Source organism: Choloepus didactylus, chromosome 3 (assembly GCF_015220235.1).
Source record: "Choloepus didactylus isolate mChoDid1 chromosome 3, mChoDid1.pri, whole genome shotgun sequence".
NCBI lineage: Eukaryota > Metazoa > Chordata > Mammalia > Pilosa > Megalonychidae > Choloepus > Choloepus didactylus.
In genome coordinates this window covers 215,390,205-215,534,383 of record NC_051309.1, presented here as the reverse complement: position 1 = coordinate 215,534,383, position 144,179 = coordinate 215,390,205, and the positions used below count along the sequence as shown (strand labels likewise).

The window sequence follows — 144,179 nt, the reverse complement described above, 5'->3', positions numbered from 1 at the left end:
ACAAAAAACAAACAAACAAACAAAAACAACCCAGTAATTATATAGCAAAACTGAATACCAACTAGGTAACAATATAGTACCCACAAACTCCAAAGTACAAGCAATTAGGACAAATTACTAACTACTATAAGACCTGCCTGGTGGCTGCATTAGGCTGGAAAAGCAGAGAAAAGCAACAGGGCATCTGGCAGACCTGAAAATCGGAGAACCCCACAATAGCTAGTTAGGTATTCATGGGGAAGCACAGTGGGTCAAATTTAGAACAGTGTCTGAAACCATGAAAGTTTTGCCTACTCCAACAGCTGGTGAGAATAGAGGTCTGCCCCCTTGTAAAGCGAAGAGACAAATAAATACTAAGATCAGTAATGCAATAAAACTTCTCAAAATTAGATAGTTTAAAACCACACTGATGAGATGAATGGATAAGCAAAATGTGGTCTATATGTACAGTGGAATATTATTCAAGCCATAATAAGTAATAAATTCAGATCCATGCTCCAACAACGATGACCTTGAAAACATTATGCTGAGTAAATAAGCCAGACACAAAGGACAAATATTTAATGATTCTACTTATATGAACATACCTAGAATAAGCAAATTCATAGAGAGAGAAAGTAGATCAGAGGTTACCAAGGGTCAGGGAGAGGAGGGAATGGGGAATTGTTGTTTAACGAGACAAAGTTTCTCTTTGGGGTGATGAAAAAGTTTTGGTAATAGATGATGGTGATAGAAACACAATATTTAAAAGTAATTAATGCCACTGAATTATACACTTATGAATGGTTAAAATGTCAAAATTTATGTTATGTATACAAATAAACACAACAGTAATATTTTTTAGTTGTTGAAAGACATTATGTACCAAAGTATATCAACCTGGAAATTACCAAAACCATGCTGTTATTTAACAGAATTGCTGGACTTCAAGGAAAAAATGTGGCGTATCTATGCAAAACAGCAAGAGATATAAAGGAAAGAAAATTAGCTTATAAACCTTTGTGAGTCACACTTTATGCCAAAAGAAAATAAAGGCACAATACACTTAAGATTAATAAAAGCAAGGATTTAATATCCAGGAAAACTGACTTTAAAGTATAAAAGATATAGACAAAACTATTAACAACCTGCAAAATCTCAGTTTCTTACATGTTTTTACCATGAGTCCTTCCTGCATCGTCTACTAGAGAACAAGCTTCCAACAACCAACATGACTAGAAAGACACTGACAGAAAAACTGGCTGTGAGCACCCAAGTGTCCCCACACTATACCTCGGGGTAGGTGTTCTTCATTCATTATCCTGGAACTTAGAAGATGCTTCCAATCTTGCACTATTCATTTGAAAATCGCCCTCCCTACATTTTCTTTGTTCTCTCTTTCTGGAACTTTCATAAGTCATATATACTCTCCTATATCCCATCTCTTTACCTTTTTGTTCTACTTTTTGGAAGATTTTCCTGACTTTATCTTCCATCTGCTATACTGACAGTTCTTTCTTTTTTCTTTTTTTTATTCATTTTTATTGAGATATATTCACATACCATGCAGTCATACAAAGCATACATTCATTTGTTCACAGTACCATTATATACTTGTGCATTCATCACCAAAATTAATTTTTGAACATTTTCATTATCACACACACAAAAATAATAAGAATAAAAATTAAAGTGAAAAAGAAAAATTAAAGTAAAAAAGAACACTGCGTGCCTTTTTTTTTTGCCCCCATTTTTCTGCTCATTCATCCATACACTGGACAAAGGGGAGTGCGGTCCATATGGCTTTCCCAATCACATTCTGACAGTTGTTTCTATCTCTCATATTTTGAATTCCAATGCTCTTTCTTGTTTCTGGTTTCTTTTTTTTGTTTTGATTTTTTTTTTTATTTTTACAGCAACCTGTTTTTGTTTCATGGATGAAGTGTCTTCTCTGATTTCTCTGAGGATACTACTTACCAAGTTTTCTTCTGTTCCTTACAATATGTGTTTCCTCCAAGTTGTTTTTCTCTGTTTTAGTCTCAGTATTTCATGATACTGACTTCCTTCTGATGTTTGGAGATCTTTGATGGTCCATTCATATTTAATGGCATACTTAAAAGCTAACTAAAGTTCTATGTGCATAGACTGGTTTGATCACTGTAAGGTATGTGGGCCAAGAACTGTGCTATTTTAAGATACTTCAAGTATTTGTGTGACTTTTTCTTCTGGGGCTGTTCTAGAGAAGCATCCTCTACTATTTGCCTGGAAGGTGTAACCTTGGTTGCCACCATTCTGGGAGGTGAACATGGGAATGTGGCCGGCAGGGTGGGGGCTCTGCCTTTCTGTGTGCAGATTCCATCTTAGTCCGCCTTTTGTCAGTCCTGCATCTCATTCCCATCCTCCATTCTACCTGGAGACCTCATATGCAGAACCGCTTTGATACAATTTCCCCAAATTATAAGCTTCTGGTGTCCTGCAGAGGCTGGAGGAAGGGTTGTTGCCTAGCTATGCAGTGTGGGGAAAGGAACCTGGGAATCTGTTTTATATACAGACTTCCAATTAATCAACAGTTTCAGCCTCATCGCTTACCTTACTGTGTTAATCAGTGTTCTCTAGGAAAACAGAATCAACAGGAGATATCTGTAAGTGTCATGAGATTTTATAAAAGTGTCTCAAGCAACTGTGGGGATGCAGAAGTCCAAATTCCATAGGGCAGGATGCAAGCTGGTAACTCTGATGAAAGTGTTTGATGAATTCCCCGGGAGAGGCTGGCTGGCTGAAGTAGAGACGAAAGTTCTCTCTTCTGACTGCTGAAGTCCTCACCTCCCCCTTGAAAGCCTTCAACTGATGAGATTTAGTGTCTCTCATGGCAGAAGACACTCCCCTTAGCTGACTGCAGATGTGATCAGCCATAGATGCAATCAATGTACTGATGATTTAAGTCCACGAAATGTCCTCACAGCAACAGATAGGACAGTGCTTGCTTGACGAGACAACTGGGCACCAAGACCTGGCCAAGTTAACACATGAACCTAACCATCACACTTACCTTCCCCTGCTCCTGGTGCCTCCAAAAACAGACCCTTTCTGTGATTTCATGAGGGAATCAACTTGCTCTTTTTTGTCATCTTCCTACTCAGGCATATAGGTTTCAGCTTTCTATGTTCTATTCCTCTGTTTCCTATCTTCCTAAAAATTTGTTGACGTCACTAGTTAATTGTTGTCTCTTCTATGTTTTTCTTTATCTTTGTGAATTTATACATTTTAAATTCATTTTCATCATTTCAGTGGGTCTTGGGAGGAAGCAGCAATAAACAAACACACCTGTTCAATGTATACCCAAATGAAAGTCATTCTTTTGTTTCTCAGATGTAAGTATTGTGTTATTTTCCATCACAAGGTCTTCAGACAGCCTGTTTCCTCTCTGTAGAAGGCTCTTCCTCCTTTCTTTGCTCCAAGATATCCGTTCACATGGAAAACTTCAACTCACCCAGCAGGTGTCTGCCTAAGTGTCACTTCTTCAGGGAGGTCTTCCTTGTTGCCAGATTAGGTCTCAATAACATACAACCTCATTGTGTACTGTACTGCAAAATTCATATCCCCAAAATTCATTTCCGCACAGAACCTCAGAATGTGACCATATTAAAAAATAGATAGGTCTTTGCAAATGTAATTAGTTAAATGAGATCATACTAGATTAGTGTGGGCCCTAAATCCAATAGGACTAGCATCCTTATAAGAAGAGGGAAATTTGGACACAGACATGCACAGAGAGGGAAGATGGCCTTGCAAAGATAAAGCAGAGATTAGAATTTTGTTGTCACCAAAACCACAGATTGCCCAGGGCTACCAGAAACTGGCAGAAGCAAGGAAGGATCCTCCCCTAGAGGCTACAGAGGCAGCTTGCTTCTTGCCAACACCTTGATTTCAGATTTCTAGTCACCAGAGCTGTGGGAGAATAAGCTTCTGTTGTTTTAAGCCACGCAGTTTGTGGCACCGTCAATCCTCATTGGTCACAGATTCTGTATTTGTGAATTCAACAACTTGCTAAAATGTATCTGTAACCCCTGAATAAATATTCACAGCACTTTCCTAGTCATGCCTGGACACGTGCAGATCCTGGAGAAGTAGGAGTTTTCCAACGTGCATGTTCCCAGCTGGGATGGAGAAAGGCAATGCTCTGCCTTCTTGTTTCAGCTCTCACACCATAAACCTGTGTCCTATTCATGCTATATTTAGTGCCACAGTTTTTGCATTTTTGTGCTTTTTGTTGGTGATTTTGCTGTTTAAAATGACCCCTGAAGTTTAGTGCTAAAGTGCTATCAGTGCTCATAAGCACAAGAAGGCTGCCATGTGCCTTATGGAATATGCATGTTTTCAAGAAGCTTCATTCAGGCCTGAGTTATAGTGCTGTTGGCTGTGGGTTCATTGTTAATTAATCAACAATATACATTAAAACAAGGCATTACTAAAAAGAAACACGCATAAAGCAAGTTATATATTGAATTGGGTGACAAAAAATGTTGTGTCCAGAAGCTTGCAGGAAGCTAACCTATATTTCCCTTAGGGGCAACAGTTCAGTATTTGCTAATTCAGTGTTTGCAGTGACTTTTTAGGACATAACTGCTGCAAATAATGAGGATCAACAGTAATTTTTTACAGCAGACCTAATGTTGTGGTTTGCTAATGCTGCCAAAATGCAAAACACCAGAAGTGGACTGGCTTTTATAAAGGGGATTTATTTGGTTACACAGTTATAGTCTTAAGGCCATAAAGTGTCGTGTCCATCAACAAAGGGTACCCTCACTGGAGAAAGGTCAATGGCGTCTGGAAAACCTCTGTTAGCCGGGAAGGCACGTGGCTGGCATCTGCTTGCTCCCAGGTTGCGTTTCAAAATGGCGTTCTCCAAAATGTCAATGTCAGCTTCTAATGGCCGTCTTCAAAATGTCTGTCTCAGCTCCAGCTACCTGTGAGCTCCTTCCGTCTGAGCTTATATAGTGCTCCAGTAAACTAATCAAGGCCCACGCTGAATGGGTGGGGCCACACCTCCATGGAAATACTGAGCCAATAGTTTCCAACCTAATCCACACTAATATATTGCCCCCATAAGAGTGCATTAAAGAATATGGCTTTTTCAGGGGGACATAATATATACAAACCAGCACACCTAGGAAACTAATACCCACACTATACATTTCCTTTGTGATTATGTAATAATGCATGTACTTCTACATGTTGTAATTATCTCTCAAGAGGAGCAGGCCCTTATCAGTCTTGTTCACTCCTGTATCTTCAGACCCTGATACAGTACCTGACACAAGGAAGATAATCAGTTATTGTTATTAATTTTATTTATTTGTTAGTTATTCTAGAATGTCTTCCTTCCTTTTTATCAATCCTATTCCAACTATATTACGAGTAACCTGTATCTGTAATTTTGTAATTACTGCTTCACATGGACATAATTTATCACCCCCACTCCATTGTAAGGTCTTGGCATTTCATTCACTCACTTATTCATTTATCCACAAATGTTTAGTTAAAGCCTCCTATGTGTAAGCTATAGTACTAAATGTTATTAGAGAGCCAAGGATAAATGACACAGTCTCTACATTCAAAAAATTGGATACTGGAGTTAGAGAGTGAGCACAAGATCTATGAAAAAGTTGCCTTCTAATATGTAATTTGGTAAGTGCCATAGAAGAGGTAAAATGTGCAGGAAAAAAAATTTGTCTGGGAAGACCACAAAAGTCTTTCTAAAAGAGGTGGTCTTTAAGCTACCTCTCCCCCATAGCATCTATCACAGTACTTTGCATAATCGGAGCAAATAAATATTGGTTGGTGATAATGACAATAGCTCTTCAAGAGTTAACAATGATTTATCAGGACCTATGATTCAATTTGTCTTCTCCTTTGTGTCATATTCAAGGCTCAGGAAATAGATGCAACATAATACTCCCACCTCATCTTTGGCTAAGGAAAAATCATCGACCCTGTGGTCTTTAATTTTTAATAGAAGTTTCACCAAATGTTCCTGAGGCTGTAGTAAGACAGCTTTAATACAAAAGTTTTTTGAACCTTACTCTTTTTTTTTTTTTTTTTACTTTTAAAAATGGGAATTTATTAGCTTACAAGCTTACAGTTTCGAGGCTGAGCAAAATGTCCAAATTAAGGTATCATCAGGCAATGCTTTCTCCCCAAAAAGCAGCTGCCAGCAATCCAGGATTCCTCTGTCACATGACAAGGAACATGGTGGCATCCGCTGGTCTCTCCCTTCTCTCCCAGGTTTCATTGCTTTCAGCTTCTTGCTTCCATGGCTTTCTCTATATATTCCTCTACTTTTTGCACCCAACACAATATATTGAAGAGTTATATGCTTATGTTGTTGCAACTACATGTTTGCGAGCTTTCTCCAACAATTTATCAACTCAAGGAGAAGGACTGTGTCTTATTCATCACTGTGTGCCTCTCACCTAACAAAAAGCCCGTCATATAATAGCTGTGCATGGTTTGTTTGTAGGATATCTAAACTCTCCTTGTTCCTGAAAGCTAATTCTCACTCTGGATAATGTTTAGAATTGACCTTCATTTGTTTGTTTGTTGGCTATGGTTATATGTGCAGCCATCTGAGCTGCCTGTAAATAAGGCCTTAAACTAGATGGCTACTCATTAATTCTCAGATCTATATCCACTGTTCTCTTTGCCTTGTATTTTTGTAAATATGCACAGTGTGGAAAAACATCCACAGTGGGGCAAAGGACAGGAATAGCTACACCTTAGTTTATATCACTAATATTGGAATGTAGACACATTAATCCTGAGGGCAATTAAATAGTGGGTAATACAAGCATGTGCCCAGAAGAAACCCAGAGCACCAAGGAATCACAAACACCACAAACACACACACAAAAGAGAGAATTCCCATCACCCCAATTCAATAGGCACATTGCAAAAGTTCTACTGGCTTGGCCCTGCTGTTGATATGCCTGTGTTTTATTCTCCTCCTTTACTCAGAGGCCCAACTACTCAGTTAATCCGGATAGTCTCTTGGGAGAGTGGACAGATGAACCACTGTGACAAGTCCCTTTCCTTTTATAATTGTAGTTGACATATCTGGGGCTCCACCCAGATCCCTTCAGTTTCCTCTTACTATTGCTAAGCGCCCTTCTCCCAACTGTGATGTTCTTTTGCTTTTAACAGCCCTTACCAGTGACTCTCTTCTGAGGACTGTCCAAGGGCTACTAGAGCCAATTTGCCCGCATGTGCAGAGATCCAGATGTGCCCGGGAGTTTACCTTAGCCAAAGACTGGAGGGGTCCTTAGCCAAAGACTGACATGGGTGGGTGCATTGCCCATTTCCTTTGTCTTGAGTGGGTCAAACTTCAAGGGTAAGTTGCACTCCAAAGCTCCCAACTGGATCATGCCAAAGCTGGGCATTTTACTCCAAAATTGCACACTTGTTTGGATTCTTCCCCTCCCCTGTCTCACTTCCTCATTTCCTTACAGATTTCTCCTGGGAGTACCTCATTAATAAATCACTTGCTCACACAACAGCATCTGCTTTGGGGAAACTCAGCCTAAGAAAGTTGGTGCTAAAAGTGGTTCCAGGCGCAGACTCTAAGCATGGGGTTCTGAGGTTGGACCACTTGCAGCCAGATAGCAACCAGAACTCCCTCACTAGTAGTAAGTAGATAGCTCCCATCATGCAGTAGAAATTGCACTCACTGACACCTTCATCTGCGGTGAATTAGGATGGGACACAGTGGGAGGAGATGACCTGGCTTTGTGTAATTTCTGTTATTGAGAAGTATGAGGGAAATGGTTATTGTAATCACGGAAATTGGTTGTCTCTGGGCTAATCCCTAATGCATTGAGGAGAAAATGACAAGCACAGGTGTGAAAATAGGAAGGCCTCCTTAGCAGCATTTAAAGATGCTTTAATTTCCATCAACTTTAGGGCATAGCATGCTAAAGACCAGACCAGGACCTACCTGCAAGAAGAGCAGAAATCCAGAGAAGGCTGAATTTGCAGGCTCATCAAGTGTTCTATGCCAGACCAAGGCCTTGATGGGGAAGGAGTGTGAACCTGAGACTTGGAATGGTGACATCTGGGTAGATGCAGATGAGAATCTCCAACCCTCTGGGCCTGTGAAGTTGCCCTCTTCCTTTTGCTAGAGTATAGTGACCCACCTTTCATCTCAAGAACATGCAGAGGGAGGAAACTAAGAAGGTGGCTAGGAGAGACAGGGCAAAAAAACACCTCCATGAAAATACTAGATAAAAGCCGGAAAGTAACCCAGAACACCAGTTCCAGCGATGCACCAGCTGGACAAGGTCTGCTAAATCCACAGGGACAGTGCACTTGGTGAAACCGGGAGTCTGTGTTCTGAAATGAGTGAGTAAGCCGCTGAATGTCTGGCAGCCACACTGCGGTGTGGGGAAACTGAGGGGTGGCGTTTGGAGGCGGACTAGTCCTTTTTTAAAAAAAACCCAAAAGCGGCTGCAGATATGGCAGTGAGGCGGCAGGAATGGGCTGTGCGAATGCCTCAATATCTTGCATGGAAGATAGCCTTTCACGCACCCGCTGCTAATTGTCTACGGCAAAGGTAGAAAAATGTAAAATTGGTAGATACAGGTATCTGGGGGTGAGGGGTGTTGAAGTTCTCCATATGGGGTTTGTATTGTATTTGCAACTGTCCTATATATTTGAAATTATTTCAAAATAAAAATTTAAAAAAAAAGAACATGCAGAGGCCTCAAGTGACCAGATATTTTCTGGTCCTCAGGAGAATACCTGCCCTCATCAAGTTGTACCCCCGCCTCTCCTCCTGGCCATAGACTCGTAACTAGGGACAAGTCTCACTGGGGTCTAATTGGGGAAGTGCTGGGCTGCCAAGGAAAGAAAAGGAATATTCGCCTGAAGGAACTTCAAGACATGGCTAGCATGTCTAGGAGTATATCTTGAAGCTGCTGGACCAGAGTGGGAAGCAACATACAAAGCTGGCTAAGGGAGAGATTGTTAATATGAGGGCACTTTCCTGTGACTCAGGATTTAATCCCTGATGATGGAACCAGTCCTAACGTGCTGTTGAGATGGCTTTTGGAAAGTGGGGGGGGCACATTAAAAAAGGTAGAGATGCCAGAATGCCTTGGCACAATGATAAAGATGATACCAAAAGGATCAGAGAAGACAGCATGTCAGAATGAACCTATTACTTAAGACTCAGGAACCCACTAGCTGTGTGTGTTCCTTTGAAGGGCCCAGAGGACACTCCTTTCACTTACGCAATAAGAATGTACTGGTGAGGGGGTGTCCAGCACTGTTGAGAAATTCAGTCATGGCGTCCTCCATTGGCCAGGGCTGGTGGTGGGAGATGCTGTTATGGAACTGGTTTTCCTAACAACAACAGGGATGGTAGGATTCTGGAATAGAGGATGCCAGATGGCAGTGCTTAACCAGCAGAGACAAGGTGAACTTAATTACAGTAATGGACAGCAAGGCTGGAATGGTTTGTGGATGAGTCACCCTGTTGGAGGAGCTGCTGCACTCTAGCACCACCACATAGCAGCACTCCCAAAAAACAGTGATGAAGGGAAATTCTCTCTGTGGGCTGAGCTTCAAACCGCATCCCCAGTCATTCACTTTGTGTGGAGAAAGAAATGGTCTGACACAAGGATATCATGGATTCCTGAGCAGAAATATACCAAGAGGGGAGAGGGAGGGGGGGCAGTCTACTCTGGTGTGGAAGAGTATTTTAACCCCAACATTGTCTAGAATTACCTGTGCATAGTGTTTTAAAATCAAAAAGCAGACTGACTTTTAGATATTTTTATCCTTTTTGCCGCACCAGGGTAGACCACTTCCACCACACTCCCCTCTTGGTTCACCACTGCTCATAGGCTGTTGTGAATATTTTGGTTAAATGGTAGAGATCTGGAAGGTGACTGGAGACATGGCATCTTGGGAGACTTATGGGAGTTAGCTCAAGGTGTGAAGACCTTTGTACTCCTGTTAGTGCCCACCAGAGAGGATCCACTGCAGAAGAAGAATTAAACACGTAAGAGCTTTTCCAAAATGTCAGACAGCCCCTATTCCCAGCCACCTTGGTGCCCACCAGCAGAAACTCTTTCTCACCAAGGCTGATTTAGCTTCTGTTGCTGTTAAATGTCTCATGGATCAGCCGCAGGGACTGACACTGAGCCCTTGATGTGGCACTTCCCCTCAAGAAGACCAAGCAGACCCATGGTGGCAATTTGATGACAATGGATCCTTCCATCCTTTAAGAGATAATGATTCATTCTGACTAGGATTGACCTGTATTCTGGCTCTGCCTTTCCTGCCCACAACACCTTGGCTGGTATCACCATTCAAGCTCACGTGCAGTATCCGATTTACCAAAATGAGATCCTCCACGACACAGCTGCAGACTGAGCAGCCCACCAGCAATGGAGTAGCTGCATGGGCCTGTGACCACACGATCCTCTTGTCATACCACAGATTGTATCATCTGGGCACTGCCAGCCTGGTAGAGCATTGGAATGCTCTTAAAGATGCAACTATGGCACCAGCTTGGAGATGATACCCTGCAAGGTCAGGCTACTATCCTTCAGGAAGTGCAAAGTAGATACCTTAACCCAGTGGCCTTTAAAGGGTGCTGTGCCCCCATGAGTAGAACACTGGAGTCCAGAAACCAAGAGGTGGGAACAGAAGTGGCTCTCTTCACCATGGCTTCCAGTGACTAGATTGGCGAATATATCCTTCCTTTCTCCACAACTTTAGGTTCTGTGGATCTAGATATCCTAGTTGCCTGTGTGGGGAATGTTTCCACTATAACACCACCATAAGAGTTCTAATAAACTTAAAGCTACAGGTAAGCTACCTGGCCACTTAGAATTCTTCATGCCAGTAGAATAACAAACAAAGGAAGGAGTTACCATACTGGCAGGGAAAACTGACTCCATTCATCATGAGGTGGTAGGACTGCTGCTATACAATGGGGCAGAAGGAATCTACTTGAGACTAAGAGGATCCACTGGGACAACTCCTGGTGCTCCCATGCCACGTTTTACTCTGAATGGTCAATTGCAGCAAAGATGACCTGATGAGGGCCTGGTAACCTGGGCTCAGACCCTTCAGGATGAGGGTCTGTGTGACTTCATCAGGAAAGCCATCAAGACCAGTAAAAATACTTGCTGAGGGTAAGGGAAACTAGAATGGGTGGAGAAGAGGGAGACAATGAATATCCGTTATAACCGCGAGACCAACTTCAGCAGTGGGGGCTTGAGGATGATCTCACTAACGTTCCTCTGGTAAGTTTTCCCCAGAAAATATGATCAATCCACCATCTTGAAGGAGCCGTAATAGGCTGGAATGAACTAAAAGTAAGACTCAAGTAGATCTCAATGTTGGAATGAGCAGACTGGAGTGATCACCATGTTGGTGATTTCCCCAGATCTCCTGTGATTTCTTAATTCTTTGTGTGCCCCTACTTCCTCTTCTATGTTCTTTTGCTTAATGGCTCACTCCTGCAACTTTCTTCATATGCCCAACTGGGAGCTACTAGAGCCTCTGCTGGCACTTGCAGAAAGACTGATGTGTCTGGGAGTTTACATCCCCTTGGAGGAGACTCTTAATCAGTGGCTGACTGATGAGGCAATAGGAAAGTCAAGCTCCCTTGCCTCAAGTTTCCACAAACTCTGAGGTGTAATTTATATTCCAACACTCCCCATAGTATCATGCTGAGGTTGGTAATGTGCCTGTGGTAGGCAGAATGCTAAAATGGCACCCAGAGGGCCACACTCTCTATAATCCCCTCCCTGTGGGTGTATAGGGACTCATGATTATGATGGAATATCACTCCTGTGCCTATGTTACATTATTTTGCAAAGGTGAGGGGACTTTGCAGATGTAATTAAGGTCCATAGTCAGTTGACTTTAAGTTAATAAAAAAGGGAGATTATCCTGAGTGAGCCTGACCTAAGCAGGTGAGCCTAGAAAAGGGGCTCACCCTTCCTGAACTCAGAGATGTTTTCCTGCTAGCCTTGAAGAATCAAACCACCATTAATTCCACAGCCACAAACAAAAGAATTCTGCCAATAGCCAAATGTTTGGAAGAAGACACTGAGCCTCAGATGATCCCCAGCCCCAGATGACACTTGAGTGCAACCTTGTAAGATACTGAGATACACAGCTGCAACATGACTTAAAACAGGAGAGATGTTTCAAGCCACCGGGTTTGTGGTAACTTGTTGCCTAGCAATAGGAAACAAATTCTGAGTTCTCACTATGCTCAGTTTGTTCCTTTCCCCATCCTGCTCCTGCCACTCCCTTACCAGTTTCTCCAGTTTCTTCTTTAAGAAATCACTTGCACATGAATCCTTGACACAACATCTGCTTCTTGGGACTTCAAAACTAAGACATTCACCTCCTTTCTCAAGTACATCTTCAGCCACAGCTCAAAAATAACCTGCTCTCATTTTCCCTCTCCAATCCTGTTATTTTACTTTTCTCATCAAATGCTTTCTTCTTGGAAGTTGTAGCTTAGGAAGCACAGTTAGTTCTGGTCACTTCTTACCTCATTTGGAATTTGTACAGAGGAAGGACATGATAATGGAGAATACTGCCCAGTTTCCCTCCCTTGGCAATAGACTGAATAGAAAACAGGCACATCTAGTCTGTCCCATGGGGCATAAACAAAGCACCATCTGATGACATGAGGTATAGGAGATGAACATCAGAATTGTGTCCAGGAAATTCAGAGCTTGGGTTGGATTAATATATCTAAAATGAAACATCAAATCAGTGATACTTGTAGCAAAAATCATATTTCAAGGAACTGAGCTAAGAAGAAGGCAGAAACCAGTGAAGGTGAGCTTGAGGAACACCTGATCAAAACTGGTGAAGAAAACTGTAAGTAATCTGAGTAAATTAGATTTTTAGTAGAGCCAATGCCTGAAGCTGGTTGTCACCGACTCCTGGTGCATCCTAGATGGGTTAGTTTGATTCATTAAAAGAAGCCAGCATGGGGTCCTTCATTTCTATATTGCTACGTGTCCTTAGAAATATTCTTGTTTTTACTCAGTAAAATGGGAACTATGTTAATGTTTACTTTATATTTTGGTGAAATGCTAAGGTAAAGTTATCAGTTCTATTATCAAATTTTTCGGTGTATGAATTGAACATTTAATAATTTTAATAGAATGAATGTTTTGTAACAATAATATTCTATAATAAATTATAACACCATTTTTGGAGGGAGGCTTATAATGGAGTGATTGAGTTTTCCATATATTATGTCAGATTCTGCCTGGTATCCCTCCTTCTTGCCACCAACACCCTTCCCTCAACCAGGAGACACTTCATCTCTGAGGTCATTTCTAATCCTAGGGAGAAGGCACTGAAGGGGTTCTAACCAAAGAATGTTGGACTTGATATCACCACATATACTGTTTCCCACCTTTAATATTGTATCTGAGTTATGGTTACTAGCCTTCTATCTTATTCCATGTTTCTGATTCTAATTTTGGTCACCTTTCCAAGTCTGTGATCTTTTTAGGATTGGGGACCAGAATTCTTCTCAATTGTTGATTCTCATGGTTGGTCCCTCTAGCTGCCTACCTATTTTGAATCCCTTATTTCCATTGCCTCCAGAATCCACCTTTATTTGTTCCACAAGTGTCTTAAAGAACTCACTACCCTGCCTTGGACTACCCTGAGATCAAGTGCCAAGTGACCACGTGTTGGATTTTCCGGGTCTCTTACAAAATTTGTTCAGCCTACTGGCATGGACTTCTTTCCACCCTCCCTCAGATGCTGTGCATCTGTTATCATAGGGCCGATCCGACCTTGCAGATCTAGTTCTAGATCTCTGTACCTTTCCATCTGGATGTGGTCTGGACCCATAGTGAGACACTACAAATGCTCAAAAGACATTTCTTCACATACTGCAGAAAATGTCACACAGACGTGTCCAGAAATGGAAAGAAAGTGTAAAGGAAGTGTAGTTCTGAAAAGAGAGAAGCCAGAAACAATCAAATTATAGTAGTTTGGGTGAGGATGGAAAAGACCCGATCTGTGAATAGAGATAAGAGTTGTGATTGATCTCAAGAGGATGGTTAAAAGTGAGTTTTTTAGAATAATTACAATTGAATAGAGATCAAGGGATCATATTATCAACAAATAATCAGTTCTGCAAAACAGAACTCTCTGACCAAAATAAAGTAAAATAGAAGCTAAAAATAAAGCCATTACCTGGAATATTAAAAGATACTTCTAAATAACTCTTGGGTAGGAGTTGGATATAGCTGAGATTATATTTAGAAAATGGCAATAATGCTACACTACTTATCAAAAACTTATTTAGCTAAAACCATATTAAGAGAGAAATTCAGAGAAAAATGTTCTTATTAATAAATAAGAAAAAATTGTTTAAAAATTGGCCAATTAAACATTTATCTCAAGAAATAAAAATAAATCAAAAGAAAGTAGAATAAAGGAATCCTCTAATTATTACACTAAAATCAGAATCCATAAAGGAAAATATTGGTAGATTTCACTACAAACCTTATTTTAACCTTCTAGAGCAAAATATGCCATAAATGAAAATAAAATACAAAGCACAAACTGGGAAAAAGCCTGCAAGATATAGCAGAAACATAATTAATATACTTACTTTGCCCAAATATCTTTCAAATCAATAAAAAGTAACAAGCACTTAAATTAAAAAAAAAAAAATGGACAGGGGATTGAACAGAAAATTCACAGAAACAGAAACTGAAAAGCTATTATACAGATGAAAAGATACTTGAGTTCACTAACCCTCAAAGAAATATAAATCAAAAGAAAGCAAAAATATTTTCTATCTATGAGCCCAAGAAAGACATAAAGGAGAGATAATGCCCAGAACTGGCATGAAAATGGGAAAATTGGCACTCTCATCTACTATTGATAGAAGGGTAAACTGATGCAAATTTCATTTTGGAAAGCTAATTTTGCCAATATGTTTTAAAATTTAAAACTTTGTACATTAACTTGCTTAAGATGGTGGCCTAAACAAATGTGTTCATCTTTCAGCCCTGCCAAAATCTCATTGAAGAGATAGAAAATATATGAAAGGAAGCTCTTTGCCTGTTAGAGAAGCTGTAAGACACCTGCAGCCTAAAACAGAGGGCTGACACACAGCAAAGCACTACTCTTCCCAGTGGTTTCTAGGAGGAACTACAAGTTCATAGTGAGATGGAGTTGGAGTGGATCATGAAATGAGAAAATTAATTGTACTATTTGTTTACAGAATACCTGGTTGATGCATTTGCACCCAAATTAGATACGAAGACAACAAATTTCTAAATAAATTGAAAGACTGCCAGGGAGAGCACTGGAATCCAAGAGAGAAGTAGAACTGAAACCAGTGCAACTTTGCAACTCTACAACAGACACAAAGGAAAAAAGGAAGTGAAGCAACCTGTACAGATGAAATACACTATTGCACTCTGTCTGTCTTACTGCAGCAAACCAGGGGCCCGAGCTTAGCTGGAATTTTCCCACCAGTGCTCTCTGCACTCACTCTGAAAGGAATCCTATCAGTCAGTACATCCCTGCTTACTCTCCTATAAAGCCTGGTCTCCCCTCCTTTTCTTCAGAAAAGCTCTCATGGAACAGACCTTTAAAACCACAGAGCTAACCCAGGCCAATGTCACGGGTTCGTCTCTTTATACCTCAAATCTATGTTCTCCGTTAGAAAAGGCCTGAGCCTTAGCAGGTTCTGATTCAATCAGTTTGGTCTTCATCAAGTAACCTCCCACTCAATTAAGAGTATAGGAACAGACAATAGTTTAAAAGTAAAGAGCATTCAAGACAAGAGTTCAACTTTAACACATTTTTTACTAAGGCAGCACTTAAGGTAAAAGGAACAAGTTTACAATGTAAAAATTAATTGATGTTTTACCAAGCCTGGGGGCCCCCACTCCTCCAGATGCAGCTGGACATGAGATCAGAGAGCTCCCTTTGTTTGAGTTACGGAAAATTTATAGCTTCTGGATTTAGAGTACCTATAATTAAGTCATATTCTATTTTTACATTAAATGATGCCTAGTGAACTTGAGTGACTCATGAAGCAAGCATCTTGACCCATGAATGGTTAAAGATCAAAGGAAGGTATCCACAATGTCATTAGAGACTTAGCCTTGACTTCTGTAAGAGCAATGTACCATACTTTGACTTATGTAACATCTAAAAATTAGAAAATAAGATTACTATTACTTGTCTCTACTTGTTAATATGGTTTTCTCATTTTATTCTATGATTAGTTTAGCCATTACATCATATTGATAAACATACATTTGATTAGGATGGTATTCAACCTTGCTACATTATTTACAAATTACCTATGATTGAAGTTACAGCTGCAAACCCATCCTGTTTTCACAGAAGCCCAGATGATTAGGTGTTATCTGTTTCAAAGAAGGTTGAGAGGGCCTTTCTGCATTCTTGAAAATATTCACAGCTTTTTAACTGTTTAGCTTCTCCTTCCATATAATCTTTTTCTTTTTAAATTTTATTTTGAAATAAATTCAAACTTACAGGAACAGTTGCGAAAACAATACAAACCCCATACACAGAACTCCAGCATACCCCGACCCCCCTCCCATGATACCCGGATCCACCAACTTTAACATCCTGTCACACCATTTCTTTCTTTCCCTCCCTCCCTCCCTATCATCCATCGTCTATTGCTCTGTCTTCTGAACATATGAGAGCAGGCTGCACACATCCTTGAACAAACAATATAATTCACATATACATTTCCCATGAACAAGAACATTCTTTTATGCAATCCCATTAAGCACAGCTAAGAAGTTCAAGAAATTCAACATTGATACAAAGCTTACATTCTATATTTCCTTTTTTTCCTTTCTTATGTCCCAGCTGTGTCCCTTTGAGCCTCCTCTCCTCCATCCTCAGATCCCATCCAGGATCATCCTTGGCATTTAATTGTCATTATCTATTTAGACTGTCTTTTTTTTTTTTTTTCAATTGTGGAAACATGTATACAGCTTAAATCTTTCCATTCCAACCCCTCCTTAGCATTCCACTTGTGGGATTAATCACATTTAGAATGTTGCAATGCTATCACCTTCCCACCATCCATTGCTAGAAATTTCCCTTCACCCCAAACAGAAACCCTACACTCATTTCTTAACTCCCTATTGCCCCTTCCCCCACTTCTCGTAACCCATACTCTACTTTTCATCTCTATGGTCATATTTTCTGATACTTTCTTTGTGTTTACCATGGGCCTTAAATTTAACCTCTTAAATCTATAACAATCTTGTTTTTCTTTGATACCAACTTAACTTCAATAGGACACGTAAACTATGTTGCTATACTCCTCCATTCCCCCACCTTTAAGTAGTTCTTGTCAAAAATTACATATCTTACACTGAGTCCAAAACCACTGATGTATCATTACTATTTACGTATTTTAGACCCTGTAGGAAGTAAATAGTGGAGTTACAAATCCAAAATACAGTAGTATTGGTATTCATATTTACCATGTGATCTTTACTGGAAATCTTTATTTCTTCACATGGTTTCAGTCAACTGTTTAGTGTCCCTTCCTTTCCACCTGCTCAATTCCCTTTAGCATTTCTTATAGGACTGATCTACAGGTGATGAAGTCCCTCAGCTTTTATTATCCGGGAATGTTTTCATCTCCCCCTCATTTTTACCCTTCATTTGTTTGTGAATTTTCTAAGTTTCTGATGGTTATTGACTTCTATTTGTATTCCACTGTGGTCAGAGAATGTACTTTGAATAAATTCAATTTTTTTTTAATTTATTGAGGCTTGTTTTATGTCCCAGCATTTGGTCTATTCTGGAGAAAGATCAATGATCACTGTAGAAGAATGTGTGTCCTGGTGATTTGGGATGTAATGTTCTACATATGTCTGTTAAATTTCTCTGTATCTCTCTTTCCTTTCTTTGTTTCTCTGTTGGTGGGGCTCCCTTTGGTATGTGAAGTAGGGCAGGTCTTTTATCAGCAAAATCTCTCAGCATTTGTTTGTGAAAAATTTAAGCTCTCTCTCAAATTTGAAGGAGAGTTTTGCTGGATAAAGTATTCTTGGTTGGAAATTTTTCTCTCTCAGAATTTTAAATATGTCATGCCACTGCCTTCTCGCCTCCATGGTGGCAGCTGAGTAGTCACTACTTAGTCGTATGTTGTTTCCTTTGTATGTGGTGAATTGTTTTTCTCTTGCTGCTTTCAGAACTTGCTCCTTTTCTTCAGTATTTGACAGTATAATCAGAATATGTCTTGGAGTGGGTTTATTTGGATTTATTCTATTTGTAGTTCACTGGGCATTTATGCTTTGTGTATTTATATTGTGTAGCAGGTTGGGGTAGTTTTCCCCAACAATTTCTTTGAATACTCTTTCTAGACCTTTACCCTTCTCTTTCCCTTCTGGGACACCAATGAGTCTTAAATTTGGGCATTTTATTTTATCTATCATATCCCTGAGATCCATTTCAATTTTTTTTATTTTTTTCCCCATTCTTTCTTTTGTTCTTTCATTTTCCATTCTGTGGTCCTCAAGGAGGCTGAGTCATTGTTCAACTTCCTCTAATCTTGTATTATGAGTATACAGAGTCTTATAAATTTGGCCAACATTTTCTTTTATTTCCATAAGATCTTCTATTTTTTTATTTAATCTTGCAATTTCTTCTTTATGCTCTTCTAGGGTCTTCTTTATGTCCTTTATATCCTGTGCCATGCTCTTCTTCATGTCCTTTATTTCCTGTGCCATGCTCTCATTGTTTGTCCTTAATTCTTTGATTAATTGCACTAAGTACTGTGTGTCTTCTGATCTTTTGATTTGGGTGTTTGGGTTTGGGTTCTCCATATCGTTTGGTTTTATCATATGCTTTAAGATTTTCTGTTGTTTTTGGCCTCTTGGCATTTGCTTTACTTGATAGGGTTCTTTCTGGATATAAAAAATACCAGTCTCTAATTTGGCAGATCTCCAGCTTGGTGGCATACACTTTCTCCAACTAACCAGCAGATGGCATCCGCGAGTCTCCTATTCCCCTCAAGTCAGTTCTCCCCAACTTTGTCTTTGTGGTGTGTGGGGATCTGATTCTTGTGGGGTTCAATTGGTGCTCTAAGTTTGGGTGTGTTGTTGGTGCTGTCCACCCCGAATGTGGGACATGTGTCTAGGTGATTAGGGAGGCAGGGCAGCTTTAATAATCAAACCTCCCAGGTGTTCCTGGAGGTTTAAGGCTGTTGCAAGAGTCTAAGCCTTCATTTCAATCTTGCCACAGATTGTCTCTGCCGCTGACCCACAAGTCCCTGGCATTTGCGTAAGGTCCCTGGGATTTCCGAGTGGGTCCCCCCTCTCAGCTGTGCTCTTCCAGGACCTCTGCTGAGGGAAGGCTGTGCTACATCATAAGTGCACGCTGGCCCACCAGGGAAGCCCTGGGCCACCGGGCCATGCAGGGGCGTTCCCAGTCTGCTGCAAAGATGGCTGAATGGGGCTTGTTAATCTCTCCCTCCTCACACAGCTCTGCCTTCCCAGCTCCGGGACAACCAGCTGTGGGTGCACCAAAGGCCACTGTCCATGGCCAATATTGTGGCATGTGTGCAGTGCTGCGGGAAAAACTCCCCGTCACTCAGGGTTTCTTGGCGCAGCTTTGGGCTGTGGTCAGGCCTGGGCAGGAGCATCCCCCACCCGCCAGGGAGATGGCTGCAAGGGGTGTGGTTTCTTTCTCCTTTTGGCTCCCCTCTGTCACCCTGGCCCTGAGACAATCAGCAGCAGGCTATCCTCCACACCAGACATAGTCCGCTCCTGCCGTGCTTCACTGTGCGGTTCTCACCATCTTAACTGCAGCTGCTCCTGGGTTTTTTTTTTTTTAAAGGAAATAGTCCATCTCCAAACGCCAACCCACGGTTTCCCCACACCACAGTGTGTCCACCAGACTTTCAGCCAACTCACTCACTCATTTCAGAATGCAGACTCCTGGTTTCACCAAGTGCACAGTCCCTGTGGATTTAGCAGACCTCGTCTGACTGGTGCATCGCTGAGAACTGGTGTTCTGGGTCACTTTCTGGCTTTCAGCTAGTATTTTTCACGGAGGTGTTTTTTGCCCTGTCTCACCTAGCCGTCATCTTAGGTTCTCCCTGTGTAATTATCTAATGTATAACTTGAAGGATATGAATCATCTGCCCCAGTTATTATACTAAGGACTTCCCACTTTTTAATTATCTGGAAATTGTACTTGAGTGTTTTTAGGTAAAAGCTCTGTTATATATCCTTCTATATCAGAAGGAATAACTGGTTCTTCACTATCAGAACAGAAAACATCAGGTGGTAATATGAGAGCAGCATAGAGAGAAGGTTTCCTCATTATTAGATTTATCAGTAGAGATATTATCCTGTGATACCAGGTTTTGAGCTGCACAATCTAGTGTGCCATTGAAAAATATTCATGAACAATGTACAGAGGGCCCAGCTTTTAGAAACAAAACAAGAGCATGAAGGAAAGCTTTAAGATAAACAAGCAGAACAACCTACTCTAGAAGAAACAGATATTTTGGGGAAGAGAACTTCTAAAAACTTCTAATTACTGTCCTCAGAGAGATTTGAAAATGCAAAAAAAAAAAAAAGCTGCTATGAAAATGAAAGGAGGAGAAGAAGATGGAGAAAGAGAAGGAGAAGAAGAGGAGAAGGAGAAAGAAGAGCACATGAAAATGGAAAGAGTTCTTAGAAATTAAAAAGTGTTGATCACATAAGACATCTGAGAATTTTAGGAATGATTTGACATTAGAAAATCTCTTCATAGTGTACAGTTAATAATGTAAAGAAAAAGAAAATATATTATTTCATTAGATGGAAAAACAGATAAAATTCAAAATTCATTTCTGATAATATTTTATTAAGAAAACAAAGAGATAGGGTAAAGAGATAAGTTTTGGCATGAAAAAATGTGTATGATACCTTATTTTAAGTAAGGTTACAGAACTGAATATAAAGTATGATCTTATAGATCAGGATTTCTCAACCTTAGAACTGTTAACATTTTGACCCAGATAGTTGTTTTTTTTAAATTGTGGGGGTGGAGGGGGGAGGCTATCCTGTACATTTCAGGATGTTTAGTAGCATCCCTGTCCCCTACCCATTTGATGTCAAGCACCACTGCCCCGATTGTGACAAATAAAAATGTCTCCAGACATTGCCAAATGCCCTCTAGAGGGCAAAATTGCTCCTGGTTTAGAACTACTAGTATACATGTAGAGATTAGTGTAGGCCTTTCTGTATCAAAGCCTTAACAATGATCTTTATGGTCATGCTATATATCCATATATCTACCTAACATAGTTACACATATATATGGAGTTCTAAGGAGATAAAAGGTTGGGCATAAAATTTTTACCCATTCTTAATAAGGACTGGGTATAAATACATCTGAATATGTTATTCTGAGTTTAAGGGTAAGAATCTAAACTCAGAGTGAGAGAAACTAGTGCTGGGATAGATTGAATTGCTTTTCAGTAGAGGAACAAAAATAACTCAAGAAATCATGCCATGTGGCATTTAGTGAAGAATTTGTGTCACAGTAGTCCTAGATAATACTTGTGAAGGGCCAATTAGAGAAGATCACATGACTGAGTATATCAGTTACCTTCCTTTGGCTTATATTTTTTTCCTCAAATCTCTTACTTCTTAGGTTTTCTCAATAACTTATGAATTAGACTGAGCATTGGGGAATCGATCAATAAATCAAAATATTTATTGAGTGCCAAATATATGCTTAGAATTCTGGATATCAAAAAATTATTCAGACAGCAGTACCAGTACAAGTACCTCTTTCCAAACAGGAGATAAAAAACCCTACAGAAAAAGAAATCTTATGCTAAAACCTCAGTGGAGTATAAATATTAGAAATCTCTGTCATGAACTAGAACAAATGTATGACACTATAACTAAAACTTAATAATAGAGGGGCATATAGAAAAAAATATATATCTATTGCAAACTATATACAACAGTTAGTAGTATTTTAACATTCTTTCATCAATGGTAACAAATGTACTATACCAAAACTATGAATCAATAATGGAGGGGGGTGGTTAGGGTTATGGGAGGATTCGAGTTTTCTTTTTTAGTGTGTCTTTATTTCTTTTCTGGAGTAATGAAAATGTTCTAAAAATTGAAAAAAAAATTAACTGTGTTGGTGGATGCACAGCTGTATAATGGTGCCATGGACAATTGATTGTACACTTCGGATCTCTGGATAATTGTATGGTATGTGAACAATCTCAATAAAAAAAATCAAAAAAAAAAAAAAAGCCCTCAGTGGACCTTTGTATTACTTTAGCATGGTTTTCTAGGTAAAACCAAGAGTAAGAAATTTAACTTTTTGCCTATTTTTTCAATTGAGATATAATTCACATACCACAAAATTTACCCTTTAAAACTGTTCACTTCAGTGGTTTTATGTATATTCACAGGATTGTACAACCATCATTGCTATCTAATTCCAGGACATTTTTGTCACTCCCCCCCTAAACATACCTCTTAGTAGTCACTCACCATTCTACTCTTCTCCCAGCCCCTGGCAACCACTAATCTACTTCGTGTCTCTATGGATTAACACTTGTTCTGGGATTTAATTTAAATAGAATCATACACTCTGTGGCCTTTTGTGTTGAGCTTCTTTCACTTAGCATACGTTTTCAAGATTCATCCATGTTGCAGCCTGTATCAGTACTTGATTCCTTTTTGTAAAATAATAATACATATACATATATATTTATAAATATTGGTATATGTGTAACAAAATTTCCCATTGTAACCACTATCTTGGGTACAACCCAGTGATATTACACTCACAATATGGTACTATCAATACCACCATCCATTATCAAAACTTTTCCTCACCCCAAATAGAAACTCTATTGCTCTGTATATATTAGCTTCTTCTAGGTATTTCATATAATAGAAATTATATAATTGTCTTCTTGTGTCTGATTTATTTCCCTCAACATGATTTCTTCAAAGCTCATCCATGTTGTAGCATGTATCAGAACTTCATTCCTTTTTTACAGTGGAATAATATTCTGTTGTATGGATATGCCACCTTTTGTTTATCTGTTCATCTGTGGGTGGACACTTGGTTTGCATCCACCTTTTGGCTATTTAAATAATGCTGCTATCAACATTGGTGTACAGATATCTATTTGAGTCCTGGTTTTCAATTCTTTTGGATATATATAACTAGAAGTAGAATTGCCAGGTCATATGGTAATTCCATGTTTAACTCTTTTGAGGAACCACCAAATATTTTCCCATAGCAGCTGCACCATTTTACATTCCTGCCAGTAGTGTATAAGGGTTCCAATTTCTCCAAACCAACACTTACTTTCCATTAAAAAAAAATTTACAGCCATCCTCAAGGGTATACTGTGGCATCTCATTTTGATTTGCATTATTTGGATAATAACGTTGAGCATCTTTCCATGTGCTTATTGTATATCTTCTTTGGAGAAATATCTATTCAAGTCCTTTGCCCATTTTTAAATTGGGTTGTTTGTCTTTTTGTTATTAAGCTGCATTCCTTTTTATAGCCAAATAACATTCCATGGTATGATATGCCACATTTTGTTTATCCATTAATCAGTTGAAGGACTTTTAGGTTGTTTCCACATTAGGTTGTTTCCACATTTTTGCTATTATATATAATGCTGCTTTGAACGTTTGTGTACAAGTTTTGCCAGGAATATTTGTTTTCTATTCTCTTAGGTATATACCTAGGAGTGGAATTACTGGATCATAGGGTAATTCTATCTTTAACTTTTTGAGGTACTTCAAAACAGTTTTCTACAGTAGCTATATCATTTCACATTCTCACTGGCAACGTATGAGAGTTCCAATTTCTTCATTTCCTCACCAACACTTACTTTCCATTATTCATTAAAAAATTCAGCTTTATACCTGTTGGATGTAATCTTAAGAGGTCTGAAATCTGGAACTATGTTCATGCAAATGTTCTGCACATATATATCACATTGCTCATCAGGGCAGTATTTAGAAATAATGAACCTAAACCCTTTAGAAAAGATAGTCAAAATGATCTTCAAACTGACTTCAGAATTATAGGTCTGAGTTTCAAGCCTACCAGTTCTGTGATGTAAGGTAAGTTGTTAAACTCTCTGAACCTCTATTCACTTCTCTGCTATGGTAATATTAATAAGTCCTATTTCCAGGATTGGAGACAGAATTTTGAGTCCTGCAGTATATACAATTTTGAGGGACCTCATTTAAGGAAAGGAGCTTTTAAATTTTGAATATAAAATTAGACATAAATGAGAAAAGATATCTTAGCAAATTACAGATTTAAACAACAGATACTACAACATCACAAAATTCAGAGGCATAACATATTTTATTAATCATCTGACGCACCTCTAATCTATTTTTTTTCCTCCATATTTAGGCTGCAAACTAACTGAATGCCATTTTGTGTGATAAAAATATTGTAGTACCACATGTCACCAGAAGGAAAGCTGGAGGTTAAAACATGGGAATGTATAAGAGTGAATCTTGTGGTGGACAAAGTTCATGATTAACTGTACAAATATAAAAATGTTCTTTCATGAACTAGAGCAGATGTATGACACTATTATAAGAAGTTAGTAACAGAGAGGTATACAGGAATAAATGTACCTATTGTAAACTATGGACTGTAGTTAACAGTAATATTTTAATACTTTTTCAGCCACAGCCACAGCAACAAATGTATCATACCAATACTATGGGTCAATAATATGGGGTGGGGGAGACAGAAAGGAGTATAAGAGGATTAGGGTTTTATTATTTTTTTCTGGAGTAATGAATGTTCTAAATTGATCATTGGGCTGTATGTACAACCATGTGATGATACTGTGAGCCAGTGATTTTATACTTCAGATGGTTTTTATGCTGTGTGAATACATCTCAATACAATTGCAGTAAAAAATAGTAAGAATGAAAATAATATACCATCTGGAAAGCCTGTGTCACTTAACAGTTGAAAGATGGAAGAAACAAAAATGTATGCACCCTGTATTACAATTAATAAAAAACATGCACATTGAAAAAGAAAAACAAAATGAGGGGTTTCCCCCCAATAACAACAACAACAAAATATTGTAGTACCATCTTTCTATAGAGAGAATAGAAAGATAATTCAGTCTTCCAGCATGGTTGATTGATTTTTTTTATTAAAAATTGTTGGGATAGATGGGCTTCCAGAAGATGGTGGTTAGGAGAGGGCAAAAAAAATCTCCGTGAAAAATACTAGATAAAAGCCAGAAAGTGACCCAGAACACCAGTTCCAGTGATGCACCAGCTGGACAAGGTCTGCTAAATCCACAGGGACTGTGCACTTGGTGAAATCGGGAGTCTGTGTTCTAAAATGAATTTCAAAGTTTTTCACCATTTTTCCTGTAACTGGCATAAAGAAGAAAGAGGGCATAGAAGAAATGCTGTCTGTTAGTCCATTTTTGTTCAAGAATTATGCTAGGCATTTTTATCTGCATTATTTATATCAGAATAATGATCCAAAGAAAATAATCGTAGTGTAAAGTGAACACTGATACTCAAATAATTTATCCATATTTACAAAGGTAGTAAAAGCTGAAACATGTACTCAGACTGACTGCTCCATAATCCCTGCCATTTCTCACTATCTACTGCAACAGAAAAAGTGAAAATTCTATTTAAGTGAGATACGAAATTTGGGCCTTAATCTAAATATAATTTCAAGGTGGAAGATTTGGGACTGATATCCCTTTTTAGTCACACATCTAATGTGGAAAACTGGGGTTAAATTACCTCAATGATGACTTTGTGGTATAAATTTCATAGGTCTCAAATTTTATCATAGACATATGGGTGAGTCTTAGAAAAATAATTTGCACCAATAAATAATAATAATAATAATAGTAATAAAAAATCAGAATTTACCTCTGTCCAAAAAAAAAATTGTTGGGATAGAAAAAACATGAAATCATACACAGACATATTTGCTGCTTGAAGCTCTATTACAGTTTGTGCCCTACCAACACAGGGATTCTGATAAATATTGGTACTAGGCACAATAGAACACATTTAAACTGCAATACATCGGAATACTGCCCTTTTTATTGTTATGGTAATTATTATATTTCACTGGTTATGTCTTTTCCTAATTAAAAAATGAGAATAATCATGCTTTTTTCTTGGATACTATATAAAGCTGCAATAGAAATATGACACTGTTTATATGAATGTGACTACTTCTATTTTCTCTCTTTTTTCTCTGACAGCTTAGTGTATGACATGAGCCAAAAAGTCATGCAGAAATAATTTATTAGAAGATCATATTAATGGAATATATTAAAGGATTACAGAAATGCCTAGAATATTTAAAATTCTGTATTTATTAGACTTTACCTACTGTATCTACTATTTTAAGAAAGAGACCAACTATCTGGATCTTTTTTTTTCCCAAATGTTTTCATTTCTAAAGAGAAAAGAAGAGGTGTTGAGATTTTGATTGAGCTTTTCAAATCAAATGATACATATGAGCCATTCACACAGGCTGACAGATCTTAATTCTGCATGTATTGGTACAGACATGGAGCAGGTGGGGGCAGGGGGAGGCCACAGCTCAAAGAGGTGTAGATTCATTCAAGTTCAAAAGGCAAATGCATGATTTGTTCAGTATAGAACTGTGTGCACAGCTGCCCTCTACTGAATGGAATGACAGTTTACCCATGTTCATTGAAACTAGATTTATTTTACTCAATGATTCATTTAGCATTCAACAAATGTTTATTGACCAATTCAAGCATTGTGCTAAGCTTCAGGGATCCAGAAATGGGGAAAACCCATTTTGTCTTCCCTCAAATAGCTCAGAGAAAACTGAGGGAGACTAATAAGAAAATCAGCGATTGCAACTCAGGGAGGTAAGTGCTGTAATAGTGGTAGGTACAGATACTATTGGATTACAAAGAGCATACTATCTACAGTCTACTTTGGCTTATTAAGTAGACCCTGTTTGAGCCCTCACCTGACAACATTTTCAAGAAATTCAGTGATTTTTACCTTGGAAGTGGGATTGACAGATAAAAGACAAGTTATTCAGTTAAATTTGAATTTCAGATAGATTTGCATAGGGCATACTTATACTAAAAGAAATTTGTTCTTTATCTGAAATTCAAATTTAATTGGGCATTGTATTTTTATTTATTTTTTTGCCAAATCTGTTAACCCTACTTTCGACCAACTCCCCAACCCTGAATTGTTCTAGAACTCCAGGGACTTAGCAAAAAGGGCCAGTTATTTTTTTTAAAGCAAACATTTTATTGAAATAGTACATATATACAGGGAAGTGTAAAGATCATAAATGTACAGATTGATGAATTTTTACAAAGTGAATATGCATATGTGACCATTACCTGCTCTAGCAGATACTGCCAATGAGTTTTCTAAAGTGATTGTAAAGAGAGAGCAGCTAGAAATTCAAGGGGAAATTGACAGAAACACACTTCTCTGAGTCTATTAAATAGGCAAATAAATAAAGTTTGGATACTCTGAATAAAATGATTAATAACACAGTTATAATGTGTATACACTAAACTTCATACAGTTTTGAAAGCAGCTATGAAACTATACAAATACATTTCAGGTCACATAGAAAACGCCAATAAATTCCTGACAGCATAATTTTGCAGATCATATTTTCTGATCATATCCTAATTACACTAGAAAATAAGGGCAAAACAGAACGCAAAATCATCTAAATCACCTGGAAACAAAAGCCCTTCCCAAATAACTTGAGATAAACAGAAAATTATTTATGAAATGACAATAATGAAAATACTATTTGTAAGACTTCATGGAATAAAGCCAAAACACAACCACAGAGAAAAACTTACATTTTTTTAATATGAAAAAGAGAATGAAAATAAACCAATTAATCAACTCAAGAAGGCAATAAAAGAATAAGGTAAATCTAAAAAAAAAAAAGAGGAATAAAACAAAAATTAATGCTTTGGAAAATAAAACAAATTATTAAGGGTTTTTTTTCTCCAGAATTTAAAAAAGGAAAAAATGGGTATATAGGAAATAGGAGTAAACTGAAGTTGTAGGTTTGGTTTGTTATAGTTATCTAGGATTGTTTACAGGATAGCTCTTTTTTTTTTTTTTTTTTTTTTATAATTTTCCTTATAGCACTTGGCCTTTCTGTTTTTAATTTACTAAAAAAATACCCATTTTTCCCTTGCTGATTGCAAAGTAACACATGTTCATTGCAGAAAATTTGGAAATTACAGAAAAGCACAAAGTTGAAATAAAAATTACCTATAATCCTGCAACACACTGATGATGTCATTTTATCTCCTTCCACTTTTTCTCTAAGTACTTTATTATGTATGTGATGCATACATTATCTTACTCAATTCTTTTCTATCATTATTGAACAATGCTTAAAACACAAATGCACAACTTGATTTTTTAACAGCCAACACTCAAACTACAAAAGAACAAATCAAACAGCTTCCTTTCTCTTAAAGGTAACCACAATGATGACTTTCATGGAAATCACTTCCTTGCTTTTCTGTATACTTTAACAAAGTAAGTATATATCCCTAAACATGAGTTTAGTTTTGCCTAGTTTTGAACTGTATATAAACGGAAACTTGCAATATGTGTTTAATGTCTGACTTCTGTCTCTCAATATTATATTTTTGAAATGTATGCATGCTTTTGCATATAACTGTAGTTTATTCTATTATTATCGTTGTTAAATAGCCCAACAGATGACTATGCTACAATTTTTGTTGATGGATATTTGGGGTGTTTTCAGTATTTGGCTGTTAAGAATAATGTTGCTATGAAATCCTTGTACAGGTCATTTGGATGTAAATTCCCAGGAGAGCAATTGTTGGGCACCCTAATCCTTAGATTTAAAAGGAGGAGTAATTTATCAATGAAGGAGAAAATGAAGAATAGATAAATTTTGAACCTTTTTTTAATTCTTAAAAAGAGATTATTAAGAGAAAGAACAAAATTAAATTTCACACACTGAGTGAAATTGGAGCCCAAAGTAGTTTTTAAAAATACCAACAGTTTACAGAGCAAAAATTTAAATTGGGTTGGGGGGGAGCACAAATCTGAGTATCTGATGAATCTTTGACACAGGGCCAAAGAAACAAATATTTTCATTTTCATACAGCTTTAGGGTGTTCACAAATCCCAGATGGAAGTTCCTTTTTCAATCCCAGGTTAAAATAAAACAAAACAGCAACAGCAAAATCCTGCTGTGGACTGTTATTTTTAAAATTCTCTCTCGACATGCTACTTTCAAACTGTGAAGTACATTTAAAATTTGCCTTACAATAAGTGATTACTGGGAAATGGAGCAGTGCATCTTTTGCATTTCCTGTTGTGATATCTTAACCCATCAATAATGAAAGTTGCAGCAACTCTCATGTGTGTAATTGTTAAATTAAGTCTGAGTGACTCGTCTGGAGGACCTGGAATCCATGACCTGCACAATTCTTGAATCAAATCTGTAATTGGCTGTGTTATAAAGTAGAATTAACTCATATTTAGTGACGCATACTTACATGGTTAAGTATACAGAAAAGCAAGGAAGTGATTTCCACAAAAGTCAAGATACTGGTTACCTTTAAGAGGGAGGACATTGCTTGATTTGATCTTCTGTACACGTTGGAGATCACTTGGATGTTTGTTATATAATAAACTGTACATTTACATTTTATACATTTTTCAGTAGTGTATTATATTTCACAATAAAAAGTCTGTACAGTAAAGGACACTTAAAAATCTTGATGCTTTAGATCCCAAATCTATAGTTAAGGGAGTTGGCCATTAGATGAAGAACATAAAATCGTTCCATAACTTCTTGTATTAAATTATAAAGCCTTCACAAAACATACAAGAAGTGCCCCTTTGGAAGAACTAAAAAAACGTCTGGTGCCTACTCACGCAAGGTCCACCCTGTTTAGCTTAGGAGCAACCACCCATGCCTCCATCTGGGTTGAAAGGGTGCCAGTAGCAGATATATTCCATTCATTTAGTCATTCAACAAATGTTTGTTGAGGGCCAACTATGTGCAAATGGAGTATACACCGAACACAGCACGTCACAACGGGACTTTGAATGGGTCTGGGGAGTACATTCTTTCCTCCCTACAATTCCTCCACCCTCACCCCACCCCCACCCATACCCCCTGCCCCAACCCCACCCCCACCCATACCCCCTACCCTCAGACTGCCTGATTTCCACCCCGCAGGGGGCGCTCGCTCTGCACAGGGCGCAGGCGCAGCCCCGACGTCCGCCGCGGCTTCAGTGTGCGCACGCGGCCAGGACGGCGCTGCCTTCTTCCCGAAGGTTCTTGGGCAGCGGGACCGTGGTTTGTGGCGCCGTGAGGATTTAGATTTTGAGGAACTGACTGGGCAAAGAAGGCAACTCAAGGTTTGTGGGAAATGTGGAGGATGAGGTTAGGCGGTTCAGAAGCTAGTAAAGGCCCCGATAAATCAAAGTGTGAGAGAGAATATTAAGTATCGTGAAGTTGTGGGATTCCTAATTTGTACTCTTGGCTGGGTCTCCGAGGGGCCTGGGCGCCCCAAACTGAAGGTGTATTATTAGCTTGTTCCAAATAAATTAGTTCCCAGGTTCAGGACTCCCCCACCCTCCGCGTTAGGAGCCGCTGAACTAGCCCGAGGTCTTTGCCTGCAGTGGGGACGTTGAGGCATCAGAGGAGAAAGGCACCACAAGTTGGACGTGGCCTCGATCCCAGCCCTCTCGATTGCTCAGCTGTTCTCTGCCCGAAAGCGGGAAGAAGCAGCCCGAATTTTCCGCGTCCACGGCGTCGAGCGGGCGCGTGGAGCGTTTGACTCGCGTTCGCTCGGGGCGGGGTGTTCCAGCGCAATTTCTCGGGGGCAGGGCCGCACCTGCCGGGGGCGGGACATCGTGGGGGCACCGCCCATGCCGGGCCGCGGGCTGGGACTCGCGGCCTAGCGTCCCTGGAGCGCGGAGTCGGGGAACGTCGCCCGGGTGACGACAGCTCCCGCGGCGCCGCGAGACGCTGAGCCGCCTGGGCCTCCCGGGCCCCCCGCGCGCGGCGTTGCCGCGGAGCCAAGTCCGCGCTCGCACGATGCCAGCTGCAGGAGCCGGTGGGCTTGAGGGCGTGAGGGTGGGCGAGGGCGGCGCGGGACGGGGAGGGCGATCGGGCTCAGACGAGGAGTGCCCGAGTGAGCATTCCCCGACGGCCACCAGGGCGGGCGGGCGGACTGACGCGCCCGGGGATGCGGCCGCCGCGTGTCCGGCGGTGGCGCTGTGGCGGTTGTAAGAGCTTGAGCGGAGGTTTTGCTAGACTGCTGCGTCTGGGTAGTTCTCAACTTCTCGTTTCAACCCTTTGAGGATAGTGACAGTTTTCGGGTCCCGGAGTGCTGTGGGTGCAGAAAAATTCTGCGGACCGTCAGGTAGTTTCCAATGAACCGCTTCCTAAGCCCATCCCTTAACCAAATCTTTTAAGGTACTTTCTGTTCCTGGTTGAGTTTCTCAACTTATTGGGAATGCTCGTTTTGAGGTACGCGGCCGCTGTGGTGACTATAAGGAAAAAACTGGTAGTGATGTTACAGAAAGTGGAAAGGTTGCGAGTTATTGGTGGGTAACCCCGAGGCTTCGAAAGATACTACAGTGCCCCTCATTTAAAAATGAATTATGGGCTTCCAAGTGCAGTGCGAAGCAACCCAACATCGTAAGTGCATTGCTTGCTTTGGGGGGTGATAGATGAATATGGGATTATTTCAAAGTATAAAGTACAAGTGACACAAATTATAATTTGCTTATTTAAATTTTTGAAGTTTTTTTTTTGACAGCTATGTGAATGGATATGTGTAGAGGGATTAGAAGTGGTAAAAGCTTTAGGAAAAGTGTCATTGAGTTCATATTTAGATGATAATTAAATTTATTTATTAGCTATTATCTCCTAAAAACGTTTTAGGCTTCATTCAAAATGTGTCATTGCTGCTTGGAAAGGAGAGTGTATTTTAACATTTGAGGCCGATAGTACTGGAAGAGGGAAATCAGTATTTAGAGTTATTTTTAATGCTCTGCCATTGCACATTTTCTTAAAAGCCTGTAACTTTTAAAATACTGTCTTTGCCTTATTGCCTAAAAATTTAAAAATCTGACCCTTATCTAATCAAAAAGATTAAAAATTTGGGGAAGAGTGCCTCTAAGTGTCTTGAATACAGATGCATATTTTCTTTTAAAATTTTATTAAAGAAATAATAAGACTAGGGAAAAATAAGATCTTATTTGTAGAGGTCAGACCAGTGACCAGTGAGAAGAATAGCGTGATAACTTTTACTTATATTTTTTTGAAATTTTAACTCTGGTGGCCTGGGTAATTTTTGTTTTAGTACACATCGCAGTAGTACTTTATTTTTATAGTTTAATATGTTTAAAATGTTTTATACAACCAATAAAATAAAATTCTAGTACTTGGGCACTTTTAAATTATAGTTACATTTTATTATCCTGAAGGATGATATACTGTACCTGGATTGCCAAATTTCATTAGGGCAAACAATACCATTTTCATAATATCTGAAGATTAATTTTACAAAATTGGCAATCAAGATTTTTGGTAACTCTCCTACTTTGGTCTGCTTTTGCGTTGTTCTGTTTCCTTTCTCATTTATTTCAAAATACTTTTAATGAAGGACAAATTAGGTGATTTGAAATGCCTGCATGTTATCCTGTTAGATGTGAGGGAATCTGATTAACTCTGCAAGCCCTGAATGTGTTTGCAAAATTGGGATTAATTTTCCTCTAAGTGTATTAGGTTTTGTATCAATTGTGAAAACTGACCTTACCTTTTTCTAGTTATATTTTGTTACTTATCTTTATCAAAAAAGTAATGTTCTTTTTACTGCAATTCACGTATTTCCTGAACACCAGCATTTTATTGATTGATTTGATAAATTTGTAAGTAATAGTATAGTGGGGTTTTTCTTTTACTTTATAATACTTTCATTAGATTAATACTTTTTTGAAAGATCTATTTTACAAGGTGAGGTAAATTTGCATAGTTAACTGATCAAAGTTGAGAAAATGTTGAATTCTCATATATAGAGTAAATTTGATGATTGTTTTAATGAGCAGCTTTGCCTGTTAAGATAGCCTCCATGGTCTGATAGCAACTCTGTATCTCTGGAATGTATAATTGAGATAATGCAAAGCTTTTGTAATTACCACCCTTTGAAACTGTTGATAACTACTCCTGAGAAGTCTTCTTTATTTACAACAGCTGAGACTTTGGCAAAGCTGCAACTATTGCTTTCACTAGTGTGACTGTGAATATATGTGGACAATCAAGTCTTTATCAGAACCTAATTTTCATCTGGGTAGCTTTGTTATTGGTTATTATACCCTACATATACAAAAAATATTTTGCTTTCTAGGTTTAACCACTAACTTGACCTGAGGATTTTGAGGATAATGATCCAGTAGAGAAAATCACTGATATATCACTGATATGAATATCTAGCTTGTCAGGATGTAATCTAAAACCACACACACACACACACACACACACACACACACACACACACACACACACACACGGTAAAAGCAAACAAAAAAACCTTTCCTTTTACCAATTAAGATAAAACTTCATTTCTCTTAACACTTTTATAGCCTGACCTTGTTAGCATTGGTACATTTACAGGTTGAACAGCAAGACTGTAAAGTGTGTGTGAGAGAGAGAAAGACAGAGGGAGGGAGGAAGAGAATAATTAGATGCATTTTTTATAGTATACCAGCAGAAACTACTCTAATCTTATAGTCTAGAAGTTTTACATGGACATGCATGATTTCAGTGATTTCCTGAAACCCCAAATTGTTGGCAAGAATGTGTGTATTTTCGTTTTTGTTGAGATTTGTGGCTTCATTACATTTTCCTAAGGGTTTGAGACTCCCATTCTACTCCTCCCCACAAAATTAGCATGAATAAAATTGAGAAGTTGTTTTTAGAGGAACACATTTTCAGTTTTATAAGTGGAAATAATTTATTTTATAAACTGAAATAGCTAGATCGTAACAGAAGTAAGACTCAAACCTAGGCTTTTGACTGCCAAGCCTTTGCTTCTTCCATTAATCCACATTTGTGGCATGTTGTAGTAACCTCTTTTGATAGGGCACTGTTCTCCATTCTGGCTTCCAAGAAAGCATTATTTAGGTAGACATTTCAGGCTCACTTAGGCATTTTACTGTAGGGTCTTAGCAGGAACTATGAGCAAAAAAAAAAAAATCTGTGAACAGGACACACTGGCAAATGTTTTCTCAATATATATAAACGTTACCATAATTTTGTGCCACTAATATAATAAAACATCAAAAAGGGAGAAAGCTTTTATGGAATCAACAACAAACTCTTTACTAGTAGAATTAATAGTCTATGAAGAAAGCCCTGTGAGCTGTTTGGAATGATTGTCTTAAGGTTCACACGTCTTTTACATATTTGTGTGATGTGTTTTCTATTTGATCATGTTTAGTCAAGTAGTAGGAAGCAACTTCAGCAAACAGCAAAAGAGCATATTTTAGAGAAAAGTTCTATAAATTTGGAAAAAATGGAGTGATCAATGTTAAATATGTAATGAATTAGAAAGTTACTGTTTAATTCATTAAACATGCACTAATAGCCAACACTTACATAGCACTTATGAATCAATCATTATTCTATGTGTTACATATTTTAATTCAGTTAATCAATGCAGTAGGACTGTGTTGATAGGTAGATATGGTTAATTTTCCAATTTTACATTAAACTGAGGCACATTTAGTAAGGGCAGGGCAGGATTTGGAACCAAGTGATCTGGGTTTACCAAACTGCCACTAAAAATATTTACCTCTTATCTATGGCGTAGAGTCAAATAATTTTCTTTTGTTAAATACCCTGTGCTAAATATTTTAAATGGAAAATTATTTGCTGCAAATTTGCTGAGCCTAAGAAATAGCTAATGGTGAATTATTCTGTTTTGGTCACCTTATATTTAATATGAGTATCTAAAAGTAGCACAAAATTTTTTAGCCTAACAAAAGAATAATATCATAAAAGTCAAGAAAAAATGGTTCAGGCTTATTTCTCTATTTAGGGTGCTATGACTGGTACTCCAGTTACTTTCCTCCTGGGGACTCACTAATTTTCAACTTTTGCCTACAGGTTTCTTTGAAGTCCTTTAGGTGTCCAGTCCATCTCCTTGGTGTACTCCCACCAGATTTATTTCAGTATTTTAAGACACTGTATGATTCAGCTGCTTCTGAAGAATTTTTTGAGATGCCTGTTTGTTATCAAACTAAAGTAGAACCTTAAAATGAATGTGATGTTACAAAAAGACAAATTTATATTAAGGTCCATTCTTGATGGGAGCATTTGTAAGAATGCGCATTATTAGCTTGTCGCTACTATGAAAGAAGATTGGATAAAAGCTAGTTGTTACCTTCTCAGGTTTAAGTTTAAATACATAAAGTAGATTAATGTTTAAATGAACATTCTGCTTCTTTCAAGAGAAGGGTCTGTAATTAGGTAAATTCATTTAGGAATTATAATTGTGTATTACAGTTATCTGGGCATGACTCCATTACAAATATAGTTGGTCCAGCATGAAAGTTTTTTTCTTTTTGTTAACCTTTTCTGTTTCTAGCCTCGACAACATATTTCTTACTCTTAGATCCAGCAGACTGTAAAAGGTAAATAATGATCAGTAACTGTATTTTCCAGATCAGGATATATAGAAAAATGTGTGTAGAAAATGAAACTACCATTGAATTCTTTGAGCCAGCAGAGAAAGAGGGCTTAAAATGAAAGGAACTTCTTGAGTGATGAGAGTGATGTAGTGCACACTTCAACAACACTAGAGTGGAATTTGAGAAATACTCTTGGATTTTTAACTAGAAAGCAGCCTTGCACAGGAGGAAAAGTTGATTCACTACCTGTAATGGCTCAGTTAAAAATTTATCAAGCAATGCCTTATGTGTTCTTGTACAGTTGTTTTTCCTACATCAATCAAAATTGCATGGATTTTTAGATATGACCAATTTCAGAGATTACTTTCTTAATTTGTAATTTAACTTATAATGTTTTCTACAAGCATTAAATAAGGATCCCTTATTCATTTTTTTTTTTCACAGAGTTGTATGTTGTTAATTCCCTTGAAAATTGTGTGCCATTATCTTTAATCATCTGATTATTCCTTTGGATTTCCCTAATGTCTTTTAAAAAGTCTCATAACCATAATAGATTAGCTACTAATCTTATCCCTGTGCTTTTACAACAATTCCCTAACTCCTTTTGCATATAATTTCCATCTGCTGAGCAGAGAATGAACTCAGTTTGGGGCTAAATTGATTGATGTATTCCTCATCTTTTATAGCCTGATAGCACAATTGACTTTCGTATTTTACACCCTTCTAGCAACGTGTGTAATTTCCAAGAAGTTGGCCAGGTAGTCATCTCTGTTTATATTGCATAGGGAGGACAGGTGGCTTTAGGCAGGTGAGATGGTGATTTTCTCTATGTTCTCATTTGTTTATCACTATGTTCTTAATATAGTAAAGAAGGCATTCTTTATATTTAGTATTTGGGTTCACTAGCGGTAACATTTATCCTCCTTTTGGAAACATTATAAAACAAGGCTGAAAAATGTATGATAAGGGTAGGTAATCCAGGTTATCTTCCTTGTTCTGGACTAGTTTGCAGGTTCTGTTTTGCTGGTTTGTGTACTGCATGGTAGAGCAATTCTAATACAGTCAAGCTAGTCAGAACTTCTGCATTTGAGAAGGATGAAGGAAGGACCAGGACTGACAGACTGAGTCAGTGACAAGTTGGGATGTTTTCTCACTTTTCTCTGTAGCCAGAGTGACTTTGGCCTCTTTATGGAACCTGATCTATTTTTATCACCGCTCCTAACTCTGGGGGGAAGGAAACCAAGGGAGTCCTAACCCCTAAGGGGCCCCTTAACTTTAATTATTCCCCAGATGAAAAGCAGATGGACTGGAAGAACTCTTTCCCAGACCCTAGACTCTTGGGATAGTCTTTTAGCATGTAAATTATTTTTAACTTGACTCTTATTTTACTACCTGTATTAGGTGGATACAGGATCCTCCTTGAGGAAGGAGCATATGCTGTCAAAATTTTTTGAAAAAGGCATTCGTAACAGTACAGGTCATTAAAACAAAATTAGGATTGGGGTTGATGAAAAGTTTTGGTAATGGATGGTGGTGATTGTAGCACAGCATGTGAACATAATTAGCAGCATGGGATTATATATTTGAATGTGGTTAAAAGGAAAAATTTTAGGTTGTATATATGTTACTAGAATACAAATTTTTAAAAACAAAAACACTTAGGATTGTACTACATGAACAGTGAACCCTATTGTAAACTATGGACTATAGTTAATGGTATAATTAGAAAAATGTTCTTTCATGAGTTGTAACAAATGTACCACACTAATGCAAGGTGTTAATAGTAGGGTGTTATATGGGAACTCTGTATTTTATGCATGATTTTTCTTAAACTAACAACTTCTCTAATTAAAATATATATAGGGCATTTGAGTCACTACAAATCCGAAAATCGGAGTTTTTTACTTTTAGTTTAGGAAATTCCTTGTATTGGGAATTGGTTGATTCAGTGTAGACAAATGAAAATGGATAGTTGCAATGAAATAGCTGAATCACACAGTTTAAATGCAGCATCCCTTTTCTGCCTATTTGCCCTGGGGACAAAAAAAAATTGATACAATAAATATAAATTAATAGGCCTTGAGAAATGTACTAATAATCCTTAGACCTTTCCTTCCTGGGATGACCATATTTCAGTGTGCCTGATCATTTGGATTAGAGGTTCTTCAAATGTGGTCTGTCCTTGGACCATCAGTATCATCTGGGAATTTATTAGAAATAAAAAATTCTTGGGCCTTACTCCAGACATACTCAAACAGAAACTCTGGATGTGGGAACCAATAATATGTGTTTTCAAAAGCCCTCCAGGTGATTCCAGTAAGTGCTAAAGTTTGAGAGCCACTAACCCTGGATCATCAGGAGGAACCATAGTTTTTGCTTTGCTAGTCCATTGCTTCAATATAAATAATACTTTATTACCCATGTAGGCATTGCTACATATGTGTACACCAGGAAAAGGCAACCTGTTTTGTTAGAACCACATTGAATGGCACTCAAGATAAAATTGTTGGTGGCCTTCACAGTTCTTTTCTACTTCCCCACCTTTCCTTCTTGCAGTGTCTGCTTGATAAATACTTGTTAAATGAATTGAATGTCTCCCTCCCCACCCCCAAATCAAAACCACATTCTTGCTTTCCAGGATAAAATGGCTCTGTCCACGCCATTCCTGGCTGTCCGAGGATCAGAAGGACTCTACATGATGAATGACCCCCCACATTTTACAGAAAGCACAGTGTTTCCAAACCTCTAAAGATGACATAGCTGGAATACCCAGCCTACAACTTTGTGATGTGAAAGCTGGAACATGTTTGAAATCAGAAAAAAATGCAAAATTGGTGTCCATCCTGGTCAGAAGATGAAACTATTTGTGCCAGAAATGTTAACAATGAAGTTCACTTCTTTGAAGACAGTTTTAGTACAATGGCAAATAAATTGCATTTGCAAAAAATTAATGATTTTTTGTTATCACCTGGACCCCAACCATACAAGGTGGGGTTTATGTTCCAGGAAGTAAAGGTGCACTTTCATTTGTTAGATTATATCTACCCCTACTTTGGTGGACCTCATGCAGCTTTAGCCAACAAAAGTTTCTTTAAGGTTGATAAGTTAGAATGCTATGGAATAAAAAAGCTACTGCAGTGTTGGTAATAGCTAGTACAGATGTTGACAAGACAGGCGCTTCCTACTGTGGGGAACAAATGCTGCATTACATTGCAACAAATGGAGAAAGTGCTGTAGTACAATTACCAAAAAAAGGTCCCATTTATGATGTAGTTTGGAACTCTGATTCCACTGAGTTTTGTGCTGTTTGTGGTTTTATGCCTGCCAAAGTGACAGTTTTCAACTTGAAATGTGATCCTGTGATTTTGAAACTGGACCTTGTAATGCAGCCTTCTATAGCCCTTATGGACATATATTAGTACTAGTTGGATTTGGAAATCTGAGGGGACAAATGAAAGTGTGGGGTGTTAAAAACTACAAACTTATTTCTAAACCAGTGGCCTCTTGATTCTACATATTTTGCTTGGTGCCCAGATGGTGAGCATATTTTGACTGCCACATCTGCTCTCCTAGGTTATGAGTTAATAATGGGTACAAAGTTTGGTACTGGCTCTAGTGCAAATAATTATGTGCTATCAAATGCAGAAATTTGGCAAGTTTCTTGGCAGCCATTTTTGGATAGAATATTTCCAGCAAAGACAATAATTTATGAAGCAGTTCCAAGTGAAGTACCCAGTGAGGAACCTAAAGTTACAACAGCTTATAGCCCCCAGCTTTAAGAAATAAACCAACACCAATTCCAAACTATGTAAGGATTAATCACCTCAAAATATGAAGCCACAACCAGGAAATGATAAGCCATTATAAAAAATAGCCCTTAAAAATCAGAGGAAGCATGAAGCCAAGAAAGCTGCAAAGCAGGAGGCAAGAAGTGACAAGAATCCAGATTTGGCACCTACTCCTGCCCCACAGAGCATACTGCGAAATAATGCCCCTCAGTCAACTTCTGGAGACCCTGAGATAGACAAAAAGAAAATCAAGAACCTAAAGAACAAACTGAAAGCAGTTGAACAACTGAAAGAACAAGGAGAAACTGGAAAATAGAAAAAAATCAGCTGGAGAAAGTTCAAAAAGAGAAAGCCTTTCTGCAGGAGTTAGAGGAATTGGAATTGGATATTTAAAGATTTACAGAAAGCAAGTTGGTTACCAAAAATCAGTGCAAACACATCTTATGTTAAACCCATTGGTGTAAATGGAATATCCATGTACTCAAATGTTCACATATAATTTTAACCATTTATCCAAGACTCTGCATATGTATGAAAATATTTAATGTCTATTTAATTGAATTCTTCTGTTACTACATGATTTAGAAAAGAGACTCATGAATTTTTAAGCTAAGTTTGACATATTGAAAGATAAATGTCATTCTTTTTTAGTGGGGAACAGTATTTACCATATAAATGAATAAGGACATTTTAAATATTTAAAAAAAAAAACACACACACACATTCTTTTCTTTTTTCTTTTGGTTTCTTTCTCTTCAGGAGCATTAAGCCTGAAAGTGAAGTTCCCAGTTAAGAACATTTCTTTCTTCTAATAGTCTAATAGTGACTCTCTCTCAAAAGATTGCTGCTACTAAAAAAAAAAAAGAAAGAAAGAAAGAAACAGTTCTTAATGTAGCTGGTTGGCTGCTTTCCTCAGAATTATCTTAGACCAGTGGATCTCAAACTTTAGATTACATTAGTGTCATCCGGAGAACTTGTTAGACCACGCATTGCTGGGCCTTTCCCCTAGAGTTTCTGATTCTTTAGGCTTAAAACGGGGCCAGAGGATTTGCATTGCCGAGTTTCAAGGCAAAATGATACTTCTGGTCTAGGACCACAATTTGAGAACCACTGTCCTTAGTTCACCAGATGAGAAGTACAGGTGATTTCAGGAATTAGCTTATTAGGTCCCAGTACTTACAGACACAGTGACCTATATTTGCAAACTGTAGAATATTTCTAGATGATAAACTTAATAGTATTTTTTCTAGGTCTGTGCCTTTTCATATTCCAGGGGGTCTGTCTGTTAAGATCTTCTCTTTCAACACAGACTTTTTTAGGCTTCTTTAAAAACTGGTTCAAAACCCACCTACTTTAAATAATTGAATTTAATTGAATGGAAAAGATTCTTTACCCAAATCTTACCACACTGATCGTTTCGTTTCTAAAATTCTCTTATTTTCTTCTCATGCTTACTTAATTTTCCTATATAATTTTGCACCCAAGTATGTTGCTTGTTTACCTTCTTGTTATTTGTTTTTGTATTTTCTGTCCTTTGGTAAGACAAGTTCCTAACGAACAGTAAAATTGACGTTTCTTTTGCTTTTTTTTTTTTCCTCATACCTAAACATAGTTTTTGTTGACTTGACTCCCTGTTCCTTGACATTTCCCAAACATTTCCTAAAACTAAAGTGAGGGAAAATGGAGGCTTTTTTTTTTTTTTTTTTTTTCTAAATAGGTAGTTTTAAGAAGGAAAATTTGAAATGTATCAATCAATGCAGAATTCTTATGTTTAATAGAAACTTGCATATTTTCAGCCATACCAATAAACATCAATTTCTCAATGAATTAATGTATTACTTATATAATTATTACTAAATAGTTCATACCATTATTGATATTCTTATGTGAATGCAAGCTCACACAATAGGAATTTGTGAGAAATGGACTCTCAGTATTAAATTACTCAGAATTTCTAGTTCCCCAAATTATTTGGCATTTCACCTTTATATGCTAATCTCTCATCCTTATTACCCTTATACCACATGACTGTACTTGCCCCTAATTGTTTCTTTATAGTCTCTCTTTTTTACATCTTTAGGTCTCCTGGGCACTGCCAATTCATTAAAGCACTTGAGTAAAACAAGCAAAATAATAAAATGATAAGAGGATGAGATATTCTTTTGTTTTTATACTGAGTTTTGAAATGTATAATAATATTTTATTTTCAAAAATTGACCAAAAATAAATATTTTTAAATCCTTTTTTACTTTCTTGAATCCTTAGCGTGGAGAAAAGAACAAATATAGAATTTGGGGTAAGTCCCAAATTTAGCTGGACATTTCATTAATAAAAATGTCTTTTCCTGAAGAATGCTAAACATTTTTTATATATGAATTAGTACCATATACATATTACCATGTAATCAGTCATATTATCCTGAAGTCAAGACATAAGTTAAAAATTGTATCGCTTCACAAAAAAGTGAAGATAGTTATAACAGGTCATTAAGTTTGGACTAATACAGTCCTTCATTGTTTCCATGGTACATAGGAAAGTTAAGATCTGGGTTGTGATAGTGTAGTGGTTTGGAATTTAGACTTTGGCATCAAGCCTGCATTTAAAAACCACCTCACCAATTGGGTAACCTTAGGCAAGTTTATTAAACTTTCTCATCTGAAAAATGGGAATAATACTATGAAATCTGTGAAGATTATTTAAGATACTGTATGTGAGGTACTTCTCACAGTCCATAGCATGTATCGTAACTGTTTACCATGATTATTAATTAAAATTTGAGTATAAAAGCAGTCTTACTTAGCATTTAGTGTTTTTTCCTATATGTAAAACCCAAAAGTAAGTTCACCTTGCTGGGTCACAATGTTGTTTTCTCTACTAGAAGGCCATTTCAGAGCGGTGAGCTGACAGTGGGACTCTGAATAGTAGATGAGAATGTTATTGAAGGGAAGAAAAAGATTAACTTAATCAGAAGAGAAGAATGAGAGAGGAGGAAAGAATGGAAGGGTGTGAGAGTGAGGGGTACTGAGAGAAAAATATAGAAAACAGGCCCTTTTTCCCCCAAAATGAAAGACAGGAGTAAAACGGAGGCAGAAATCAGGAGAAAACAATGAATGGAGAGGACAATAAAGAAATAATTCTGAGGGGAGCCTCTAATCATGCTCTTTACATATTTCTGCCTTCTCTTTCTTTCTTTCTTTTTAGATATTCTATCATTTTTCATGTGTGGATTGAATCCTGGTTATAACTGTATGATGGTAGAGTCCATTGAAGAGTGGTAAGTATTTAAAATAATGACTGTTACCGCTATTGCTTATAATTTTGGATTGATTTTTTTCTTCAGCCCATTTTGGGTAGACTCTTCTTTTACTTGATTTATAAATAATTTGTAAAATAAAAAGATACATGTAAAAGGTGTGTATTTTATCACCATAAAGTAATTGGAATCCTTTAAAGTATGTGAGTATTCATCCTTTGCAGTAAATATTTATTGGATACTTATTTTATCATGAACTATGCTTGGTGCTTGGTGCTGGTGATTTAAAAGAGTAAATTATATTCTAGTGGAGAAGTTTGGCCCATACATAATTGACCTTAATTTAGCATAAGTATTGAGCCTTAGAATAATAAGTCATTGGGAAGTCAGGCCAATTTGCAAATATTGCTTAGAATATACATGGAATTCAAAATTTGGAATTGCTTTCTGAACCAATAAATAAGCAAGATAAGAAAATTAGTTATCTTGTAGGCAGATTTTTTTATTTTGCCGTTTTTAATCAAAAGTGTCACCCACATATAGTATTCACATGGGTTTTAAATATTTGATTCTCCAAATGAAATTCAATCTCAGAATGGAAATTGGTCTAAAGAGAGAGATCTGGATTGTTTAACTTACAAAGCTATTGCGCTTTTAAGTATCTTTTTTTTGTATATAATACACAATTTATTGCATATTCCTGTATGTGGAACCACTGAGAAAAATGTAAATAAATAAAGCCTTAAAATTGTAGGGAGAAGGATAGGTAGAAAAGGAGGCAAAATATTTTGCAGTTTACAGTACAACTTTTAAGCCTCACTGAAACACAAATGAGGAAAGTAAAGCTCAGGATTATCTATTCCTAGTGAGTGGCAGAACCAGGATAAGAAATCTATGTCTGCTGACTTCTTGAACAGAGTCCTTTCTATCGTACCATAAATCCTTTCAAAAATTTTTTTTCTATTCAGTTTTGTAAAGATAATTTGGAAAAAAAGTGATATTTTGGTTTATTAAATCATAAGAGTGTGTGCTTTCCAGACAGGATACTCTCAGCTACTTGTAACCAGACCTGAGAATTTAGATTATATTTTTCCCCCATATTCTAACTGATCACTATGACCTGAAGTTCTAGACCTTTTTCATTTGGGCAAAAGATTACTTTCTCAGTATTAGCAGAACCTTCAGAACAAATCTGAGAGAAGCTTTATTTGGTATTATGTCATAATATGTTTATTCATACACTGTAAGGTAGGAATATTTTATTCTCTCTAAATAGCTCAAATTAGTACGGTTTTGTTGTAAATTTCTGAAGGGTTTAGAGATATCATGCATTCTAATATGTGAGATTTTCTTTTGGTACAGTGTATCTGTCTGGGGAAGTGCCTGATAACGGTACTGATTTTAAACATATGGGGTTCTAATCTAATCTTGTAAACCTAAGTAAAACAATTATGAGCAGAGTGAAACTTTTCTTGGGTGTTACATTGACTTTTTAAATTAATCTTCCTTATTAATTTCTGGTAGTGAGCCAGGTAGCTACAGGAATCACTGTGTAGTTATTATAAGCCCTTTTGTATTTGATTCACAATACTGCCCTCCAAGGAAGTAGGACTCAACAGATGGCCCGTCTTTTCCAAAAGGATTTGGTAACTTCCATATGGTGCTCTGTCTAAAAGGTTCTGAGATTTGTCAATGTCAAAGTAAACAAGACAAGTGGAAAATAAATGAAAGTCCTAATGGCCATTTTAAATAAAACTAAAAGCATAATAAAGCTACTGTTTAACCTCTTTTGTTATTTTGTTTCCAGTTTTTTATTAGTTTGATATGAAGGGGATGGAGAGGACCTGGAAACATTTTATATAATAATTTCTACCTTCTGTGTGTAAGACCTGTTCCATATTAATATATATATATAAATATACACACACACACACACACTTATGTACACACACATACATACATACATACACATACACACACATACATAAACTTATATATCAGTATATATAATACAGCAGTATGTTCTTGTGGTTTCCTATATTGTTGGTGGGTAACTGATTTGTTAACTAGAATACCAACACTCATGGCTGATTTCTTATTCTTCTATCAAAGTGAATACTATGCTGCTCCCTGAAAGATGTTGATACTGTTCTTCCTAGATTTTCTTATTCATATTAAAGTTGTTACCTCATATATGACATAGCTTTTAACTTGTTTTTATCCAAGTATGAAGTATAAAAATAATGCCATATTTTTAAACATTAATTTTTAATCAAATACATATAATTTAAAAAGTCATAGTACTAAAGATGTATAATGTAAAGCAGTTGTCCGTGTCCCACTCTTTTCTATCCCCAGTTCCACTTCCTAGAGGTAACCACCTTCAACACTTCTGGTTACTTTCCTAGGTTTTCATCTTCAACTTTTAGATAATATGCTTTTCTGGTATTTCTTGATTTACCAAGGATGGAAATTATTCATTGATTTTGTCATAGTAGTAGAGGACTCAGTTCTCCAACCCAACCATCACCATCCTCCTGTGTTCCCTCATTCTTCCAGTGTACTTAGAATTTCTTGTTAAAAGTTGTGTTTACATTATTATGATCCAAATATTGTTCATCACAACTCTGACCATGTATAGCCATTTTCCTCAGAATTAACCATTGGTCTTTTCAGCCTGCTTTTCTACAAATCTGACTCTTTTTTTCTGCAAATGTGCTAGTGCTTTTCAGTAATGTCTTTTATGTACTCAAACATGTAAGTTCCATTTGTTTTTAACCTGGAGACTTCCCTTTTGGAGCCCTCTGTCTTTTTGCTTCAATCTAGACTAATAGCTTTCTAGAAATTGTGCCCTGCCCTCATCCATCCTAGGGCTTCCCATGGTTAATTCCTGATGTTGGATGCACTGAATTTTTGACCCCATGTTGTCTTCATTTTAGTTTCATTCTCTTTTTTTGCTGAAGCACATCTTCTAGTATTTCTAAGAAAGGGTGCTTGGAGGACATGCTTGTATTCTAGCCCTTGAATACTTGCAAAGGACTTTAACCTATGCTCATGGCTTTATGGATAGTTTGGCTCAATGTAGAAGTCTAGGTAGAAATCATTTTTTCTCAAGTTTATAAAGTTACTGTGTTAACTGTCATCTAGCTTGAGAAATCCTGAGTTATTATAAATATCTTTTGTATATAATCTGAATCTCTTTTTCTTTTTGGCGAGTGAGGAGGTATTGTCCCCAAAGGCTTTTAGGATCTTCTGTTTGTCCCTGACGTTAAATTTAATGGAGATGTTCCTAGAAGTGTGCCTATTTAAAAAAATTTTTTTCGATACAGTTTTTTAAAAAATTTTTGCTATCATATTGTTTCGGTTTGGTAAAGCTGCTGGAATGCAATGTATCAGAAATGGGTTGACTTTTTCAATGGGGTTTTATTAGGTTACAGATTTACAGTTCTAAGGCCATGGTATGTCCAAATTAAGGCATCATGAGGAAGATACCTTTTCTGAGGAAAGACTGCTGGCATCTGGGTTTCCTCTATCACATGTTAAGGCACATGGATGGCGTCTGCTGGTCCTTCTCTTCCGGTTCTGGTTTCAGTGGCTGTCTCCAAATGTCTCCGGGCATTTCTCTCTGTGCTCTCTCCGAAGTGCTCTTTTATTTTCATAAAGGGCTGCAGTAAAGGATTAAGACCCACCTTGAATAGGGTAGGTCATATCTCTATGGAAACAACCTAATCAAAAGATCCCGCCCACAATAGATCTGCACCCACAAGAATGGATTAAAAGACAGTGTCATTTTGGGGATACATAACAGTTCCAAACCAACACATATATCAAACTAATAGAAAAGTTGAAAGTACTATAAAAATTATTTTTCCTGAACCATTTGAGAATATATTATTCACTGGGTGACTGTCATCCTCAAATACTGCAGTCTGTATTTTCTACAAAGAACATTTTCCTACATAGCCACAAGACAACCCTCAAAACAAGGAAATTAAAATGGATACATTACTGTCCTCAATTTCCCTGTTGGTCCTACTATGAACTTTATTAAAGAAAAGGGTTCCAGCTCAGAATCATTTAGTTTTCACTCTCTTTAATCTTCTTCAGTCTGAAACAAGTCCCTCAAATTTTCTTTGACTTTCATGACTGTGACACTTTTCAAGATTATGGCCAATTATTTTGTAAAGTGTTCTGCAAATTGGCATTTGTCTGTTTATTTGTAGTAAGATTCAGATTGTGCATCTTTGGTAGAAATATAATAGAAGTGATCTAGCCTATCAAGTGGCACATGATTTTGATTTCTCACATTACTAATGATTTTCATGTTGAATACTTGATTAAGGTGGTAGTCTACTAGGCTTTCCCATTGTAAAGTTTCTCTTCGTGCTTTTGTAATTAGTATATTATGGAAAGGTACTTTAAGACTGTGAAATCCTGTTCGTTATGAAACCATAGATTGATTAATATCAGCATATACATATATCAGTATACATGAGATATGATCTCATGATTTTCAGTTTTTTTTAAGTGGGTTATTGATTTATTGATTTATTTTATTCCTTCTTGAAGACCAGGGTTGCTTCTATGAATGTTTTCTCTCAAGCTGAAGAAACCCTTGTATTAATTCTTGTGCTGGCAACAAATTCTATTAGGTCTTGTTTGTCTGAAAATGACTTAATTTTGCCTTCATTTTTGAAGAATTTTTTGGTGAATGCAGATAGTATTTTTTGTTCAGCAATTTAATGATTTTATTTCATTGTCTTTGTCCTTCCATTGTTTCTGATAAGTCAGCAGTATTATTCTTGTTCTCTTGAATGTCTTGTGACCCTTTTTTCTCTTGCTGCTTTTAAGATACTCTTTATATTTTTAGTTTTCAGCAGTTTTGCTCTGCTTCCTTTATTTATGGATTAACGTCTTTCATCAATTATGGAAAAATTTCAGCCATTTTCTCCTCAAATATTTCTTTTGTCCCTTTTGTTCCTTTTTTTCTTCTATTCCAGAGCTTTTGGATACTTCGTCTTGTTTTTGTTTTGTTTTATGGGATTTTTTCTTTTATTCTCTCTCTGTGCCTCAGTTAACATCATTTTGTTTGTCCTTCCTTTAATCCCATTGATTTTTTTTCTTCTACAGTATTCAGTCTGCTGGCAAGTCTTTATAGTGAATTCTTAATCTCATAAATTGTTTTTTTCAGTTCTAATATGTCCATTTGGTTCTGTGTTAAATTTTTCTGCTGAAATTTCTCCTCTTCTTACCTTAAAATTCTTCAGCATAATCATAATAGTAATTTAAACTCTGTGTGTTTGGTTTTATTGTTTTTTTTTTTTTTTTTTTTTTTTTTTTGGTCATGTTGAAGTTGGATCATGTTTTCATGCTGTCTACTAATTTTTTTATTGAATCGTGGACATTGTGATAGTATGTAGTTGAGGCTCTGCATTATGTTCTCCTCCCTAAAGAGTATTGTGTTTTTTCTGACACACTTAAGTCACTAACAGAATTGCTCGATCCTGTTGAAACTGGTTTTAAGATTTGTTAGGGCAGGTCAGGTTTGGTTTTGCCTATTGTCTTGAGGTATGTTCCTTACTCTTAGACCATAATCCTTATTCCTGAGACATGTTCTTTAGGGATCTTAACTAAATGCCTGTGATGCGTTCACTAGCATTTTTTACCTCTGGCTTGATTGGCATTTCAATATTTCCCAAGCGTATATGATGACCCTCCAAATGTTGCTTTAATTATCAGTCCCACTGCGGCCATTTTCTGCTAAGCCTCATGAAATCCTGTCCTTAAGATTTGTTTAAGATTTGGCCGAGGGCCCAAGTGGAAGCTCCTCATCAATCTCTCTTGCTCTTTCCCCATGGTTTTCTCCTTTCTAGTATCATTCCAGCTGCGAATTCTAGCTGCCTTAGAAGCCCTGATCTCCAGTCTTTATTTCCTTTTCCATTGAGATTGCTTCTCTTTTGAGCTCCCTTCTTCCACAATTTGGAAAATATCCCCAGGCAGAAGTATGGGTGGATGTGGAGCTGGTTTCTAGTACTTCTTTTCCCTCAAGGATTACAGTATTTTGTGCTGTCTTTTAGTGTAGTGCCCCAAAACAATTGCTTCATATATTTCATTTCATTTGAGATTTGTTTTTGGCCGGATAAATACATTATTAATTAAACCACCATGGTAAGAACAGAAGTCTACCCACCCATTACCTGTTAAAGTGATTTTGTTTAATAGTTTTATGTATTAATATATCATTAAATGATAGGTTGTCATCACTTTTGAGTTTTTATATAAAATAGTATTTTACTGCATGTAGTCCTCTTGGACTTGTTTTTCTAAAACTCAACATTATTTCCAAGATTCACCCATGTTGCTGCATGTAGCTATAGTTGATTCATTTTCAGCTTCATATTCTACCATGGTGTGACTATACCACAACTTCTTTGTTCTCTTGTCTGTAGATGTTTGGGGAGATTTTTAGTGTTCCCTATGAATATTGTTTTTATTATAATTTTATAATAAATCAATTTTTGTACATGTCAGATATTTTTATAAGGCATATGCCTAAGAATAGAATACCCAAGTCTAGAGTATGTGAACATTCAGCTTTTTACCAGATAGTAACAAATTGTTTTCCAAAATGGTTATACCAGATTACCTCCTACAAGATGTGTTAAAATTTACCATTCATCTGTATCTTTACCAACCCTTGATATCATTAAAACTTCTAAGTTTTCATTCAGTGACTGTAAAATGGAATCTCATGATTTTATTTTCTTTCCCTGACTATTAATAAAGTTTTGCATATTTTCATGCTATTGTGAAATTCTTAATTCTTCAGTGAAGCACCTTTTTTTGTCTTTTAAGGAGGTTGTTTGCCTTTGCTTATTGATATGAAGTGATTTTTTTATAAAACCTGGATGATAATCTTTTATAAGTTAAATACATTGTTGTAGGTATCTTTTCTCAGTTTTGGCTTTTCTTTGTCTTAGTTATGTCTTTTGATTAATAGAAGTCCTTAATTTTAATTTGGTTGAATTTATGAGTGTTCCGATTTGCTAATGCTGCCGTTTTGCAAAACACCAGAAAATGGATTGGCTTTTATAAAGGGGTTTTATTTGGTTACAAAGTTACAGTCTTAAGGCCATAAAGTGTCCAAGGTAAGGCATCAACAGTAGGGTACCTTCAGCGAAGGAAGGCCAATGGCGTCCAGAAAACCTCTGTTAGCTCAGAAGGCAAGTGGCTGGCATCTGCTTGCTCCCAGGTTGCGTTTCAAAATGACTTTCTACAAAATGTCAGCGTGAGCTTTCAACGGCCGTCTTCAAAATGTCTCTCTAAGCTGCTCCCAACGTCAGGGTCCGCAACTCCAAGCATCGATGAGCTAAGCCAGATAGTTTCTGGGTCTGTGCCAGTGTTTTTAAAGGACTCCAATGATTAAATCAAGACCCACACTGGATAGGCGGAGCCATACCTCCATGGAAATAATTCAGAGTTATCACCTACAGTTGGGTGGGTCACATCTCCATGGAAATAACTTAATACAAAGATTCCAACCTAATCAACACTAATACATCTGCCCACACAAGGCTGCATCAAAGAACATGGCGTTTTGGGAGACATAATGCATCCAAACTGGCACAGTGAGTATCTTTTTTTATGGGTTTTCCATACTGTGAAATTTGATTTACATCCTTTTATATTCAGCCTTTCTCAGTCCTTTTTTTGGGGGGTGGGGGGTGTTTTTTATCTTTTTTTTTTTTGGCTTTTACAATGGGGATTTATTAGTTTACACATTTACAGTTCTAAGGCCATGAAATGAACCGATTGCTTTAGATGTGGCTCCATCAACTGGACAATACCTTCTCTGAAGAAAGGCTGCTGGCATCTGGGGTTCCTCTTGTCAGAGAGCAAGGCACATGGCCAGCATCTGCTGGTCCTTTGCTCCTGGGTTTCATTGCTTTCAGTTTCTGGTTCCAGTGGCCTCCTCTCTGAGCTTCTGTGGGTCCTGTCTTAGCTCCTCTGGGGCTTTTCTTTCTGCTCTCTCCAGACTTCTCTGGGTGTTTCTCTCTCTCAGTCCTTTTTAAAGTTCTACTTTTATATGCAGAATAGAATTGGATTTCACTTGTCCTCCTATTTGATAGGCATTTTCTTCTCATTGTGAACCAACCCTTTTTATATTTATTGCTTCAACAGTGTTTTATTTTTATCTTTAAAAGAATATTTTAGTAGATAGGCCGGGATTTTTTCCTTGATATTTGCGTGTATTTATCTTAGTGGTTTGTATTAGTTTGTTAATGGTTTATATTAGTGGTTTGTATTTTATTCTAATAGTTATCTTGTAAACCATTGGTCACAGACTTTTTTATCAAGGTCTCATTTTCTTTTTTATGTCCTTCATCTTTTTCTAAAAATTAGTAGACTTTATTTTTTAGAGTAGTTTTAAGTTTACAGAAAAATCATGAGCATCTTTTTTAGCTTGAGGTTCTAACATAAATTCTCACTGAAAAGTTTGTGTTTTTGTTTCTCCTACCTCTTGTTACTTTTGAATAAATTTTAGGCATTTGTCTTGTTATTTACATTATATCTTGTATTTATGTTGTATGTTTCTGGGATCTTTTTCAAAAGATACCTTTATTGGTGTGTTTGTTTTTATGTTGTTGGTTTTGCTGGTGATTAGAACAATTATTTGCTAATTAATTTTGTGCAGCCACTTTATTCGATTCCTTGGAAACAATAACAATAAAATCATCATTATATATGTAGCATTTACTACATTCCAGGCACTGTTCTAAGTGCTTTTAACTAATTGAGCTCCCACAGCAATCCTGTGGGTTGGGTGTATATTCCTATTGTTTGCATTTTATAGATGGGGAAACTGAGGTTCTACAGGCTTATGTAACTTGATTTTTTTTTTTTTTTTCCCCATAGGTAATCACTATTACTTTTATTTGCATATTTTTTGAAACTTATATGAACTTTATAATATAGCTTTAAAATACATAAAGCAAAAATCAACAGAACCAAAAGACAAGCTGACTAATTCACTTTCATGTTTGACAACTTTTATGTATTTTTCGATTGATTGAGATTAAAAAACTCATCAAGGATACAGAATGATTGAACAAGAACATTAGAAAGTTTAACCTAATGTCAATAGATAAAACAAATATTTACAAAACATGATCATACCGTGTATTTTTTTTTTTTAAATCATCATTTTATTGAGATATATTCACATACCACGCAGTCATACAAAACAAATTGTACTTTCGATTGTTTACAGTACCATTACATAGTTGTACATTCATCACCTAAATCAATCCCTGACACCTTCATTAGCACACACACAAAAATAACAAGAATAATAATTAGAGTGAAAAAGAGCAATTGAAGTAAAAAAGAACACTGGGTACCTTTGTCTGTCTGTTTCCCTCCCCTACTTTTCTACACATCCATCCATAAACTAGACAAAGTGGTGTTTGGTCCTTATGGCTTTCCCAATCCCATTGTCACCCCTCATAAGCTACATTTTTATACAACTGTCTTCGAGATTCATGGGTTCTGGGTTGTAGTTTGATAGTTTCAGGTATCCACCACCAGCTACCCCAATTCTTTAGAACCTAAAAAGGGTTGTCTAAAGTGTGCGTAAGAGTGCCCACCAGAGTGACCTCTCGGCTCCTTTTGGAATCTCTCTGCCACTGAAGCTTATTTCATTTCCTTTCACATCCCCCTTTTGGTCAAGAACATGTTCTCCGTCCCACGATGCCGGGTCTACATTCCTCCCCGGGAGTCATATTCCACGTTGCCAGGGAGATTCACTCCCCTGGGTGTCTGATCCCACGTAGGGGGGAGGGCAGTGATTTTACCTTTCAAGTTGGCTTAGCCAGAGAGAGAGGGCCACATCTGAGCAACAAAGAGGCATTCAGGAGGAGACTCTTAGGCACAAATATAGGGAGGCCTAGCCTCTCCTTTGCAGCAACCGTCTTCCCAAGGGTAAAACTTATGGTAGAGGGCTCAACCCATCAAACCACCAGTCCCCTATGTCTGTGGTCATGTTAGCAACCATGGAGGTGGGGTAGGCTAATACCCCTGCATTCTCCACAGGCTCCTCAAGGGGGCACTACATCTTTTTTTTTTTTTTTTTTTCACATTGTTTGTCTTTTTTATTTTTTCTTTTTTTTTTTTTTTTTTAAACTTTCCCTTCTTTTTTCAAATCACCTGTATGAAAAAAAAAGTTAAAAAGAAAACAAACATACAATAAAAGAGCATTTCAAAGAGACCATAGCAAGGGAGTAAGAAAAAGACAACTAACCTAAGATAACTGCTTAACTTCCAACATGTTCCTACTTTACCCCAAGAAAGTTACATAATATAGCAACATTTCAGTGAACTTGTTCCTACTACAACCATCAGAAATTAACAGACCATAGTCATTTCTGGGCATCCCCAGAACGTTAAATAGCTTATCTGTTCTTCCTGGATTATTGTTTCCCCTTCCTTAATTGCTCTCTACTGCTAGTTCCCCTACATTCTACATTATAAACCATTTGTTTTACATTTTTCAAAGTTCACATTAGTGGTAGCATATAATATTTCTCTTTTTGTGCCTGGCTTATTTCGCTCAGCATTATGTCTTCAAGGTTCATCCATGTTGTCATATGTTTCACCAGATCGTTCCTTCTTACTGCCGCGTAGTATTCCATCGTGTGTATATACCACATTTTATTTATCCACTCATCTGTTGAAGGACATTTGGGTTGTTTCCATCTCTTGGCAATTGTGAATAATGCTGCTATGAACATTGGCGTGCAGATATCTGTTCGTGTCACTGCTTTCCGATCTTCCGGGTATATACCGAGGAGTGCAATCGCTGGATCGAATGGTAGCTCTATATCTAGTTTTCTAAGGAACTGCCAGACTGACTTCCAGAGTGGCTGAACCATTATACAGTCCCACCAACAATGAATAAGAGTTCCAATTTCTCCACATCCCCTCCAGCATTTGTAGTTTCCTGTTTGTTTAATGGCAGCCATTCTAACCGGTGTTAGATGGTATCTCATTGTGGTCTTAATTTGCATCTCTCTAATAGCTAGTGAAGCTGAACATTTTTTCATGTGTTTCTTGGCCATTTGTATTTCCTCTTCAGAGAACTGTCTTTTCATATCTTTTGCCCATTTTATAATTGGGCTGTCTGTACTATTGTCATTGAGTTGTAGGATTTCTTTGTATATGCAAGATATCAGTCTTTTGTCAGATACATGGTTTCCAAAAATTTTTTCCCATTGAGTTGGCTGCCTCTTTACCTTTTTGAGAAATTCCTTTGAGGTGCAGAAACTTCTAAGCTTGAGGAGTTCCCATTTATCTATTTTCTCTTTTGTTGCTTGTGCTTTGGGTGTAAAGTCTAGGAAGTGGCCTCCTAATACAAGGTCTTGAAGATGTTTTCCTACATTATCTTCTAGGAGTTTTATGGTACTTTCTTTTATATTGAGATCTTTGGTCCATTTTGAGTTAATTTTTGTGTAGGGGGTGAGGTAGGGGTCCTCTTTCATTCTTTTGGATATGGATATCCAACTCTCCCAGCCCCATTTGTTGAAAAGACCATTATGGCTCAGTTCGGTGACTTTGGGGGCCTTATCAAAGATCAGTCGGCCATAGATCTGAGGGTCTATCTCTGAATTCTCAATTCGATTTCATTGATCTATATGTCTATCTTTGTGCCAGTACCATGCTGTCTTGGCAACTGTGGCTTTATAATAAGCTTCAAAGTCAGGGAGTGTAAGTCCTCCCACTTCGTTTTTCTTTTTTAGAGTGTCTTTAGCAATTCGAGGCATCTTCCCTTTCCAAATAAATTTGATAACTAGCTTTTCCAAGTCTGCAAAGTAGGTTGTTGGAATTTTGATTGGGATTGCATTGAATCTGTAGATGAGTTTGGGTAGAATTGACATCTTAATGACATTTAGCCTTCCTATCCATGAACATGGAATATTTTTCCATCTTTTAAGGTCCCCTTCTATTTCTTTTAGTAGAGTTATGTAGTTTTCTTTGTATAGGTCTTTTACATCTTCGGTTAAGTTGATTCCTAGGTACTTGATTTTTTTAGTTGCTATTGAAAATGGTATCTTTTTCTTGAGTGTCTCTTCAGTTTGTTCATTTCTAGCATATAGAAACATTACTGACTTATGTGCATTAATCTTGTATCCCGCTACTTTGCTAAATTTGTTTATTAGCTCTAGTAGGTGTATCGTTGATTTCTCAGGGTTTTCTAGATATAAGATCATATCATCTGCAAACAATGACAGTTTTACTTCTTCTTTTCCAATTTGGATGCCTTTTATTTCTTTGTCTTGCCGGATTGCCCTGGCTAGCACTTCCAGCACAATGTTGAATAACAGTGGTGACAGCGGGCATCCTTGTCTTGTTCCTGATCTTAGAGGGAAGGCTTTCAGTCTCTCACCATTGAGTACTATGCTGGCTGTGGGTTTTTCATATATGCTCTTTATCATGTTGAGGAAGTTTCCTTCAATTCCTACCTTTTGAAGTGTTTTTATCAAAAAGGGATGTTGGATTTTGTCAAATGCTTTTTCAGCATCTATTGAGATGATCAATTGATTTTTCCCTTTCGAGTTTTTAATGTGTTGTAATACATTGATTGTTTTTCTGATGTTGAACCATCCTTGCATGCCTGGAATGAACCCCACTTGGTCATGGTGTATGATTTTTTTAATGTGTCTTTGGATTCGATTTGCAAGTATTTTGTTGAGGATTTTTGCATCTATATTCATTAGGGAGATTGGCCGGTAGTTTTCCTTTTTTGTAGCATCTTTGCCTGGTTTTGGTATTAGATTGATGTTAGCTTCATAAAATGAGTTAGGTAGTGTTCCATTTTTTTCAATGTTTTGAAAGAGTTTGAGTAAGATTGGTGTCAGTTCTTTCTGGAAAGTTTGGTAGAATTCCCCTGTGAAGCCATCTGGCCCTGGGCATTTATTTGTGGGAAGATTTTTGATGACTGATTGGATCTCTTTGCTTGTGATGGGTTGGTTGAGGTCTTCTATTTCTTCTCTGGTCAGTCTAGGTTGTTCATATGTTTCCAGGAAATTGTCCATTTCTTCTACATTATCCAGTTTGTTGCCATACAGTTGTTCATAATATCCTCTTATAATTTTTTTAATTTCTTCAGGATCTGCAGTTATGTCACCTTTTTCATTCATTATTTTGTTTATATGGGTCTTCTCTCTTTTTGATTTTGTCAGTCTAGCTAGGGGCTTGTCAATCTTGTTGATCTTCTCAAAGAACCAACTTTTGGTGATATTTATCCTTTCTATTGTTTTTTTGTTCTCTATGTCATTTATTTCTGCTTTAATCCTTGTTATTTCTTTTCTTCTACTTGGTTTAGGATTGGTTTGCTGTTCATTTTCTAGCTTCTTCAGTTGATCCATTAGTTCTTTGATTTTGGCTCTTTCTTCCTTTTTAATATATGCGTTTAGTGCTATAAATTTCCCCCTTAGCACTGCTTTTGCTGCATCCCATAGGTTTTGGTATGTTGTGTTCTCATTTTCATTCGTCTCTATATATTTAGCAATTTCTCTTGCTATTTCTTCTTTAACCCACTGATTGTTTAGGAATGTGTTGTTTAACCTCCAGGTATTTGTGAATTTTCTAAGTCTCTGATGGTTATTGACTTCTAATTGTATTCCATTGTGGTCAGAGAATGTGCTTTGAATGATTTCAATCTTTTTAAATTTATTGAGGCTTGTTTTATGTCCCAGCATATGATCTATTCTGGAGAAAGTTCCGTGAGCACTAGAAAAGTATGTGTATCCTGGTGATTTGGGATGTAATGTCCTGTAGATGTCTGTTAAATCTAATTCATTTATCAGATTGTTTAGGTTTTCAATTTCCTTATTGGTCTTCTGTCTGGTTGATCTATCTATAGGAGAGAGTGATGTGTTGAAGTCTCCCACAATTATTGTGGAAACATCAATTGCTTCCTTTAGTTTTGCCAGTGTTTCTCTCATGTATTTTGTGGCACCTTGATTGGGTGCATAGACATTTACGATTGTTATTTCTTCTTGCTGAATTGCCCCTTTTATTAGTATGTAGTGGCCTTCTTTGTCTCTCAAAACATCCCTGCATTTGAAGTCTATTTTATCTGAGATTAATATTGCTACACCTGCTTTCTTTTGGCTGTAGCTTGCATGAAATATTTTTTTCCATCCTTTCACTTTCAATTTCTCTGTGTCCCTGTGTCTAAGATGAGTCTCTTGTATGCAACATATTGATGGTTCATTTTTTTTGATCCATTCTGCGAATCTATATCTTTTAATTGGGGAGTTTAATCCATTTACATTCAACGTTAAAACCGTGAAGGCATTTCTTGAATCGGCCATCTTATCCTTTGGATTATGTTTGCCATATTTTTCCCTCTCTGTATTAATATCCTTTATTGTACCCATACCGAATCTCTTTAGTACTGAACCTTTCTCCAAGTCTCTCTGTCCTGTCTTTGTTTCTCTGTCTGTAGGGCTCCCTTTAGTATCTCCAGTAGGGCAGGTCTCTTGTTAGCAAATTCTCTCAGCATTTCTTTGTCTGTGAAAAATTTAAGCTCTCCCTCAAATTTGAAGGAGAGCTTTGCTGGATAAAGTATTCTTGGCTGGAAATTCCTCTCTCTCAGAATTTTAAATATATCGTGCCATTGCCTTCTCGCCTCCATGGTGGCTGCTGAGTAGTCACTACTTAGTCTTATGCTGTTTCCTTTGTATGTGGTGAATTGCTTTTCTCTTGCTGCTTTCAGAACTTGCTCCTTCTCTTCTATGTTTGACAGTGTGATCAGTATATGTCTCGGAGTGGGTTTTTTTGGATTTATTCTATTTGGAGTTCGCTGAGCATTTATGATTTGTGTATTTATGTTGTTTAGAAGATTTGGGAAGTTTTCCCCAACAATTTCTTTGAATACTCTTCCTAGACCTTTACCCTTTTCTTCCCCTTCTGGGACACCAATGAGTCTTATATTCGGACGCTTCATATTATCTATCATATCCCTGAGGTCCATTTCGAGTTTTTCAATTTTTTTCCCCATTCTTTCTTTTATGCTTTCATTTTCCATTCTGTCATCTTCCAGGTCACTGATTCGTTGTTCAACTTCCTCTAGTCTTGTACTATGAGTGTCCAGAATCTTTTTAATTTGGTCAACAGTTTCTTTAATTTCCATAAGATCATCCATTTTTTTATTTAGTCTTGCAATGTCTTCTTTATGCTCTTCTAGGGTCTTCTTGATTTCCTTCATATCCCGTACTAGGGTCTCATTGTTCATCTTTAGTTCTTTGAGTAGCTGCTCTAGGTGTGTCTCTTCTGGTCTTTTGATTTGGGTGCTTGGGCTTGGGTTATCCATATCGTCTGGTTTTTTCATATGCTTTATAATTTTCTGTTGTTTTTGGCCTCGTGGCATTTGCTGTCCTTGATAGGGTTCTTTTAGGGTTTGTAGACCAGTTGAAGTCCTTATCTCTAATTTATCAGATCTACAGCTTCGTGGAGTACACTTTCTCTAACTAACCAGCAGGTGGCGTCCACGAGCCACCTGTTCTCCACAAGCCAGATCTCCCCTGCTTAGCCTTTTTGGTGAGTGGGGGAGTGAGTCTTGTGGGGCCCAATTGGTGTCCCAAGCTTGCGTGTGTAGTTGGTGTTGCCTGCCCTGTATGTGGGGCGTGTTTCTGGGCAGTCGGGGAGGGGGGGTGGCCCTAACAATCAAATCTCCCTGATGATCCTAGAGTTTTAAAGCTACTGCAATAGTCTAATCCTTCAGTTCAGTCCTGCCACAGTTTGTCTCTGCCACTGACCCACAAGTCTTTGGTATTGGCGTATGGCTCCTGAGACTTGCAAGTGGGCCCCTCTTCCAGGCTGTGCACCCCGGGTCCTCTGTTGAGGGATGACTGTGCTATGTCACAGGTGAGTGCCGTCCCCCCAGGGCAGTTCTGGGCTGCTGGGCTGTGTTGGGAGGCTCCCAGTCTGCTCAAATGATGGCTGAATGGGGCTCTGTTAATTCACACTGCTCCCCCTTCCCAGCTCTGGGACATTCAGCTGAGGTTGCAGGGAAGGCTAATGTCCACGCCCAGTTTTGTGGTGTGTGCCTGTTATTTGAAGCACTTCCGTCACACTGGGTTGTCTGGGGCAGCTCTGGGCTATGGGGCTGGCGATGGGCAGGAGTGTTTCCTGTCCACCAGGATGGTGGCTGTGAGCGGACACCCCCCTTTTCTTGGGAAGTTGTGTTGTTTAGTGAATTTTCTCAGCCACTGGATTATTGCCTTTTGTCTCAGAGCTCTCTTATTTCTGCTCTTGACTTGACGTGCCCAAATTTCAATTCTTTGAAGCTTTCTGTATTGAGCTTCTTAGAGTAATTGTTTTAGAAAAAGCAAAAAGGATTTAAAAAAAAAAAAAAAAAAAAAAAAAAAAACGGCCCTCCTCAGAGATCTAATGGGTTATTGAAATGCTAATAGACAAAGCAACCAGGGCCATTAAGGAAAGGTGCCCTGGGCAGAGAGATCAGCCTTGCTTCGGGATTTGCATATGCGCCTCAAGGCCTGATCTCCGCCCTTGCCCTTTCTGTGTTCACCAGAACTCCAAAAATCCTCTGCTTTTACTTTGGAGCTTCTCGTGTTGTTTTCCTTCTATGCCCGTCTCCTCTCTGCTGGGCTGGCTGCTCTCAGAGTCTCTGGTGTCTGGCCTCAGTCTATCTATGGTTGGAGTTTGAATCAGTAGAATGAGTTTCCGATGAGAGCAGCCACTGCAATTCTCCCTTCTCCTTCCTGGAGCTGACAGCCCCTCCTCCCCCGGGACTGAGCCTGGCAGGGAGGGGCGCGGGTCCCCTGGCCGCAAAAACTTACAGATTTCGGTGATCTCAGCAGTTCCACGTTTTCATGAGTGTTGTATGAAGTATGCCCAAAGACAGATTGCTCTGTGGTGTCCAGTCCACGCAGTTCCTGGCTTTTTACCTACTTTCCTGGAGGAGTAACTAAAACATACAGCTCACCAGTCTGCCATCTTGCCCCGCCTCCCCCATCTTGCCCCGCCTCCCAGATTTATTTAATAATCTCTTTTCTGTAACCAGTGCACTTAAGCATTCAAGTTTTGCTTTTTACTGATAGTCTTAGGAAACTCAGTACAGATATCCTCTTAAGATAAACCTTAGGAGCGTCAAATCTTTAAACTAGCTATTTAGCATAAAGGGAATTCATTCTTTTGCCACTAACTTGTCTCCAAAGAATATACTGCTGTCCATGATGAACGCAGAGTAACCATTACACAGAATAATAGTTAGTGATTTGCCCAGGGCTACATCGTTAATGGCAGAGCTAGAATTAGAATCACATGTTCTCACTTCTAACTTAGTTATCTTTACAATATTGTGCTTCTTGACAATCTCCATAATTTGGTTCCATTGTGTAGGCTTCAGGATTACACTAACATTTAATTGTGTGCAACTATTGTATACCAGGCTCTACAACTATATGAGTTAGTTACTATAATTTGCCTCAGAGAAGTTAGGCACTTTGCCAAACATAACATTATTAATTAAAGGTAGAACCATAGTTTGAACGATTATGATAGTCTGTCTGCCTTTCTAAGTACATTCCTTCTTAATCTGTCTTGTATTTGGGTTGAGGCTTCCACTTATGAAACATCAACTCTTTCACTCTCAGATATTCCCAAACCCACAGAATCCAGATTCCCATTTCCCCTTTAGCGTCTTAGTTACAGCTTCTTAGTTCCTTTATACCTTTTATTTATTTTCTCGTCTTCTTACTCCAGTGCATACCTCCAATATACTAACAGGGATAGCAGGAATCCTTGTTTTATTCAGGAAGTGCTTCTGACACCAGTTTGCTATAGATTTTTGGTAGATAATTGTCATCAAGTTATAAACATTACTGTGTATTCCCATTTGCTAAGATTTTTAAATTTAAATCACAAATGGATTTTGCATTTGATTAGATGCTTTTTCTGCATCTGTGGAGATAATCATTCATTGTTTCTCCTTCAATCAATTCACACGGTAAATGAATTGTACATGTTTTCAATTAAACCACCTTGGCATTTCTGGAATAAATTCAACTTGTATATGATATATTAATATCATCACCTTTACTTTTAGAATCAATTTCTACCTACTGATTTAATTTATTAATAGTAATATGATTGTTCATTCTTTTTATTTCTTCTTGAATCAGCTTTGGTAAGCTGTATTTTTCCAGGAATTTATAATTAAGTCTAATCTTTTAAATGTATTGGCTTAAAGTTGTTCGTAATAGTCATACTCTTTTAAGACCTAGGTGAATGGATGGTTTTATTATTGAGGAATCCTTTTTTTGGTACCTTTGTTTTTAGTTCATTTATTTCAGTATCTGTAAGGACCTACTATGTGCATTGCCTCATGTCTCAACAGTCCTTGATGATTTTAGGATTTATTTTTTTCTATACTTTCCAATACTCAGCCAGAATAACCCAGGACCACAGAGAACAGCCTCAGCATGATTCTTCAGGATTTAAACTTCTTGCTTTTATTTATTTATTTTGTATGTAAAAATAAATAATATATAAATACATATATAATGGTGTAGGACTACAATGTATATTTTGTGATGTATGTTATATACTTTACATATGTATGTAAAAGTAAATAATATAAATATGATTATGGGCCTGTGATATATGAGTGTAAAGAAATGTATAATATAACTTTAGCATGACTAATTTGTTTGGGCTGAAGTTATAGGGATATGATTCCTTTTTGGAAGGTAAAATTTGAAAAATTGCTAGGTGCAACTTGTTTGATGGAAGACATTGAGTAACATTGTGCCCTAAATATTCATCTTTCATCAGGCAGTTTTTGTGTGGCTACATTGTGGCTAAATATTGCCTTAAGCCCTGCAAAGTAAAATCAGTGATGTTCAGAAGTCATTTCTTTATTAGTGAAATCTATTAAACAAACATTTTGTAAGAAGTCATATGACTGAAATATCCAGATTTCCTGAATCTTGAATTCAGCGATAGTTAAATTCAATATTGAGAATCACCTCAGCACTTGATTCTTCAAGTAAAATATATTCAACTGCTTATGTGCCGTTGATACAGGTCATAACTAGTTGAAGAGTCTTTTTGTAATTTAAGTCATTCTAAAATGATTCTCCTTTCTTCTGCTTTCTGAAATGCCAGGTGAACATGGCAATCCAGACAGCTATCTTTGGAATTGGTATACATAAAGGGTACTGGTTTTAGGAGGCAACACCGCTAATGGTTGTCAGTGTGGCTGGATGAGAAAAGGGCTGATTTTGTTCTCTTTCTTGAGCAGTCTTTGTTGATTCCCTATTCTGATCCATGTCTGATTGAGAGACTTCAAGATCACCTTTTATGAAGGACTGGAGGGAGGGTCAGGAATTGGGGGAAAATCCTTTGTGACATTTTATAGAATCATCTCCTTTGTGAGCCTCTGTAGAATTTTGGCTACTCTTAATTTGGATTGTGATCCAACATTTGAACTAAGCAATTGATAGGTATCAGGAGGCCCATGAGCTTTATGAAATGATAATGAAAAGTGTTATCTTTATATCTGTGTATTTGTGTGTTGGAAGTCCATAGCTTTCTTTTGATATCTAGTTCAAATCTTACTCAAAAGGTTAAGAATCAGTGTTCATGTATGTGAAAGAGAGGGGCAGGAGAAGAGGGCGAGAGAGAGAAAACAGAAAGGGGGAAAAGGAAGAGAGAAATGTGTCTTATGAACATTTTTACTATGGTGAAGCATAAAAGGTAAATCTTTGTTACTAGTAGTATAGTAATATTATGATTTCTTGATCCATGTATATAGTGATACCATGGAACATGTTAATACAGTAGCCAATGAGCAGTTGGTTTTGGCTATCAACTTATAGAGACATCCATGCAAGAAGTGGTTTACAACTTTCCTAAGTTGCTTCCAAAGCCAGAGATTCTGATTTGAAGAGACTATCATTCTAATCACAGCACTGTATAAGAAGAATACTTTTAAAAATAGAGTATTTGGCAAGATTTTTACCAAATGTTTGTAAAAATGGTTACATTTGAAAGTTATTAAGCTTTTCAGGAACACAGAGGCTTTTGGTTGCCAAATTACAATTAAATGAATTACAAGAAAAAGGTTTGTTAGAAACTACAAAATAAATATTTTTATTATGTAAAAATCACAGTTAATTCATTTTCTGTTTTGTATAACATGGCAAATTGAGATTGAACCCTGTTGACAGTATGACCAAGAATATCTATTCAAGTCCATGTAGGAAGTTTTAGTCAGTTTTACTACTATCACTGCATATATTTATTGATCTTTTGCTTAACTTTGGATATATTTTAGGCCAACATCAAAATGGAAATGAAAGAGAATGCTAAACCCAAGATACTATGGAAAATGAGTTCATCCAGTGAACCTTTATCAATTACTGGGATAGAAGCCAATCCCTTGAAGAAATTCACCATTCCCAAGATCAGAAGGACAGCTGGGAAAGGTAATATATCTATGAAAGATGGAATTTTTTATTTTTATTACTGTATTTCTGTTTTTTAGATTATCTTGAGCTTCTCTTTTGGCTATATAAAATAATATTAAGTCAAGTCTTTAATAACCTTAAATCTTCATGTACTCCTGGGTGTGTACAAAATGAAATAGACACATTTCTTCTGTTCATCCCACTATGTATACCTAAAAACCCAGTACATTATATATAAAACAAACATAAGAAGACTTTGAAAGGTGGAGAGAAGACAGATTAGCTAGGAACCCTGGGATTTGAAGAACAACACAGCAGTAAGTTCCCTTTGTTTTCTTTTTTACTTCTGTATGTCATAGACTGGATACTCAAACTCCAACAGGCACAGACAAAGTAGCTACAAGGAAAGCCTTCTCTGTCTTGCCAAAGGACTAGGAAAGGGCAGGTTATAGAGTAAGAAACCTGTCAGTAAACACCCTACTCTTGCAAAGCACCAGGGGAAAAATCCATGGTTTTTGTACCTTTGTCAGCAAAGGCAGAGTGGAGGGCCTAAACTTTCACCTACATCCCTTCCTCTTCCCATTGGAGGGTGGTATTAGAGGAGGCTAGGTGGGGAGCTGAACTTCATCCTCTACCCAGCAGTAACAAGGCATCCCTCCCCTTTCTTGTGGTGTCATTGGAGGCCACGTAAGGAACCAGGGCTTTTACCACTGCTCAACAGTAATGAGTTCTCCTCCATACCCCACAGTGTCAGTGGCTTTCCATCCCTTTCCTGTTGTGATGAGTCATCCCTTCCTGCAGGGGGTGGTATCAGCAAAGACCAAGTGGGGAGCCTGGACTTCCACCATACCCAGAAGTAACAAGGCATCTGCTCCCTTGCTACAGTGCCAATGGAGACTAAGTGGTGAGCATGGCCTTCCACTCCTTTCCAATGGTGACAAGACACCCCCACACCCAGGTTGTCATCAGAGGCCATGTGGAGAGCCAGGACTTCTATCCCATCCAATGGTAAAGAGTCAATTTCCCTCTTACCCTGCTGGCACAGTTTTAGTAGAGACATGCTAAAAAAAGAAGATTTAAATTCAGTAGTACCCAAAATGGCCAGGAGAGACTTGAAAAGCTCAATTTGAATGAGAAAAGGTAATCAATAGAAATCAACACCAAGATATTAGATAACACAGATATTAGAATTATCTGACAAGGCTTTTAAAGCAGTCATCATAAAGATGTTTCAACAGGCAATTGCAAATATTCTTGAAACAAGTGAAAAAAAATAGAAAATCTCAGCAAAGAAATGGAAAATATAATAAAGGACCAAATGGAGATTTTGGAACTGAAAAATACAGTAACTGAAATAAAAACAGTTCAATAGAATGGGCTCGATAGAATAATGGAGAGGACAGTGGAAAAAGGGAACTTGAACTTCGAACAATAGAAATTACCCAGTCTGAGTAGCAAAGGAAAAATAGAGAAAAGTGAACAGAGACTCAGGGACTTTTGGAATAATAATAGAAGAGCTACATCATTGGAGTCTCAGAAAAGGAGAAAGTGTGGAGCTGAAAGAGTATTTGAAGAAAATATTGGCTAAAAATTACCCAAATTGAATACTTAAACCTGGCAGGGGAGATACCATGATCACAAAGGTGGTTTTCCCAGGGTGAGGCTTATCCATTGCACTCTGGATGTGCTGATCCCTGCAGTTTCCCCAAATGTGGGAAATTCAACTGCATAATTGTGGTAGTGGGGGACTGCATTTGTGCTTTCCCCTTAAAAAAGAGGGGGGGGGGACAGAAAAGAAAAAAATTACCCAAATTGGACAAAAGGCAAAGAAGGACATTACATAATGATAAATGGATCTGTCCACCTAGAAGGTAGTGCAATCCTAAATGTATACACCAAACAACAGAATATCAAATACACAAAGCAAAAACTGATAGAGCTGAAAAGAGAAATTGACAAATCTAGAATTATAGTTGAAGATTTATTAATTTCTCAACAACTGATAGAACTTTTAAACAGAATATCAGCAATGATATAGAAGAACTTAACATGCTTAAACAACAGGATGTAATTGACATTTATGTATTAGTCCTCCCCAGTAACAACAGACATTCTTTCCAAGAGCCCATGGAGCATTCAGCAAGCTATGCAGTATTTTTGGGCCATGAAACAAATTTCGACAAATTTTAAAAATTAAAATCATAAAGAATGTGTTCTCCTACCACAATGGGCTCAAACTATAATAATTGACATATAATAGGTAAATCTCCCAAAACTTGGAAAGTAAACAATACAATTCTGTAATCCATGAGACTTCAAGAGAAATTTAAAAACTGCATTGAGGGCGGGGCAAGATGGCAGACTGGTGAGCTGTAAGTTTTAGTTACTCCTCCAGGAAAGTAGGTAAAAAGCCAGGAACTGCGTGGACTGGACACCACAGAGCAATCTGTCTTTGGGCATACTTCATACAACACTCATGAAAATGTCGGACTCCTGAGATCAGCGAAATCTGTAAGTTTTTGCGGCCAGGGGACCCGCGCCCCTCCCTGCCAGGCTCAGTCCCGTGGGAGGAGGGGCTGTCAGCTCCGGGAAGGAGAAGGGAGAACTGCAGTGGCAGCCCTTATCGGAAACTCATTCTACTGATCCAAACTCCAACCATAGATAGACTGAGACCAGACACCAGAGAATCTGAGAGCAGCCAGCCCAGCAGAGAGGAGACAGGCATAGAAAAAAAAAAAACAACACGAAAAACTCCAAAATAAAAGCAGAGGATTTTTGGAGTTCTGGTGAACACAGAAAGGGGAAGGGCGGAGCTCAGGCCTTGAGGCGCATATGCAAATCCCGAAGAAAAGCTTATCTCTCTGCCCTGTGGACCTTTCCTTAATGGCCCTGGTTGCTTTGTCTATTAGCATTTCAATAACCCATTAGATCTCTGAGGAGGGCCCTTTTTTTTTTTTTTTTTTAATCCTTTTTTCTTTTTCTAAAACAATTACTCTAAGAAGCCCAATACAGAAAGCTTCAAAGAATTTCAATTTGGGCATGGCAAGTCAAGAGCAGAACTAAGAGAGCTCTGAGACAAAAGGCAATAATCCAGTGGCTGAGAAAATTCACTAAACACCACAACTTCCCAAGAAAAGGGGGGTGTCCGCTCACAGCCACCATCCTGGTGGACAGGAAACACTCCTGCCCATCGCCAGCCCCATAGCCCAGAGCTGCCCCAGACAACCCAGTGTGACGGAAGTGCTTCAAATAACGGGCACACACCACAAAACTGGGCGTGGACATTAGCCTTCCCTGCAACCTCAGCTGATTGTCCCAGAGCTGGGAAGGTGGAGCAGTGTGAATTAACAAAGCCCCATTCAGCCATCATTTCAGCAAACTGGGAGCCTCCCTACACAGCCCAGCAGCCCAGAACTGCCCTGGGGGGACGGCACTCACCTGTGACATAGCACAGTCATCCCTCAACAGAGGACCCGGGGTGCACGGCCTGGAAGAGGGGCCCACTTGCAAGTCTCAGGAGCCATACGCCAATACCAAAGACTTGTGGGTCAGTGGCAGAGACAAACTGTGGCAGGACTGAACAGAAGGATTAGACTATTGCAGCAGCTTTAAAACTCTAGGATCATCAGGGAGATTTGATTGTTAGGGCCACCCCCCCTCCCCACCTGCCCAGAAACACGCCCCATATACAGGGCAGGCAACACCAACTACACACGCAAGCTTGGTACACCAATTGGGCCCCACAAGACTCACTCCCCCACTCACCAAAAAAAAGGCTAAGCAGGGGAGAACTGGCTTGTGGAGAACAGGTGGCTCGTGGACGCCACCTGCTGGTTAGTTAGAGAAAGTGTACTCCACGAAGCTGTAGATCTGATAAATTAGAGATAAGGACTTCAATAGGTCTACAAACCCTAAAAGAACCCTATCAAGTTCAGCAAATGCCACGAGGCCAAAAACAACAGAAAATTATAAAGCATATGAAAAAACCAGACGATATGGATAACCCAAGCCCAAACACCCAAATCAAAAGATCAGATGAGACACAGCACCTAGAGCAGCTACTCAAAGAACTAAAGATGAACAATGAGACCATACTACAGGATATGAAGGAAATCAAGAAGACTCTAGAAGAGCATAAAGAAGACATTGCAAGACTAAATAAAAAAATGGATGATCTTATGGAAATTAAAGAAACTGTTGACCAAATTAAAAAGATTCTGGACACTCATAGTACAAGACTAGAGGAAGTTGAACAACGAATCAGTGACCTCGAAGATGACAGAATGGAAAATGAAAGCATAAAAGAAAGAATGGGGAAAAAAATTGAAAAAATCGAAATGGACCTCAGGGATATGATAGATAATATGAAACGTCCAAATATAAGACTCATTGGTGTCCCAGAAGGGGAAGAAAAGGGTAAAGGTCTAGGAAGAGTATTCAAAGAAATTGTTGGGGAAAACTTCCCAAATCTTCTAAACAACATAAATACACAAATCATAAATGCTCAGCGAACCCCAAATAGAATAAATCCAAATAAACCCACTCCGAGACATATACTGATCACACTGTCAAACACAGAAGAGAAGGAGCAAGTTCTGAAAGCAGCAAGAGAAAAGCAATTCACCACATACAAAGGAAACAGCATAAGACTAAGTAGTGACTACTCAGCAGCCACCATGGAGGCGAGAAGGCAGTGGCACGATGTATTTAAAATTCTGAGTGAGAAAAATTTCCAGCCAAGAATACTTTATCCAGCAAAGCTCTCCTTCAAATTTGAGGGAGAGCTTAAATTTTTCACAGACAAACAAATGCTGAGAGAATTTGCTAACAAGAGACCTGCCCTACTGGAGATACTAAAGGGAGCCCTACAGACAGAGAAACAAAGACAGGACAGAGAGACTTGGAGAAAGGTTCAGTACTAAAGAGATTCGGTATGGGTACAATAAAGGATATTAATAGAGAGAGGGATAAATATGGCAAACATAAACCAAAGGATAAGATGGCCGATTCAAGAAATGCCTTCACGGTTTTAACGTTGAATGTAAATGGATTAAACTCCCCAATTAAAAGATACAGATTCGCAGAATGGATCAAAAAAAATGAACCATCAATATGTTGCATACAAGAGACTCATCTTAGACACAGGGACACAAAGAAACTGAAAGTGAAAGGATGGAAAAAAATATTTCATGCAAGCCACAGCCAAAAGAAAGCAGGTGTAGCAATATTAATCTCAGATAAAATAGACTTCAAATGCAGGGATGTTTTGAGAGACAAAGAAGGCCACTACATACTAATAAAAGGGGCAATTCAGCAAGAAGAAATAACAATCGTAAATGTCTATGCACCCAATCAAGGTGCCACAAAATATATGAGAGAAACACTGGCAAAACTAAAGGAAGCAATTGATGTTTCCACGATAATTGTGGGAGACTTCAACACATCACTCTCTCCTATAGATAGATCAACCAGACAGAAGACCAATAAGGAAATTGAAAACCTAAACAATCTGATAAATGAATTAGATTTAACAGACATATACAGGACATTACATCCCAAATCACCAGGATACACATACTTTTCTAGTGCTCATGGAACTTTCTCCAGAATAGATCATATGCTGGGACATAAAACAAGCCTCAATAAATTTAAAAAGATTGAAATTATTCAAAGCACATTCTCTGACCACAATGGAATACAATTAGAAGTCAATAACCATCAGAGACTTAGAAAATTCACAAATACCTGGAGGTTAAACAACACACTCCTAAACGATCAGTGGGTTAAAGAAGAAATAGCAAGAGAAATTGCTAAATATATAGAGACGAATGAAAATGAGAACACAACATACCAAAACCTATGGGATGCAGCAAAAGCAGTGCTAAGGGGGAAATTTATAGCACTAAACGCATATATTAAAAAGGAAGAAAGAGCCAAAATCAAAGAACTAATGGATCAACTGAAGAAGCTAGAAAATGAACAGCAAAGCAATCCTAAACCAAGTAGAAGAAAAGAAATAACAAGGATTAAAGCAGAAATAAATGGCATAGAGAACAAAAAAACAATAGAGAGGATAAATATCACCAAAAGTTGGTTCTTTGAGAAGATCAACAAGATTGACAAGCCCCTAGCTAGACTGACAAAATCAAAAAGAGAGAAGACCCATATAAACAAAATAATGAATGAAAAAGGTGACATAACTGCAGATCCTGAAGAAATTAAAAAAATTATAACAGGATATTGTGAACAACTGTATGGCAACAAACTGGATAATGTAGAAGAAATGGACAATTTCCTGGAAACATATGAACAACCTAGACTGACCAGAGAAGAAATAGAAGACCTCAACCAACCCATCACAAGCAAAGAGATCCAATCAGTCCTCAAAAATCTTCTCACAAATAAATGCCCAGGGCCAGATGGCTTCACAGGGGAATTCTACCAAACTTTCCAGAAAGAACTGAAACCAATCTTACTCAAACTCTTTCAAAACATTGAAAAAAAATGGAACACTACCTAACTCATTTTATGAAGCTAACATCAATCTAATACCAAAACCAGGCAAAGATGCTACAAAAAAGGAAAACTACCGGCCAATCTCCCTAATGAATATAGATGCAGAAATCCTCAACAAAATACTTGCAAATCGAATCCAAAGACACATTAAAAAAATCATACACCATGACCAAGTGGGGTTCATTCCAGGCATGCAAGGATGGTTCAACATAAGAAAAACAATCAATGTATTACAACACATTTACAAGTCAAAAGGGAAAAATCAATTGATCATCTCAATAGATGCTGAAAAAGCATTTGACAAAATCCAACATCCCTTTTTGATAAAAACACTTCAAAAGGTAGGAATTGAAGGAAACTTCCTCAACATGATAAAGAGCATATATGAAAAACCCACAGCCAGCATAGTACTCAACGGTGAGAGACTGAAAGCCTTCCCTCTAAGATCAGGAACAAGACAAGGATGCCCGCTGTCACCACTGTTATTCAACATTGTGCTGGAAGTGCTAGCCAGGGCAATCCGGCAAGACAAAGAAATAAAAGGCATCCAAATTGGAAAAGAAGAAGTAAAACTGTCATTGTTTGCAGATGATATGATCTTATATCTAGAAAACCCTGAGAAATCAACGATACACCTACTAGAGCTAATAAACAAATTTAGCAAGGTAGCGGGATACAAGATTAATGCACATAAGTCAGTAATGTTTCTATATGCTAGAAATGAACAAACTGAAGAGACACTCAAGAAAAAGATACCATTTTCAATAGCAACTAAAAAAATCAAGTACCTAGGAATAAACTTAACCAAAGATGTAAAAGACCTATACAAAGAAAACTACATAACTCTACTAAAAGAAATAGAAGGGGACCTTAAAAGATGGAAAAATATTCCATGTTCATGGATAGGAAGGCTAAATGTCATGAAGATGTCAATTCTACCCAAACTCATCTACAGATTCAATGCAATCCCAATCAAAATTCCAACAACCTACTTTGCAGACTTGGAAAAGCTAGTTATCAAATTTATTTGGAAAGGGAAGATGCCTCGAATTGCTAAAGACACTCTAAAAAAGAAAAATGAAGTGGGAGGACTTACACTCCCTGACTTTGAAGCTTATTATAAAGCCACAGTTGCCAAAACAGCATGGTACTGGCACAAAGATAGACATATAGATCAATGGAATCGAATTGAGAATTCAGAGATAGACCCTCAGATCTATGGCCGACTGATCTTTGATAAGGCCCCCAAAGTCACTGAACTGAGTCATAATGGTCTTTTCAACAAATGGGGCTGGGAGAGTTGGATATCCATATCCAAAAGAATGAAAGAGGACCCCTACCTCACCCCCTACACAAAAATTAACTCAAAATGGACCAAAGATCTCAATATAAAAGAAAGTACCATAAAACTCCTAGAAGATAATGTAGGAAAACATCTTCAAGACCTTGTATTAGGCGGCCACTTCCTAGACTTTACACCCAAAGCACAAGCAACAAAAGAGAAAATAGATAAATGGGAACTCCTCAAGCTTAGAAGTTTCTTCACCTCAAAGGAATTTCTCAAAAAGGTAAAGAGGCAGCCAACTCAATGGGAAAAAATTTTTGGAAACCATGTATCTGACAAAAGACTGATATCTTGCATATACAAAGAAATCCTACAACTCAATGACAATAGTACAGACAGCCTAATTATAAAATGGGCAAAAGATATGAAAAGACAGTTGTCTGAAGAGGAAATACAAATGGCCAAGAAACACATGAAAAAATGTTCAGCTTCACTAGCTATTAGAGAGATGCAAATTAAGACCACAATGAGATACCATCTAACACCGGTTAGAATGGCTGCCATTAAACAAACAGGAAACTACAAATGCTGGAGGGGATGTGGAGAAATTGGAACTCTTATTCATTGTTGGTGGGACTGTATAATGGTTCAGCCACTCTGGAAGTCAGTCTGGCAGTTCCTTAGAAAACTAGATATAGAGCTACCATTCGATCCAGCGATTGCACTTCTCGGTATATACCCGGAAGATCGGAAAGCAGTGACACGAACAGATATCTGCACGCCAATGTTCATAGCAGCATTACTCACAATTGCCAAGAGATGGAAACAACCCAAATGTCCTTCAACAGATGAGTGGATAAATAAAATGTGGTATATACACACGATGGAATACTACGCGGCAGTAAGAAGGAACGATCTCGTGAAACATATGACAACATGGATGAACCTTGAAGACATAATGCTGAGCGAAATAAGCCAGGCACAAAAAGAGAAATATTATATGCTACCACTAATGTGAACTTTGAAAAATGTAAAACAAATGGTTTATAATGTAGAATGTAGGAGAACTAGCAGTAAAGAGTAATTAAGGAAGGAGGAAGAATAATCCAAGAAGAACAGATAAGCTATTTAACGTTGTGGGGATGCCCAGAAATGACTATGGTCTGTTAATTTCTGATGGATATAGTAGGAACAAGTTCACAGAAGTGTTGCTATATTATGTAACTTTCTTGGGGTAAAGTAGGAACATGTTGGAAGTTAAGCAGTTATCTTAGGTTAGTCGTCTTTTCCTTACCCCCTTGTTATGGTCTCTTTGAAATGTTCTTTTATTGTATGTTTGTTTTCTTTTTAACTTTTTTTTTCATACAGTTGATTTAAAAAAGAAGGGAAAGTTAAAAAAAAAAAAAAAAGAAAAAGAAAAGGAAAAAAAAAAAGATGTAGTGCCCCCTTGAGGAGCCTGTGGAGAATGCAGGGGTATTCGCCTACCCCACCTCCATGGTTGCTAACATGACCACAGACATAGGGGACTGGTGGTTTGATGGGTTGAGCCCTCTACCATAAGTTTTACCCTTGGGAAGACGGTTGCTGCAAAGGAGAGGCTAGGCCTCCCTATATTTGTGCCTAAGAGTCTCCTCCTGAATGCCTCTTTGTTGCTCAGATGTGGCCCTCTCTCTCTGGCTAAGCCAACTTGAAAGGTGAAATCACTGCCCTCCCCCCTACGTGGGATCAGACACCCAGGGGAGAGAATCTCCCTGGCAACGTGGAATATGACTCCCGGGGAGGAATGTAGACCCGGCATCGTGGGACGGAGAACATCTTCTTGACCAAAAGGGGGATGTGAAAGGAAATGAAATAAGCTTCAGTGGCAGAGAGATTCCTAAACGAGCCGAGAGATCACTCTGGTGGGCACTCTTAAGCACACTTTAGACAACCCTTTTTAGGTTCTAAAGAATTGGGGTAGCTGGTGGTGGATACCTGAAACTATCAAACTACAACCCAGAACCCATGAATCTCGAAGACAGTTGTATAAAAATGTAGCATATGAGGGGTGACAATGGGATTGGGAAAGCCATAAGGACCAAACTCCACTTTGTGTATTTTATGGATGGATGTGTAGAAAAGTAGGGGAAGGAAACAAACAGACAAAGGTACCCAGTGTTCTTTTTTACTTCAATTGCTCTTTTTCACTCTAATTATTATTCTTGTTATTTTTATGTGTGTGCTAATGAAGGTGTCAGGGATTGATTTAGGTGATGAATGTACAACTATGTAATGGTACTGTAAACAATCGAAAGTACAATTTGTTTTGTATGACTGCGTGGTATGTGAATATATCTCAATAAAATGATGATTAAAAAAAACTGCATTGAACTGAATCACAATGAAAATGCAACATATCAAACTTGGAACAGACACAGCTAAAGCATGCTGACAAAAAAACTTAACAGCACTAAATGCTTACGTTGGAAAAAAAGATGGGTTTGAAATCTAACTTTCCATCTTAAGAAACTAGAAAAAGAACTGCAAATCCTAAAACAAGCAGAAGGAAGGAAATTGTAGAAAAGTAATAGAGAAAATCAGTAAACAAAAAAAGCTGATTGCTTGAAAAGATAAGTTAAAGTGTTAAATTTCCAGCAAGACAGAAGAAACATAGTATGCCAAAATTACCACTGTCAAGAATGAAACGAGATAGCACCACTGACCCACAGACATAGAAAGGATGATAGGGAGTAATATGTACAAATTTATGTGAATAAACTTGACAGTTTAGGTGAAATAGACTATTCTGGTTTGTAATGCTGCCATTATGAAAAATAACAGAAATGAATTGGCTTTTATGAAGGGGTTTTTTTGGGTTACAAATTTACAGTCCAAAGGCCATAGAAGTGTCCAAACTAAGGCATCAACAAGAAGATACCTTCACTGAGGAACTGTTGATAGCATCCGGAACACCTCTGTTAGCTGGGAAGGCATATAGTAGGCATCTCCTGGTCCTTTGCTCTCTGTTGCATTTCAAAATGGCTTTCCCCAAAATGTCTCTGGCCTTCTGTTTCTGTCTCTCTTAGCTTCTCTCAGCTCTCTGCTTGGTTCTCCTGGGGCATTTCTCTCTAAGCATCTGGGAGACCTATCTTAGCTTCTCTGGGGCAAACTCTGGGCTTCATCTCTTAGCTTAGCATCTCCAAATGTCCGTTAGTCTGCATCTCTAAGTGTCAGCAAGCATCTGTGTCGGCTCTTCAGTTCTCTTAAGTAATTCAGTGAACTGAACAAGATCCACCCTGAGTGGGTGGGGTCCACACCTCCATAGAAATAATTTAATCAAAGGTATCATGCACTGTTGGATGAGTCACATCTCCATGGAAACACTCAATCAAGAGGTTCCACCCAACAAGATTGAGTTAAAAATGACTTTTGTGGGGCACATAATATATCCAAACTGGCATATAAACCTATACACCAAAAATTCATGTAATACTAAATAAGTAATTTAAGTAACCTGATAACTATTAAAGAGATTAAATTCATAGTTTAAAAACTGTTGAAAAAGAAATCTCAAGGCATGTATGGTTTTACTGGAGAAGCCTACTAAATATTTAAATATGTATTAACCCAAATTCTATAAAATCTGTTCCAGAAAATAAAATAGGATAAAAGACTACCCTAATAATTTTATGAGGCCAGGTTTACCCTGGTACCCAAAACAGATGAGGATAGTACAAAAAAAAGAAAACTAAAGAACAGTGTCATTCATGAACGTAGATGCAGAAGTCCTAAACAAAACAACCAATCAAATCCAGCAATCCATAAAATGAAACATACACTATGACTAAGTGGGTTTTATTCTAGGGATGCCAGCCGGTTCAGTATTCAAAAATTAATTATGTAGGATGGCAGCATGGAGAGGAGTGGAAGCTAGTTCGTCCCCCTGGAACAACTAACAAAAAACCAGGAACAACTAGTAAATAATCCAGAATAACTGCGGGGGGACAAACATGACTGTCCGCTCATACACCAGTCAGAATTGGGAGGAATGCCCAAGATTATGGCATAAAATCTGCTGACAGGCGCCACTTGCTGGGCAGAAAAGCACAATGACCTGAGGTGTTGCAGGATGTACCAGTTTTCTAAGACACACCCTCAAGGAAACTGGATACTGAATAGATCTTCCTTCTGGGACCTGAGCCCGTTCTGGTCTGGGAAAACCTGATTGGGGTAACCAAGGAAACCATGCCTAGACAACAGAAAACTACAACCTGTACTAAGAAAAATGAAGTTATGGCCCAGTCAAAGGAACAAACTTACACTTCAACTGAGATACAGGAATTGAAACAACTAATAATAAGTCAATTCAAAAAGTTTAGGGAAGATACGGTGAAAGAGCTGAACTGTATAATGAAAACACTGGGCATACATAAGATAGAAATTGAAAGTTCGAAAAACCAACTGGCAGAATCTATGGAAATGAAAGGCACAACACGAGATGAAAGACACAATGGAAACATACAACAGCAGATCTTGAGAGGCAGAAGAGAACACTCAGAAACTGGAGAACAAGGCACCTGAAAGCCTGCACACAAAAGAACAGATAGAGAAAAGAATGGAAAAATATGAGCAATGTCTCTGGGAACTTAAGGACAAAGTGAAAAGCAAGAATGTACATGTCATTGGTGTCCCAGAAGGAGAAGAGAAGGGAAAAGGGGCAGAAGCAGTGATGGAGGAGATAATCAGTGAAAATTTCCCATGTCTTACAAAAGACATAAAATTACAGATCCAAGAAGCACAGTGTACCCCAAACAGAATAGATCTGAATAGACCTATGCCAAGACACTTAATAATCAGCTTATCAAATGTCAAAGACAAAGAGAGAATCCTGAAAGCCGCAAGAGAAAAGTGATCCATCACATACAAAGGAAGCTTGATAAGACTATGTGTGGATTTCTCAATAGAAATCATGGAAGCAAGAAGGAAGTGGGGTGATATATTTAAGATACTGAAACAGAAAAACCACCAACCAAGATCCTATATCCGGCAAAACTGTCCTTCAAATATGAGAGAAAGCTTAAAATATTCTCTGACAAACAGACAATGACAGAGTTTGTGAACAAGATACCTGCTCTACAGGAAATACTAAAGGAAGCACTGCAGAAAGAAAGGAAAAGACAGGAGTGAGAGGTTTGGAAAACAGTTTTGGCAGATAGCACAGCAATGTAAGTACACTGAACAAAGATGACTGTGAATATGGTTTAAAGAGGAAGGCTGGAACCGTCTGGGACACCAGAACAAAAGACAAACAATAAAGACTGCGACTGTGAAACTCAGGGAAACCTAAGGTGCCCAACAATTGTAATAAAAGGTACAAATATGTTTTTACATGAGGTAGAACAAATGAATGTCAACATTGCCAGGTGTTAAAAATAGGGTGGGATTGGGGGGGGGAATACAATCAATGCAAACTAGAGACTATAGTTAACCAAAAAAAAATAAAAATAAAAATAAATGTACTATGTTCATAGACTAAAGAAGAAAAGTCATGATTATATCAATTGAAGAAGAAATAGCATATGACAAATTTCAAAGCCCATCCATGATAAAAACTCGGCAAACTAGGAATAGAGAACATATACAAAAAATGATAGCTAACATCATAATCAATGATGAAAAACTGAATATTTTCCTCTTAAGATAGGGAAGAAGGCAAGAATGTTGTGTCTTTATCACTCTTATTACTGGAAGTTCAAGCCAATGCATTAAGGCAAGACAAGGAACTAAAAGGTATTTTGATTGGGCAAGAAGAAATTAAACTATTCCTGTTTGCAGATGACATGAAGGTTTACACAGAAAATCCCCAGAATCTAAAACAAACAAACAAAAAAGCACCCTAGAATTAAGTGAATTCAGCAAGATAACTGAATACAAAAACAAAATACAAAAATCAATTGTATTTATTTATAATAGCAGTGAACACATGGAAAACAATGAAAAACAGAATACCATTATAGAAGCTCAAAAAAATTAAAAATATTAGTTATAAATCTAGCAAAACATGTACAGGACCTTTATGCTTAAAACTACAAATTGCAGATGAAGAAAACAAAAGAAAACAAATAAATGGAAAGCTGTACCATGTTCATGGATTAGAAGATTCAACATAATGAAAATGTCAGTTCTCCCCAAATTTGTATATAGATTTATAGCATTTCCTATTAAAATTCCAGCATGACTTTTGTAGGTAGACAGGCTTATTCTAAAATTTACATGGGAAGGCAAAGAAATTAGAATAGTTAAAACAGTTTTAAAAAAGAAAGTGAATGTAATCACTCTGCCATATGTGAAAGCTTGCTATATAACTAAAGTAATCAAGACAGTGTGTTATTAGCAGAGGTATAGAAAGATACATCAATGGAACCACAATCAGATTCCAGAAATAGACCTACACATGTGTGCTCAATTGGTTTAAAATTTTTTTTTAATTGGTTGTAAGTTTACAGAAAAGTCAGGTAAAAAATACAACATGCCCACATGGACTCCTGTTGTTGACAGTTTCCATTAGTGTGGTACCTTTTTTGCAGTTGGTGAAAGAATATTAAAGTATTACTGTTAACTATAGTCCATGGTTTACATTAGGTGTACTTTCCCCATATACCACCCTATTATTAATACCTCATAATAGTGTCATACAGTTTTTATAATTCATGAAAGAACATTGTTACATTCCTACTATTAACCAAGTCCATCATCCACAACAGGGTTCACTGTGTTATACAGTCTCATGTTTTGTCTTCTAACTTTACTTTTAGTAACGTACTTGACTGAAACTTCCCCTTTCAACCACATCAACTGATGTAATTCAGTGCTATAAATTACACTTACAATAATGTGCTATCACTACTATCCATTTTAAACATTTGCAGTCAACCTAAATAAAAATCCTGCACAAATCATGAATCAGTTCTCCTTTCTCTCCCCCATTCTATCCCCTGGTAACCTATACTCAAGATTCTAAACTCTGTGAATTTGCTTATTAGTATTAGTTCATATTGTGAGATCATACAATATTTGTCTTTTTGTTTCTGGCTTATGTAACTCAACATAATGTCCTCAGGTTTCATCCATGTTGCCACATGCATCAGGACTTCATTCCTTCTTACACCTGAATAATATTCCATCATTTGTATACACAATATTTTGCTTATCCATTCATCAGTTGATGGATACTTGGGTAGCTTGCATCTTTGGGCAGTTGTGAAAAATGCTGATACAAACATTGGTGTGCAAATGTCTGTTCATGTCCCTACTTTCAGTTCTTCTGGGTATAAACCTGGTAGTGGAGTTGCTGGATCATATGGCAGCTCTACTTAGCTTCCTTGGGAATGACCCAAACTGTCCTCCACAGCATCTGCACCATTTTACATTCCCACCAGCCGTGAATGAGTGTTCGTATTTCTTTACATCCTCTCCAACACTGGTAGTTTTCTGTTTGTTTTTTTTTTAATTGCTCTTCTAGTAGCTGTGAAATGATATCTCATTGTGGTTTTGATGTGCATTTGCCCAGTTGCTAGTGATGTTGAATATCTTTTCATGTGTTTTTTAGCCATTTATATTTCCTCTTTGGAAAGTGTCTATTCAAGTCTTTTGCACATTTTTTTGTATGTCTTTTTATAGTTGTGGGATTTCTTTATATATTCTGGATATTAAATGCTTATATTCTGGATATTAAACCCTTATCAGGTTTGTGGTTTGCAAATATTTTCTCCCATTGACTAGGCTGCCTTTTCCCTTTCTTAACAAAGTCCTTTGAGGCTCAAAAGTTTTTAATTTTGGGGAGGTACTATTTATCTGCTTAATCTTTTATTGCTTGTGCTTTGGGTGTAAAGTCTAAGCCTACCACAAGATCTTGAAGATGCTCCCCTGCATTTTCTTCTAGGAGTTTTGGTTCTTATATTTTAGGTTTTTGATCCATTTTGAGTTACTTGTAAAATAAGGTGTGAAATAAGGGCCTTCTTTCATTCTTTTGGATATGGATATCCAGTTCACCCAGCACCATATCTTGAACAGACTGTTCTGTCCCAGTTGAGTGAACTTGGCCTCCTTGTCAAAAATCAGTTGGCCATAGATGTGAGTCTATATCTGAACTCTCAGTTCAATTCCATTAATCAATATATCTGTCCTTATACCAGTACCATGCTGTTTTCACCACTGTAGCTTTGTAATATGCTTTAAAGTCAACAAGTGTGAGTCCTTCAACTTTGTTCTTCTTTTTCAAGATATTTTTGGTTATTTGGGACCCCTTACTCTTGTAAATAAATTTGATAATTGGGTTAGCCATTTCTTCAAAGGACACTTTTGGAATTTTGATTGAGATTGCATTGAATCTGTAAATCAATTTGGGTAAACTTGACATCTTAACAGTATTCAGTCTTCCAATCCAGTAACATGGAATGTCCTTCCATTTATTTAGGTCTTTGATTTCTTTTAGCAATGCTTTGTAGTTTTCAGTGTACAAGTTCTTCACGTCCTTGGATAAATTTAATTCTAGATACTTGATTCTTTTTGTTTCTATTGTAAATGGAATTTTTTTTCCCTTAATTTCCTCCTCCAATTGCTCTTACTAATGTATAGAAACTCGGCTGATTTTTGCATGTTGATCTTGTATCCTGCCACTTTGCAGAACTTGTTTATTAGCTCTAGTAGCTTTGTAGTAGATTTTTCAGGACATTCTGTATATAGGATCATGTCATCTGCAAAGAGGGAAAGTTTTACTTCTCCCTTTCCGATTTGATTGCCTTTTATTTCTTTTTTGTTGCCTGACTGCTCTAGCTATAACTTGCAGCACAGTGTTGTATGACAGTGGTGACAGTGGGCATCCTTCTTTTGTTCCAGATCTTAAAGAGCTTTCATTCTTTCACCACTGAGTACAGTGTTATCTGTGGGTTTTTCAACATATGTCCTTAATCATGTTGAGGAAGCTCCCTTCTATTCTTATCTTTCAAAGTGTTTTTATCAAGAAGGGATGCTAGATTTTGTCAAATGGCTTTTCTGCACCAACTGAGAAGATCATGTGGTTTTTCCTCTTCAATTTGTTGATATAGTGTATTACATTAATTGATTTTCTTGTGTTGAACCACCCTTGCATGCCTAGGGTAAAACCCACTTGATCATCATGTATAATCCTTTTGATGTGCTGTTGGATTTGATTTGCAAGTATTTTGTTGGCAATTTTTACATCTATATTCATTAATTAATGTATGATTTTCTTTTCTTGTATCTTTATCTGTCTTTGGTATTAGAGTGATGTGGGCTTCATAGAATGAGTTAGGTAGTGTTCCCTCCTCTTCAGTTTTTTGGAATTGTTGAGCAGAACTGGTATTCTTAGAATGCTTGGTAGAATTCTCTTGTGAAGAAATCTGGTCCTGGGCTTTCTTTGTTGGGAGGTTTTTGGTAACTGATTTACTTTATTGTAATTGGTCTGTTGGGTCTTCTATTGTATAGTCAGTGTAGTTTGTTCATGTATTTCTAGGAATTTCATCTCAGTTGTCTGATTTGTTCATAGTATCATCTTATGATCCTTTTTATTTATGTAGTGTTAGTAGTAATGCCCCCCTCTCATTTCTGATTTGATTTCTTTGCATCTTCTCTCTTTTTTCAGTTGTCAGTCTCTCTAATTATTTATCATTTTTATTGATCTTCTCAAACAACCAGCTTTTGATTTTGTTAATTCTATTGCTTTTTTATTCTCAATTTTATTTACTTCTGCTACGACCTTTGTAATTTCTTTCCTTCTGCTTCCATTGGGATTTGTTTGCTGTTCTTTTTCCAGTTCCTCCAGGTGTGTGCAGTTAGTTCTTTTAACTCCCTCTTCTTTTTTAATATAAACATTTAGGGCTATAAATTTCTCTGTTAGCACTGCCTTTGCTGCATCCCTTAAGATTAGATTTGTTGTGTTCTTGCTTTGATTCATAACTTCCATATATTTGTGAATTTTCCAGTCCGCTGCCCGTTACTGATTTCTAGCTTAATTCCATCGTGGTCAGAAAAAGGTTTCATGTAATTCCTATCTTTTAAAATTTATTGAGACTTGTTTTGTGAACCAACATGTGGTCTGTCCTGAAGAATGATCCCATGGTCCTTGAGAGGAATGTATATCCTGTTGTTTTGGGGTACAAAGTTCTGTATATGTCTGTTAGGTCTAGTTAATTTATCATATTATTCAATTTCTCTATTTTTTTATTGTACTCTGTCTAGATACTCTGTCTGTTGATGAGAGTGCTGTAGTGAAGTCTACCACTATTATTGTAGAGAGATATCTTATTTCCTTCAGTTTTGCCAGTGTTTGCCTCATGTATTTTGGAGCACCCTGGTTAGTTGCATAAATGTTTATGATTGTTATTTATTCTTGGTGGATTGCCCCTTTTATTTGGTATACAGTGTCCTTCTTTGCCTCTTGTAACAGTTTTGCATTTAAAGTCTATTTTGTCTAGTTAGTATAGCTACCCCAGCTCTTTTTTGGTTACTGTTTGTGCCAGTTTTGGATATATTAAAAGCCAGATTCCTTCATTCAGTCTTGTGGGGGCAGTCTGATTTGTCTGTTGATAAGTGTAGAACCTCTGATTGAATTATTTTCATGGAGATGTGGACCCTGCCCATTCACTGTGGGTCTTAATCAGATCACTGGAGTCCTCTGACGGGAGCTCACACAGAGAGCAGAGAGGACAAAATGCCCCAAGAGAAGCTGAGAGAGACATTTTGGAGATGGCTGTTGAAAGCAAATGCTTGCTGCTGCTTGGAGACACCTGGAGATGCAGACAGAAGGATGTTTGGAGATGCTAAGCTAAGAGATGAAGCCCAGAGTTTGCCCTGAAGAAGCTTAGAGGAACCCCAAATGCTTAGAAACATTCTGGGAGAAAGAAGGAAGGATGCAGAGGAGCTGAGAGAGAGGAGCTAAGACAGATGCCCAGAGACATTTTGGAGCAAGCTATTTTGAAACACAACCCAGGAGCAATGGATCAGCAGATGCCAGCCACGTGCCTTCCCAGCTGACAGAGGTGTTCGGACACCATTGGCCATTCTTCAGTGAAGGTATCATCTTGTTGATGCCTTGGCTGGACACTTAGAACTGTAAAATTGTAGCTGAATAAATCTCCCATTATAAAAGCCAATCCATTTCTGGTATTTTGCATAATGGTAACATTAGCAAACCAGAACACTGTTTTTGTGGAATATCTATTTCCAACCTTTTGCTTTTAACCTGTTTGTGTCCTTGAGTCTAAGATGAGTCTCTTGTAGACATCAGATAGTCTTTTGATTGGGGTGTTTAATCCATTAACATTCAATGTTATTATTGTAAAGGCAGTACTTACTTCACTATTTTATCCTTTGGTTTTTATTTGTCATATCTTATTTTTCTCTCTCTTTTTACCCATTTAGTTACCCTTACTGATAATCTTCATTTCAATATTCTCCTCCAGGCTTCTCTCTCCTGTCTTTTCCTTTCAGCCTCCAGAACTCCCTTTAATATTTCTTGTAGAGCAAATCTTTTGTTGATGTACTATATCTGTTTCTGTTTATCTGTGACTATTTTAAATCTTCCTCATTTTTGAAGGACAGTTTTGCCGAGTAAAGAATTCTAGGCTGGCAGTTTTCCTCTTTCAATACCTTAAATATATTATTTTTCCTCTTTCAATACCTTAAATATAGCATTACTGCCTTCTTGCTTCCATGGTTTCTGATGAGAAATCAGCACTTAATCTTATTGCTGTTCCCTTATATGTGATAAATTGTTCTTCCCTTGCTGCTTTTAGAATTCTCTATTTTTGCTATTTGACATTCTGATTAGTATGCGTCTCAGAATAGGTCTAATAGGATATATTCTGTTTGGAGTATGTTACACTTCTTGGATGTGTATATTTATGTCTTTTATAAGTGTTGGGTTTCGACAGTTATTTCCTCAGATGTTCTTCCTGCCCCTTTTACCTTCTCTTCTCCCCCTGGGACACCCATGATGTGTATATTTGTGCACTTTGTGCTGTCATTCAATTCTCTGAGACCCTTGCTCATTTTTTCCCATTCTTTTCTCTGTTCTTTTGAATGTGTGATATTGATTGTCCTATCTTCTTGTCCTCCAGTTGTTTCTTCTGCCTACTCAAATCTGCTGTTATATACCTGTAGTATATCTTTAATCTCTTCTGTTGGGTCTTTCATTCCTGTAAGTTCTGGTATGTTTCTTTTCATACTTTCAAGTTTTTCTTTATACTCACTCAGTGTCTTCTTAATATCCTTTATATTTTTAGTCCTATTTCCCTTCATCTCCTTGAACTGATTTAGGAGATTTGTTTGTGCCTCTTTGATTAGTTGTTCCAAATCCTGTCTCTCCTCGAGAGTTTTAATTTGTTCCTTTGACTGGGCCATGTCTTCCTGTTTCTTAATATGGCTTTTAGATTTTTGCTGATTTCTACGCATCTGATTATCTTGATAGTTTACTCTGAATGTTAGTTTCTCTCTCTTGCCTATGGTTTTATTGCTGATTGGCTTTGTGTTAAGGCTCTTATTTGACACTTGGTTCAACTTATTCTAGGCCTTTAGAATTGCCCGTGTTTAACTGATCAGGTTTTTTCAACTCTTCTTCATCTGATTTTTGCCCTGGGTATGCGGTGTAATTTTTAGGATTGCAGTATATGTGCAGTTGTTTCACCCCCAAGAAAAAGCTTCCTTTCCTCTGTTTCTTCTCTGGGAATCTTGATCTGTTCTCTTTGTTTTTGTTTTGCCTCTGTAGTTTTTTGGTTTTTTTGTTTGTTTGTTTTTTAACTCTCCTTTTGTTGCCTCTACCTGCTTTTGCATAGAGAGAAAATTCTGGGAGGTGGGTCACCTCAGAAAGGACTTCCCTAAGTCAGTATTTCCCAGCCAGAGCAGGGGCAAGGACTCACAAAGTGGGTCACACCAGTTACAAACAGCACTGCAGAGAGGGTCAGGAAAGACACCAAAATTTCTTTTTGATGGCTCCCTGAAGCTGCACTTTCCTGGCCGGTCCAGAAGATGGCTCTCTTCAGCATACTTTTCCCCACAGCCCTAAGAGGCCCTGCGTATTTGAACTTCCCCCACCTTCGCCCCTGTTGGAGGCAGTGTTGAAAGAATGACCACAGTGTTCCTTGTCTGAGGTGGGCTAAAATTGTAGCTCCAAGCCAGGAACCAGCACTTGCCATTTGCCTATCAGTGATGTGATCAGTACTCAGCCACGCCTCTGCTGTTGCTGGAGAAGAGGGCTTCTGCATCCCTCTCCGTCCACAGCAGACAGCCAGGAATCAGAAACAAGGCAGCTAGCATCAAGGATGAGGGGTTGGCACCAGCAGTTGCTGCTGTGCACTTTACTCACTGTTCTTTACCACAGTGTCTTAACATCTTCATCCTGTTCTTCCCTGGTTGCTGTATAGTGCTGCCCTGAACTCCAGAGCCCCGGAACAATTGTTCAGACAGTTCCTGGCTGTCCTCTAGCTGTTTTTGGAGGAGTAGTGAGTACTGCAGCTCCCTACTCCACCATCTTCCCTGGAAGTTTTCCTCAGTTGTTTTTGACAAAGTTGCAAAAGCAATTCAGTGGAGGAAAGATAGTCTTTTTATCAGTGTTGTTGGAACAATTGGATATCCATAGGCAAAGAATGAATCTCACACTAAATGTCATACACAAATTAATTCAGAATGAATCCTGAATTTAAAAGTAAAATGTAAAAGTATAAAACATTTCAAGAAAAAAAATTGATAAATTGGGCTTTGGGGTAGTTTGAAGCTGTTACATGCCCTAGAAAAGGCCATGTTCTTTTAATCCATTCCTGTAGGTGCATACCTATTGTGGGTGAGACCTTTTGATTAGGTTATTTCAGTTCCTTACTGGAGTCCTTTATAAGAGGATGACAGAAAGAGATACAGAAGCTAAGATTGAAATTAAGAGACGCTCACAGAAAAAGCCACAGAAGATCTGAGAAAGGAAGCTACTGAAGCCAGAATCTGAAAGCAACAAAACCCAGGAGAGGAGGACCAGCATCCACCTGCCATGTGCCTTCCCTTGTGACAGAGGTGTCCTGGATGCTGACAGCCTGCCTGTCTTCAGAGTCCACGTATCATCCTGTTGATGCCTTGAGTTGGACATTTTCACAGCCTAAGAACTGTAAAGTGTAAGTTAAATCCCCACTGTGAAAGCCAACCCATTTCTGGTATATTGCATTTTGTCAGCTTTAGTAAACCGAAACAGTCTTCATCAAAATTGAAAACTTCTGCTCTGTGAAAAGAACCTGCTAGGAAGATGAAAAGACAAGCCAAGAGTGAGAAAAAATAATTGCAAATCACATATCATACTCATATCTAGAATATTTAAAGAATTTTCAAAACTCAAGACCTAAAAAAGAAAAAATTATCAAAATTTGTGACAGAAATTGTTATAAATATTTAAATGAAATTTAATTTTATTTAGGTCAGTAATAGAATTTATGATAGGAAGAGGATGAGGAATGAGTTGTTTTTTGTAAATCAGCTGGTTACGGTGTTTTGTATTAGTTTTGCCGTTGGTTTAAATTCTGTTGATTGTTTTGCTAATTAAGTTAAAAATAAAAGGAAATTGTTTACATGTAAATTGCCTTAAACCATATATATATGTGCTTCTTGCTTCCCTATGATTCCTTTTCCTGAAGGTTTTTGGTCCTTTTATGTGTCTATTTTAATATAGCAATACTTGAGACATTGCTCTTTGACCTGAGAAAGATTGTCACCTCTTACTCATGCCACTTATCAATCAGCAACTTACAAAGATGTTCTGGTACTTTTGCAAGTTAAAATAACCCAGTAGTTTTTTTCATACAAGTTGCCTTATGTCTTATTTAGTATAATGCATATTACAACTTTATGTAATAATGTCAAATATAGAAACAGTGTACATCTTAATTTGTGAATGTCAGATGAAATCGAGGGCTATTTTATATCTATATGTGTCAATTTTAAGAATTCCAGTGGATATGTGGAGAAAAACAAGATTCATATTTTCATCCATGTCAAGTGCAAGAAGTCTATATTACTATTTCAGAACCTTAATATAACTTGTTGCCTTCAGATGTTAATGAAAACTCTAAAGTATTTGTTTACTTTAAGTCTTGTATCAGATGTACAATATGATGATGATATTCTAAGTACAAGTTGTTTGCCCTTTTCTTTTTCCTTATCTTTAGTTTATTTGTCACCTTGTTGCACCAATTCTAGAGAATATAGTTTCATACATGATACCCTTAACCAATGCCGTCTTGATGTAAGCTGTGATCTACAGTCATCCTGGCATTTTGGGGATACAAAACTGGTTCACAATGAGGATCTGGAAAAAAAATTTACTGCTAAGAGGTAGGTTACTATGATGAAAACAAGTTTGAAATTTTTTGTTTGGTTTATACTGTGGTGTCTTATGCCACTTTATTACTTGTACCATTTGAGATTTAATAATTAGTATTTCTAAGAAAACACAGATTATTTTTCATTATTTTGTTATCTCCTCATAGCCTTGTACAATAGTGAAAAGCTAAATGTAAGGACTGAGAGGATTATGTGTAGCTGTTTCCAACTATTCCACTTAGAACCACTCTTTCTGAGTTGGTGCCACTATTTCTGACACACAGTTTTTAAAAAATACTCCTGCTTTGGGGAAGCCAAATTCCATTATGTTATTGTGGTAAGAAAGAATGAGTGTAAACAAAGTTCTCGTAAAAAAATATATTTATAGATATAGATTTTGTGTGAACACAATTTAGTTTGGCATTTTCATTTTCTGAACTTGTTTTGGAAAGTTTGGGTGCCTTTTTTTTTTAGAATCATTTCCTTTTGACTTAGTCATGGTTCCCCACATATGGTGTCATTTGGAGATTTGGACTTGGGGTGAAGGGAATAACAGTATTAGTTGATGCCATATTCTCTTCCCTCTTATATTCACAGCTTTGAGCTAAGGTAGAAAGGATTGGATATATATGCCACTTCCATAATGAAAGACAGTTGGATCTAAAATTAATTGGTGGTATTGTTCTTTGATTTGGGCTCTTTTAGGCATTTTAAATTTTGTCCTTTCTAGAATGCCTCTCTGCCTAACACTTAATGTTCAACCAATTATTTCTCCTTGTTAGTGTTAGAGAAAAGTTAAAACAACTACCCCACAACACAGGATATATTATAGAGCAGCCTAAATGATAAACGGGTATAGGACTTATTGTTTTCTTAGATATCTGCCCATTTAGAGAAACTCATTTATTTCCCCTAGTACTTTATACTTGTTTTATAGGACATACCTCATATATTGGTTTGTGTCTGGTTCTTCTACTACATTGTGGGTTTCATCTTACTTGTTTTTATATCCACAGTATAAATACAATGTGTGCTGAAATGTTAAATTGAATTCACTTTTATCTCATTCTTTTAATCACTGATGACAGGAAGTACCCTTGAATCATCTTGAGCCTTCAGGTACAAGTGAAAAATAAAAATAAAAGGAGAACTAAATAGAATAGTTAGCAGAATAGTATAACAGAAGGGAGAGAGGAAAAGAGAAAATGTTAATAACTTTGATTATCTCTGCCTTTATTTTCATCATTCTCCTAAGAGAAATTAACAAATGAATACATCTGTGGTCTCGGGAAAAGTGACTCCAAAAGAATAATTTCTACCTCTTATCTATATTCCGTCGACCACTTCCTTAGTGTGAAATCAGCAAAAACAACTAAATAAACAACTGTGTATTTGCTCATTCATTAAACTTTGAGTGCCTGCTATGTCAGACATTTGTGTTAGATACCCTTGGAGAAAAATTAATAGTTTGCTCCTTATCCGTAACAAGTTTACATTTTAGTGGAGGCTACATAACAAGAAGATATAAAATCATACAGTGTCACAGTAAAAATGTAAGCACACAGATGAGAGGTTGATTATTCTTTCTGAGAGTCTTTTGAGAGGTATTCTGAGGAGTTAAGCAACATTAATGGGTATGGGTAAGAGACAAACTGAATTCCATTCTCAAGTCTGTTACTCTATTTGTTTCAATCTGGCCCTTCTCTGTTTTAAGACAAGTTCCTTTTAAACACATTTCAACGTCATGTGAAGGGATACCACTTTAAAGGTTGTTAGTACCCAGCATGATATGGTACTGTGCTAGAATTTGTACTGGACATCTCAGTTTACATTCCACCCCAGATAAATAGTCTGAACAGCCCATGGTTAATTTCATGTACTTTGTCAATGATTGGTTCCAAAATTGGGCATAATGAAGACAGTTTGTGCCAGTGACACACTGAAGAAAGGTTGTTTTGGAGTCTCTGGAAAAGAAAATACATCTGATGTCAACAGGAAGCCTTTTGCTCCAGCTATAGATAGCAGCACTCCTGGCATAATAAGGAGAACAGCATTAGGATGACACTAAAGCTGAGGACAGCAGAGCAAAGAGATGGGAAAAACCTGGATTCCTGTTGACATCTGGAGCCACAGAATCAGTCCCAATAAAGGCTGCCTGATTTCTGAATTCCTTGTTATGTGATATAAGAAATTAACTTACTTTTAAGCCAGTTTGAATGGAGTTCTGTCACTTAGTAGCATTCCAGTTGGTACCAATTTTAAGCATTTTCTGACTAGTAAAGGAAACTAGTCAAGCACATACAGTAAAGATGTATCATATATAATCTTGGGGGAAGAAGCAAATACAGTCGATCTCGTTATTCATGGCAGTTATGTTGTATAAAGTTGCTGTGAACACTGAATTAGTGAATACTGAACCATTGCTCCTGGGATAAATAGAGTTAGGTTCCATGAACTTCTAGTCACAACATTTTCATCAACTAATCAATGCCTAACTTTGTTATATGTGTTTCTTTTTAAGGACCCCTTATGCATTGTTGATTCATTAACATTGAACTCACAACCAGCAGCACTATAACTCATGCCTGAATGAAGCTTATCTGACATATATTTTCTTTGTAAAGCACATCACAGCCTTCGTGAGCTTAGAACACTAGATAGCACTTCAGCCCTAGGCTTGGGGGACATTTTAAACAGTGAAATCACCAACAAAAAACACAAAAATGGCAAAAATGGGACACTCAATATACCCTGAGAAGGACTCTTTACAGTGTGAGTGCCTAAGCAAGAAGGCAGAGCATTGCCTTGTTCAACCTCAGGTTGGGAACGTGTTTCAGGCAACTAGATTTTTTGCCACTCTGTGCAAGCCTGTAGATGGCCACACAAGCCCCATGAATGTTGATTTGGGGGTTAGAAATAAATTTTAGCTAGTAGGCAAATGCAAAACCCGTGAATAATGAGGATCGACTGTGGTTTCAAATTGGGATCTAATAGATAAAGGCCATTTTAGATTCAGGACATGTACGATGAGGAGGTCCTAGAGGTTTGTTGCCGGGAGACAGCAATTCTTGGACTCAACCATTGTCTAAGATCTCTTGCTATGGTTACTAGCTATGGTTGGAATTTTGAGGGTGAAGAATCTCAGCTATTTCTTTTTAGAAGGATATGCTTTGTGCTAAGGAATAGCCAACACTGACCATTGTACCATTTTTAACTTTTCTGAATTTAATTGTAGTTATCATATTTTTTTCTCCACCAGCATATTTTAGGTATAGATAACATTTTAGTTCTATGTTGTCTTACTATATGGATATATATTCAGAACTGTTGGAAATGAAGGCATATCACTCACATCATGGATCTGGAGTTAGATGCAGTAACTGGATGAGACTGGGTTATCCCCTTCTTGTGAAGTGGAATGAAGGTACTTTGTGTGGACATAAACATTTTTGAAGTGTTTGTGTTGGAAGAAGACAAAGTGAATAAATACAGGATAGTCAAATGGTAGACTGTAGTAGGCTGAGGCTTCCCAACAATTCTAGACCAATCTTGATAATAAGTCTAAACCATTCTTTGTTCCATTGCCCTTGTCTTACTTGGTTTACTGATGTGCAAGCCTAGCCATTATGGGCCAGGAGAATGCAGCATGAGATTTGCTTGATCCTGGGAAGGTGAAGTCATTATCTCTCCTGGTAGATGTGAGCAAGGAAGCCTGTAGGCCTACTTGCTTCCAGCAAATCTCTTAGTAGAGGAAACAGATATGGATACAGCTAAAGCTGTAGACAGCAGAGTGGAGAGTCAGGAGAAAATCTTGAGTTCCTAATAGTGTTGAGGGGCTAAATAAATCCAAATTCTGCTGTGGAAGGCAGCATAATGTTCCCACAATGATGCCCATGTCTGAATCCCCAGAACTTGTGAATATATTTTACCTTACATGGTGTTCCAGTTTGAATGTATTGTGTCCCCCAAATGCCATTATCTTTGTGGTCTTGTGGGACAGACCTTTTGGTGCTGGTTAGATTTGCTTGGAATGTGTCCCACCCAGCTGTGGGTGGTGACTTTGGTGGGATACTCCCATGGAGGTGTGACCCCAGCAATTCAGGGTGGGCCTTGATCAGTGGAGCCATATAAAACATGCTGACTCAAAGAGACTGAACGGAGTGCAGCTGTGAGTGACGTTTTGAAGAGGAGCAAGCTTGCTAGAGAGGAACGTCCTGGGAGAAAGCCATTTTGAAACCAGAACTTTGGAGCAGACGCCAGCCACGTGCCTTCCCAGCTAACAGAGGTTTTCCGGATGCCATTTGCCATCCTCCAGTGAAGGTACCCGATTACTGATGTGTTACCTTGGACACTTTATGGCCTTAAGACTGTAACTGTATAGCCAGATAAACCCCCTTTTTATAAAAGCCAGTCCATCTCTGGTGTTTTGCATTCTGCAGCATTAGCAAACTAGAACAGATTTTGGTACCAGGAGAAGTGGGGTGCTTTTGCTGCTGAGTTTGCAAACGCCAAACATGTTGGAATGGCTTTTTAAATGGATAAGGGGAAGATTCTGGAAGAATTGTGAGGAGCTTGATAGAAAAGGCCAAAACTGCTTTAAAGAGACTGTTTGTGGAAATATGGACTCTAAAGATACTTCTGATGAGGTCTTGAACAGAAACGATGAATGTGTTGTTGTGAACTGGAAGAAAGGCGATCCTTGTTTTAAAGTGGCACAGAATTTGGCAAAATTGAGTCCTGGTGTTAGATGGAAGGAAGAATTTGAATTCCAACAACCTGGAATACTTAGCTGAGGAGATCTCTAGACTACATGTGGAGGATATACCCTGGCTTCTCCTTGCAGCTTATAGTAAAATGCGAGCAGAGAGAGATAAACTTAGAACTGAACTCTTGGGTTCAAAGAAACCAGAAGCTGATGGCTTCAAAGAAACCAGAAGCTGATGGCTTGGAAAATTACGAGCTTCCAGGGGGTGGAATCCCTGAAGCTATAGCCCAACATAAGGATGTAACCAAACACAGAACCCAGCCACCATTTCAGTACAAGCCAAGAATGGAGATGGAATTATCCAGAAAGGATTTGTGGAAAGTCCTATTGTCTAATGGCTTTGATCCCTGTGTGCTTCATGCAAAGCCAACAGAATTTTTGCGAGATCTTTATAGACAGAGCCATTGCCGGTCTGGACTGGAGGAGACAGACAAGGAAAAAATTAAAGGAAAAATCTCTTCAAAGACAGAGCCATGGAGGTTGAGGTCTGGAGTCAAGAGGTCTCGGGCTGGGAGAGCGGAGCAGCCCACATGCATGGGAAGGGTGAGTTTGCCCTGGAGGTCGAGGGCGGGCATTCCACCTCGATGCTCTGGAAGAGTTTTGCCACCTCAGGTCCCAAAGAGGTTGGAGCACATTCCCAGGGAATTGGGGAGAGCCTGGCTGCCACCACACTGTTCTGAAGGGGTTGAGCGTGTGCCCCGGAGATGGAAAGGAATCCGGGAGCTGCCCCGAGGTTTGAGGAGGGTGGAGCCGAGAAGGTGGTTTCCCCAGTGTGTGGATATGTTGGAGCACTCACCTAAGCGTTTGGAGAGGAAAGGGCTGCCGAAAAGGCCCTTGGGAAGGGTTAGGCTCCAGCTCTCTCAAGCCCCAAGGATGCAACGTTATTCTGTTAATGACTCTCAGACTTTGAAATCTAATGGAGTTTGTCCTGCAGGTTTTAGGAACTGTTTTGGTCCTGTTAACCCTGTTTTTCTTACTCTTTCTCCTTATGGCAATGGGAATGTTTATCCTATGAATGTCCCTCCTTTGTATATTGGAAGCATATAACTTGTTCTAAGTCCACAGATCCAAAGCTAAAGGAAAAGTATGCCTTAGGACTGACCACGCCTATATTTGATTTTGATGGGATTTTGTACTTAACTTTTGTTACTGAAATGATTCAAGTTTTTGTGATACTGTGATGAAATGAATGTATTTTGTATTTGGAAAGATAATGTCATTTTGGGGTCCAGGGGGTGGAATGTACCGGTTTGAATGTATTATGTCCCCCAGATGCCATTATCTTTGATGTAGTCTTGTGGGACAGACTTTTGGTGCTGATTAGATTTGCTTGGAATGTGCCCCACCCAGCTGTGGGTGGTGACTCTGGTGGGATAGTCCCATGGAGGCGTGGCCCTGCCCATTCAGGGCGGGCCTTGATCAGGGGAGCCATATAAACGTGCTGACTCGAGGGGCTGAATGCAGTGCAGCTGTGAGTGATATTATTTGAAGAGGAGCAAGCTTGCTAGAGAGGAATGTCCTGGGAGAAGCCATTTTGAAACCAGAACTTTGGAGCAGACGCCAGCCATGTGCCTTCCCAGCTAACAGAGGTTTTCCGGACGCTATTTGCCATCCTCCAGTGAAGGTACCCGATTTCTGATGTGTTACTTTGGATACTTTATGGCCTTAAGACTGTAACTGTATAGCCAAATAAACCCCCTTTTTATAAAAGCCAATCCATCTCTGGTGTTTTGCATTCCGCAGCATTAGCAAACTAGGACACATGGCAAAAGAGACTTTGAAGATACGATTGAATTTTCAGACCTTGAGATATGGAGGATTATCCTGAATTATCCAGGTGGGCCCAATTTAATCACATGACTTCTTAAAATTAAAGAGGAAGGACAAAAGTGGATCAAAGAGGCTGGAGAACCTAAGATGACAGCTAGGTGAGACAGGGCGAAAAAACACCTCCGTGAAAAATACTAGATAAAAACGAGAAGGTGACCCAGAATACCAGTTTCAGCGATGCTCCAGCTGGACAAAGTCTGCTAGAACCATAGGGGCTGTACACTTGGTGAAACCGGGAGTCTGCATTCTGAAACGACTAAGCCGGCTGAAAGACCCGCAGATGCGCTGCAGTGTGGGGAAGCCAGGGGTTGGCGTTTGGAGACAGACTGGTTCTTTTAAAAAAAAGGGAAAAACCCAGGAGCGGCTGCAGTTGCGACGGTGGGAACCGCACAGTAAAGCACGGCAGGAGCAGGCTGAGCTGGCCTCTCAGTGTCTGGCATGGAGGACAGCCCACTGCAGATTCCCTCAGGGCCAGGGGAGTGGAGGGGAGAGCCGGAAAGAGAAAGAAACCCCGCAGCTTGCAGCTGGCTACCCAGTGGGCTTGGAGACACTCCTGCCTGGGGCCATGCCCACAGCCAAGAGCCGTGCCAGTTTTCCCGGAGCTGGGAAGGAGGAACTGTGCGAGAAGAGGGTGGGGGTTGAGATGCCCCGTTCAGCCACCTTTGCATTAGGCTGAGAGCACCCCGGCACGGCCCGGTGGCCAGGGGCTTCCCTTGAGGGACAGCACGCACTTGTGACGTAGCACAGTCTTCCCTCAGCAGAGGTCCTGGAAGATTACAGCTGAGAAGGGGGGCCCGCTCGGAAAACCCAGGGACGCTACGTCAATGCCGGTGGTTTGTGGGTCAGCGACAGAGAGGGTCTGGGACAGAACTGAAATGAAGGCTTAGACTCTTGCAGCAGCCTTGAATCTCTGGGAACACCTGGGGGTTTTGAATATTAAAGCTGCTCTGCCTCCCTAGCCACCCGGACACACGCACCACATTCAGGGCGGATGGCTCCAGCAACACACCCAAACTGAGTTCACCAACTGAACCCCACAAGAATCATTTCCCCACACACCACAAGGACAAAGTTGAGGAGAACTGACTTGAGAGGTATAGGTGACTCGCAGACGCCATCTGCTGGTTAGTTAGAGAAAGTGTACACCACCAACTTGTATTTCTGAAAAATTAGATTGGTATTTTTTTTTTTACAACTTGAAAGAACCCTATCAAGCAAAGCAAATGCCAAGAGGCCAAAAACAACAGAAAATCTTAATGCATATGATAAAACCAGATGATATGGAGAACCCAATTCCAAACACCCAAATCAGAATATCAGAAGAGACACAGTACTTGGCACAATTAATCAAAGAACTACAATCGAGGAATGAAAACATGGCAAAGGATATAAAGGACATGAAGAAGACCATGGAACATGATATAAGGGACATAAAGAAGACCCTAAAAGAGCATAAAGAAGAAATTGCAAGAGTAAATAAAAAAAATAGAAGATCTTATGGAAATTAAAGAAACTGTTGGCCAAATTAAAAAGACTCTGGATACTCATAATACAAGATTAGAGGAAGTTGAACAACAACTCACTGTCCTAGAATTCCACAGAACAGAAAATGAAAGAACAAAAGAAAGAATGGAGAAAAAAATAGAAAAAATCGAAATGGATCTGAGGAATATGATAGATAAAATAAAACGTCCAAACTTAAGACTCATTGGTGTCCCAGAAGGGGAAGAGAAGGGTAAAGGTCTAGGAAGACTATTCAAAGAAATTGTTGGGGAAAACTTCCCCAACCTTCTACACAATATAAATACACAAAGCATAAATGCCCAGCAAACTACAAATAGAATAAATCCAAATAAACTCACTCCAAGACATATTCTGATCAGACTTTCAAATACTGAAGAGAAGGAGCAAGTTCTGAAAGCAGTAAGAGAAAAGCAATTCACCACATACAAAGGAAACAACATAAGACTAAGTTGTGACTTCTCAGCGGCCACCATGGAGGCGAGAAGGCAGTGGCGTGACATATTTAAAACTCTGAGAGAGAAAAATTTCCAACCAAGAATACTTTATCCAGCAAAACTCTCCTTCACATTTGAGGGAGAGCTTAAATTTTTCACAAACAAATGCTGAGAGAGTTTGCCAGTAAAAGACCTGCCCTACTTCAGATACTAAAGGGAGCCCTACCAATAGAGAAACAAAGAAAGGAGAAAGAGGAGATACAGAGAATTTTAACAGACATATATAGAACCTTACATCCCAAATCACCAGGACACTCATTTTACTCTAGTGATCATGGATCTTTCTCCAGAATGGGCCATATGCTGGGACATAAAACAAACCTCAATAAATTAAAAAAAAAATTGAATATATTCAAAGCACATTCTCTGACCACAATGGAATACAAATAGAAGTCAATAATTTTTGAATTGTAACTCCACTATTTACTTCCTACATGATATAAAATACACAAACTTAAATGACAAATCAGTGGTTTTGAACTCAATGTAAAATGTGTAATTTTTGGCAAGAACTATATAAAGGTAGGGGAATGGAGGAGTATAAGAACATAGTTTATGTGTCCTATTGAAGTTAAGTTGTTATCAAAGAAAAACAAGATTGTTATGGATTTAAGAGTTTAATTTTAAGCCCCACAGTAAACACAAAGAAATATCAGAGAATATGACCACAGAGATGAAAAGTAGAGTATGGGTTAAGAGAAATGAGGGAAGGGGCAATGGGGAGTTAAGAAATGAGAGTTGAGTTGCTGTTTGAGATGAAGGGAAATTTCTGGTAATGGATGGTGGGAAAGAGATAGCATTACAACATTCTAAATGTGATTAATTCCACTAATGGAATGCAAGGGAGGGGGTGGAATGGGAAGATTTAGGCTGTATATATGTTTCCACAATTGAGGAAAAAAAAAAGAAAAGGAGAGTCTAAGTAGATGTCAGTTGAATGCCAAGGATGACCCTGGATGGGATCTGAGGATGGAGGACAGGAGGCTCAAAGGGACACAGTTGAGACATAAGGGGGAAAAAAAAAAACATAGAATGTAAGCTTTTTATCAATGTTGAATCTCTCGTACTTCTTAGCTGCGTTTAATGGGATTGCATAAAAGAATGTTCTTGTTCATGGGAATTGTATATGTGAATTATAGTGTTTGTTCAAGGATGTGTGCAGCTAGCTCTCAAGTTCAGAAGACAGAGCAATAGATGATGGATGATAGGGAGGGAGGGAGAGAGGGAAATAAATAGCGGTGTGACAGCATGTTAAAGTTGGTGGATTGGGGTATCGGGAGGGGGGTCAGGGTATGCTGGAGTTATGTGTATGGGGTTTGTATTGTTTTTGCAACTGTTCCTATAACTTTGAATTTATTTCAAAATAAAATTTTTAAAAAAGTGGATCAGAGAAAGGGGAGGGAAAAAGAAAGAAGTATAAGAAAGACTCAACCTCCTGTTGCTGGCTTTGAAGATTGAGGAAGGGGAGCCATGAACCAAGGAATGGGGTAACCTCTAGAAACTCATAACATAATTTGACATTATTAATGTTAAAATTTCTCCTTAAACATCACTGTTGTGATTCTGGACATTTTGGGCTTTTTTTTCATGAAATCATACCTTCTGAGTTTATTGCAAAGGGACATGTAGAAAACAAATGCTGGGGAGGGTAGTCAAAACCCTGCATTAAAACTAAATTCTTAATGTAAATGGGGATGAGAGACAACATAAGCTTTACAATGAGGTTTTTGAAACTGGAATTCTTGGTATTGCTTCTAATTTACTGTAGTTTTTTACAAAAACTTTTTATTAAAATATAGCCTTGAAAAGTACTTAGATGTTAAGTAGTGTGTAATAGACGAAATGATAGTGGACATCGATATCTCATTCCAAGTGTCAGAGGAAGCTTTCAGTAATTAACCATAATTTTTTTTTGCTTATTTGGTTGTTGTTTATGTGTATTTTATTCTGCATATATTTAAAATCCTACAAGTTGTCATTTCGGGTAATCAGTGGTATTTTTCTACATATATACGTTTTCTGTTCTTCATTCCTTCCTGTACTTTGACATTTTTATACGTGATCTTTTTTTTCTATCTGAATATTAAAAGCATTTCTCTTAGTATAGATCTGCTCATTATAAAATATTTTATCTGAGAAATATCGTATTTAGCCCTGCCTAGTTGGAGTCTGTTTATCAAATCTTAGCTTGTTTCTCCCAGCTATTATCTAGATCCTCAAAGAATGGAGACTGTCCCTAACAGTTGATCTTACACATATTTTTCATTTAGGAAATGTACATTCTTCCTCCCTAATATAATTAGTAATAACTTGAGCTCTGGAACTTGACAGACAAGAGGCATGTATAATTCCAACTTTGATATTTTGGCAAATTTTAACTTTTTGAATCTTTTTTTCCTCATTTTAAAAATGTATATAACAACAATAATAATAACAACTCCTTGGGAAATTGAGAGTGAAACGACAGTGCCTATAAAGCATGACTTCAACAGTGCTGGGCACATACGCAGCAGTCAAGAAATGTGTGTAACTTTGTTACCATACAATAGTGACATTTCTGAATGTTATCACTATTTTCTTGCCTCTAACTATGGTAAGCTGAAATAGGTATCTTCTCCTTAGAAATTCTTTTGATATTCTCAATTAACAACATGCTGTTTCTTTTGCTTAGGTCAGAAATGCGTGAGAGTGGAAGACATGGCAGAGAACTCGAAGAACATTTCTGCTTTTTAGCACTTCCTCAGAATGATGTGAAGGAAATATATCAGAATGGGATAAGTACCAAAGCATCTACATTGAAGATATTAGGAAATCCTTTTCTTGGCATTTACATATTTAGACACGTTGATGTTGCCTTGAATTATGCACATAGTAGAAGCATTACTGTAGCAAGTATTATGATTTTTAAGGTAAGTAGAATAAAAACATTCAGTATTTTGGGCAGCTTGCTTTCAATTGAATTGAATACATTTTCTTTTCAATATGAACTATTGGTGTGCTTAAATTGCATTATGTTAAATGAATAATAAATACATTTATTTTTATGTCATCCTCATCATCGTCAGAAATTTTCTTTTATACCTGACCCTTTACTTGGGTGTGCAGCACAAAGCAAACTCCCTAAGTTAAGAAAAGGCTGCCTATATATTTTTGTCTTCCCAATGTACATCCCTTTTTGCCATGATTGGCCTTCTCTTTCTCTCTCTTGTTTAGACCATAATTCATAACGTATGTTTTAAATGTCTTTCTCTGAAATAGTTTTTTAGTAATTCTGGCTTACACTAAAGTTACTGAGTTCTTACAGTTTAGTTTAATAGTTTTGTACCAATGTTAATTTCTTAGTTTTGATAAGAGTACCATAGTTATGTAAGATACAAGGAAAAGCTAGACACAGGGTACAGGCATACCTGGGACATATTTCAGTTCCAGACCACTGCAATCAATCAAATACCACCATAAAGTGAGCCATGTGAACTGTTTTTTTTCCCAGTGCATATAAAAGTTATGTTTACACTGTACTGTAGCCTTATAAGTGTGCAACTGCATTATGTCTTTTAAAAAAACATTGTACATACCCTAATTAAAATGTGGGACAGAGACACAAAGTGGGTACATGCTGTTGGGAAAAATGGCACCAATAGAGTTGCTTGATGCAGAGTTTCCACAAACCTCAATTTGTAAAACAACTCAGTGTCTGTGAAGCACAATATGATGAGGTATGCCTGTATATGGGAGCCAAGAACTATTTTTGCAACTTTTCTGAAAGTCCAAAATTATTTTTAAAATGAAAAAATAAATCTTACAGTAGAATCTCAAGTATCAGCAAATTGGTTAAAATTTACTTTGTGGTTAATAGCAGCTTTGCTGAAGTAGGCAGAATCCTCATTTGGGTAAGGACAACTTGGAATGTGTGTACATCCACATAAAACCCATCATTCATTTGACATTCCTTATATTTCTAGACCTCCAATATTATCAAATTAATAAAACATAATTTATTGTTATGTTAAGAAGTAATATGTATTTATTATACTTGAACATCCTAAAAGGCTTCAGAAAGCCCAATTAACCAGTTCATTTTTTTATATCTCTAATTAGTCTTCTGTTCATGCATACAGATATGAATGTATAATTGTAACTAAAATATGTTCTTGCTTTATATATTATTTAATAACTTGCCCTTTTCACTGAATATAAGATCAACATTTTCCATACTATTACATATTCTTCTATAATATCCTTTCAGATTGGCTGCATAGTATTCCATCGGACAGCTCTACCATTAAATTTCCCTACAAATTTTCCTAATTTGGGGTTATGAGTTATTTGGGTTTTGGTTTATTTCATTTTTGCATGTTTTGAATAATATTTTATCATCCTTGTAGCTACACTTTTACATGCACCTGTGAATATTTGCTAAGAGTTAATTTCTCAATGTTGAATTAGGAGTCAGAGAGTATGTACACTTTCACAATTTTTTTATGTATAATACCCTGTTTTGAGAAAGATTGTACTAATTGACATTTCCATCCACAGTATATGGGAATGCTTGTTATCTCACACCTTCACCCTCACTAACCCATACTAATATTTTTAAAAAAAAAATCTTTGCCAGTCTGATATGTAATAGTATCTTGTTGTTGGATCAATTTATTTTCTTTTTTGTTCTTATTTATTTATTTAGATTATCGCTGAATTTAAACACTCTGTATATATTTGTTGCCTATTTATGCTAGCAAATTACCTTATTATGTTTGCCAGTTTCTTGATATTTTCTTATTCTTTTTATTTTTCTGGATGTTTGGCAAGCATTATCAGTTCATTAAAGTGTATCTTGAGGTCTAGACTTTTATCTCTGTAATGTTTTATTTTTAATGTTTTATTTTTAATTAACTTTTTCTTTTGGAATAATTTTAGATTTACAGAAAAGTTGCAAAGATAGCACAGAGAATTCCCATATACATTATACCCAGCTTCCCCTAACATTAACATCTTACGTAACTATGGCATATGAGTTTAATTTGGGAGAGAATTGACACCATTCTTCTGGGACATGCATTGTCTCTCCATTCATGTCTCTTTCTTCTTTAAAAATAGTTTGTCTTATTTTTCTCTTTGAAGAATGAGTCTTTAAACGGGCCTTGGTTGTATTTTATAGATTTTTTTTTCTTTTAGGTTCTCTTTGGAAAAGTGAAGAAAATTCAGCCTTCTGTGGATAAAAACAAAGTTTCTTTGGATCCTTCTCCTAACTTTGATTGCCATATGTCGAGAAGTATACCTTCTCTGAAAGATAACATTGAGCTACAAGCTTACAGTTCAGCAGTATGTTAACTTTTTTGTTTCATTTTATTTCTTGAAAGTTAAATGCCTCACATTATATGTTAAAAGACTTGAAACAGCTTCCTCAAAGTATTAAATGAAAATCTGTTAATTCATTCAATATAATATGTTCTCAAACACTGTTTGAATATTGTGTTACAATATTTGTGATCTGGGAATGTTAAGAAGAATTTTCCAGATTTACATTTAACTTTATGGAAAGTATAGTGGCAACTTTGATTTAAATGTTCCACAGATTGATTCTTAATTTACAAAATATATGAACTTCTCTTTTAAACAAGGCTATTTTGTAACAATATCATCAACTCTTTTATTTTGCAAAAAGAGAAGGTTATGTTGAAGGCATTAAGTGAAACAGTAAATCTATGACATTGCTGAGATACTTCACTAGTGAACTTTTAATCCTCTGTATATATACTTCCACGTATAAAATGTATTAAGCTATTGTTAACTTTGCTAATTAACTTTTCCTACCAAAGAAAATATAGAATATTGGTTAAGAGCATATGCAAAACATTTAGCTTTCTATGAGAAAATACTTTTTATTCAAAAATATGTTGTGTTTGCTTCTGCAGACATTGATAGCCTACCAATGAAAAAACTATATGGTGGGGAAAAAAAGAGTAATTTTATGTATCTTCGAAAACACTATGGGTGAAGAAGGCAGGAGTGGGAGGGGGGTGTACATGGAAGCAGGTATATAAATAACATTATGCAGTTATAGATTTTTTTTTAAATAAGAGCTTGATGAAGTCTGGTTGCCAATATTAATCAGCATAAAAATGTTCCTTTTTTTCCTCCTTTATCTTTTAGGTATACTTCTATGAATACAATGTTCTTTCAAAGCCAGTAGATAAACCTAGGCAGTGTCTTCCATATGCAATAGTAACAGTAAAATTTGTTGGTCAAAAAGTAGATAATGGGCACTTAATGACATCTTTGAGATTCCTCTCAACAGGAATTCCTAAGAGGGCTGGTAAGATACATATATTATTCTATTTCAGTAGTATTTGTGCTGGTCTTAAACATTTCTGCATATTTTCCAATGTAGTTTGAATCTTTAAGAATTGTTTCACCTGTTTTCCATTTTGTATATATATATAGAATCATACTGCATGTATTTTGTGACTTATTTCACTCAGTATTATGTTTGATTCTTACATGTATAACTGTAGTTTATTTTTATTCATATTTATATAGTATTCCACTATGTATTCACTATTCTTCCGGGAATATTTTGGCACTTAACAGTTTCTCTCATATTCCATATATTGCTATTTTAAAAATTCATGTACATGTCTCTTGGTGCATATGTGCAAGAGTATTTCCTTAGAGTATATTCCTGCTCTAGAAATTTGCAGTTTAAACCAGGCAATGTTAAATGGTTTTCCAAAGTAGTTGCATTGGTTTTCATACATTCCAGCCAATACGTATTTTCCTTAATTTTTTCTTTTGTTTGTTTCTGACAGTCTAATGAGCATGAGATGGTATCTCATTGTGGCTCTAATTTGCATTTTCCTAATTATTTAAGAATCTCTACTTCCTTGCCAAACACTTGGTACTATCAGACTGTTGCAATTTTGCCACTTGAGGAGGTGTAAGATAACATCTCATTGAGGTTTTATTTTGCTTTTCCCAAATTACTTGAGGTTAATGATTATTTTATAAGTATATTGACCATTTAAGAGTTCCACTTTTCTGGAATTCCTGGTGAAATTATTATTGATTTGTAGGCATTCTTTGTATGCATTGGGTACCAGATCTCAGGTCAGTTGTAAATGTTTCAGGTATCTTTTCCAACTTTTAGTGTCTTTTGATGAACAGGGCTTCTTACTATCACATGTATGTTTTCTTTTTACCATTAGTGCTACTACATGTATCTTGTTTAAGGATGCTTTCCCTACACCAGGAACACGAAGATATTTTTCTGTTATCTTTTAAAAACTTTATAAATTTGTTTTCCCATTTTGTTCTTATCTACCTAGAATTGACTTTGGTGTGTGATATGATAAAGAGCCCCCCTTATTTTATTTTACATATGGATACCCAGTTGGCTCAGTACCAGTTTTTGGAGAACCCATTTTCCCCACTGATCTGCAGTTGGCCACAGGTGCCACAAAGATTTCCTACTGGGCCCTCTATTCAGTTCTATCCATCTTTTTGCCTATCTTTATGCCAGTAGCACAGGCCTTAATTACTGCAGCTACATTAGAAATGCTGCTGTCCAAAGAGCAGATCTGCCATCTTGTTGTTTTTGTTTTAAAAAAAATTTTTTTAAGAATTGTTTTCTGCCCTTTGTCCATGTAAATTTTAGAGTTAGCTTATCATGGTCTACTTATCATTCAGCTTATCATTTGTCTACTAACAAATCCATTAGAATTTTTATTTATATATACACAGAGAGCGATAGATATAAACATGGATATATAAATTATTTTGTGGAAAATTAACTAACTATTATATTGAGTCTTTTAATCCATGAATATAGTATTTCTCTCCAGTTGTTTTGGTTTTTGCTAATGTATTTCAGTTTTATAATTTTCTCTGTAAGACCTTACATTCTTTTGTTTTATTCTTAAATATTTCATATTTTATGCTATTTTAAATGGGATCTTATTAAAGTTTTATTTTCTAGCTATTTGTTGCTGGTATATGTCAATTCAATGGATTTGAAAGTGTACAATTCAGTGATTTTTAGTATATTCTCAGATATGTGTAACCATCACCACAGTCAAATTTAGAACATTTTCATTACCTCATTAAGAAATTTTGTAACTGCTGTACTGCCTTTCCCCCTCATACTCCCCAGTCCTAAAAACATAATTGCTTTTTGTGGTCTATTTTCGATAATTTCTAGTCTGAATTCAGCCAAAACACTTTTCATTTTTTTGTTGTTTTATCTTCTTTCTTTTGAAATATGGAATCTCCTTTTTTTGAAGATACTGTTATTTATAATTTCATTGTATATTTCAGTTTTCTTATTTCTTTACTTTTTATGCATAGATTCTGAGTTCGTACCTGTCTGATTGTTATTCATTTGGGGGGCTTGATACCTGCTTACAGAAGAAAGGTTAAGGAATTGTCTATTTTGCACCCTCACTAAATCTGTATTTTCTTGGTGAGTCATATCCCGACTCAGTTTGAATTATTTAAGAGGTTAATGTAGCCCTCCCAGGCTTCGTAGTCTGTCTTTGCTGTTGGTCACTCACCACTAACTCACTTTACTTTTCACATTCTCCCTCAGCTAGAATGCTTAAATTTGGAGACAATAGAAATGGACCTTTCCCCACTTTTACTGTGGCCCATCTGCAATCTTATAACTTATTACTTTAATCAAAGAATGATGCCTTTCAGGATGATAAACTTTGGGGAATACTTGTATTATGCCCAAGGTCAAGGCCACATTTGTTGTCTATGAGCATATTCATCTCCTCCTAGATACTCTAGGTCTCCACTATCCTGTATACTAGTCACATGTGGCTATTTAAATTTAAGTTAAGTAAAATTAAAAATTTAATTCCTCACTCATACCAGGTACATTTCAACTGCTCAGTTAGCCAGATATAGAACATTCCCCACATCACAGACTATATGGTGCTGGTATCCACTTGTCATTGTGCTTCATGGATTGTAATCTGGTTTTATTACAATTTTCTGGTTTTATTGAAGTTACTGGATTTGTTCTCTGTGTTTCATTTGTTATTTGGTGGGAATGTCAAAAAGGGGAGTAAAGTAAAAATGCCTTTATTAAGTGTAAAAAAGCCATGTAGCATAGGTGATTAAGGTTCTCTTGTTTATAAAAACTGTGTGATCCTGGGCAAATTACTCTTAATATCACTTCCTAAAATAGGGAATTCTCAAGACTGAATGAATTAATATACATGAAGAATTTAAAACAGTTCCTGGCATCCACTAAGCACTCTCTAAGTTATTATTAACATTATTTATATGTTAATATGCATTTAGCATATGCTTACAAAAGTGGAAGCACTATACAAACTCATGTAACTAAGTTTCTTTTCTCATGTTGGTACTAACCTATCTCAATTTTTTAAATAGCTGCAGTACATTCCATTTGGTGACATTTATTATAGCATAGGCACATAGTAATTTTGCTATTACAATTATTCCTATGCCATTATTTAACCAGTTTCATATTGATGAATAGTTAGGTTTCTAGCTTTCAGCTGTCATGGGTTATTGTACTAAAAATCCTTGTATGTATAACTTTGTTATTTGTACAAGTATATCAGAATGATAAATTTGTGAAAGTACATTTCCTGGGTATAGATGATTTTCAGTCATGCTTTAAAATGACTTCTCTACTCCAGGATTATAAAAATATCCGTCTGTGGGTTTCTTTCAATACTTTTATAGCTTTGTTTTTTACAGTGGCTTCTATTTTGGCATAAGTATACATGGTATAGGGATTCACCTTTCCTTTCCCCTCTTCCCTTCATAGCTCCCTCTAAAACTGCATCTCTTTTATTTGTGATCCTATTTCCTCTATAGCTTGCTACAGATAAAAAAATATAATTACTAATATAATTAAAATATAATTATAAGACTTTAGAGACCTTCAGAATGTCAAGCTTTTAGTTGTGAAAAAGAACCTTATGGAACTTTTTTCCTAATGATGTGATTATGGCTCTATGTATCTCATAAATAAATCACAAGCAATTTTTAATCAATTTCTGTTTTAGTAAAGACATTTCTATGATGTTATTTAACTATGAGTATTTGTGAACATTTATGGGAAATTATTATTTACTTGTTAAATGTGCATTTTTATAAAATCCATCATTGCATGAAATTCCTTATGAAATTTTAAGAATAAATTTCTGTAAATTATAAAGGAATTTGCTTTTATTTTCCATATTTTCATTTATTATATCTACTATTTGCAGAAATGAATACTTAACCATCACAAGTATGAAGGAAGGGGTTTGCTTTGGCACATGGGAATCATTTTTGGTCTTTTTACCCCTACTTCTCCATCTCATCCCCCTTTCCTTTTTTTGTTTTTCCATGGTAGAAGCAAAGAAGCAAGGTAACAGTATGGAGAGGCACTTTTGCCACTAATATGTAGACACTAGTATTAAATATCTGAATATAGGAAATTAATATAAGAATACCTACTCTATGAGTAACATGTTTTTATTACTGTTTGCTTTTTTATTAATTATTTCTTTTTATTTCCTATCTGTCACAGTTCAAAGTCTTTGGTGGAAATTTTTTTAAAGTAATATCCCTAGACTAGGACAGTTCCATGCTATATCATTTATACTCTATTGTTTGTTACTCATCCTCTTCTCTCCTTGTTTTTCTGCTGAGAACACATCTTAATCATGAAAAGGGTATTCGATAAACTTTGAATTGAAAGCGCTCATGACATAATTTACTTCTATTACTAGAGATGACTATAAAAAAACTTTTTCTTCCTGTTTTTTTTTTACTTTCTTATTATTTCCACAGAAAGAACATGTTCTCTGAATAACTGTACAGTGGCCAAAAGAATTGGAAAAGGAAAAGATGCTACTGTCATCTTTGAGCATTTCAGGAAACCTGTAGACCCATTTGTTCAGGAAAACTGTTCATGCAATGCACTAAATTCAGAGATAAATCCTTCCAACAATAATTCTAATTCTTATGGAAATGTGCAAAATGGAAACATTTCTATATTTGAAACATACAGTGGACAGACAGAACACAATTTAGTGGAAAGTAGTGACACTTCTGAAGTACATGCACATGATTCAGATCTTTCATTTATGCCCATTGATACCAGAAAAAGCATTAATAGTGACCTCTTGTTAAACTTGACGTATCTTAAAAATATTTTAAGTGGTATTTCTGCTGCTTTTCCCATTCACAACAATATTGGCTCAAGTACAGTTATTACTTCAAAGCACATCAAAGACCCAAGACTGATGAGGAGAGAAGAAAGCATGGGAAAACAGAATAATTTGACAGATTTAAATGAGATTTTGCCATTTGAGAAGAGTTTGGGTTATGTTAATTCAGAACTAAACCTGTCATCTATGCCAACTAATTCTACCTCCTCATCAGAAGTCATCCCTAGTGATCATGCTGTTCTTACTAACTGTTTGGATTCCCCTTGCATCAAAATTTCTTTTGATGATTCACAATCTCAGGCTCACCACGTGTGCTCTGAGGTCTGTGATGATACAACTCCAAATAAAATTACTTTGGCAGGACAATGTAAGGGCCAAGGCAATTTTCCCTTCCCAACTTCCTTATCAAATGTAGTTTCAGAACTTAAGAACCAAAAGTACAGTGAGGAAAAATCCAAGAAATCCCAACAGAGAAGCAACATCCCACTTTTACTTAAACAAAACAGTGAATCACGTAACTCTCGTGAATCAGTTAATACTTGTTCAGAAGGGTACAATACTCATAACTCTCAGGAATCACACTCTTCCAATTTAAAAACTATATGTCAAAGTGGTCACCAAATGCCTACAGTTTCTCTACTCCAAAAGAAGGAAAGCATACGTAAGTGTATTAAAAATACTGGAAAGCTGGAAAACCTCAAGACTGACCCAGAAGACAATTCTGAAGATGGAAGAAAGCAAAATTTGTGGAAATTTGAATATTGTTCTACTGATGAAACAAGTAACAGTCCAATCGATAATTACATTCCATTGCTCAAAGAAAGTGAGAGTCTTGATTCTTCTGGAAAAAACTGTGATAAAATATTAGTTACTCAAGAGTTAGAAATACCAAAATCTTGCGTATCTGTCACAGAGGATAAGGATGAACTAGATAATGCAGCAATGGAATTAGAAAATCATCTTGCTCCATGTGTCGAGAGCCTGTCACAAAAGCATCTTCAACATTCTTTGAAGTATGGAAATAATAACATTAATACAAGTTTTGCCATTACTCAAAAACTAATGGAACCAGAAATGGAAAAAACAATTCAAAGTGGTGTTAGCATTATGACTGATGCTTTCCAGGACACAAAAGACAACCCCCAGGCCAACGAACTGCTGACTGATACAGTTTTTTCATCATATGACATTGAAGCAGCGCATGATAATTCCAATTGTAACATAACTAGAGAACATATATGTGTCTCTAGGAAAAATGAAAATGAGTCAGTGTCATTAGAGAGCATTCAAAGAGACTTCAAAGAAACTCTTCATATTGAATGTGAAGATCAGAGTCACCCTCTGTTCTGTGATACACAGTTGAACAATGATATACACCTGAATATTGATTTCAAAGGACAAAAGGATGATAAAGATAATGAAAATGAGGACAAAGAGAATGATATTGCTTTGTCTACAGAAAACAGCATAAAGAACGTATATGGAGATGAGAAGCAGGGTTTTCATACAAACAAATTTGTCACCAATGTAGATGAGAGGAGGGAGAGTAAAAATTGCAGCGATGTGGAAATTCTTGGTTCTGAAGGATTTTCTAGTATGTTTAACTTGACTTGGAGAGAACCATATGTATCAACAGAAAATACATTATTGGAAAGTGAAGATACTGTCACTGCCTTAAAAGAAAAAAATACTCAAAATAATGGAAGGAGTCTAGAGCATTTGGCTTCCACAAAGCTTTCTGAAGTTGTAGATTCTTCAGTGTATGTAGCCTCAAATGGTGCAGTACAGATAGCTAGTACTACTATACCTCCATTAAGCACAAATCGTGAAGATCACCAAAGAGACCAGTTTAAAAAAACTTGTTCTCCTGAGAGTCCAGATTTTGGTTTGTCAGTAAAAGTTAGGGTTTCTGATTGTGAAAATGCTATGGATAAAAATAAGTTAGAGGACTCATTTCATCAATCCATAATAAATGAGGACGCAGTTATTCAAAGTTTGGAATTGGAAAATGAGATTGAAGTAGGATCAGAACCATGTGATGATTCTTTTCTGTTTGAACAAGATACACGTAGCCATGAAAATGTACTTTATGAGGAATTTGGGGCCCCTTATGAAGCTCTGAAGTCTCGTATTGATTGGAAAGCTCTATTAGGAAGCAGTAACTGGGAGATGGAAGTTTTGAAAAGTACCACGAGAAGGGAGTATAGAGATCAGTGTTACTCTGATGAAAGTAGTTGTTTTTCTTCACAGAAAAATAAAGCAAAGCTCCCCAACCCAATTTTACTTCCAGATCTACAAGTTAGAATTACTAATATATTTCAGCCAGGATTCAGCCCTACTGCTCACTCCCTTGCATTGAAAGATAATTTTTGCAAATGTGTAATGGAATCTGTGGAATCAGAAATAAACAAGGAGGAGGAGAAAGTTCCAGGATTTGAAATTTATTCCCAGTCTTCAGGCAAAAATTCAGATTATCCATGTGAGAATGAATATGATAATATAAGGGAAGAATCAGGACTAGTGAGTAAATCTGAAATTTCCCATTCTTTTGACTTGAATCATAATTCACAAGTGAATCACATATCTGAAGAACAAAACAGTGACTCTTTGTTAACTGAACCTTCTAATATCACAACAATAAATAATGAAAGCTCCTCTGCAAAATCAAAAACTGTCTGTAATGATACTAGAAGTAAAAAGCACTTGGAATCAAGAATTAGCAAAAGAAAGCTACACATATCTTTTGGGAACCAAAGCGTATCACATAAAGATTTAAGACATCAAGAAATTTATGGGAAAAAGAGGAGGCTTACTAGTCAAGACTCATCTGAATGTTTTTCTTCATTATCCCAAGGAAGAATTAAAACATTTTCACAGTCAGAAAAGCACATTAGAAGTGTCTTGGATATTCTAAGTAGTGAAGCATCTTTATGCAAAAGCAAACGTCTTTCCAGAAAACTTGACAGAGCTGTTCTTCACTTAAAAAAAGCTCATAGAAGAGTGCACACATCTTTGCAGCTTATAGCTAAAGTGGGAGAAAACAGGAAGGGCCCATTACCAAAATCATATGCAATAATTTGCAATAATTTCTGGGAAAGTTGTGACCTTGAAGGTTATAGTTCCATGTCAGAAAGAAAATATTATTCCACTAAGCAATTTTTGTCAAAAAGAAAAAAGGACGGACAGGGAGAAAAAAGAGCTTTAGGATTTGATGTTGGTGAATCATTAACTTGTGTGTCAAAACCCAAGTCTTACAAAAGAAATGAAGAGAGAATCACAGAATGCTTTTCTAAGGAAAATGTGACCAGCAGTGTCTCCAGAAGTCACACCACTATTGATATGAAAGAATTTTGTGATCAAGAACAACATCCTAAATCACAGTCACCCCTATCCACAATGTCCCAGAGTACATCTCTCTCAGTATATGATAATAGTAGTATGAGAAATCCACCATCATCAGAACTTCAGCTCTTTACTGGAAAAACTGAGTGTCTGTATTCCCCAGACTACCCAGATGAAAAACTACCTGAAAAAGAAAATCAAATTGGTACGAACTTTTCATCTAACACTGGAAAATTTGAAAAGCTTGAGAACCATTCATCACATAATGATTTTAAAGATGAAACAAAAGAAATCAATTCCGAGGCTAACAAAGTAGTAAATAAAAGTAATTCAGTATCTTTAAGCAGCATAAAAGAAAACAATGTACGTTTTAGTACAGACAAAAATTATGAGGCATCTTGTATAACTCACACAGAGGTGAAAACTGACATACTTATTTCAGTCCTAGAATCCAGTGTAAAGCCCTTTTTAAATGTTAATGTGTACAAACCAGATAACCTTATTTTTTCTGGATGTAAAAGAAAGCTCAATGTGAATTTTCCTTTAGAAAAATGGGCAGCTCCAGCTAAGAGTTCCATACCAACCATTATTACAGGGAACTTCCTCATTGACCCATTAAACCTGATAGCAAGTGAAAATTATAACAGTATTCCTCAATTATTATCAGCTGCTCCAGTAAAAGCTAGTGAGGGAGAATCTTCAAACTCTTATTTGGATAAACAGGGAATTTTTGCTATAGATTCTTTAGCAACATCTGCTGTATCATGTAATCAGCAGGAATGTGGTGGAAAGGAGTTTCCAAAAACAGAACAATGCTCTTCAAGTAATTGCTTCCAAATAGATGATAATGAAACAAATATTACGGAAGATTCTGAGTTGGCTCTAACATCAGTAATTGAAGAAAATAAAAGTTATGAGGCAAATACGATGAAGAAACTACTTTCCAGTGATAGTTCTCTGCTCTTAACAGGAAACACAAAGGGTGCTTCAAAATTTTTCGCAAAGCAAGACATTCAGGACAGAAAAACCTGTAAAGTTAAACAAGCAGAAAAAGCAAAAGATTCCGTTGGAGATGTATACCACAAAAAAAGCATGAGTGCAGGATCAGCTGTTAAGACTGAGTATAAAAATCCAAAGAAAAAGATATTAGAAAAAGAATCCTATTTAAGTGAGAAAACAATTAAAAATAACTTGATTGATTCTCATCTAAACATTAGAAATACCACATCTACTGAGGCAATTTCTTTGAATAACACAGTTCCTAATCACCCTAACGAAAGAGAGAAAGAGGGTAAAGTTAAAGTTAATAAAGACTCTCTGTCTGACTTGACATCACATTCAGAAACAACCTGTAGTTTCAAACCAGACATAGGAATTAATCATATGCCTGTTTCACATGCCCACTCTGAAACTTCTAAAGTCACTCCTTCGAAGAAGCCTACTTCATACATGAATGAATTCAAAGAAAAACGCTCAGCTAATTATACCTCTTTTATGGGTAAGTTCACTCCCATTTTGCAGAGGGCAGATAAAACATCATCTTTGCAGATTCTACAGGAAGAAACTAAGGTTTGTGAAAATATTCTCCCTTTCTTTGTTGAAGCTTTTGAAAGAAAGCAAGAATGTTCACTTGAACAAATTTTGATTTCTCGAGAACTGTTGGTAGGACAAAACCTGTGGAATAATTGTAAACACAAATTAAAACCATGTGCTGTTGACTCTTTGGTAGAACTCCAAATGATGATGGAAACTATTCAGTTCATTGAAAATAAAAAAAGGCTTTTAAGAGGTGAACCAAGATTCCGAAGCTTGCTTTGGTATGATGAGACATTGTACAGTGAGCTACTTAGTGGACCACGTGGATATCAACAACAATCCAATTTCTATCCTGCTTTTCAAGGAAGGTTAAAATATAATGCGTTCTGTGAGGTACAGAACTATCATGATCAGTTAATTGAATTGTTTGAAGAAAGCAAAAGGGAAAATAATTCATACTATGCATTCTTAAAATACAAACGACAGATTGATGAGTGTGAAGCAATAATGAAACATTGTTCTGATTGCTTTGACTTTTCTCTTTCCGTTCCATTTACCTGTGGAGTTAACTTTGGAGATAGTTTAGGAGATCTAGAAACCGTAAGGAAAAGTACTTTAGAGCTGATTAGTGTATATGGGGACTCTTCTAAAGTTCATTCGTATCCAGGAAAACAAGACCATCTGTGGATTATCATAGAAATGATCTCCTCAAAAGTTAATTTTATCAAGAGCAATGAGGCAGTAAGTATTAGAATATCTCTTTATGGTCTGGAACATATCTTTTTTGATGCTGCAAAAAGTCTTGTTTGGAAGGAGAGAAAACAATCTTCAAGCAGAAAATACTCACAAAAGAAGAAAAAAGAAGTGCTACTCAAAATGAATCAAGATGCTTTTTCTAAATTGCAGGAAATGTATGATACATTGTTTAAAGATTTAGGAAATGAACATGTTTCCAATATTGGACTTGAGGATACTATGATTTCTTTCGGAAAGTCAGATGATCTAATAAACAAAGCATCAGCTAGCATAGAAAGCTATAGGTTTAACAGTACTTTGCTTTCACACCCAGATATTTGTTGTATTAGTGAAATATTGGATCAAGCAGAATATGCAGACTTCAAAAAATTACAGAAACTCACTTTGAGATGCACAGATCACTTAGAAACTTTAAAAAAATACTTTCAGATGTTGCAAGAAGATAACATAGATAATATTTTCATCACAGAGGAAAACGTTTTGGACATAATGAAAAACCACAACCGTGGGGCTATAATTTTAAAGCCTGAAACTATTGAAACATATGTTGAAATCATCATGCTCTCAGAAACAGTTTATTTTCTTAAAAACTCGATGGCAAAGAAACTAGACAAACAGAGGTTTCGAGGTATGCTTTGGTTTGATTTGTCACTTCTTCCTGACCTGGTTCACTGCCAAGAAAAAATGGCTTCTTTTTCATTTCTTAAAGATAACTCAACAGATTGCCTTTGGAAAGTGATAGAGACTGCTATTTCTGAACTTAAGAAAGATCTGGATATTATCCACAAATATGATGATGCCATTAATTGCTCATATGCTCTTCATTTGCTCTCAAGAGAACTTGAAGAACTTTCAGAAATAAAAGAACTTCTGAAGAAGTCTAAATGTTCTGTTCCCACATATATCGACTTTGTGCCATGCATAGCATCCATAAATTATGGAAGCACTGTGACAGAGTTAGAATACAACTACAATCAGTTTTCTACGCTGCTAGAAAATGTAACGGCTGCCCCTCGGAAAGATTTAGGAAAGATGGCCCATATTATGAAAGTTATGAAAACTATTGAACATATGAAGATTATATGCACTAAAAATGCTAAATTAACTGTTTCCTTTATCCTATACCAAATGTTGTATAATAGAAGGAAGGCTTCCCAACCGAAAAGAGAAGAAAAGATGAATATTCATGTTATAAAACCTGGGAAGAGCATCAGTAAATCCACTTGTATAAAGGTACCCTCAATTCCAGAGTGCATAATCAAAAACGTTTCAAATTCTTCTAAAAAACGACCTATCACTGTAGATGTATGTGAAGATTCTCAGGAACAAGAGAAAAATACTACTCTTCCCAGTTGTAAAAAGCAAAAGGTATGAATGTTTTAAAATTAAACCTGTATAAGTATTCTTTTTGAAAACAAGTCACTCTTTAAGCTAGCAAATAGTTACAGAATTGTAAAAATTGAGAATGCTTTACATATTGCCTTGTAAAATGAATTTGCTCTACTAACTAAAATACTGGATTAAACAATTTATATTTCTATGAAATGATGTAAATGTTGACTTTCAATCCATAATTCCATATATGAGAGATAACCTTGAAAATGTCTATCTTTAAAATTAAATTTAAATAAATTATTTAATTTAGAAAGTATTTCATGGAAGAATATGAATTTTAATATTATTTTAAGGGTAAATCTAATATTATGAATGTGAGTTGAGTGACCAAATATTTGTTGAGTAGTTTCTGCATAACAAGCCAATGCCCAGTATAGTGAATATTAAAAACTGGCTAATGCAGTTATGATCCATATGGAATAATAGGGCAGGTATTTAAAAATAGATGTTTATCAAGAAATTAGAGGAAGTCTTATATAAATGCATTTTGTTTAAAAGTTTTATATAATATTCATTATGTGCTTGACACTATTCCAAGGATTATACAAATATTAACTTATTTTCCACAAAAATCTTTATAGTTTATACATTGTTACTGTTTATTTAAAGGTAAGGAAGTTGAGGCACAGAAAGGTTAAATAACTTTCCTGAAGTCAAAGAGTTAGTAAATGTGAGAGTTCTGATCCAGAATTAGGCAGTCTAACTCCAAAGCCCATGCTGATAGTTGCCCCTGCCCTATTCACAGAGGCCTTTCTTGTAACTTTTCAAGAATTTCTTAGTTCAGAAGTTAAAAAAACAAACAAACAAACAAAAAAAACAGAAAATGAGAAGCAAACTTCTTCCTCTGCCTATCTGTACTTTATAAATCTAATTGTATTTGTTAAACCAGTTCAAGAGGCTTAAGAATCTAATCATTTATTGCACCATGTTTATAGGAAAATGCATTACAACCAGTTTATAAACATACCTGCACATACAAACACAACAGGAACGCAAGTTGTGTATACCACATCAAGAATAAAGTGAGGGTGGTACTAAAAAGGCAGTGTAGCTATTGAGAAAAAAAGAGGGAAAAGCTTAGGTTGTTAGAGATTTAATAAATCTTCATAGGAAAACACAACACAGACCAAAGCTTTGTCTTTAAAGAAAAAAAAAAATTATCAGATGCAAGTAAAAATAAAAAGGATATTTCAGTTATGGAAAATAGCAAAGACAGAAAGAATGCTTATTGACATCATTTGAAAAATGACTTTAAAATTAAGTCTGAAACAAAATTTAACTTAAGGGACAAGAGTAAGCCAAGGATGGAGAAGTTTTTTTCAGAGTACAGAATGTCATAAGTATAGGTCTAAGGTAAGTATTACAGAATAATGTGATGTGAACATGTTTTTTTTTTCCAATAATAAAGGGTAAGAAGATTCTGAATATGGTTAGAAGTCGTCAGTCAGCCCTGACTTAGAAAAGGATGATGTTTTACAGAATAAGAAAGAAAAAAATTCATATTTGACAGACATTATTTAAAGAATTGATGAGGCCGCTGTTTTTGAGGGTAGGCTCATTAATGAGTTTAATTTTAGGCAGTGCATTTTACATGGTGATAGAAAAAGCAACTGCAAATATCTGATTTTAAAATAATTTGTATTATAGTTTACATCCTCACCAATGTAAATTTTCTTTGTATATTTTCAACATAGGTTACCATGAATGATGTCATAAAAATCAACAAAGAAAAGGCATTTTTCAAGAATCCAAGGTAGGAATTGCCATCACCTCTATCTGTAGGAAAAAAACAAAATTGAGCAAATGTTAAGGAACAAGAATAAACAATTTATAAAACTGTTGGATCATGCATGTAACTTGGTTACAAGAGTATATTAAGGATGGAGAAGGAGGTTGTTCCAGGTTATAGAATGTCTTAAGTGTGGTGATTTAAAGGATAAGTGGATTCTGAGTACAGTTAGAAGTTATTCAGTCATCCAGGGCTTTAAAATGGGTACTATTGTACAGAATAAGGAAAATTTGTTTTTGACAGATACTGCTTTAAGAATTGATGGCACTTAGTGACTGATTTACTAAAAAGGGCATAAGAGAATAGAAAAAGTGATTAGATTGATTTTTTTTAACTTGTAGATTTTATAGACCAGCCAAATTTCAAAATAAGTTAGAGATAAAAAGTTGCCAACTTATATTACTAATAAATCCTCAACTTCAACTATCCTTCAATGTATTATTGTACATTAACACAATAATACAAATAATACAATAATACAAATACATTAATACAAATAGTGTTAAGGAAGTAAGTTAAGTAAGTTGAGATAAAATAAATTAGTTAAAATAAAGTTAAATAAGTTAAAGATAAAAAATAAAGATAAATAAGTTAAAGTTAATAAGTTAAAGAGATAAAAAGTTGCCAACTTATATTACTTATACAATAATTAAATACAAATACATTAATACAATAATACAAATACATTAATACAAATAGTGTGGGGGGAACACACACATATTATAAAGACATTGCTATATCATCAAAGTATATTTTAGCAGTATAAAATATGAACATGATCTTAAATGGTAGTCCTTTAAATTGAATAAATTATTTTTATGAGACACTACAATATTTAATTGTTTTCATTTTGACATGTGGAGACACCACTGGGTTTGATGAACATCTCTTGTTTCAAGCTCTGTAAGATTTTGATTTCCTAACTAGCTTCATTTTTCACATTTTTTGAAGGAAAATGAGTAGTATAAAAAGGATAAATAAGCAACATCATTTCTGTCTCTGTTTTGTTTCTTTAAATATAATGTTTTATTTATTACATTTCTAGAATGCTTTTTCTGGTACATATGACTCTTTGGATAGTTGGGTAGTGGCATAAAAATGAATAGGCTGTTAGAGGGATGACGTAAACCAGTTCTGTAATCATCTTAGATTTGTTAAATAGGTATAGGTAGTATAGATACGCAAAGAATCAAACTCAACAGAAACATTAATTCTAACATAAGGTTAATATAGGGTGCTATCTTCATGGAAGAATGTACTCTAAGAGTGTATAAAGAGACAGACTATTCAGGCAGCTGCCAATTTGTAAGGTCAATAAAACATCACTGGAAATGTGATCAAATAAAATTGTATTGTGTTTTTGACAGAAACTCTGTCAAAATATGGATGGTATTGGATGACAATGTAGGTTGTCATTAAAGTGCCTTTAGAAGGCCCAAGTTGGTAACCCAGTGCAAAGATTCATTTCTCTTGACTGTAGGGAAGTGGTACTTCTTTGCCTTTCTCAACATGCTCCTTTCCACATGTAATTTAAAGAATTGGATGAGGCACCAAAAAATATACCTGTCTAGGGAACCTATGTTATCTTTCTGGCTCTAGACATTCCCATAATGGATGCTTCTCTCAGCCTGCCTGAGACTTTCTAAATTTAGATAAGAATAACAAGGATATTATTAAATTGGCAAGAAATCTTGGAGTTCTGCTTTTCCTATTCTTGAAGTTGAAAAGACAAAAAATCTTAATAGTTTGTGATCACAGGGAGGAGATCTCTGGAGACACAGCTATTAGTTTCAGCAGCTCTGTATAGCTATTTACAAATAAGAATGTCAATGAGTTGGAGATATATGAATTAGGAACTATATTAACAATTGAATTAACGATAGTTTCCAACTTTTAAAAGCCTCTATCAATAATTTATTACAATATTGGAAATATATTTGAAATATGAGTTTATAACTTCAGTAGGCAAAGTATCCAAAAAAGGGAGTAAAACTTATAAAGTGTATGATTTATATAGTGCCAATAGAATGAGAAAATGTACATCTGAAGAACTCTTCTCTTGAATAAAAATTTTGAGTTAATATTTCTATTAAAAATTTGTGAATCTGTTTATTTACAATTATTTGTATGTATGTGCTAAACTTAATAGGACTACAAAATCTCATCCCCAAAATGAAAACGAAAAAGGACCAAGTTCATGTGACAATGTGAAAAGAAACCATGTATCTCCAGAAAAAGCTGAAACGCAACAGTCACAGCCTGTCTCACTTTTAGACTTAAAGAACCTTAAAGTCAATTACATGTCAAAGTCAGAAAGTGAAATAAATTTAACTAATGTTTCATCTGACGCTTCAGAAGACTTCACTGGGCAACAGAGAAATTTAAATAGCATGAAGAAAAGAAATGTGAATTTTGGCACTGCTAAAACTAAAAGTTATAGGAAAGATTGTGCTGTTTGTGACCAAAGAAGTGTAGACAGGCCGTTTTCAGAAGACCACGGGACACCTTCATGGAAATTTCTTAAAAATTCCCCAGATCCTGCACAGAATTCTTGTACTTCAAACATAAAATCAGAAACTGATGCTTCTTTTCAGCCTAATACATCAGTGCTCTCAAAGCCCATTTTCCATTTTGTGAGGGATGTCCCTACAGATCTAGACAGGAATGACATTGTCTTTGAACTTCAAGATAATGAAATATTAAATTCACTTATTAAAAATTCTACATGCACCAATTCTCCAGAACTCTTATCTATCCAGAACAAAATTCCTGTTCCGCAAATAAACAAAACACAGCCTTCAAACACTGAGTCAAAGGAAGGATGCTTGAAGGATACATTGACTCCCAGTACTATGCCTGTTGGAGTATCTGAATATGTAACCCTTAATGCGAATCAAGCAACGGAGCACTCATTTTCTGAACAACAGAGGAATTCAAAAGCCCTAAATGAGAATTCTGTTGCATATTGGAATGAACTTCCACAGTCTGCATATTCTCCAATATATAATTCTTCTGAACAGTCATTTGGAAATTCCTATCCTTATTATGCCTGGTGTGTTTATCATTACAGCAGCAGCTATGATAGTTCCATTACCCAGACATACCATGGGATAACTTCCTGTGATACACAGCCACCACCTTCTGGGATGTTGACTACGGTTACAAGTACTGTCCAAAACATGTATTCTAATCATATTTATTCTCAATATTTTGGTTGCTTTGCTGGGGAGACACAAGCAAATGACTTTGTGCCAGTGAATGGGTATTTTGAATCTCAAATGCCTATTTCTTACAATTTTCAGCAGTCAATTTTTCCACAGTATCTTTTTCATCAACCTTTACCACAAGCTGCATACCATTACTCTCCCAATCCAGGTGTGCTTCCAGAAGTTCCTTGTACTTACGGTGAGTTTCACAGTGTTTTTTTTTTTTTACTTTTAACTTTGTACATTTCTGAGAATGGAATTCAAAAAAAGTCATGATACATAGCAGTCATTTTTCTATGAAGATTTGTAGAATTTTTCATGTATTGGGCAGAGTCAAATTGTGTTGTGAAGTAGGATCAACAGATTTTTTTTTTTTTAAAAAAAGAACTAACTGGTAATATCATTAATATGTCCTTCAATAAAATCCAACTATAGGGAAAAGGTAAGTAAAGTATAGTTAATCTGTACAGTGAAATATCATGTAGCCATTAAAGGGCTTATAAAAGTTTTTAATGACATGACAGGATTAAAACTGTATATCATATAATCTCACCCATGTAAATAAAGTAATGCATACAAATACTGAAATGAAAGACACCGTTTTAACTTGTCTGCCTCTGGATGATAAAATTTTGGTGTGTGTGGGAAGTGTTTTTCTGTATGGATTTTCTAGTGTAGTGTAGATTTTATGCTGTGACCATATATTATTTTAATAATCAGACAGAAAATAGAGTAAAAAGCCAAGATAGAAAAAGAAACTTCAATCAGATAAAGTCCTCTTTCTGTCTCTTAGTATGCTAAGGTAATATAATATGTTGGTGTCATGAATGGAGTTAGTTTAAATATTTTTGTAGAAGAACTTGGTAGTTTGCCACTGGAACTTGAGAATTTTTCTGTTGTAAACAGATAATTCTATTTTTTTAATGTCATGATTAGAATATAGTTTTAAAAAATAAATTGAAATAAATGTGCATTTACCAGAATGAGAGGAAAATTTAAAACCATTAATAATTCTGCAAAAAAAAAAAAAAGAAAACAGTTACGTACATTAACACACAGATGTTCTACCATCAGAGGTAAAATATAAAATAAAGATAACCATCTCTTAAGAACTTAAACAGAAATGCAAGAAAATTTCTTTTTTAAAAAAAGTTACTTCAAAACCTAACATACTCTTACAAATTGGTTAAGTAGAAATTAATTGAAAGACCACTTGTCTCAATCAAATACTGTAGCTTAAATTAGGGATCCTTCACAATCCTGTATCTTCTGTCTCGTCTCCTACCACTTATACCTCTGTGTTCAAGCCACGTTGAACTTCTTAATGTTCTTCCACTTGAGTCCCTTTAGAACTTCATAATACTTTTCATGTGCTTTTCTCACATGATATGGAATGTGAATATTATGTGACATTGTAATTATCTATGTACGTGTCTTTCTCTTCCCTCCCTGCCCCACAAAATGAGTTTAAACAGGAGTGGAACTTGATCACCTAAAACAGAACCTGAAGAAAAGCTATAAAGGAGGGCAGTAAGAAAGGGGAAAAAAAGTATATGACTGGGCTTTTTCCTTTTAGATTAATTTCATATCACTGCTGTCATGAAAAACACACCAAGCATAGTACAGGTGGCAAACCTATTAAAGTAGACTTTAATTTCTGAAGTAGGAAATCCTAAATGCAGTTGTTTCATAAAAGTTCCCATAGTTTGGGCTTTCTTTTATTAGTTTTTTTTCTTTTATTTTATTTCAGAGAAAAGGCTTTATTTCATGGCCACCAAGAAAGGATACAGGAGTAAAAACAAATCTCAGTCTGTCTCTCCAAGTCTAAAGAGTTTAGGGTTTTTATGGATTCAAACAAGGGGAGGTGGAATTGTTAACTATTACAATAACAAGTAACTAAGCTAAAATAGCTATTATAATAACAAGTATAAACAACTACAATATCATGTAAAGGAGTGGAAAGTAACCACTACAATAACAAGTATTTTCTTGTATTCTTAATCGTCAAGCTGTTTGTGATACAAAAAGGTAACTCAAGAATCAAATCCAGCTTTGACTTACAAAAAATTTAATTGGTGCCACCTTGGTTATATTCATCAAGGGAAAATACGAGAAAAAAGAAACAATTACCTAATTATAGCATCCAGAAGTTACTCTTTAAAATTGGTAGGCAGTTGCTCCATCTTTTAGTTCTTGTGAGTGCAAATAATCCATAAAAAGCATGTCTCACACTTTAGGAACTGCAACCTTTTTAAAATGTAAAAATCCCTATGGCCTGTTTTTCACTATTTTGCTCATGATACTGTATTCAGCACCTTAAAATAGAACTAAAGGAAAGGGGCTTCAGTGAGTCCTGTGTACCAGGCACATTACATAAGACTTTTATTCCATTTAATTCTCACAGGATACCTAAGAGAGATGTAGGAATAATACTGTTGTTTTACAGATGAGGAGACTTTTCCTCAGAGAACCTTAAATAACTTTCTCAAGATCCCTTGGCTAGTGAAGGGCAAACATGCAACTTGAGCTCTGGTCTCTTTGTCTCTTATGTAGCCTAATGTTCTTTTCACTATACAGATTATGTACCCATGAGTTTATATCATTAACTTATATCAAGTCTTTGTGGATTTTTTCTTCTAGCTCCGTGGCAACAAGAACCCTTTCAGCCAGGACATTGAAAGTAGTCTTCTGTCTACTGAAATAAAGGAAATTTAACAAGTTTTTCCAAGTATTTTTCTTACATATATTTTTATTTTAACATTTAACATGTTTAAATATAGTAAACATGGTAGGAAATATAAATCACTAAGCACTCTATAAAATCTTTCATTGCAACAGTGTATCACATAAGACAGTAGGAAATCAATTTCTAACATCTAAAATGCCAAAATTATTTCCATGCAGTTATTTCAGTGAACTGTACTAGGCTATTATTTTTAATAGTCATCAGAAACATTAACATAATATTTTAAAATTTATTGTTTGAAATGTTGCTATCACATTTATTACACCTATATAAAGATTTTCTTTGAGATTGTTCTACTGGAGTAAAGGGAGTAAAAACAGCATTTCATATGATTAAGGTTAAGCAGTAGTAGTAAAATCTTTAAGACAAGAGTCTTTGTTTCTGGTATTTTGGTAAATTGTTTCTGATGTTTTGTGATACATTGTTTATGGTGTTATACCATTTGTTTTAGGTAAAAGTAGGAATTTTTTTCTTGGATTGCTCATCAGGCCAAGAATTTCATTATTCTTGATACTTTATTCATGTAATTTATAATTCTGTGTCTGACATGGCAAATTTTTTTATTTCAATATTTTATCATTTTTACTAGTAAAACGTTTTTAATTGAGAACTTGGTTAGCATATTTTCAGAGTTTCCTTGAGTAGATGCTTTTAAAATTTTATACATTGGAAGCATTTATGATTTATTACATTGAAATTAAATTACATTTAACCCCTTTTTTCCGCAAGAGTCTTTTGCACGAAGTTTTTTCCTTTTGTATTTGTATTTTACAGTTTAAATGGTTCTTTTAATGATTTTGTAGCAAATAATAGGGAATAATATCTTTGGCATATGCCATTAGTTAAAATTAGTTGTATTGCAGTAATTTAAATAATGCAGCACAAATACGGGTTTTTTAATGCTCTGGTCATAGATTTTTTTTTCTTTTTCAACATTATGCAGAAGTAAAAAAATCTCTTAATAATGGTTTTAGGACAGCAGGGATGTAGTGTGTAAGTATAGTTAGAAGAAACCTCTCTGCCTGTACTTGCCTTTCTTGCTCATCAACATCCCAGTCAAAAAGTTCCTTCATAACTGGATAGAATTTTCTCAAGTGCTGGTGGGCCCTAAAATGTGACAAGAGATTTGCTATGGCTGAGTCTATAAGCAGATAGCTAGCAAAGTTTCAGTATTTTCTCAAATTTCTTATGTTAGCAAATTTTGTATGTTAGCTAGCACAGCACTCCAAAGAGAATATAATCAACCCTATTTTTTATAGAGTAATTCTTTCAATTTAGAAAAGCATTGGGAAGTCACAGGATAAGCCTCTTCAGACACATTAACAAAATAAGTTGGAATTCAGAATACCTTAGGGTTCTTCTCTATTAAACAAATCTGTTAAAAAAAAAAAAAAAAAGCTCTCACGCAGAGAGCTGCAACTGAAAGAAATAAGGAATTTAGAAAGACTGTAGAATTGTGAAGCAATATTAAAATAACATTTCTGTCAGTATAGTTATCTTATTTAAAATTGTCTGTCAGAACCAGAACTGAACATTTATTGAAGCAGTAATACTAACTGTTATTCAGAAAAAAATGACTGTTTCAGCCATTTGATTTATGTTTGGTAATGAAAAATGTTACCAAGTTTATTTAAAATATTTCAGTTAGGTTGATCAGAAGTTAAAGACTCTTTAAACAATGTTCAGATTCTTTTAACAATGTCTTTTGTAATATTTTATTTCATGGGTTTTAATTTCTTCCCCAAAAAAGCAAAAAGCCTATCTTAACATTAGAAAATATGCACTTTGAAAAATAATGTAAAAAAAAAAAAAATGGAGTCTTTTCTTTTTTACCCCTCATGTATGTGTTTTAGTTTTGAAAATAAAAATAGAACAAAATTCAAGGAAACATTATAAGCAAAGAAACCTGCTTGCTTGTTAATGTCGTGTTTTGGAATTTAAAGAAGAACTATGCGAATAAACTGGATTCCTTCTAATTTCTGGGGTTTTTTTCTCTTTGTGTATCTTAAATAATGAGTATTAATAGGGACAGTTGTTTTATACGTATCCATTACATGAAAAACAACCCAAAAGAACTGACTTAACTAGAGGACTGTATAAACTGCTGGAGCCTCTCTTCCACTCCAGCTACTTTTGCCTTGTCTTCCTTCCTTTTCCCCTCACTCTTACTGAATACATTCTTTCCTGGAGTTTCATATGACAAGTCTAAGTCGCTGCCTTAATGCAATTCTCATTCCAGTCAAAGTACAAATAATAAGCATGTAAATAAAGAAAACAATTTCACATCATGAGAAGTGATAATAAAGTAATGCAATAGAAATGACTAGATGATACGTAATCTGAGGTGTTCAGATGCCTCTTTCAGGAGGTAATCATCAGACTATCATATTCTTATATTTTAATTCGATCACTCTGTCTTCAGTTAATATACATAATGTAAAAGTGCCTCTAAAAAGAGTACTAAATCTAGCCAAATAAAATACTATGCCCCGTTTCCCAAAAAATTATTTTGGTAAACTTAAATATATGAATTCTAGGGATTTGAATGAAATGTTTAAATGTCAACTTATGTTATGTAAAAGTTTTATTTTTTATACATTTTTTGAAAAAAACAAACAAACATGTTTTATTCAGCACCCTTACATGCATCTCTTATGTCAGTGTCTGTGTCATCATTTTGAGCCCTGTAAGAGTTTTCTGAAGCATACCATCCTCCCTTCTATGTAAGTCATTTGAGGTATAGGTTCTTTAAATCTGAATTCATATCCAAAACTGTTTCTGATTTAGGACATTTCAGACTAAAATCTTCCCCAAAGACACTGCTTAAAGTAATGACTTTAATCTTCAAAATTAAACGAGGCTACATACTCCTTTTACTGGGATAATTTTAGGGGAAAATGATATTCAGGCATAGATGGTATTTTAAATGATTAAATCTCTTTTTACAGATATAGTTTGTTTTCCGTTCATACAATATTGATAATTGAGTAACATGGTAAACTCCCAGTTAACCATCCAGTTTGAAAAGTATGATTGTGGAAGGAGAAAATTAAGCCCTTATTCCTACAAGACCAGTGTTTTTTAAATAAGTTCTGATTAACACAATGTTGTCTAAAAGCAGTGTCTGCATATTCCTAGTTAGCAGTTGCTAATGAACAGAAACTGAAAAGTTAAGGACTTGTTGCCAGGAATGTGATGTGGAAATAAGAACTGAAAGAGTTTGTAGGATAGAGATTGACAGGAAATTTTATAAGGCTATAAAAATCCTACTTGTTTCTTGATGTGTAAGCACTGCTGTGTGCATATAACTGTTCTATTTATTGTTACCATCTTATTTCTGAATCTTATACCAGTAAAGAATCCCTCAGATTATTTTTAAGAAGTCTCCTTTGAAATATCATGTGCAACCATTAATCTCAAAATATTTGTGTTCCAATTTGTTGTCATGGGGAACTGCATTCATCTTAGGGTTTGTAATTCCTTTTAATTTTTAAAGACTATTTTCCTTAATTAGGTAAGAATAATTCTGGTTTTGTGGCAGCTTCCTTTCTTTTTTTAAGTGTGAATGAGATTCTCTTTTAAGAAGATGGTCTAGTCATCTGAACATGTTTGGTTAATTAAAGATCACATTTACATTCAGTCAGAAGTTATTGAACATCTGCCTCATGCTAAAAAAAATAGAAAATATCCTATTCTGTTTGTGTGTGTATATATATCAATTTTTATATCAACCCTCTAAAGGGAAGTATTATTTACTTATTTCATAAATTCATTCAGCCTTCCTTTCAAGATATTGTTGTACCTCTTATCTCTGTGGGCATCAGTTAATAGTTTCCAGTACCGTTGGTGTGAAAAGAATGTAAGATCAGACTTAAATCTCTCTCCCTTGACATGTTACTTGCTTTTTTAATTTAATTCCAGACATCTACTTGTGTACCTGATACATAATCCCTTCTCTTAAAATTTGAATCTAGGGTGTGCAAAAGACGTCCCTTAATTCGAGATTTCCGCTTATGTGACTAAAAAAGTTTGCTCTGTATTCATATACATAATTTTAGTCCTTTGGTTTTGATTGTTTTAGTTATATTAAGTGAATGTATTTTTTTTTTATTGTGGAATATGACATATTTACATAGAATATACTAAGAAGTGAGCATTTTTGTATTAGGAGTTATGCTAAATCAAGTAACAGATGACTCGCAGACCACTGTGTCCCAAAAAGGTGTTTTAAAACCAAATCTGAATATTAATGAAAACATCACTTTCCTCAAAATTGGCTCTATCCACACTTTTCTTCTTCAGATGATATCTTGAAGCATAATCGGTCCCATATCCTTACAAGAGGCTCTCTCTACCTTCCTTCCTCCCTCGTTATATTCTAGACTATTCAAGATTATTCCATTGACTCCACTTTGTGGCAGTTTCCTAGGGCTATATCTGCTCTCTTAACCTATCTTACATGTAAACTATACGAAATAAAAAATAGCAGTGTTTCAAATATGCCATCTATTGAAAATACCACATATAGCATGCCAAATCAGCTGTTTCGTTTTTGGTATTCCACCAGTCTTTCAGAGCTAAAAATTAATTTTCTTACCTTAACTTTGGGTTTTAATCCAGGAACCTGAAGTAATAAAAAATAGTTTCTCCTATAATCTGCTGATGCCCATCAAATGGCAGAATAGAAATGATGTTAGTGAATGATGTTATCATCATGAGTGTTTCTTAGTATATGAATCATAATGAAAAAAAAAAAACACTCCAAAAAAAGAGTTGAAGGTGGAAATGACAGTGATTTGCTTGCTTTCTTAAAGACAAAAAAAATCCTTTCCATTCAATGTAAATATACTTCCAAGTTAGGGGCAACAGATGTTTAATGATGTTTAAGCTCCTTCTGTTGCTTAGCTTAGCATTATGATGGACTTTTGGAATAGAAAAATCAATGAAACACATTCCTGGCTTGAAAGGAGCTTACAGTCTGGAAAAGGAGAGGCATGCTAGAAACCAACCATTAAACAGGTAAATAGTGTGATAGATACTTGTCCTTGGTATTATAAGATTTAAGAGGAATATCTATTAATCATCCTGATAGTTTCAAGAGTACTTCCAAGAGAGAGATACTTGAGCTGAGTCTTGAACAATCTATTTGGCTTACACATACTGAAAAGATAAGAATATGTCTATAAATGGGGGAGACATATGAATATATTATAACTTAAAGCATTCCACTGATAGTGTATGTGTGGGTATGTGTATTATGGGGAGGTGAAAAGCAGACATAAACTCCATCTCCCATGGGATGATTTAAATTGGCCATTGAAAGATAAACAATAGATTTCACATTCTAGAGAAGATCGCAAACTAACATCGTCTCTTGACGTTATCCCTCGGCCTAACCCTGAGTTTTCACAAAAGTGAAGAGGCATATCCTTCTGAATATATTCCTGGTTAAAATTTCCCTGGTAGGAATATCTTTTAATGCTTAAAATTCATATATTTCATTCAATATCTTTTCAGGTAGTTTAATGTTGGAAAAAATATTTGTCTCCAAAACTAGATTCAAAATTTTAACATAGTGTTGAATGGGAAATGTCTTGTTATATTCCAGATACAAATGACAGAATATGAGAATCACATAGGGATATTTTTTAAAGTGCCGAAGTGTCAAAATGGGGATAGTTATTTTGGTATCGCAGCTTATGTTTAATGTGAGCTTTTCATTGTATGTCCCAAAAGCTTTATTCCACATTTAGCTTTTCATGTTTAGCTCTTGGTTTGCCTGGTGTGATACGAGTCTCATAAAAGTTGAAAATATATTGAAGAAAAACGTGAAGAGGGAAGTAAAGGAAGAAAGACAGTAATTACAATAGACAAAATGCTACTCTATACAAAGCTGTTAATAACTATATTTAATTATCAGAAAGCTATGTTTTGTTTTTCAGTCAAACATGATAAGCTTGTTATCCTAAGAAACAGTTCCTGGATCCAGGGGCAGAAGATTAATCTTCCTGCAGTACTGGGAACATGCATATCTGGCCAGTCTGTCTGGTGGTGGCCTGAGGGGCTCATGGCCCCAGAACTTGCCCTGTGAATAGAAAGCAGCTCACTGAGCTCTCCTACAGAACACTGTGGGAGAGCAGTCAAGTCATGCTGCCTGGAGCAAGAGATTGTTGACTTAGAACATACAGTACAGTGCCTGGGACTGTGAGGAAGCTATTTCTTAGGGAAGAAGAGAAATATCGTTTTAAATGGGAATTCCCAGGGCCATATGTGCAGGCCCAAAACAAGATTTGTACACAGGATGAGGGTGGCCCCTATGCTTTGACCTGGTGCTACTCTTTAAAGGCTTCATGTGGATGAGTCCTGAAGGAGAGCACTTGCACAGGTCAATCTGCAAAGACTGAGGTTTTACTCCCCCCACCCCGCCCCCCGCTTTTGTTTTGTTTTGTTAGTTCCTGGCATTCACAGAAAGCTGTCACAAAACTAGCTGGATATACACTTAAAGAAAAGATATTCCAGCAATAACATTAAAATATCAAAAGTCAGGTTCCAACAAAAGGTTACAAAATATGAAGAAACAGGAAGCAATGGCCCAGGCAAAGGAGAAGATTAAAGCATTAGAAACTATTGATGACCAGACCTCCAGAGACATACCAAATTTTTTTTTAAATTTTCCTAAATATGCTTAAATTACTAAAGAAAAACATGGACAAAGAACTAAAGGAAATCAGAAAAACTATAGATGAACACAATATCAGTAGGTAGAAATTATGAAAAGGAACCAGACTGGTAAAGACCACAGTAACAGAAATTTAAAATTTGCTAGAGGGGTTCAACAATTGGAGCTGGCAGGAGAAGAATCAGTGAACTTGATAAGACAATGAAACTATCCAGTGTAAGGAGCAGAAAGAGGAATGAATGAACAGAGACTGAGGAACCTGTGGGATGCCATCAAATGTACCAATATATGCATTGTGGAGTCCTAGAAGGAAAAGAGAGAAAGGGGCGGAGAGAATACTCAAAGAAATGATGGCTGAAAACTTCCCAAATTTAACAAGACATGAATATAAAATCCAAGACACTCGACAAACTCCAAACAGGTAAACTCAAATACACCCACTCTATGGCATGCATATTATACTCAGACTGTCATATGTTAAAAAAATTATGAAAGCCACAAGACAGGAACAATGTGTCATGTACAAGGGAACCTCAATAAGGCTCATTCAATAAGTGTTGATTTCTTATTAAAAACCATGGTAGCAAGAAGGCACTGGGATGACATATTTAAAGTTCTGAAAGCAAAAACTGCCAACCTAGAATTCTATATCCAGTAACAGTGTCTTTCAAAAATGAGGGAGAGATTAAGACATTCACAAATAAACAAATGCTGAGGGAGTTCGTTACCACTAGATTTGCCCTATAAGAGATGGCTAAATAGAGTTCTGCAGGTTGAAAGGAAAGGTCACTAGACAGATGAAAGCTGCATGAAGAAAGATTTCTGGTTAGAGTAATGGCAGGGGTTAATATAAATAATGCCAATCTGTTGTATTTTTGGTTTGTAACTTTTTACTTCTTACAGGTTCTAAAAGGTAAATGCATAAAATGCAATGATAAATCAGTGGATTTGGACTCATAGTGTATAAGCATAATTTGTAATAAGAACTGCATAAAGGTGGGGCAATGCAGGGATATAGGAACATAGTTTGTGTGTACTATTAAAGTTCAGTTAGTATTGAGAGCAAATGAAATTGTTACAGATTTAGAATGTTAAATTTGAGCCTGATGGTAACTACAAAGAAAATATCACAGAATATGGAAGCTCATAGAGTCAAATTAGAGTACAGTTTGACAGGGGCAGGAGTAGAGGCCATGGAGAGTTAATACATTTTGGGCATAGGGTTTCTGTTTAGGGAAATGGATAAGTTTTAATGGATGGTGGTGAGAGGACTGCATTATTGTAAATGTGATTAATCCCACTGAATGCTATACTAGGGAGTGGTTAAGATGGGAAAAGTTTGTGTTGCATGTATGTTCCCACAAGTTAAAAAAACACAAAGAACAACAACAAAAAAAGATACAATGACAATTAAATGCAATACATGATCCTGGATAGGATCTAGGAAAGGAGGTGAAAAGTGTCAAAAGGACATTATTGGGACATATGAAAAACTTAAAATATAAACTGTAAGCTTTATAACAAATGTTAAATTTCTTGAACTTGATAGCTTCACTTAAGGTGGTTACATAAGTTCATATCCCTCTTCTTAGGAAAAATACATGGCAGTATTATTGCTCAAGGAGCATAATATACAACCTACACTCAAGTGTTCCTAAAATGAATTTATAGATAAATGATAGGTAAATAGATGGCAGGTAGATACATAGATATAGATTCCTAGAATGATACACAAAATGATACAGCAGGAAGTTAAAATTGATAGTGGTCTTGGGTATCTAGTGGGTAGGAGTAAGTTGGAGTTCTCTATGGGGTCTGTATTATTTTTGTAACTGTCCTGTAAGTTTGAATTATTTCAAAATTAAAAGTTTAAACAATAAAGAAGGTAGGATTGCTTGTTTTTAGGGCTACTGTTAAGCATGGTATTATTAGAGGCTCTGGCCAATGCTGTAAGACAAGAAAAGAAGAGAGAAGTTATTGGCCACAAATAAAATTGGGGATTAATATGTGGAACATACTCCTGGAAATAAACAAAATAAGAATATTGAGCATTCTGTGATTTGAAGAGGCAGAACACAGAAAAGGAAGCCCAAATGTCCAAGAAATAAATGTCAAATGTATTAGAATGGGTGCTTCCCAAGGAAGGTAAATGAGAGGAGTATCAGGATGAAGAGGAAATACAAGGATTTTTGCACAGACATGTTGGCAGTGTGCTGTGAAATACGAAGATAATTAATTATACCTCTGCAACTGAGATCCAAAAGGTGAACTGCTTTCCAAATCAAACCATGAGGGGCTACAAATTAAGTCCATTAACTGAAAAATTAATCTGTTTTTCAAGTGTTAAGAACTAAAATATTACAGTCCTAACCAAAACTAAATGTCATAAATTCAACTGTCAGAATATGCATTAAGATAAAAACTTACATTATGTGATGCTTTATAAAAGACAGTACAGGTAGAAAGGTAGAGTTACTAATTGCCCCATTACAAAAACAAAGCTGGTGATAAAATTAACAGGCAAACTTATTTTAAGATCAAATTTGAAAGTAATAAACTATTAGGAAAACATAATTTTTTAAATATTCAGAAACCCAGAAATAAGAAATAAGATTATTATGGGAGGTTTTTTTGTTTGTTTGTTTATGGACCTGTGACATATTTAGTAGGTACATTTAAAATAAGGCCATAGAGGAAATTACAATATATATATAAATAGGTAAACACAGAGTAGCTTTTGCTGTTCAAGCATTTCTTTCAGAGTTAGCCTCAGTGGCTATGCATGCAGAAATATGGACCATTTTCAGGTGATTTAATATAAGTATCCATTGGCTCATTTATTATGCTGAATAGTCCTCTCAGATGTTCTCCGTTTTTATCTTCCATGTATCCCTGTAAGCAACAGTAAGAATCAGTATCTCAAACAGTGCCTCAAGTGAAATCTTTTCCTTATGTTAATATTTAATATATTTATTTACTATGTTTTAATTATTATCCATAATATCTTGTAAGATACCTTGTAAGACATTACAATGCTCACAGTTGTAAAACATAATCCCTATGATATGTTCTTCCCCTTTTATTACCACTTATTGGTTTTTTGTATCCATTACTTCTGTTTGATTAGTTCTGAGGCACTTCTAGCTTCCAATTTCCAATCACTCTTCACTTTCAGGTCTTTAAGAGTTACCTCAAGCCTAATTTTTAAAATAATGTATTTTATAAATGAATGCTCAGTAACTCATACAGTTCTTGACACTACCTTTCTTGACAGTATCAGCATTAATAAATGTACTGCATGTTTCTCATCACTGGATTTTTTCATGTTTTCACTGAAGAATCATTTGGAAAAAAACATGCATAGTTGAAATTCAGGTGGCTACACCTATGTGTTTGTAACAAACACACTTCTTTGCTTACCCAACAGCCTTTCCCCCTAACCACATATGCATTTCTTTGCTGCTAACCAAACCCAGATTTTGTTCCAATAGTGAAAGGAGAGCCCTTGAGGGAAGATAAACCTATACTCCAGCCCTACGAGATTGGATTCATCGTGATTAACCTAAACCAGTTGTCGTAATTTAGTTTTATAGAAAATGAAAAAAGCTTAAATGCAAATTAAAACCACACTGAGTTACCATTTCTCACCTGTCAGACTGGCAACATTTTAAAAGCTTGGACATGTTGGAGAAATGGGAAAACAGGCAGTTTCATACATTGCTTGTGGGAATGTAAGATTGTACAATCTCTGTGGGACAGAATTTGTCAATAGCTAATGAAAATACAAATGCCTTTGCCAGTAGGGTAATTTCACCCAGTAACCCTACTTGCAGGGATTTACCCTGCAGATAAATTTCCAATAAGATAAAAATATAAACATATTATTTATAATCACAAAATATTGGAAATTACCTAAGTACCCAACAGGATATTGTTTGAATAAATGTACCATGGTTGGAAGACCATGCAGTCATAAAAAAGAATAGAGGACAATCTATGTGAACCAATAAGACATATTTTCCACTATATATATATAGTTAAATGAAAAAAGTAGAATGCAAAGAGTATACATAGTATGTTAGCTTTTATGTGAGGAAGAAGAGGAAATATATATCAATGCATTTGCCAAAGGGACTGCAGAAAGGACAAACAAGAAAACAATGTAGTTGGTTACTGCAAAAAGTAAAGGAGAACGTGGTGAAAGGGATGGGGGAAGAATGGCATTTTTCTGAAGGCACATTTTGTAATAATTTTACTTTTGGAAGCTTGAATATGTGATGTTCTACATGTTCAAACAGTAAAAATTCATTAAGGACACAAAAACTAAAATTATATGCAAATAGAATCAGAACTAACTATTAAGTGAATAGCATAACCACACTAAAGTGAGGGATAGGGGAGACCAAAGTAACTTTTGAATACAGCACTTTGGTTATAAGTCCTCATTCCTCAAAGAAGAAAAAACAAATACTGAATCCTTTGTAGTGTATTTGCTTTTCATAGTAATGTATAAATATAGCAATTCTGAAACTATATGATGTATATTGTATAATTAAACAACTGAGTGATATGGTTGATGTTTTGAGGAGCCAGAGGCCTCACTACAGAAGGGAGGATGAGGAAGAACACTGAAAGGGATGAGATTTAAAGGGTGTGCCCAGAGGGCGGGGCAGGATGGCCACATAGGGAGGTGTGGAATTTAGTTAGTCTTTTAGAGAAACTAGCATATAGCCAGGAACAATTGGTAAGTAGTTTGGAACAACTGATGGGTGACATCTGTGACCAAACACTTAACGTACACCAGTCCTGAATGGGTGGAATGGCTGAGATCAGAATATAAGAACTGTAAGTAAAACAACCCGAACTGTGGGGTTGGCATCCCTCCCCCACTGGCATGGCAGGGTGAGCTGAAGCCCCTCCCTGTGTGAAAAAGCTGTCTACTAGGTATAAGGTATGGTAGCTCAACCAAGCGCCCGTTGTGGTTTTTTTGTTTTGTTTTGTTATATTTTGTTTTGTTTTAATCATTTTATTGAGATATATTCACATACCACGCAGTCATACAAAACAAATTGCACTTTCGATTGTTCACAGTACCATTACATAGTTGTACATTCATCACCTAAATCAATCCCTGACACCTTCCTTAGCACGCACACAAAAATAACAAGAATAATAATTAGAGTGAAAAAGAGCAATTGAAGTAAAAAAGAACACTGGGTACCTTTGTCTGTTTGTTTCCTTCCCCTATTTTTCTACTCATCCATCCATAAACTAGACAAAGTGGAGTGTGGTCCTTATGGCTTTCCCAATCCCATTGTCACCCCTCATAAGCTACATTTTTATACAATTATCTTCGAGATTCATGGGTTCTGGGTTGTAGTTTGATACTTTCAGGTATCCACCACCAGCTACCCCAATTCTTTAGAACCTAAAAAGGGTTGTCTAAAGTGTGTGTAAGAGTGCCCACCAGAGTGACCTCTCGGCTCGTTTTGGAATCTCTCTGCCACTGAAGCTTATTTCATTTCCTTTCACATCCCCCTTTTGGTCAAGAAGATGTTCTCCATCCCACGATGCCGGGTCTACATTCCTCCCCGGGAGTCATATTCCACGTTGCCAGGGAGATTCACTTCCCTGGGTGTCTGATCCCACGTAGGGGGGAGGGCAGTGATTTCACCTTTCAAGTTGGCTTAGTCAGAGAGAGAGGGCGGCATCTGAGCAACAAAGAGGCATTCGGGAGGAGGCTCTTAGGCACAACCATAGGGAGGCCTAGCCTCTCCTTTGCAGCAACCGTCTTCCCAAGGGTAAAACCTATGGTAGAGGGCTCAACCCATCAAACCACCAGTCCCCTATGTCTGTGGTCATGTTAGCAACCATGGAGGTGGGGTAGGCGAATACCCCTGCATTCTCCACAGGCTCCTCAAGGGGACACTACATCTTTTTTTCCTTGTTTTTTTTTTTTTTTTTTTTAACTTTCCCTTCTTTTTTAAATCAACTGTATGAAAAAAAAGTTAAAAAGAAAACACACATACAATAGAACATTTTAAAGAGACCATAACAAGGGAGTAAGAAAAAGACAACTAACCTAAGATAACTGCTTAACTTCCAACATGTTCCTACTTTACCCCAAGAAAGTTACCTAATATAGCAACATTTCTGTGAACTTCTTCCTACTATATCCATCAGAAATTAACAGACCATAGTCATTTCTGGGCATCCCCAGAACGTTAAATAGCTTATCTGTTCTTCTTGGATTATTGTTCCCCCTTCCTTAATTGCTCTCTATTGCTAGTTCCCCTACATTCTACATTATAAACCATTTGTTTTACACTTTACAAAGTTCACATCAGTGGTAGCATATAATATTTCTCTTTTTGTGCCTGGCTTATTTCGCTCAGCATTATGTCTTCAAGGTTCATCCATGTTGTCATATGTTTCACGAGATCGTTCCTTCTTACTGCCGCGTAGTATTCCATCATGTGTATATACCACATTTTATTTATCCACTCATCTGTGGAAGGACATTTGGGTTGTTTCCATCTCTTGGCAATTGTGAATAATGCTGCTATGAACATTGGCGTGCAGATATCTGTTCGTGTCACTGCTTTCCGATCTTCCGGGTATATACCGAGAAGTGCAATCGCTGGATCGAACGGTAGCTTTATTTCTAGTTTTCTAAGGAACTGCCAGACTGACTTCCAGAGTGGCTGAACCATTATACAGTCCCACCAACAATGAATAAGCGTTCCAATTTCTCCACATCCCCTCCAGCATTTGTAGTTTCCTGTTTGTTTAATGGCAGCCATTCTAACCAGTGTTAGATGGTATCTCATTGTGGTCTTAATTTGCATCTCTCTAATAGCTAGTGAAGCTGAACATTTTTTCATGTGTTTCTTGGCCATTTGTATTTCCTCTTCAGAGAACTGTCTTTTCATATCTTTTGCCCATTTTATAATTAGGCTGTCTGTACTATTGTCATTGAGTTGTAGGATTTCTTTATATATGCAAGATATCAGTCTTTTGTCAGATACATGGTTTCCAAAAATTTTTTCCCATTGAGTTGGCTGCCTCTTTACCTTTTTGAGAAATTCCTTTGAGGTGCAGAAACTTCTAAGCTTGAGGAGTTCCCATTTATCTATTTTCTCTTTTGTTGCTTGTGCCTTGGGTGTGAGGTCTAGGAAGTGGCCGCCTAATACAAGGTCTTGAAGATGTTTTCCTACATTATCTTCTAGGAGTTTTATGGTACTTTCTTTTATATTGAGATCTTTGGTCCATTTTGAGTTAATTTTGTGTAGGGGGTGAGGTAGGGGTCCTCTTTCATTCTTTTGGATATGGATATCCAACTCTCCCAGCCCCATTTGTTGAAAAGACCATTATGACTCAGTTCAGTGACTTTGGGGGCCTTATCAAAGATCAGTCGGCCATAGATCTGAGGGTCTATCTCCGAATTCTCAATTCGATTCCATTGATCTATATGTCTATCTTTGTGCCAGTACCATGCTGTTTTGGCAACTGTGGCTTTATAATAAGCTTCAAAGTCAGGGAGTGTAAGTCCTCCCACTTCGTTTTTCTTTTTTAGAGTGTCTTTAGCAATTCGAGGCATCTTCCCTTTCCAAATAAATTTGATAACTAGCTTTTCCAAGTCTGCAAAGTAGGTTGCTGGAATTTTGATTGGGATTGCATTGAATCTGTAGATGAGTTTGGGTAGAATTGACATCTTAATGACATTTAGTCTTCCTATCCATGAACATGGAATATTTTTCCATCTTTTAAGGTCCCCTTCAATTTCTTTTAGTAGAGTTATGTAGTTTTCTTTGTATAGGTCTTTTACATCTTTGGTTAAGTTTATTCCTAGGTACTTGATTTTTTTAGTTGCTATTGAAAATGGTATCTTTTTCTTGAGTGTCTCTTCAGTTTGTTCATTTCTAGCATATAGAAACATTACTGACTTATGTGCATTAACCTTGTATCCCACTACTTTGCTAAATTTGTTTATTAGCTCTAGTAGCTGTATCGTCGGTTTCTCAGGGTTTTCTAGATATAAGATCATATCATCTGCAAACAATGACAGTTTTACTTCTTCTTTTCCAATTTGGATGCCTTTTATTTCTTTTTCTTGCTGGATTGCCCTGGCTGGCACTTCCAGCACAATGTTGAATAACAGTGGTGACAGCGGGCATCCTTGTCTTGTTCCTGATCTTAGAGGGAAGGCTTTCAGTCTCTCACCATTGAGTACTATGCTGGCTGTGGGTTTTTCATATATGCTCTTTATCATGTTGAGGAAGTTTCCTTCAATTCCTAACTTTTGAAGTGTTTTTATCAAAAAGGGATGTTGGATTTTGTCAAATGCTTTTTCAGCATCTATTGAGATGATCAATTGATTTTTCCCTTTTGACTTGTTAATGTGGTGTAATACATTGATTGATTTTCTTATGTTGAACCATCCTTGCATGCCTGGAATGAACCCCACTTGGTCATGGTGTATGATTTTTTAATGTGTCTTTCGATTCGATTTGCAAGTATTTTGTTCGGGATTTTTGCATCTATATTCATTAGGGAGATTGGCCGGTAGTTTTCCTTTTTTGTAGCATCTTTGCCTGGTTTTGGTATTAGATTGATGTTAGCTTCATAAAATGAGTTAGGTAGTGTTCCATTTTCTTCAATGTTTTGAAAGAGTTTGAGTAAGATTGGTGTCAGTTCTTTCTGGAAAGTTTGGTAGAATTCCCCTGTGAAGCCATCTGGCCCTGGGCATTTATTTGTGGGAAGATTTTTGAGGACTGATTGGATCTCTTTGCTTCTGATGGGTTGGTTGAGGTCTTCTATTTCTTCTCTGGTCAGTCTAGGTTGTTCATATGTTTCCAGGAAATTGTCCATTTCCTCTACATTATCCAGTTTGTTGGCATACAGTTGTTCATAGTATCCTCTTATAATTTTTTTAATTTCTTCAGGATCTGCAGTTATGTCATCTTTTTCATTCATTATTTTGTTTATATGGGTCTTCTCTCTTTTTTGATTTTGTCAGTCTAGCTAGGGGCTTGTCAATCTTGTTGATCTTCTCAAAGAACCAACTTTTGGTGATATTTATCCTCTCTATTGTTTTTTTGTTCTCTATGTCATTTATTTCTGCTTTAATCCTTGTTATTTCTTTTCTTGTACTTGGTTTAGGATTGGTTTGCTGTTCATTTTCTAGCTTCTTCAGTTGATCCATTAGTTCTTTGATTTTGGCTCTTTCTTCCTTTTTAATATATGCGTTTAGTGCTATAAATTTCCCCATTAGCACTGCTTTTGCTGCATCCCATAGGTTTTGATATGTTGTGTTCTCATTTTCATTCATCTCTATATATTTAGCAATTTCTCTAGCTATTTCTTCGTTAACCCACTGATTGTTTAGGAGTGTGTTGTTTAACCTCCAGGTATTTGTGAATTTTCTAAGTCTCTGATGGTTATTGACTTCTAATTGTATTCCATTGTGGTCAGAGAATGTGCTTTGAATAATTTCAATCTTTTTAAATTTATGGAGGCTTGTTTTATGTCCCAGCATATGATCTATTCTGGAGAAAGTTCCATGAGCACTAGAAAAGTATGTGTATCCTGGTGATTTGGGATGTAATGTCCTGTATATGTCTGTTAAATCTAATTCATTTATCAGATTGTTTAGGTTTTCAGTTTCCTTATTGGTCTTCTGTCTGGTTGATCTATCTATAGGAGAGAGTGATGTGTTGAAGTCTCCCACAATTATTGTGGAAACATCAATTGCTTCCTTTAGTTTTGCCAGTGTTTCTCTCATGTATTTTGTGGCACCTTGATTGGGTGCATAGACATTTACGATTGTTATTTCTTCTTGTTGAATTGCCCCTTTTATTAGTATGTAGTGGCCTTCTTTGTCTCTCAAAACATCCCTGCATTTAAAGTCTATTTTATCTGAGATTAATATTGCTACACCTGCTTTCTTTTGGCTGTAGCTTGCATGAAATATTTTTTTCCATCCTTTCACTTTCAGTTTATTTGTGTCCCTGTGTCTAAGATGAGTCTCTTGTATGCAACATATTGATGGTTCATTTTTTTTGATCCATTCTGCGAATCTATATCTTTTAATTGGGGAGTTTAATCCATTTACATTCAACGTTATAACCGTGAAGGCATTTCTTGAATCAGCCATCTTATCCTTTGGTTTATGTTTGTCATATTTTTCCCCTCTCTCTATTAGTATCCTTTATTGTACCCATACCAAATCTCTTTAGTACTGAACCTTTCTCCAAGTCTCTCTGTCCTTTCTTTGTTTCTCTGTCTGTAGGGCTCCCTTTAGTATCTCCAGTAGGGCAGGTCTCTTGTTAGCAAATTCTCTCAGCATTTGTTTGTCTGTGAAAAATTTAAGCTCTCCGTCAAATTTGAAGGAGAGCTTTGCTGGATAAAGTATTCTTGGCTGGAAATTTTTCTCACTTGGAATTTTAAATATATCGTGCCACTGCCTTCTCACCTCCATGGTGGCTGCTGAGTAGTCACTACTTAGTCTTATGCTGTTTCCTTTGTATGTGGTGAATTGCTTTTCTCTTGCTGCTTTCAGAATTTGCTCCTTCTCTTCTGTGTTTGACAGTGTGATCAGAATATGTCTTGGAGTGGGTTTATTTGGATTTATTCTATTTGGAGTTCGCTGAGCATTTATGATTTGTGTATTTATGTTGTTTAGAAGATTTGGGAAGTTTTCCCCAACAATTTCTTTGAATACTCTTCCTAGACCTTTACCCTTTTCTTCCCCTTCTGGAACACCAATGAGTCTTATATTCGGACGTTTCATATTATCTATCATATACCTGAGGTCCATTTCGATTTTTTCAATTTTTTTCCCCATTCTTTCTTTTATGCTTTCATTTTCCATTCTGTCATCTTCCAGGTCAGTGATTCGTTGTTCAACTTCCTCTAGTCTTATACTATGAGTGTCCAGAATCTTTTTAATTTGGTCAACAGTTTCTTTAATTTCCATAAGATCATCCGTTTTTTTATTTAGTCTTGCAATGGCTTCTTTATGCTCTTCTAGGGTCTTCTTGATTTCCTTTGTCTCCCGTACTATGGTCTCATTGTTCATCTTTAGTTCTTTGAGTAGCTGCTCTAGGTGCTGTGTCTCATCTGATCTTTTGATTTGGGTGCTTGGGCTTGGGTTATCCATATCGTCTGGTTTTTTCATATGCTTTATAATTTTCTGTTGTTTTTGGCCTGTTGGCATTTGCTGAACTTGATAGGGTTCTTTTAGGATTTGTAGACCAATTGAAGTTCTTATCTCTAATTTATCAGATCTACAGCTTTGTGGAGTACACTTTCTCTAACTAACCAGCAGGTGGCGTCCACAAGCCACCTGTTCTCCACAAGCCAGTTCTCCCCTGCTTAGCCTTTTTGGTGAGTTGGGGAGTGAGTCTTGTGGGGTCCAGTTGGTGTACCAAGCTTGCGTGTGTAGTTGGTGTTGCCTGCCCTGTATATGGGGCGTGTTTCTGGGCAGTCAGGGAGGGGGGGTGGCTCTAACAATCAAATCTCCCTGGTGATCCTGGAGTTTTAAAGCTGCTGCAATAGTCTAATCCTTCAGTTCAGTCCTGCCACAGTTTGTCTCTGCCACTGACCCACAAGTCCTTGGTATTGGCGTATGGCTCCTGAGACTTGCAAGTGGGCCCCTCTTCCAGGTTGTGCACCCCGGGTCCTCTGTTTAGTGATGACTGTGCTATGTCACAGGTGAGTGCCGTCCCCCCAGGGCAGTTCTGGGCTGCTGGGCTGTGTAGGGAGGCTCCCAGCCTGCTGAAATGATGGAGATTTCGCTGATCTCAGCAGTTCCACGCTTTCATGAGTGTTGTATGAAGTATGCCAAAGTCAGATTGCTCTGTGGTGTCCAGTCCACGCAGTTCCTGGCTTTCTATCTACTTTCCTGGAGGAGTAACTCCTGGTTTCCAGTGATTTTGCAGTTTCCTTCATGTGATGTCCCCCAGAGTCCTAAGGCTGGAACCCAGCCTGGTGTCCTCTGTTCCAGCTTCTGTCTTGTGGAGTACCGACAGAAGCTGAACTCCTGACCTCCTCTATATGCTTCCAGATCCAGAGTTCCGTTGTGGTTTTAATTAACAAATTTGGACTACTGAATATAAGCTACAAGCGTAGATAAGCCCAGAGCAAGCAGAAAAGGAACCTGAGGCTTCTCCCAGCATAGAGGAGGCAGGGCTGATGGGGAAAAAGAACACACAATAAAAACATAGGCTTTTCGAGTCAGCTGAGCTCAGAATACTGAAAAGGGGCTGTGTGCCAAGAAAAGGGGCACATAGAGCCAGATGCCAACTCTGATTATTGGCTGGTAACTGAGAGGCTGGGGACTGGCTCTGAAAAGGGGATTTCTTTCTTTTTTCTTTTTCTCTCTAAACAGCTCACTCTAAAATGTCTCAGGCATTTTCATTGTCAGTGCTGAACCAGACAAGGGTGGAGTTAAGATAGTTAGACAAAGGAAGAAGTCAAGTGTAGGAGATAAACCTCAAAAGTGCTTATCTTCCCTAGGAAAAGGGGGAGGCGGGGTCCAGATCAAGTGGCTGCCATCCCGCAGAGAACTCAGACCCTAAGGCCTGGAGGGAAAAAAACAAACAGCTTAAACGTGACTTCTGGCACCCTCAGCCCCTGACAGGGACAGGGTCTACTGAGAATTAGAGGCAACATACTGTCTTTACACCAGTGGGGGGCTGAAGGCTGACAAGCACCACCTGTTGGGCAGGATAGACAAAACACAGTGTCTAGAGGTCTCACAAGAAAATCTGACAATTTGCTGGGTCTCATGCTCAGGGAAACCTGATACAGATTACACCCTCCTGAGACCAGGGCCTGTCTGGTCTGGGAAAATCTGATCGGAGTAATCAAGGAAACCAGATACCTAGGCAACAAAAATTACACATCACACTAGAAAAAATAAAGATATGGCCCAATCAAAGGAACAAATTTACACTTCAAATGAGATACAGGAGTTGAAACAACTAAAGATCTTCAAAATCTGCTAAATCAATTCAAAAACCAAATCAATCAAGTTGAGGGAAGATATGGCAAAAGAGATGATGGACATGAATAAGACATTGGGCAAACATAAGGAAGAACTTGAAAGTTTGAAAAAACAATTGACAGAACTTAAGGGAATTAAAGCCACAATAGAAGAGATGAAAAACACAATGGAGACATTCAACAGCAGATTAGAAGAAGCAGAAGAAAGGATTCGGGAACCAGAGGACAGGACATCTGAAATCTTACACACAAAAGAACATATAGGGAAAAGAATGGAAAAATATAAGCAGGGACTCAGGGAATTAAATGGCAACATGAAGCACATGAATATATGTGTCATGGGTGTCCCAGAATAAGCATTGAAAGGGTGCAGAACAATAATGGGAGGAACTCATCACTGAAAATTTCCCATCTCTTTAGAAAGACATAATATTGCAGATTAAAGAAGTGCAGTGTGCCCCAAACAATAGATATGAATAGACCTGCAAGACACTTAATATGTTATCACATGTCAAAGACAAAGAATTCTGAAAGCAGCAAGAGAAAAGCAATCCATCACATACACAAGAAGTTCAATAAGGCTATGTGCCGATTTCTCAGTAGAAACCATAGAGGCAAGAAGGCAGAGGCACCATATATTTAAGATACAGAGAAAGAAAAACTGTCAACCAAGAATTCTATATCTGGCAAGACTGTCCTCCAAAAGTGAGGGAGACTTTAAAATATTTTCAGACAAACAGACACCTAGAGATTTTGTGAAAAAGAGAAGTGCTCTACAAGAAATACTAAAGGGAACACTACAGGCAGATAGGCAAATACAGGAGAGAGAGGTTTGAAGAAGAGCAGAAATGAAGATTATCAGTGATAGTAAAAGAGAGAGAGAAAATAAGATATACTGTATAAGTTCTGAAAGCCAAAATGGTAGAGAGTAGACATTACCTTGAATTAAATTAGCCAAAACAAAAAGACAGGTACTCTATGGACTCACTAATATGAACTAACAATGATGAGCAAAACTTGAGTTAAAGTTGAGAGCACAGGATTTCAGGAGACAGAGAGAGGTTAGAGATTCAGCATTTGTTGCTGAAGGAGTACATAAGGGTAAACAGGACTGATTGTATACATCCAGAAGTGAATAGATACAGGATTGTATAGCTATAGAAATGGATAGGGGGGCAAGATGGCAGCATAGAGAGGAGTGGAAGCTAAGTAGTCCCCCTGGAACAACTACAAAAAACCAGAAACAACTAGTAAATAATCCAGAATAACTGCAGGGGGACAAACGAGACCATCCACCCATCATACACCAACCTGAATTGGGAGGAATGCCCGAGAACACAGCATAAGATCTGTAAGTAAAACCTGCGGAACCATGTCATGAGACCCCCCTCCCCCATAGCCTGAGCTGCAAAGCCTCATGGTGCCAGAGAGAAGCTCTCTCCCAGCAATCAAATACAGCTCAGCTGAGCTCCAACTGGGGTTTTAAGTAGCGAGTGTGAACTGCTCGCTACAGGTACGCATCCCCCAAAACTTTGGTGATGACTGACCGGGCTTTGGGTGACGACTGACCTGGGAAAGCCAGAGGGTTGCCTTGGACTGGGTCTGAAGGGGACAGTTTCTTTTTTGGCTCAGTGGAGAAAGCCCCAGTCATCTTCAGTTTCCAGGGCTGTGACTCAGGGAAGGGCGGAGACAGCACAAGCAGAGAGCGAGACCATTGAAATGCTAATGACCTCCACCTGGGGGGTCTGTCTTCTCTAGGAGGAAAGGGGTGGGGCCCTTTCCATTCAGAACCAGACCCCAGAGCCTGGGGGAACACGGCCATACCTCCTCACACCAGTCAAGAATTATAGGCTAACAGGCACCACCTGCTGGGCAGAAAAGCACAGTGACCCGAGGCATCAAAGGGTGGAGCAATTTTCTAAGACACACCCTCAGGGAAACCAGATACTGAATATTTCTTCCTTGTGGGACCTGAGCCTGTTCTGGTCTGGGAAAACCTGATTTGGATAACCAAGGAAACCATGCCTAGACAACAGAAAATTAAAACCTACACTAAGAAAAACAAAGTTATGGCCCAGTCAAAGGAACAAACGTACACTTCAACTGAGATACAGGAATTTAAACAACTAATGCTAAATCAAATAAAAAAGTTTAGAGAAGATATTGCAAAAGAGATGGAGGCTGTAAAGGAAGCACTGGACATGTATACGGCAGAAATCAAAAGTTCAAAAAAACAACTAGAAGAATCTATGGAAATGAAAGGCACAATGGAAACATACAACAGCAGATCTCAAGAGGCAGAAGAGAACACCCAGGAACTGGAGAAAAAAACACCTGAAAGCCTACATGCAAAGGAGCAGATGGAGAAAAGAAGAAATGGATAGGAAGGCTTATTGTAAAGGTTCCTAGATGGTAAGCTCTTATAGCAGTCACATCTATTCATGAATTGTAATGGTTATTTAAATTCTGAGATGAGCTGTTTGTGAATAACCTGGTCACTCCCTGGAATTTCAGGTAACTGTATGACACCTAGACTCAGAGCCAGAATTTGGGCAGCTATGAATGTCAGCATTATCCCATACATGAAATGGTAAAGAAGCTGAAAAAGAGAGATCAGAGTTTAATTAGACATATGAACAAAATGGACTTGGTTAGGACTAAGGCAAACCAGACTAAAGGGAAAAGGATGATATTGACTGTTTTAAAACTTTAACTGCTATGTGAGACCAAAGGAATTGATGTTTATTTGGTGGAAAATCTATATTTTCTGTAGCATGCTATATCATTTAACTTGTATGGTCAGGTTATTCAAACATCATAATTACATGGAACCTTGAATAGGGGGTGAGATCTGGTTTGTTTGTACAAGTTAGCATGTAGCCCTGATACATCCCAGAGTAATTTGGGCAGAGAATAAAAATGTATTTGCAAAGCCCCCTTGAGAGATTGGAAAAAAAATTGCAAATATTAAATTTCCTCAAAAAAATAAAGAAAAACATAAAATAAAAAAAACATTTCAAACAAACCATAAGGGAGTAAGAAAAAGACAACTAACCAAAAATAACTACTTTACTTCCAACATGTTCCTACTAGACCCCAAGAAATAACTTAATATAGCAACATTTCTGTGAACTTGTTCCTACCATACCCACCAGAAATTAACAAACCATGGTCATTCCTGGGTATTCCCAGAATTTTAAATTTACCCATGATAGCTTATCTGTTCTTACTGTGTTATCATTTCCCCCTTCATTAATTGCTCTGTATCACTAGTTCTCCTACATTCTACATTATAAATCATTTATTTTACATTTTTCAATGTTCACATTAGTGGTAGCATATAATATTTCTCGTTTTGTGCGTGGCTTATTTTGCTCAGCATTATGTCTTTAAGGTTAATCCATGTTGTCGTGTGTTTCATGACATCATTCTTTCTTACTGCC

The 144,179-nt window shown here is 36.8% G+C and overlaps 1 protein-coding gene, 1 non-coding gene and 1 pseudogene across 2 annotated transcripts; all 3 read left to right on the top strand.

Annotated features, from left to right (window-relative positions):
- The first annotated feature begins 31,095 nt into the window (after positions 1-31,095).
- On the top strand, positions 31,096-121,654 carry TEX15 (testis expressed 15, meiosis and synapsis associated). The gene is made up of 11 exons (XM_037831304.1): positions 31,096-31,195; positions 42,767-42,839; positions 63,184-63,334; positions 86,318-86,483; positions 97,756-97,993; positions 100,260-100,406; positions 101,238-101,400; positions 105,900-113,281; positions 115,003-115,061; positions 117,247-118,502; positions 120,944-121,654. Exons 3-11 carry the CDS (start codon positions 63,196-63,198, stop codon positions 120,979-120,981), a joined length of 9,588 nt encoding a protein of 3,195 aa, XP_037687232.1. The 5' UTR covers positions 31,096-31,195; positions 42,767-42,839; positions 63,184-63,195; the 3' UTR covers positions 120,982-121,654.
- Positions 38,422-39,958, top strand: LOC119530142 (annotated as a pseudogene).
- On the top strand, positions 64,921-65,085 carry LOC119530721. Its single transcript, XR_005216108.1, has one exon. It is a non-coding gene; the product is annotated as a U1 spliceosomal RNA (small nuclear RNA).
- Positions 121,655-144,179: the final 22,525 nt, after the last annotated feature.

Coding starts and splice junctions, on each gene's coding strand:
- TEX15 (XM_037831304.1), top strand. CDS start 63,196: ATGGAAATGAAAGAGAATGCTAAACCCAAGATACTATGGAAAATGAGT. Junction 63,335..86,317: donor CAGAAGGACAGCTGGGAAAG/GTAATATATCTA, acceptor CCTTATCTTTAG/TTTATTTGTCACCTTGTTGC. Junction 101,401..105,899: donor AGGAATTCCTAAGAGGGCTG/GTAAGATACATA, acceptor TTATTTCCACAG/AAAGAACATGTTCTCTGAAT.